Source organism: Thalassophryne amazonica, chromosome 19 (assembly GCF_902500255.1).
Source record: "Thalassophryne amazonica chromosome 19, fThaAma1.1, whole genome shotgun sequence".
Lineage (NCBI taxonomy): Eukaryota > Metazoa > Chordata > Actinopteri > Batrachoidiformes > Batrachoididae > Thalassophryne > Thalassophryne amazonica.
Genome location: NC_047121.1, coordinates 58,962,367 through 59,106,545, shown reverse-complemented (window position 1 = coordinate 59,106,545; position 144,179 = coordinate 58,962,367). Strand labels below are relative to the sequence as shown.

Below are 144,179 nucleotides of genomic sequence, written 5' to 3'. Positions count from 1 at the left end.
AGGACGTGGGAGAGCACGTACTTTGGCGTTCCCCTGCAGAACCTGGTGACTCCAGAACAACCCATCCCGCTCTTCATTGAGAGATGTGTGGACTACATTGAGCAAACAGGTGAATTATCACTCTGCCTTTTCTATTTCTACTTTCTCATGGCTTTCAAATGCAGCTACAGTTACAGCTACTGTGTGGATGTCAGTGTTGTCAGGAAGTGGGAAGAGTTTGAAGGGTGAGCTACATCGAGTCCGGATGACCAGGTCCGTCGGGGCGCTCATAACAGTCACACGTGCGCAGCATCAAGTGTAGGTGTGATGGCAAAGTCCTTGCAGAATTTTTGTAAGAGTGCGACACTGTCAACTCCGACCCACGTCGACAATTTGCAAAAGCGGTGCGCACGCTTGAAGTGGGTTCATCCTAGAAAAAATGCATCGACCAACACAGGATTCATTATAGCGGCTCAAATCTTACCACACCCACCGTACAGGCCGGCTCTCGTGCCCTCAGACTTTTTCCTTTTAGCTAAGCTGAAAGGACACCTGAAGGGACGCCGTTACACTGATGGTGCAGAGGGGTGAGCAGCTGTGTGTCACTGATGGTGGTAGAAGACGTCCAACAGGATGCAGAAACTTGGTGTAAGTTTGTGGAAAGACAAGGTGACTATGTGGAAAAGTAACAAAACTGCCTGATGGAGAACATTCCGAGCTTTGAGCAGATATGCGAGTCATGAGGAGTACCTTGCTTCTTGAAATAACTGCGTAGGAGTCAGAATTTTTCAGCCGGCCCGCCTACTTTACAATTCTCAGAAAGTCCCATTGGTTGAAAGACAACACATGGGTAATGTTGTCCCACCTGTCCTGGATGGGTAACTCCTGAAAATGGGTGTGTTTGTGTTCCAGGTCTGACAACAGAAGGTCTGTACCGGGTCAGTGGGAACAAGACGGACCAGGACAACATTCAGAAACAGTTTGATCAGGGTAAAACACAGAGTTTCACTGTTTGTGTTGTTCTATCTTCCTTTTTTTTTTTTAACTTTCTTTGTCCTTTTCTCCTTCATCTCTCTCTGGCCCCCTCATGTTTCCAACATTCTCCATTTTTCATCAGTTCCCTTAGCTTTTTCTTTAGCTGCCCTTTCTCTCCTCTGTGCATAGTTCTTTCTTTGAGATTATTGTTGAAGTGTTGTTTTTCTACATTTTCTTCCCTTAGCTCCTCCTCAATACTGACTTTTAAAGTTGCACTGAAACTACACTTGGAGCATCTATAGTTTTGATCATTTTCAAATAGTTCCTCAAAATATGGTCTTTTTGATCTTGATTTGAGAGTTTGAAAGCAGGTGGGACATGGACACTAGGGTGCCAAACCCACAATGGATTTTGTAAACCCAGGTTTTATTAACGTTTGTAGAAATCAATGTGAAGAGTACAACAGAATGACAACAAATGGAAAATGGCTGAAATTCCAGCCAAAATGAATAAGATGCAGAAGACACAAACCCGACTACGCCATCGCGCTCAGCACCTTCCCCTAAAGAAAAGTACAGTTGAGCACTACCAGTGATCTCTAGCCCAAAGTACAACTACAATAAAGCCCAACAATCCAAACCAAGTTGGGAAAGGACATCTGGGTAAAAACAGAAGATGGAAAACCCTCACTCTATTTTCCCTTCAGTGGAACTATTAATTAATTTTGTCAAGACAATGGGAATTTTGATCATATTGGCGATGGCATATTACGAATCCCCTATTTAAAGGTTAATAAATTTGTAGTGGTGCCAAAGAAAATTCTTTTTATAACTTATAAAAACCCAAAGGTGGGACACTTTTAAATAATGTTGCTGAATTTGCAGTACCTTATTATTTAGTACCTAACACCTTATTTTCACAGAGATTTCTGCTTCTCACAATCATAGGCAGTATCAGCAGATTCAAAACACACCCGCACAAATACTGTTAACACACACCACAAGCTAAAGTTAGCATCCTGTTACGTGATGGAAGCGTGTTATTTTGGAGGCATGAATGATTAAATCCAACCTGAGTCTGCAGTGGGTAATAAAGAATCATCAGCTATCCCCTCCCAAGAGATTGTGAACACATGAAACCTCTGCAGAGCCTCAGACTGCACTCATCCAGGACACAATTTGTTTGACATGCAGCCCTCTGGGAGGTGCTACACATCACTCAAAACCCAGACTAACAGACTCAGCCTGCAGCCTGCACCATAACATAATTGATATACAAAATTGTGTGCAATGTCTGCAGCACTTTCTTTAGCTGCTATAATTATGTAGGGTATTTATTCTTTTCTTTTTTTAATGGTACAGTGGCGATAAAGCTGTTCTGGTTCTGAATCGCTGCTTCTAGTTCCAGTGACATTTTGTGGACTTTTCTGCAGGCTACCTACACTAAATAACTGCATTTCCCATAATGCATTTGTAGTTCCAGGCGAATCATGATGCAGTTTGTTGGTCATGTGACTGACATACCTGTGATTCCCTGGTTGAATTAATGAGTGAAAGGCTCATTAAAAGTCTGCTAACGAGTCTTTCATTGGATTCAGGTGTGTTGGAGCAGGGAGACAACTAAGAGTGTCAGGAATGTGGCTCTCGAGGACCGAACTTGGCCACCCCTGGCGTACACGGACATTGGCATCATTGAGAATCTGTGCCGCTTTCTTTCTAGATAACTGCATCAACTTCATGGCGATGGATGTGGCGGTTAACGCTGTAGCCGGAGCACTGAAGGCTTTCTTTGCTGACCTGCCTGACCCACTCACCGTACAGCCTGCACCCTGATCTTGTGGAAGCTGCAAGTAAGAACACGCATATTAAAGGAGTGGTGTGTAATTCACATGTGAACAATGCTTTAGAGACTGTAGAGTTTGTTTCCATTAGTCATTTTTATGACCAGATTAAAATTGGGTTGAAGTTTGTATGTCTGAATCAGTTATTAAACGTTTGTGAAGGTGTAAGCAAAGGTCTGAAGGTTCATCTGTCATAGCACCTTGTTGTGCACCAGAGTTATGTGAAAGCTGGAGTGCACACTCCCAGTACCTACATGGAGGCAGGGCTGCCATTACCATAGAGGGCAAAAAGGACACGAAGTATCCAGATGTGCAGTACAGTGTGTGTTGAGTGAATGTGGAGGCCAGAAGAAAACAAAACAACAAAAAATAAAAACCCAAGACAGGCACAGCTGTTTGCCCTCTTTGGTAACGGCACAGCATGCTCCTTGCTGTCACACGGCCAGGCGCGAGTCTGCCCTCTAGCTTTCACAAATGTAACTGTGTTGTGCACAGAATTGCAGAACCAGTGGTGACTAAATTTCTTCTTCTGTTAACAAAACTTCATTTTATTTGAATTTTGTCCTACACTTTATGTCACAGCACCTGAAAATGGTTTTGTTCTGTTGAGTTTAAATGTGACGTGTTTGAAGAACCATCATCAGTAATATAAATACATGCTGTTTTTTGTGTGTGTGTGTGTGTGTGTGTGTATTAGAAATCTTGGACTACATGGAGCGCCTACAGGTCTTAAAGGAAATTGTCAAGAAGTTTCCTCCTGTGAACTATCAGGTCTTCAAATACATCATTACACACTTAAACAGGTAATGCACACAGACTCCACAGCTGTTTTGTGTTGACATGTCAGTATACACGATTCGGTTGCTGCATCATTGTGCAAGTGATATTTGACAAGTTTTAAGTCAGTAATACTGTGTTATGTATTCTATGGCAGTGTTTTTGTGGAACGCTTGCAAACGACCTGGTAGGCAGTGGGTCCGTTTATATAAGTGCATAAGGAGCAATGCACAACTGAGGAGCCGGGAGCAGAAAACCACACTGATGTGAAAAGTTCAGTCTTTATTAATAGCCAGTTGTACTGTAGAATTTAGTACACAGAGTAGCAGCAGTCTGTTCAACAAGGACACAGGTAGAAGGTCGAAACACAACAGGTAGAAGGTTGAAGCACAACAGGACGGCAATCCGCAAAACAATAGTGTCCATGTGGAAAAAACATGAATCATGTTAACCAGATGAAGAGGTAGAGGATCAGAGTGCAGTCATCAAACACACCAGGCAGACAGTCCAATAATTGGCAGGCAAGGCTCAAGGAACACAAGGAGGCAGTGTGAATTGGCAGCAGGAGATCAAACACACAGAAACAACGCAGATATCGAAGCTAGATAATCTGGCACTGAAATGGGGGACTGTGAGCGGCTGTATCCTGCATGACTCAATGAATGAGGAGATGAGCCTGCATGTAAACCAAAAGCCTGTGTGCCTGTGAAAATTAGACAAAAATGAAACGGCAGATTCTGCATCGCTGTCGCTGATAGCCACCTAGGTTTTTGTTAACAAGGTTTTTGTCAAGGATGCCTTGAGAAGCTAGGATGGCACGTTTTCCCCGTGTTAACAGCCCAATCCTCGACGAGGGTCACACCCAGATGCAACCCATGTAGAATTTCACTTTGGTCATTTAACTCAGGTCTAGGGTTATTGATGCTGCCACATAGTCTCTCTTTATGGAGTGGCAGTTTGGGATGTTTAGATGTAGAAATGATGATGAGGTCTCCTTATGTTTCTGTGCCATGTAGTTTTATACTTCAGAATCACCCATTTTGTCATATGGACAACTACTTGTGCTCTACAGTGGTTATTATTCCACACCAAATCGGGCATCACGACCTTAATCACAGTCACCATCATCACACATCATCGCGTGCACCATCATCATGACCTTAATCACAGTCACCATCATCACACACATCATCGCGTGCACCATCATCACGACCTTAATCACAGTCACCATCATCATCACACATCATCACGACCTTAATCACAGTCACCATCATCATCACACATCATCACGACCTTAATCACAGTCACCATCATCATCACACATCATCACGTGCACCATCATCACGACCTTAATCACAGTCACCATCATCACACATCACGTGCACCATCATCACGACCTTAATCACAGTCACCATCATCATCACACACCACGTGCACCATCATCACGACCTTAATCAGTCACCATCATCATCACGACCTTAATCCGTCACCCATCATCATCACACATCACGTGCACCATCATCATCACACATCACGGTGCACCATCATCATCACCACATCATCACGGGCACCATCATCACAACCTTAATCAGTCACCATCATCATCATCATCACGACCTTAATCAGTCACCATTATCATCATCACCGTCACCATAGCCTTCATAATCATCACCATCTTAGTCATCATCACCATCATAACCTTCATCATCACCATAACCATCATCACCATCACCATCATCACAACCTTAGTCATGACTATCACCATAACCTTAAAGTCATCATCATCACATCACCATAACCTTCATAATCAGTGTAGAAGGATCCCAATTCAAACCCCACCCCTGCCACTTTCCTCTATGTAATGTGGAGTTGCGTCAGGAAGAGCATCCAGTGTAAAACTTGTGCCAATTCCACCGCAGATCCACCTCGGATTTGCTGTTGCGACCCCGAGTGCAAAGCAAGGGAGCAGCCGAAGGGACTTACATTTAAATACCTTGGAAAAAAATTCCAAGGTATTTAGGCTTCTATGGCAAAGTCCCTGCCACACCTTGATGAGTTAGCCGGCATATGTTGACAGTATTAAAGATGCTGGCATCCCCCCACCACCACCATCACGACTTTTGGACGCATATATAACGTATTCATAACCAATTGGACGTTATACAGATGTATTCTTAACTTATATATAAATGTTTCAAAGAATTTACACCAATCGACTGCGTATCGTGTCGCTGGTGTCCGCAACATACGCCCAACAATAGTTTCCACTTACACAAAGTGTGCGGCAGCACGTGGCAGTCGCACAACAGCACCTTGAAACTTGCACACAATCTGGCCTGCCACTGAGTAAACATGTCGTAAACTCTGCATGCCAGTGCGCAAAGAAAATTTTGAAATGTTCAAAACGTTCTGGCATGCATTAATTTTGTGAACTAAAGGTCAAAAGGTCACATTCTTTCTACACACCTCTTTCATTGCTTACATTACTCATGACTGACATAGTAGAAAAATGAGTATTGTCCACACTTTCAGAATGTGTTTTTCACTTGATACAGAAGCTTCGGTTCTGGTGGCATCTTTGATTTGAAGACTTCCTAATTTCCAGACAGAAACACTTGCTAACTTTTGCAGTCAGAAGCGGGAACGGCTGGCTCAACTGCCACGACTCACGTAGTGGAGATTAGAAAATCTCCCATTCACTATATCGACCAAGCAGAATACAGCTCTGTCGCGCACGCACACACACACACACACACACACAACCACCGTCGTGACTGTGTTAAATATCATGTTGCAATCCCCTGACTTGGCTTTAAAAGTGTTTAGTTTTTTTTTTTGGTTTTTTTGTATGAACAATTTTCAATTTGTCCAATTACTTACAGGTCCTGACATGTAGATACTCGTAGAACTGACTGCAGATTCTAGAATGGCCAATGTGATCATTTAATTAAACCCCTTGAGTTAAAAGTAGACATACAATCACATCTCATTTGTTTCATTTCAATGTTGTCAGTGGGTGTACAGAGGGAAAATTGTCATTCCTAATCGAAGTACATTTGTTCCGCAATTTGATTGGTTAATTGTGTGAGATTTCCGACCATAAAATATAGCTTGACGGTGGCAAAATAATTAGACTGTTTCGCATTTAATGTAGTACTCCTGCGCCCTGATTGCGTTGTTAGGGCAGATGTCAGATAATGGCGCTGAGAGTGAGAGAAACTGGTGGAGCGACGATGATGCAGAAATGGGTGAATTTAATTTATCATACTAAAGTATTGATGTGGATTCTGATGCAGAATTACTCAATGCAGTTGACAAGGTGGAGGAATCTAGGGATCTGCTCACAGAATTTCCAGTTTGGCATGAAGACGGTGGTTGCTATGGCAAGCTTTGCCGACCAATGTAAATATTGCAATTACTGCTGTGATAACTGATAAATACAATACTAACGGCGACTATTGACGACTTGGGGCCAGGAATCTAGCAGCATTTCCCTAAAACTACAGTCTGCGTACAGTTTTATCGAACTGTATTATTATGCGGGTTTAGATGTAGCCTTCAGTGGTGAAGGGGTCTTTTGCTGAAAACATGGATCCAGGTCGAATTCCTTACAGAAAAATAAACTGTGCAAACGATGGAATTGGGAATAACCCCCTGTTGTGTCTGATGATTTGCCGATGTTGATGCTGGATTTTACGGTCCGCAAATTGAGTTTTACCGGCGGTGTCTTGTTTGTTGTAAGTTGCTTCAAGTGCTGTATGTTTTAAATGTTTCAAGAATGCCTATTCTGCCTTTATCTTTCCCTAACTGTCAATTCTGTGTCTCGCAGGCAACTGATAAAAGCAAATGCAGGCTGTTCTGTCCAGCCTTCTTGATGAGTTTGGATTGAAATGTAAACAGAACTGGACAAGGATTCACCATTAACCAGGGAAAACCACTATGTGTGTGCCTCATCACCAGTGACCAGCAAAACTGGAATGATATCTTGACCTTTTCTTTCTTGGATGTGACCAAGTTGGCAATGAGTGGGGTGATATAATGGCCAGGAACAAAGATGCTCGGCCCCCAACATTTGCCGTTAGTGTGGTTGGCCTCTCAGGAACAGAGAAGGAGAAAGGAAACTGTGGCGTAGGAAAGTCTTGCTTGTGCAACCGGTATGTGCGCCCTGAAGCTGATAGCTACTATCCGGAGCACACCTCAGTGCTCAGCACAATAGACTTTGGAGGCCGCGTGGTTAACAATGACCACTTTCTGTATTGGGGGATGTGTCCCATGGAGGAGATGAGGGCTTGGACTGTAAAATCCAAGTGATTGAACAGACAGAGTTCATTGACGACCAGACCTTTCTTCCACATCGTAGTACTAACTTGCAGCCCTACACAAAGCGAGCGGCAGCGACCAAGATCCAGTCAGCGGAGAAGCTAATGTATATTTGTACAGACCAGCTGGGCTTGGAGCAGGACTTTGACCAGAAACAGATGCCTGATGGGAAGCTAAATATAGATGGTTTGTGCTTTGCATTGATGTCAGCAAGGGTTGTAACAGGAAGTTTGATGACCAAATGAAGTTTGTTAGCAGCCTATACTCCCAGATTGCCAAATCAAAGAAGCCCATTGTTGTTGCTGCCACCAAGTGTGACGAGTGTGTGGACCAACACCTTAGGGACCTGCAGTCCTTTATTACTAGCAAGAAGAATTTGCTGCTCATTGAGACATCGGCACGCTCCAACATCAATGTGGAGTTTGTTTCAATGCCCTAATCCAGCAGCTGGATAAGACCAAAGGGAAGCCAAAAACCGTGCAATACCTTGAAGCCTACAAAATGCAGCAGCAGGTGGTTGTCTCAGTGACTGATAAATTTGAGAAACTGATGATGCAGACAGTGAGAGATTACCATACTACATGGAAAATGGTGATGAATACTTTAAAGGGCCAATCTGACTATGAGATGTTCATCACATTGGAGGGTTCGAAGAAAGCTCGCAACATGTTCAACAAACACACTACACAGTTGAAGCGGGAGCATATTAAACGGAAGAGGGAAGAATATCTAACGGCACTGCCAAAAGCTCTAAACAACCTCCTCAATAGCCTGGAAGAGATCGAGCACATCACTTGGCCTGAGGCACAGAGTTTGATGAAGAACTTACCTGATTTCCAGTACTGGTTTGTGGTTCTGGACAATATACCATGGGATGAGACAGACTACATTGACGCTATTGACCGTAGAATCCCTTTGACCTTCTTGATACAGCAGATGGTGAGAGAATTTACCAGAACCATGTCCAGCACCTGCTGTTAGAGAAAAGGAGAGCTGAGATGAAAGAGAGGTTTAAGAAGACACTGGAAAGGGTTCATTTTATCAGTCCAGGGCAGCCTTGGGAGGAGGTCATGTGCTTTATAATGGAGGATGAGGCTTACAAATACATCACAGAATTGGACAGGAGGGATGTTTACTGTAAACATCAGCAAGAAATTGTTGAAAGGGCGAAAGAAGAATTTCAAGAGATGCTTTTTGAGCATGCTGAGCTCTTCTATGACTTGGATTTAAATGCTACCCCCAGTGGCGACAAGATGAGTGAAATTCACAGCGTGCTGAATGAAGAGCCCAGATACAGAGCACTTCAGAAACTTGCACCAGATCGAGAGTCACTTCTCCTCAAACACATTGGCTTTGTGTACCATCCCACCAAAGAGACTTGCCTGAGTGGGCAGAGCTGTGTGGATCTAAAAGTGGAGCATGTTTTAGCAAACAGGTTGGTACAGCTGGATCATGGACGCTCTAATCTCTATTACAACTATGCCAACCTTGAAAAAATCAACCTTTGCCTCCTGGGAAGGGAGGGTCTTGCACAGGAACTGGCCAATGAAATCCGAGCGCAGTCAACAGATGATGAGTATGCCTTAGATGGTAAAATTTATGAACTAGAGCTTCTTCCTGTGGATGTCAACTCCACGCTGCTCTTCAGCCACACCTGGATCTCATCTTTCAAGCCTCACGGATGCTTCTGTGTGTTCAATTCCATTGAATCCCTTAATTGTATTGGTGATTGTATCAGCCGAATCAGAGCAGAGGTAGCACAAACCAAGAGTGAGAGGTTTGCTCCATCACTGACCTTCATTCTAATCCTGGCCAATCAGAGAGACAGCGTCTGTAAAAATATCCCAATCCTGAAGCATCAAGGCCAACAGCTGGCAAATAAACTCCAGTGCACCTTTGTTGATATTCCCTCAGGGAACTTTCCACGTAAATTCACAGAGTTCCAAATTAAGCAGGGCCTCCGAGCTGTGCTTGAAGGACTCAAGCATAACTATGATGTCTTGACCCCGCTGCCCTTGATCAAAGACATGTCAGAAACTGATCTTAGGATAGTCATGTGCGCCATGTGTTGGGATCCTTTCAGCGTTGACCTCATCCTTTCTCCTTTTCTAGATTCACATTGCTGCAGTGCAGGGCAGCCAGGTCAGAGCAACACCCTGATACTGGACAAAATTATTGGTGACAGCCGGAGGAGGATCCAGGTGACTGTCTTCTCATACCACTCTGCAATTGGCGTCCGCAAGGATGAACTAGTGCATGGCTACATTTTGGTGTACTCTGCCAAGCGCAAGGCTTCTATGGCAACCCTGCGAGCATTCCTAGCTGAGGTCCAGGATGTGATTCCTGTACAAATGGTGGCAATCACAGACAGTCAGGCAGACTTTTTTGAGAATGATGCTATCAAGGAGTTGATGACTGAAGGAGAACACATCGCCACAGAGATTGGTGCCAAGTTTACTGCGCTGTACTCACTGTCACAATATCACCGACAGACGGAGGTATTTACGCCATTCTTCAATGATGTATTGGAGAAGAAGTCAAACATTGAGAGTTCTTTCTGTTTGACACCTCTTCAAGGGAATGTGTGACTGGTGCCAGTGAAGATGTTTTCCCAACCTCACCTCACAGCCATTCCCTTGCCTACAACACTTACTATCCTGACTCAGATGATGATAATGAAGCCCCTCCTCCCTACAGTCCAATAGGTGATGACGTCCAGCTTCTTCCTACACCAAATGAACGCTCCAAGTATCGCATTGATCTAGAGGGCAATGAATACCCAGTCCATAGCACGCCTGTTGGAGAACACGAACGCAACCATAAAGTGCCTCCACCAGTCCGGCCCAAACCAGTGCTGAACAGGCCTGGTGTAAAAAAGCTGGATCCCAACCTGCTCAAAACCATTGAGGCTGGCATGAGAAGCAACCGCAGAATGCTGCGTGGCCCAGTGATGCATAGTGAGGATGTGGAGGCCTCAGACAACTACGCGGACCCTGTGGACACACTTCTAAAGTCCAAGGGCTTTAACAGTGATGATATCTATGCTGTGCCTGATGATGCACATAGCCACCTGGTCAAAATCAGGGACTCCTTTGGGGGGTTGTACACTCATCATGGAGGAGGAGGCAAGGAAGAAAATGGATTTGACCGTAAGTCCCAGGTTGGACGACGGCCATCAAAATATAAACATCGTTCTAAAATCCTTTTTAGTAGGACAAAGGCCTACCAGAGACGCTTCCACTCAGACAGTGATGGGGAGGAATCTGGACCTGCTACACAGAAAAAGAAAAAGGGGAGGGCTCACAGAGGCAGTGAGGAAGATCCATTGTTGTCCCCTGCTGACCCTTGGAAAGGTGGGATAGATAATCCAGCCATCACTTCAGACCCAGAGCAGGATGACAAGAAGATGAAAAGAAAAAGATGCCCAAGATGTCAAAGGAAGTGAAGAAGGTGAGTCTTATCTGTTACAAATCAGTTTAGTTCTGTAGGCTACGTCTACAGCACCACATCAGAAATGGTAGAGGTTGTACTGAAAATGCAAAAAATAAATAAATAAATAAACACCACATCAGACAAGGTAGAGGTTAAACGGAAAATGCAAAAACAAACAAACAAAAAAAAAAAACAAACGAAACCCCACAGGGATTCTTAGATTTAGTTTGATTTCCTTTTCATTGCAGACAGTAACAACTCAAGATATTTTTCAGGCTTTGTGTGGTCACTGTCATTTCATTTGTTAATCTAAATTCCTGCCTTTCAGGCCTGCAGCACATTCCAAAAAATGTTGGGATGCTAAAGTATTTACCACTTCGTAATGTTGACATTCCTTCTCACAACACTTACAAAAACCTCTTGGCGTTGATGATACCAAGCAATGAAGCATTTCAGTTGTTATTTTGTCCAGTTCTTCTTGCAAATATATCTTAAGATGTGCAACAGTACGGTGTCTTCACTGTTGGAGTTTTTATTTCAAAACTTTCCTCCCATTCTTTATTAGGGACAGATCTTGACTGGAGGCAGGCCAGTCAGTACCCACCCCTCTTCTTCTGTAGCTATACCTTTGCAGTGTGTGCAGAATGTGGTTTTGCATTGTCCTGTTGAAAAATGCATGGACGTCCCTGGAAAAGCTGCCTTCTTGAAATCAGCTTATGTTGCTCTAAAATCTCAATGTACTTTTCTGCATTAATGCTGTCATCACAGAAGTGTAAATTACCTTAACCAAGGGCACTGACATGACCCCAGACCATGACAGGCTCTGGCTTTTGGACTTTTGCTGCCTTTAATGATGTTGTTTCAGTGAGTTCATAGAAATCTCACTGTGCAGGACATGATCGTGATTAATAATACGTTTAGCCATCCAAAGGACATGTTTGTCCCAAAGCAATTTCAGATCACTCTGTAATTATGGAGCAGACCTTAACAATATTAATCAGACAGTTTGTCCTTCACAGTCAGACAATTAAACCAGCAAACTAATGAGAATTTAGCAAACGCTACAATGTATGACAGGTGTGCTGTACAAAGATTTGGAGACAGGGAAGGAATTAATTTTCCACAGCAAACAGATTGTCTCTTGGACCCTTTTAACAATTGACCCAGTGTTTATGTCAAATTTAAGCTGTGAGTCAAATATGGTGCTCAAGTACTACTAAGAGTCCACAATTTCAATGTCCTTTCCACAAGTGATACTGGCTGAGGAATTAGTGAGGTCTTCCATGCTTGTCCAACTGGAAGGAGACCCTGGGGAAGACCCAGGACATGCTGGAGGGATTATATTTCCCAGATGGCTTGGGAGCACCTCAAGATCCCCCTGGAAGAGTGAGAGGACTTGGCTGAGGATACGGAAGTATGAATTGCTTGGTTGACTGCCACTGCGACCCGGATAAGTGGATAAGAAAATGAATGAATGAATAAACTTCCTTTAAAAATAAGTAAACATTTTATTCAGTAAGTAAAAATTCACAGCTACAGTCACATAATTCACATATAAGGTGAACAACAGGGGTCCGAAAATAAACCTCTGCAGTACACCACGTTCCTTTTTCTGAAGCCGTGGGAATATTGTTTACTTCTAAAAATTGACTTCTATCAGACAAATAAGATTCAAACCATGAAACACCAGAGGTACTTAAACCAAGTTCTTTGACTTTGGTAGCCAAAATAGCATGATCCATGGTGTTAAATGCATTCTGCTTTCTTGGGAAAACACTAGTGAAAAGACCATTGTTCGTGGTGAATCTTATTGTATCTGTGAGATCAAACAAAGCGGAATTGGTAAGAACCCAGGCCGAAAACCAGATACAGATTTATAAATAATTTAATATGAGATAATCATATAATTCTACAGTGAATCCAGAAAGTATTGACAGCACTTAATGTTTTACACATTTTTTTATGTTACAGCCTTATTCCAAAATGGATGAAATTCTTTTTCTTTTTCTTAGATTTTTGCAGATTTATTAAAAACTAAAGAACTAAGAAATCACATGTTCATAAATATTCACAGCCTTTACCATGAAGTTCAAATTGAGCTCAGGTACATCCTGTTTCCACTGATCATCCTTGAGATGTTTCAACAGCTTAATTGGGCAGCGCAGTCTTGTTTGAGGGTGGGTGCTAAAGGGTTAAAATATGACACAATAATCCTACATCCAGGACAGCCTTCATCTGTCCCCATCAGAAACATGGCACTTTCTCAGACTTTTTGGGCAAATTACATGGCAAACAAAGTGAAAATGCAAAGAAAAAGTGATGATGTGGTGGAAAGCTGACATGTTGTAGTTTGTTTATGACCCGGAGCTCAAACATATCGAGGCGGTTGTGCAGGCGAGAGAACGCAGCTACTCTGTCGAGGTGTGTTGGCTAAAACTTACCGACACAACCTCTCCCATTTGCCTTGTCTTCTCTTCCCCACTGGGAACCGAAAAAACTGCACTAAATATCGGACGGGAAATCAGCCGGTTAGAGTGAGCGTAGCCATATAATAATACAACTTATAACACCATATTACTGTTTCTTTTTCAAATATGTAAACCAGAGGTGGTTTCACTAAGACTACAAGGGAAGCCCAGCTTCCCCTAAAATGTCAAAAAAATTCAATGGTCAAATATGTATAGTTTATCATTTCACTGACTACAAATGCATTGGAACACGTTCATCATGAAGACGAGTTCGTTCAGAATCAGCTGCTTCACAGAAATTGATTTATTTTGTTAACTTCTCATAAATCTTTTTCCTCATTCGGCATGTGGTCAGTGCATTTTCCTCTAGAAGCTGAGCGTCCATTTACTTCAATGTGACTGCCTTGAAAGGTTTTTCTCATTGCCACAAAACGTGAAGATCATTGGATAAAGCCACGATTTTGTCCCACCCCCAGACGCCACCATGCGCTGTGTCTCTGGTGGTGAATGGAGCTGTGGGCAGGCCTGGACAATGGTGTTCTGCACAATGATTGGATGATCAGCCGAAAGGCTGAATCCTGTTTTGATTGACAACTATAGGAATGAGAATTAGTTTACACATTTTTGCGTATTCATGCATTTTTAAATTTATGCCAAAGTGTTTTGCGTGCGCTATAAATCAGTCTGTTTTAAAGGTGCACAGAGAAGCACACTGGATTAGACGACCTTATGTGAGAAGATCTCGGTGAAGTACTCCCTGCTTCGTTCTTCAGTAAGTGTTTAAACGTCGTCGCACGTTAATTAAAGTCTCGCTTCACAACACAGCATCAAAGTATTCATAATTATAACTCCATCCAGACATATGTGGTAATAATTAGCGGTTGCTGGTGCATTTTATTCATGAAAATTAGTGACGGAGAAAATGAAGCGTTTTGAAACACTGAATCAATATGAAGCAATGAGTCAGTGTTTTGAAGCTTTGATATAATTACATATGGCTACATCTGCTGGCCAGTCTTTAAAATAACATTTGCATGGAACAATGTTATCAAACAGTCAGACTCTGTTATGTATGTTTAATAATAAAGGTTGTATGTGCTTCTTGAAATTTGTGATATTTTTGTTTAAAAACAATAATATTCTTGTAACAGTAAGTCCCTTCGGCTGCTCCCTTTTCACTTGTGGTTGCCACAGCGGATACAAGGTGGACCTGCATGTTGATTCTGGCACAACTTTTATGCCGGATGCCATTCCTGACACAACTCCAGATTACATGGAGAAATGTGGCAGGGGTGGGGTCTGAACCGGGAACCTTCGACACTGAAACCAAGCACACTAAGCACTTGGTAATTGTGCCATCATAAAATACTGTATGTAATAGAGATGTAAATTGTGAAATTCTTGTGCAACTTGGGACTGTTATGACCATTTTACATATTTGAATTTACATATAAATAAATTGACAAATTTTATGATGTAAGCCGACAGTGAGCTTCCCATCTTTGACAGACCAGCAGTTGCCACTGATGTAAACACAACAAAATCCAGATATGAAGATTATGCTCATTCACTATTTGGGTTTCTACAGCAGTCACCTCCCTTGTATTTGGGGTACTTGCAGCAACGGATCCCAGTTACCCGAAAATACAGCTGTATTTAAAGTAACACTCCAGACGAAAAAGGGTGTGGTCATTTTTTTAAAAGGGTGGGCTTTACGAGGGTGGCCTCTCTCACATTGACAGTTTGTGCCAATTCAGGACAGAAAACTACATTCTGCAGTGTTTCTGATAAAATACACTCTGTACAGCTTCAGTTATTTTTCATGCTGCTTGATTTAACTGTGTATGCCTGATTAATGCAGGGATGACACTTTTCCTTCTCATCTGTTGTTGGATTTCTATAAAATTTATTCTTCTGAGTTTGGATTGCAGGCAGTAGTGGTAGACGTGTCGTAACTAGGCTTCCTGTGTAGGCCTTTTCCAAAAGTCTACAAGTTCTATCTCTGTTTATATTGCAATATTTCAGTCTAATCATGTTAAATTCACAGCTTGTCCCTGACTTCTGACATCGTTGCACCATCTCAGTGTTCGCGTTATTTCAAGACAAGAACTGAATTCAAGAGAAAATATGGAAATTGGCTGAAGAAAATTTTGATTATTGGAAGTAATTTACATTAAACCAGCATGCTGCCAAACCTAGTATGAATTTTTGACTTGCACTCCAGAAGGACTTTGTAGTTTATAATATGACGAAGAGACACACCACTAATGTGTTCTTTGAGTGAATTCAGCTTTCTCTTCTGTCTGCACTGATCGCCTCTCCCCTGCAGCCACCCTGCGTAATATCAGAATGCCTACGTTCATCGTTATTTGACATGAAGAATGTGTCGATCACATTGTACTACACAGGTACTCAAAATGTACATTTACCCTCTGCTCTGTACAGAAGTATACAACTGCTTCATATCTCCTTTTAAACCATGCCATCAAACACAGAATAGGTTCCCATTCTGCTTCATCAACCCAAATTATAACTTTCTTGGGCAGTTTGGTCAACATTAACTAGTTCAAGACACCCCCCCCCCCCAAAAAAAAAAAAAAACGGCTAACATGAAGTAAGAGTTGTGACTTTGTTGCAAGAAGGCATGTATTACTCCTCTGCAGTAGTCTCACTAAAAATGGGTGGAAATGTGGGTGGATCTAGCCTGAAGATCTTCAAGAACCAGAATTTTTTGTTTAATAGTACTGTCTACCAACACTGAAACAGTTCCCTTTTGGTTTTGCAATAATTTTGAGCTACTCGGAATACTTCCGCCATAAATCAATTTGCCGATTACCCCAAAATTTGGTTCTTGTTGAGAAGTAGAAAATAGTGACAAAAGGGAAAAACTTTAATAAATGAATGGACGGCACAACAAATGGGTCATCCATAGGACACGTGGGGTCAATGACAGGTTTGAGTGAAAGTTGTTGTCCAACTTTACAGGAACCTCCCTCACATTCTTAACCCCACTAACTGTCTCTCTGGTCTCTTCCAAGATTGCGTTCCTCTTCTTTTCTTCTTTATTCTCAATTGTTCTTTAACCCTCTGGAGTCCAAGGGCATTTTCTTGGTCTAACTTTAAGGTACTTCCTTTTAGTATAATGTCCATGTGTTGGATATCACAGTATTCAGGACAATCTGCTGAATGTGAAACAAATATTTGTCTTGAACACTGTGTAAAAGATTTTTTAGCTCTAAAGCTGAAAATATGAAATGTGCTTTTTTGAAAATCTTCCACTCTTTAGTGAATATACATTTTTATTCATGTGTATGAACTGTTTTGGTGCTATAAATGGGTTCACCAAAGTCTTTGGCTCACAAAAGTAGTGTAATACAACCTCTGGCAAAAATTACGGAATCACCGGCCTCGGAGGATGTTCATTCAGTTGTTTAATTTTGTAGAAAAAAAGCAGATCACAGACATGACACAAAACTAAAGTCATTTCAAATGGCAACTTTCTGGCTTTAAGAAACACTATAAGAAATCAGGAAAAATAATTGTGGCAGTCAGTAACGGTTACTTTTTTAGACCAAGCAGAGGGGAAAAAATATGGACTCACTCAATTCTGAGGAATAAATTATGGAATCACCCTGTAAATTTTCATCCCCAAAACTAACACCTGCATCAAATCAGATCTGCTTATTAGTCTGCATCTAAAAAGGAGTGATCACACCTTGGAGAGCTGTTGCACCAAGTGGACTGACATGAATCATGGCTCCAACACGAGAGATGTCAATTGAAACAAAGGAGAGGATTATCAAACTCTTAAAAGAGGGTAAATCATCACGCAGTGTTGCAAAAGATGTTGGTTGTTCACAGTCAGCTGTGTCTAAACTCTGGACCAAATACAAACAACATGGGAAGGTTGTTAAAGGCAAACATACTGGTAGACCAAGGAAGACATCAAAGCGTCAAGACAGAAAACTTAAAGCAATATGTCTCAAAAATCGAAAATGCACAACAAAACAAATGAGGAATGAATGGGAGGAAACTGGAGTCAATGTCTGTGACCGAACTGTAAGAAACTGCCTAAAGGAAATGGGATTTATATACAGAAAAGCTAAATGAAAGCCATCATTAACACCTAAACAGCAAAAACAAGGTTACAATGGGCTAAGGAAAAGCAATCGTGGACTGTGGATGACTGGATGAAAGTCATATTCAGTGATAAATCTCGAATTTGCATTGGGCAAGGTGATGATGCTGGAACTTTTGTTTGGTGCCGTTCCAATGAGATTTATAAAGATGACTGCCTGAAGAGAACATGTAAATTTCCACAGTCATTGATGATATGGGGTTGCATGTCAGGTAAAGGCACTGGGGAGATGGCTGCCATTACATCATCAATAAATGCACAAGTTTACATTGATATTTTGGACACTTTTCTTATCCCATCAATTGAAAGGATGTTTGTGGATGATGAAATCATTTTTTAAGATGATAATGCATCTTGCCATAGAGCAAAAACTGTGAAAACATTCCTTGCAAAAAGACACATAGGGTCAATGTCATGGCCTGCAAATAGTCCGGATCTTAATTCAATTGAAAATCTTTGGAAGTTGAAGAAAATGGTCCATGACAAGGCTCCAACCTGCAAAGCTGATCTGGCAACAGCAATCAGAGAAAGTTGGAGCCAGATTGATGAAGAGTACTGTTTGTCACTCATTTAAGTCCATGCCTCAGAGACTGCAAGCTGTTATAAAAGCCAGAGGTGGTGCAACAAAATACTAGTGATGTGTTGGAGCGTTCTTTTGTTTTTCATGATTCCATAATTTTTTACTCAGAATTGAGTGATTCCATATTTTTTTCCTCTGCTTGGTCTAAAAAAGTAACCGTTACTGACTGCCACAATTTTTTTTTCCTGATTTCTTATAGTGTTTCTTAAAGGCAGAAAGTTGCCATTTGAAATGACTTTAGTTTTGTGTCATGTCTGTGAGCTGCTTTTTTTCTACAAAATTAAACAACTGAATGAGCATCCTCCGAGGCCGGTGATTCCATAATTTTTGCCAGGGGTTGTATATGTGCACTGCAGCAGTGCCACCTGCTGGGAACTACACAACAGAAATGTGGAGCAAAACAAAACTATATATTTTTAAAATATAGTCTCTTACCTGACTGCTGTATGCTTCACTTGTTATGTAATTCCTTTTTGGATGAATGAAATCTGTTATGAAAAGTAATGTCAAGATGTGCCCTTAGCTGTCTTGAGGAAAAAAATAAAAAAAAAAGACTGCACCATTCCTGAAGAAAATAATTTCTCCATGTGTTTTTCACAATGATTTTCTTTGTTTCAAAGACTAAATGTAAAGAAAGTGTTTTCAGGTCAACAGGAGGTTTGTTTTAGAGTTTGTGAGCCTTTACTGGTGTGTTTTAGTGCGGAGTTCCCACTAACAGACGTTGCAGAGTGGAGTTTCTCACAGCAAGTAGATAAGGAGGAGATGGAACTTGTGACCTTCTCTGGTCTCTAGTATTGGCAGTGAGTGAAACGACGTTGAGATGATAAACCATTGTTGCAGATGAGAATTTGTGGTTTCAAGAAATGGTCGAGTGAAGTCTGTGAGGTTCCGTCTCTTTGACGTTCCAGTTCCATCTCTGATCTGTTCATTGAAATGTGATGTAGTGTTAATTTTGTCAGACGAGACAATATATATTGGACTGTTTGTTTTTTCACGATGAAGGTGTGGCAATATCCATTATTGCCACATCAGTAAAACACTGATGATGACGATATAAACATGAATTATTATTGACGAGAAAAGAAAAGATTAAAATGTTTTGCATGAACTAAATACTTAAATAATTTTTCGTCTACAAGCGTTTAATTGCATTCAGTGTTGCCACAGCCATCAAGGAGAACATTCCTGTACTACTGCCGCCTTGTGGCTACAGCACTAAACTACATGGAGCAAATAGATCTTGTGCAAAAATGGCTTGATAATCTGGTCCCATTTTAAATATCATGAGACTGACAAGAAAACCGAATGTCTAATTGTATCTGAGGAGAAGCCTTGCATATTTAAAATATCAGGGAAAAACACAAACCTTCAATCATTCAAGTGTATTTTGTCAGGTAACAACATTGGTTATTTCAGGTGTGTGTGAAACACTGTGTTGACTGAAATGGTAATCAGAAATAATCTAATTGTTTTTTTTATCATCAAAGACTAAAATGTCTTGACTGAAACAAGACTAAAATACATTGAGTTCTCCTTTGACTAAAATTACACTAAAATTAACACTCTTAAACATGACTAAATTAAAATGGTATGTGAATGACTAAATGTGAATAAAACTTTATATGACTGCATTTTTTTTTCCTTCACCTGTTTTGTCACCTGTTTTTAGCTCAGTTGCTTAATGACTAATTCTTTGTGTCACTTAATCTCTTTCTCTTTCATTCCTCATCCATATTTATGTTACCCTTTTATCTCTTCTTATCCCTTCTTTATCGTCTGACTTCCTCTATTGCTGTCTTATTTTCTTGCCTCATCTGCTTTGTCTTCAACCCTGTCATGGTTTTAATTTTCTGTTAATGTTGTCACCCCTCAACAGAAAGCTTCCAAGCCTCCAAAGCCTCTGTACCCCCCCACTCGGAGGACGTGGGAGAGCACGTACTTTGGCGTTCCCCTGCAGAACCTGGTGACTCCAGAACAACCCATCCCGCTCTTCATTGAGAGATGTGTGGACTACATTGAGCAAACAGGTGAATTATCACTCTGCCTCATTTCTTCTATTTCTACTTTCTCATGGCTTTCAAATGCAGCTACAGTTACAGCTACTGTGTGGATGTCAGTGTTGTCAGGAAGTGGGAAGAGTTTGAAGGGTGAGCTACATCGAGTCCGGATGACCAGGTCCGTCGGGGCGCTCAATAACAGTCACACGTGCGCAGCATCAAGTGTAGGTGTGATGGCAAAGTCCTTGCAGAATTTTTGTAAGAGTGCGACACTGTCAACTCCGACCCACGTCGACAATTTGCAAAAGCGGTGCGCACGCTTGAAGTGGGTTCATCCTAGAAAAAATGCATCGACCAACACAGGATTCATTATAGCGGCTCAAATCTTACCACACCCACCGTACAGGCCGGCTCTCGTGCCCTCAGACTTTTTCCTTTTAGCTAAGCTGAAAGGACACCTGAAGGGACGCCGTTACACTGATGGTGCAGAGGGGTGAGCAGCTGTGTGTCACTGATGGTGGTAGAAGACGTCCAACAGGATGCAGAAACTTGGTGTAAGTTTGTGGAAAGACAAGGTGACTATGTGGAAAAGTAACAAAACTGCCTGATGGAGAACATTCCGAGCTTTGAGCAGATATGCGAGTCATGAGGAGTACCTTGCTTCTTGAAATAACTGCGTAGGAGTCAGAATTTTTCAGCCGGCCCGCCTACTTTACAATTCTCAGAAAGTCCCATTGGTTGAAAGACAACACATGGGTAATGTTGTCCCACCTGTCCTGGATGGGTAACTCCTGAAAATGGGTGTGTTTGTGTTCCAGGTCTGACAACAGAAGGTCTGTACCGGGTCAGTGGGAACAAGACGGACCAGGACAACATTCAGAAACAGTTTGATCAGGGTAAAACACAGAGTTTCACTGTTTGTGTTGTTCTATCTTCCTTTTTTTTTTTTAACTTTCTTTGTCCTTTTTCTCCTTCATCTCTCTCTGGCCCCCTCATGTTTCCAACATTCTCCATTTTTCATCAGTTCCCTTAGCTTTTTCTTTAGCTGCCCTTTCTCTCCTCTGTGCATAGTTCTTTCTTTGAGATTATTGTTGAAGTGTTGTTTTTCTACATTTTCTTCCCTTAGCTCCTCCTCAATACTGACTTTTAAAGTTGCACTGAAACTACACTTGGAGCATCTATAGTTTTGATCATTTTCAAATAGTTCCTCAAAATATGGTCTTTTTGATCTTGATTTGAGAGTTTGAAAGCAGGTGGGACATGGACACTAGGGTGCCAAACCCACAATGGATTTTGTAAACCCAGGTTTTATTAACGTTTGTAGAAATCAATGTGAAGAGTACAACAGAATGACAACAAATGGAAAATGGCTGAAATTCCAGCCAAAATGAATAAGATGCAGAAGACACAAACCCGACTACGCCATCGCGCTCAGCACCTTCCCCTAAAGAAAAGTACAGTTGAGCACTACCAGTGATCTCTAGCCCAAAGTACAACTACAATAAAGCCCAACAATCCAAACCAAGTTGGGAAAGGACATCTGGGTAAAAACAGAAGATGGAAAACCCTCACTCTATTTTCCCTTCAGTGGAACTATTAATTAATTTTGTCAAGACAATGGGAATTTTGATCATATTGGCGATGGCATATTACGAATCCCCTATTTAAAGGTTAATAAATTTGTAGTGGTGCCAAAGAAAATTCTTTTTATAACTTATAAAAACCCAAAGGTGGGACACTTTTAAATAATGTTGCTGAATTTGCAGTACCTTATTATTTAGTACCTAACACCTTATTTTCACAGAGATTTCTGCTTCTCACAATCATAGGCAGTATCAGCAGATTCAAAACACACCCGCACAAATACTGTTAACACACACCACAAGCTAAAGTTAGCATCCTGTTACGTGATGGAAGCGTGTTATTTTGGAGGCATGAATGATTAAATCCAACCTGAGTCTGCAGTGGGTAATAAAGAATCATCAGCTATCCCCTCCCAAGAGATTGTGAACACATGAAACCTCTGCAGAGCCTCAGACTGCACTCATCCAGGACACAATTTGTTTGACATGCAGCCCTCTGGGAGGTGCTACACATCACTCAAAACCCAGACTAACAGACTCAGCCTGCAGCCTGCACCATAACATAATTGATATACAAAATTGTGTGCAATGTCTGCAGCACTTTCTTTAGCTGCTATAATTATGTAGGGTATTTATTCTTTTCTTTTTTTTAATGGTACAGTGGCGATAAAGCTGTTCTGGTTCTGAATCGCTGCTTCTAGTTCCAGTGACATTTTGTGGACTTTTCTGCAGGCTACCTACACTAAATAACTGCATTTCCCATAATGCATTTGTAGTTCCAGGCGAATCATGATGCAGTTTGTTGGTCATGTGACTGACATACCTGTGATTCCCTGGTTGAATTAATGAGTGAAAGGCTCATTAAAAGTCTGCTAACGAGTCTTTCATTGGATTCAGGTGTGTTGGAGCAGGGAGACAACTAAGAGTGTCAGGAATGTGGCTCTCGAGGACCGAACTTGGCCACCCCTGGCGTACACGGACATTGGCATCATTGAGAATCTGTGCCGCTTTCTTTCTAGATAACTGCATCAACTTCATGGCGATGGATGTGGCGGTTAACGCTGTAGCCGGAGCACTGAAGGCTTTCTTTGCTGACCTGCCTGACCCACTCATCCCGTACAGCCTGCACCCTGATCTTGTGGAAGCTGCAAGTAAGAACACGCATATTAAAGGAGTGGTGTGTAATTCACATGTGAACAATGCTTTAGAGACTGTAGAGTTTGTTTCCATTAGTCATTTTTATGACCAGATTAAAATTGGGTTGAAGTTTGTATGTCTGAATCAGTTATTAAACGTTTGTGAAGGTGTAAGCAAAGGTCTGAAGGTTCATCTGTCATAGCACCTTGTTGTGCACCAGAGTTATGTGAAAGCTGGAGTGCACACTCCCAGTACCTACATGGAGGCAGGGCTGCCATTACCATAGAGGGCAAAAAGGACACGAAGTATCCAGATGTGCAGTACAGTGTGTGTTGAGTGAATGTGGAGGCCAGAAGAAAACAAAACAACAAAAAATAAAAACCCAAGACAGGCACAGCTGTTTGCCCTCTTTGGTAACGGCACAGCATGCTCCTTGCTGTCACACGGCCAGGCGCGAGTCTGCCCTCTAGCTTTCACAAATGTAACTGTGTTGTGCACAGAATTGCAGAACCAGTGGTGACTAAATTTCTTCTTCTGTTAACAAAACTTCATTTTATTTGAATTTTGTCCTACACTTTATGTCACAGCACCTGAAAATGGTTTTGTTCTGTTGAGTTTAAATGTGACGTGTTTGAAGAACCATCATCAGTAATATAAATACATGCTGTTTTTTGTGTGTGTGTGTGTGTGTGTGTGTGTATTAGAAATCTTGGACTACATGGAGCGCCTACAGGTCTTAAAGGAAATTGTCAAGAAGTTTCCTCCTGTGAACTATCAGGTCTTCAAATACATCATTACACACTTAAACAGGTAATGCACACAGACTCCACAGCTGTTTTGTGTTGACATGTCAGTATACACGATTCGGTTGCTGCATCATTGTGCAAGTGATATTTGACAAGTTTTAAGTCAGTAATACTGTGTTATGTATTCTATGGCAGTGTTTTTGTGGAACGCTTGCAAACGACCTGGTAGGCAGTGGGTCCGTTTATATAAGTGCATAAGGAGCAATGCACAACTGAGGAGCCGGGAGCAGAAAACCACACTGATGTGAAAAGTTCAGTCTTTATTAATAGCCAGTTGTACTGTAGAATTTAGTACACAGAGTAGCAGCAGTCTGTTCAACAAGGACACAGGTAGAAGGTCGAAACACAACAGGTAGAAGGTTGAAGCACAACAGGACGGCAATCCGCAAAACAATAGTGTCCATGTGGAAAAAACATGAATCATGTTAACCAGATGAAGAGGTAGAGGATCAGAGTGCAGTCATCAAACACACCAGGCAGACAGTCCAATAATTGGCAGGCAAGGCTCAAGGAACACAAGGAGGCAGTGTGAATTGGCAGCAGGAGATCAAACACACAGAAACAACGCAGATATCGAAGCTAGATAATCTGGCACTGAAATGGGGGACTGTGAGCGGCTGTATCCTGCATGACTCAATGAATGAGGAGATGAGCCTGCATGTAAACCAAAAGCCTGTGTGCCTGTGAAAATTAGACAAAAATGAAACGGCAGATTCTGCATCGCTGTCGCTGATAGCCACCTAGGTTTTTGTTAACAAGGTTTTTGTCAAGGATGCCTTGAGAAGCTAGGATGGCACGTTTTCCCCGTGTTAACAGCCCAATCCTCGACGAGGGTCACACCCAGATGCAACCCATGTAGAATTTCACTTTGGTCATTTAACTCAGGTCTAGGGTTATTGATGCTGCCACATAGTCTCTCTTTATGGAGTGGCAGTTTGGGATGTTTAGATGTAGAAATGATGATGAGGTCTCCTTATGTTTCTGTGCCATGTAGTTTTATACTTCAGAATCACCCATTTTGTCATATGGACAACTACTTGTGCTCTACAGTGGTTATTATTCCACACCAAATCGGGTCAGGTCACATCTGGGAGCATGCACTGGTACTGTATTCGACACACTATGGAACCACCTTAGGTCCGGGATGGCAGCCACCCAGACAGACAGCCGGTCAACACGCAGCACCAGCGCATGCTCCCAGACTAGGTGGACCTGACAGGTACTGAAACATGGCACCAAATAACCGTTTAAAATATGTACTGTCAAATTTTTTTTTTTTTTTTTTCCCAGGGGTCACATGTTTAATCGGTAAAATAATAATTATCCTAATTGATAAAACTGATAGTGTGTGTGTGCGTGCACGCTGCGGTGGACAGACCTTCACTTGAAGTCTGTCACTGGTGTGGTTTTGTTTTCACCTCTGACCTGCTGCTTCCCATCTCCTGATTTGCAGAGTGAGCCAGCACAGTAAAACCACACTGATGACGGCGGACAACTTGTCCATTTGCTTCTGGCCTACGCTAATGCGTCCTGACTTTGAGAACAAGGACACGCTGTCAACCACCAAACTGAACCAGGCCGTCGTTGAATCCTTTATTATGCAGAGTGACTATTTCTTCCATGATGGGGAAGTGACTGAGAGCCCAAGCAGTGAGGGGACACCGCCACCGCACTGCAATAACATGGTGGAGGCCTTGCTGCCACTGCAGCTGCCACCGCCGCTGCAGCCACAGCAGATCCAGCACACAGTTCAGCCAGATCCACTCTTATAACAACCAGAGGACCACTGTGGTCATCTTTCAATTTTGCTTGATAGCAAGTAGTCCTCAGAGTGCCATTCTTATCTATATATAATGATGGGTGGTGGATTTTTTTTATTTTTTTTTATTCAGCTGCCACGGTTTTGTTATCGAGGTGTAATTGTGTAGGTAAAATCTAGATTATTGCAAACTGACTCAGCACTTGGCTTGGGCCCTCAAATGGCTCAGACTCTTGGGATGACAGGATCTGTGTGAGAGCCAAGACATTTCTGGCCTTTCGCTGTGTAGATGGAAAAACTTTGCGCCAACTTAAGAACTCCACTCTTCTTATTCCCCGCCCATCTGTCAAGGAAAGAAGGGAAGTTGAACACCGAGTCCCCATGACTGCATTTTGTGTCTAAAAGTCCAAACTCTCAGCGTGCCTGGTGGTTTGATTCTGTAACGGTGCTAATAACCAGTTGATAATCTGACAGTGTGACTCATCAGCTCTTCCACCAACCGACACAGGAAGGAACAGCTTCTGTCCTTAAGTCCCCGTTTGTCTTGTAGTTTGCTTTTGGACACCAAAACTTAGTTTGGATAAACTGTAAGTTTAAGAGAAAGATGGTGTTTGAGACAAAACATTTCATGGTTTATCGTTGTAGGAGGTCCTTTGATCTCTTTATTGAACATTGTGACATCACAAGGATTTGACTAGAATAAAAATCAAAATTTGACTAGAATAAAAATCAAAATTCTGTCGGTTAGTGGAGGTGACTGTTGACCTGCTTCCTGTTAGGTATGCACTGGCTTTTGGATGGTTATGTGACAATACTGTATGGAGTCTTCCGCCTCATTTCACAAGGTTTTTTTTTTTTTTTTTTTTTTTTTTTTTGCCCTTTTGACCCCAGTCTTTGAGGAAGTGTTGAATTGCTTGTAAGTTATGGAATACCTGCAGATATGTAAAAGTCTGTGATGAGGGTTCTTAATCAACATGGAATTTGACATGTTCCAGTTACCAGTTTGATGTTTGTTCCTGTAATCATTGGGATGATTTTTGTTTCTATATTTTTGTACCATGTGAGTGAGTGTGAACTGACCTGAGGTCTGTATTTGAAGGCTGGCTGGGAGGTTGCCATTTGGATGTGCGTGACATAAACTGAGGGACAACAGAACTGACTTCACCCCCCATTCAGTGATGGTACATGCGAAGGCACTACTATGTTGCAGTGCATTGTGGGTAGGCGTAAGAAGGTGTCTTCCATGTTTGAAGCTTTGATTTGGAGCACGCCTCCAGTTTTCTGTGCTGGACATAAATCTGCATGTCTCTGTTTCTGCCACTTTGTGAAAAAAAAAAATTAATGAAATGAAACATTTTGAAACTGTAAACTCAGACATTCATGCTTTTGTGTTTTGGTGTAAATGAAAAATGTTAGTTTCTTTTCTGTCATGCAATAACTCTTAATATCATATTTTTTTGTGAACACTTTCCCTAAACAGAAGAATATATATATATATATATATGTAAGAATATAAAAAGTATCTATGAGCATAAAATACTGCGGGGTACTGAACTGATGGTGAATCCAAACCAGGTTTTTTTTTCTGTGTGGGTTAGACTGGTAGGTTTAACTGCCTCTCAAAGAAAAAATAATTCTCATAGCTTTGTGTATCTGATTGTTGAAGACATTTCAGTAAGACTTTTATTTTGGTAAATAAAGGTCTTACCTGTGCAAAGGTGAGAATTGTTTGCAAACAATCACTTAAACTGAACGTTTTTGTTTTACTTTGACTCAGCTGCTGCTTTGGTCATTTTAAACTTTGTGGTGTGTATTTTGAAGAGATCCTAAATCAGAGCACAAGGATGAGGCTGATTACGTGTGGTCTGAGCTTTCAGAGAATGTCAGTGTTCCACACCATTTAAACATCTTAAGGATCGGGATTGTCCAAATTCCACTGAGAACATAGTGCTTCCTGCTAAGAAGTGTTTTTTGGATGAATGTCGAGAAAAAAAGCAAAAGGGAACCCATTGAAGGTCTTCTGGTGTCTACAGTGATGATGACTTTGTGCTGAGGTCGCGGGACTCAGTTTGAACTTTTCATCTTCCACAGCAACTCAAACATAGCTTTGATTTATTGAGAATTTCAGTTTTCTTTTTTACTTTTTTTTTTTAATAAATGTCAAATAACATACTTAAAAGCAGACAAATCTCAGAATGTAGATAGACTGCAGTAATTGTTTATTGAACTTAGACAAATGTTAAATGTCCGTTTTTTTTAAGATGTTATTTTGTTCCATGTGACATAAATCGCAAAGGATCTGGAGCCAGAGGACAGAACCTCATGAATTTTTAATACAAACCTTGTTAATTTACAATAAAATTGCCAAATTTGATCTGTTTGAGTGGGTTTTATGTGAAAGGTAAGGTGAGTTCATATCAACACAATTTGTGTTAAATGTTAAAACCACTTGTTTTTAAGCTGATGATGATGTAGGTAATGAAGCTGAAGTGCAGCGATGTTTAATGGTGAGGAGGAGGAAAACCTGCAGTGACAAGATCGGTCACTGTCGGTGTGTTAGTGATGAGTCACTTCAAGAATCCATCATGGTGCTCACCGCCAGATGATTCAACTAGGAATGGCGATGTTTGTAACTGAAATTACAGCACATAGTCCAGGTTCAGTGAGGTATCACCACAGAGAGGTGGGTCTGTGACCTGAGGGTTCTCTGGACCTTCATCCTGGTGTGGCATCTGTATCAGAAGGAAAATGCTACTGAATTACAGTGCATTTATGTGGTGTTGAGCCATCACCTGGTAATGAAATCAAACTAAACCTTTCCTTAAGGTTAGGACTCAAAGCGGACACAGACATATGGCTGAATAACTCAGGCAAAGGTCAAGAAATGGTAACGTTGCCATGGATGTGTTGACTTACAAAACTGTGTAGAACATGAAATAAACACAATCGGGACAACAAAAAGCAGGATAAATAGCCAATAAATAACCACATTTTATGAAAGTTCATCACAACAAACAACCCACAAAGACGTGAGAAAATTGTCCGACAAGCGAGAAGCCGATTCTAACTTTTGGAATACCAATTTTTAGGCGCACAGTCACCTACCATCGATTATCTGAAGAAAGATGATCTCTGTCGACTTTGTTTCCCGCACCTTGTTTGCTCTGTCATCCTTCCTCATCATTGTCCCTCAGGAACTGAAGCGCCACACTCCGTCAGCCAATCAGAAGCCCAGCCCCGCCTTCACATCGACCAGTTTCCAAGGTAAGCCCCGCCCCCGCCGGTCCTCACGATGAAAGGTGCCGCATCATCCTGCCGCCCCCCTCCCCCTCCCTGTTAGCCTGTTAGCATCTCTGCGTGCAGATGGACGAACGAGCATCAAACATTTTCTCTCTTTATTCGCCAGCATCCGCCACTGACACAAAGAAGCTGTTGGATTAAAAGAAGAATATTGATGTGGTACGTACTGTTGGCCGTGTTTCATGTAAAGAATGCTTTAATAATGATGAGTTGGTGCCTTCAACCTGCTCTGCTGGGAGTCGCCTCTCCATCTTTTGTCATTCTGCTTTCCAGCCGACGTCTCTTTCTCTAGTCTTCATATTGGACCGCTTCTTACGGCTCGTTCTTGTTAGGATTTGGCTGAATTGTAGGTCGGATATTTGACAGATATTCATTCGGCATCTTCTTAACACTTTTGTCCAGTGGTGGTAGTTGGACGACGGTCCCTCGTGCTCATCACTTAGGGACCATCATCACTAAATGACCAATGATCCCCGATGTATAGATTTTTGTCTATTAGTAGAAATTATGATGAAAATATTATAGTTTCTCACTCTTAATATGCATTTAATTTATTTTACATAAGTATTTGAATGAAAAAGCTAATTATTTCAAAGACAACCCCAAAAAGAAGAAGAAGGGGGGCCTACAAAAAACACATCAACCAAGAAACAATCCTCAAAAAGCAGTAGGAAGAAGGTACACTTATAAATTCCTACCCCCTTCCCACTATTCATATATTGAATGACAACTTAATTACATCACCAGGTAAATCCAAAATATTTGCAGTCACCCACCCAGAGCCTAAAAAAATCAGTAAATAAATAATCAAATATTACATCCATAAACCTGGCAGCCGGTCTGCGCTGTGTCAGCCTGATCCTGTCAGATCTCAGAAGCTAAGCAGTGCAGGATATAGTTAGTACTTGGATGGGAGAACTCTTTGGAACACCAGCGGCTGTGTGTGTTTCTCCAGCTGAAACTGGAGTTGCGTCAGGAAGGGCATCTGGCGTAAAAACCAGTGCCAAATACCAATGCGGATCTGGCTGTATTCGCTGTGGTGACCCCAAACAACACAGGAGCAGCCGAATGGACAACAACAACATCCATAAACCTGTCTCATTATAACCCGTGCTTGTTTGCATACATGCGTTTTGTGTTTTTTTAAAAACTGCTCTATATTAGTGCTTCTCTGCAATTGTTCACCCAATATGTTCCACAAATCCAGCCCACAAACTGAAATACACACTCTTCATAGTTGTATAAACAGTGCTTTTTAAATGTTCTTCTTAAATTATAACCCCCTCCCTGTCACAAAACATATTTTGAATATTTCCCAGAAATAAATTATTTTTTGCTATGTACATAATCTGTGCAATGCATGTGACCTCCAAAAACATTGTGTTTGCATGCTCTCTGTACACCACATTGTGCACAATCTTAATTGCCATTTTTTTGTAGCATGTATAATGGTTGTACGTTGCTTTTATAGGTGTTACTCCAGACATCCACACAGTAGTATAGATACAGTAAAATAAGCGAACAGTTAAATCATATACAGTGATTTATAATCCAGTACTTGTCTAGCTTTCCTCAAAACTGCCACACTCCTTGTCATCTTTGTTTGAATAACTGATATGAGATTTCCAGTGGAATCTGTGGTCCAATATCACATACAAAAATTTATTTTAATACTCTTTCAATAACGTTTTCTACTGTGATATGCACCTCTGCCTCTATACTATGAGTTCCAAATGACATTAATTTTGTGTGAATGTGTGAATTCACTGAGAATCCTACAGACCTGGGGGTTCACAGTAAAACTGTGACGTTGGTCGCTGGGCTCATTGACTGCGCTTGATGTAAAGCTGTGATGGCTCATAGCAGACAAATGCAAATAGTGATCATTTATCCAAGTGATTTGCAGAATTTGTTTATTAATTTTTCTCAGTTCAAACAAAGCTTTTATTTTGTGTACACCAAATTGATGACAAACTGACATCAGATGCACTCGCTTCTTGAAGCCAATTAATGACTTTGTTTACATCAACAGCAATAATCTTGACCTTATTCTGAATAAGACCATATTTAGATTGTTAAAAGAAATTTGTAATCATATTATTCTTTACATGTAACTGAGCACAATTTGATTATTGGCTCACAGCCACATTACATTCCATATGTCTTATATGTTGCAAAATGCTGGTTAAACTCCAATAGGAGGTCATATTCTGATAGGTGTTTTTTGTCTCTAAATTAAAATCTATTTTATAATCACCAAATGGCCTCTGTGTGCTTTGATCGTCGAGAAACTGAGGAGAACTGACATTTGCCTTTTGTTATGCTTATGTATTTTGAGTCAAGGATGAATGATGCAAAAATGTAAGGTTGATAGGACAAATATTTTTGGAGAAATTAGTGATTTTTAGCTAACCAGTAAACAATGGATGATGTGCTGCAATGCACCATGGGAGATAGGGGTTTGGGGGGTTTTAATTGTTGTTATTGTGGTTCATGTTAGTTTAACAGTGTTGTTAGTGTTATTGATTTATTGTGTGTTTGTTATTTCAATTGGTTAATCAGTTTAGTTAAGTGTCATGTTGTCGTTACCATGAATGAAAAGTGTATTGTGTTTGATGTCTTCCGCCACCGTCTCTGTTTCTGCATGTCTAGGATGAACGCTGTGAAAACGGAACATTGATAGGACTAATATTTTTGTGGAAATTACAGATATTAGCAAATGTTGCTAATTACATTCTGGGCTAACATGCCATTCTAACAGGGGGGCAGTAAATCATCTTTATATTAAAAGCGTGAGAGTGTGATTTTTATTGAGTATGTTCAGTGTAAGTAATATAGTTGTAAATAAGTTAAAAATACATAGGTGACTCAAGAAAGTAAAGTTATTTCCACGATAGTCCATTTAAAAATCAAATGGCAGAATAGAAGTAGTAATAGTGATAATAATAATGATGATGATGATGATAATAATAATAGTGTGTATATGATAACAAGAACCTAAACAATTTATAAATACATTAAGACAGTAAATTAACATTAAAAAATGATGCAATTAACAGGAAATAAAGGGTCGAGTTCTTCAAAAAACTGTTGAGGTCAAAGGTTCTAAAAACATTCTGGACTCACATGTCATTCCAACTCATTATACAAGCTTTACACAATTTATTAACACCCTTGAAAAAATGTCAGCTACCTACTTTATAAACACTACCCAATCTAGATCCCGTGGATCCCCATGGGCAACACTCTAGTAAGATTGTAATACTCCATGTCTTAATCACATTGTAGCTTTCTCTGATTATGACCTGTATTCGGGTTAAGGTAATCAGAAAATGCTGTTTATATTGTCAGTGTCTTATTCAGATTGTGGCTTTTAATCAAATTAAGATCAGAATATTGTCCATCTAACTGCGGCTAATGTCCTATATGGGAAGACACAGCCTACAGAGTTGATGTCAGGACTTAAGAACATCATGAGAAGTTCTTTATTGTGAAACCAAACTAACCATACCAAACACATCCATTCCACATGTATGAAAATGCTCTGAGAACCTCAGCAACTCACGACTGACCTGGTGACCAGTGACTCTTAATGACTTTCATTACACCACTGTGACATCAGTGACCCCACAGAAAATAAATATTTGAGTCTCTCATGACTGTAACTTAGAACTGAAACATCTTCAGGGAACTAAACAAGTCCAGTTGATCTGACTCAACCTGACCTGATACCATGACCCAGATAACTGAAAATCTCCACAGACAGCTTCCGCTTGATAATGTAGTGTTTGCATTCTAAATAAATAATGTACAGATTCAATTCATTTTTTTGTCCCAATTGAAAAGATAAACCTTCAAAACATGTAAAAATAGGACCTCCCTTGGTTGAAAAAAAGCCAAAGTTCTACTTAAGATTGGAGGTGGAGCACATTTGTGTCAAAGCCTAAGCCAATGAATCTTTTTTTTTTTTTGTCTTCTGCTATTGCCCTCCTCACTCTTAACATAGTCAGTCATGGTATAAGTCATTATGTTTTGGTCATTAATCTACCTTGGCATCTTGGAAGGCCATTAAACGTCACCAGTGCTTCTTGTTCCCACATGTTGATGGCTGCATGTTGGTAATATGTCTTACATCTGTTTCTGTCTGCAGTTTGCTCTGAGACTCATTACACATTTGGACTGCTGGCCCTGACTTCCTCACAATGAGCCTCACAGAGCTTTCGCCCATGGCTGCTACAACACCGTCTCCCATGGTGATCTCTGTTTTGCCTACCTTCGACTCCGACAACTCTGTCACTGATAACCTGGAGTTCCAGTACCAGAATGGTGCTTCATTACCGGGCCCTAAGCCCAGCCAGGAGGGCCTCAACATGAGGTAATGAAACAGATGCAGATTTTTATGTGGTCCTCAGGTTTGGACCTTTATTTTTCATGACATCCTCCATTATGAAATTGTCCTGACCTTCTGATCCCAACTTTTTAGGTTGTTGTTTTTTTTTCTTTCTCTCTCTTAATTTAACCTCATACTTAGTTTTCAACATCCTCATCTTTAACCTCATCTTCAGTTTCTAAAATAATTTTTTTTCTCCTCCATTCACTATCATCTCTGTTTATCAAATAATTTTTTTTACTGTCTTATTTGAACTTGTAATACTATTTTTAGGTTGCTCTTGGGCAGCATGGTAGCCAGGTGATTAGTGCACTTGTATGTAAAGCAGAAGGTTTCTGGTTCAAGACCACCTGTGCCCATTCTTCATTTAATGTGGCGTTCCATCAGGAAGAGCATCCGGCGTAAAACATCCCATCATCAGCTTAACTCAATGATTTGGATCCAGGTCTCATAACCATACAGTAAGACGGGAAGCATGAGGACCCTATAGACTTAGACCTTATATTTTTTGTAATGGCATCTGTGACCTCATGACTCCATAACCTCATCCCAGCTGTCTCTGGATGTCAATGGCATGAATGACACTGTTGAGATCTTGGCCTTGAACCAGTACCTTTGCAAATCCAGGCACAGCCATACCCACTTCATGCCAGTATTGAATATTGTAGGTGTGAGAGCACATTCCAGATGAATGCTAGTATTCACTGAGAAATAAAAATGATCAGAGACCCTGACCCTGCTCTGCTCTCTGTGGCTATGATTTACAGCAACTAATTGAAGAACCAACAGCCAACCTTCCAACATCCAACCTTTTAAATCTCACCAACATTTGGTGGTTCATAGTAGAGTCTCCTGATTGAGAGAGTAACGACATGATGACTCTGGGGGGAAGAAATGATCAAGTGACTCGTGGTGCCATCTTGGGTTCAAAATAGTGTTCGCTGTTAATCTATCTGCATGTAGATCCAGCTATTTTATTTATTTATTCACTGAAAATTCTGGGTTGCTGTGCGTTTGGATGCCCAAATAGACACAGCAAGGACTTCAAGATGTACAGATTCCCTTCAGATCTGAACAGAAGAAAATTTGGGAAAATAAAGTCAGCTGTGTGGGATAGAAGCTGACATCCTCATCAAATCTTTGAGAGGTAAATTTATTGTTCAGTCCCATGTGCAGTAAAACTCACCTAAACAGTCATCGTATAAACCGGATATTAACAGTCACCGGACAAAAAAAAAAGTCCCAAAGTTTTTGTATTGTTTTCTGTGTAATAAACAACGTATATAACGGATTTTCTTTCACGGTGGATAAAATGTCCCGTCTCATTGCAATGTATTTACATTAAAATCCCAGAGCAGTCTGGACGTGCACAGTAACAGAGGTGCAAATTAAAGTTCAGCTCTGACACTTGTTGATTTGAGGAAAGTGGGACCGGAGTCATTTCCGTGATTAAAAGGCCGGCAGTTTATTTTTTTCACACCGTGCTCAGACTCGGACCTATAGCCTGACGTGCAACTGTTAAATCAGACACAAAAGGCTGTGATTTGACACTTTTCTGCTTTCACTCTTCACATTTTAATAGTTTTTGCAGTGCGCACACTGATTACAGATAGATCAGAAAAGTCCGCAACTTTACAACATGGAGTCTTAAAAGATGAAAATGTTCAGCTTACCTTTGAATTGGAGGTGATGATTGTAGAAAGAAAAGCTTGTTGAGAGTCATATTAGTCCATAATAAAGCATAATCCAGCAACGGAGAACTTTAAAGTTGTCAGCCACATTATTGCATGACATGGAGTTACAGAGCTGCAGAAGCATAAATCAAGCTGTAAATTAATTAAATCATCATAAATTGTAAATTCATGTAAATTTCATATCTTAACTATTTTTATATTTATTTTGATAGCACCTGTACCTGGATGTGTTGCTGTATGTGGTTCAATGATTAAAAAAAATGTTGAAAACATAAAAGGTTCATTCAGTAGTTCAGTGCTTAACCAAAATGGCGCCATGTTCTAAGTTGACATTACTCTCCTCAATCAAGGAACTCTAGTTCATAGTTGACTGGATAATCATTCCTAAGAAACCTGTCACTGGAGATGAACCTCCTGGCAGCAGGACCAGGCATCTCTAACTTGTCAAAGTAGCCAGCCCTGTGCGACAATACAGCAGAGGCGTCTGTAAGAATTGAGCTGTCATCTGCTATAACAGCAGTGCGTCAAGATGTATGTTTGAAGAAATGAAGAGCTGTGATTTCTCTGTTAGTAGGCAGAGGGTCAATGGAGGGTCATTGGACCACAGATTGTCACTTGATTAGAGATTCTTCTACTCTGTGGAGTTTCTATCAGTCTGTGCATGCTGTCTTCTCTGGATGATATTCAGAGTGACCTCAGAATTGAAAGGCCTTCTAATGGACATTGGTGACTTGATTAATAACCCTTGTCACGGTCTGGTTACAGATGAATTTCCACATTCCATTTGAATTGGTGGTTGTGTCCATATCTGCAGTCTTCCATCCAGATTGCATGCACATTCCTGAGAAATATTCTGATATTGAAGATTAGCCAGATTTAATCTTGGGCACTGGGCAGATGGTAGTCTGTGAGATTTCAGTAGAATCCTTATGTAAGCCACAATAAGTTTGTGTTCAAAAATCACAATCCGTTGACTCTACACTTCTGCAGAGGTTTTAAGCATTTTCCCATGAGAAACAATGTCAGTCTCCTTGGTAACACAACTGGTATTAGAATACCATGTCCATTGGCATGGCCCTGGACATTAAAACCATAACCAAGCAATTTGTAGCCCCTGATTCCCCCCCACCCCCCACCATCCCCACCGAAAAGACTAGCAAGGAACATTGGGTTATTTGCGCCACAGTTACCACGCAGACTGATGCAGTCCTCATAGCCAGCCATGTCTGTACAATAAATCATACATAACCAGCAGGGTTCTTTTTGAGGTTCAAAAACTGTTAGCCACTGTGGCTCATTGGTGGTAATTTAAGTTAGCCACAAGGGAAGTTAGTCTTTTTTTTTTCTCCACTTTTTTCCTCAAAAGGAAAAAAAAATGCAAATATGCACAAGTACAGATTCATAACAGCATTCAAGACTGCTCATAAACTTTAATATAAACCACTGTTAAGAAAAAAGAAAACTCAGCAGCTCTACAGCTTAATTCAGTTTATTTTATTTATATAGCACCAAATCACAACATCGCTGCCTCAAGGTGCATCACATGAATAAAGTCTAACCTTACCAACCCCCCTGAGCAAGCACACTGGTGACAGTGGTAAGGGAAAAAACTCCCTCTGGTGATAATGAGGAAGAAACCTCAAGCAGACTAGACTCAGAAGGGTGACCCTCTGCTAATGTCATCCTAACAGTTACAAGGTTTTTATAAATTTTACAAGAATTTCTTTACAAACATAAGAAACAGAAACAGGAATCAGAACAGCAACAAAAACAGAGTCCTTAATTGAAATCAAAAAGCAGTACATCTGAGTTCTTTAGATGATTGAATAGGTAGGTCTTGAAAATGTAGCTCTTCCTGGGGTCAGTCTGAAGTCCTGGGGTGCAGGGCCAGCATCTGCTAAAGTTCTCGTCAGTGCCTCAGACAGAGAGAAAAAGAGCAGAATCAGTCGGCCTGAAATAACTGCACCTAAGGCATTAGTTCGTCAGCACTAAATCAACAGAGAAGCAGAGAGATTACAAAGGTGGTTACAGGCAGCTATACTTGTGCTTCCCTAACAGACCCAGAATTTAGATGTAATGAGACTGAGACCTGCTCGCTGCTAGTGATATGAATTAAAATGAGAGGACGCATAATCCCGTACTGCACCGGTATGCTAGTCATATGAAAGGGAGAATAGATGCATCTTTAGTCTGAACTTGTATCTACAGCTTACTCACAGGTGTGATGCAGCTTCACACTCAGTATTTTACAGGGATTGAAATTTCTGTATGGGGCCCCGCCCGGGCCCCAAGTTTGCAATGTCAAACTTTGTGTAATAATTTGTCAAGTTCTGTGTTTCTCTGTTACTGCAATTGAATATTGAAGAATCTTATGTACAATTCTGATACTTTTACTGCTGTGTATATAATAGGCCTACTATTGGGGACAGATGTAAATGATTTATTATTATATATAATTATTTCAAATCATTTACTGGATTGTCACGATGTGTAACTTTATAAATAGTCAGACTCCTGGATTTTAAAAAAATGTCCTCATCTTCTGATGAATGTCTCTGGAATGTCTTCACTTTATTGCTGTAAAATGCAGGAGAATGCATTTCAGAGCATTTCGAACCCTTCAGCTTCACCTGGTCTAAGGATTTGCTTTTCTTCAGATTACATTCTTACTGAATTACATCTCCGAGTTCAAAAAAACTCCATAAGATTTGTGAGGAATTAATTTATTATTTGCACAGTTCCACATGGTGCACAGCAGCTGAAAGTGTCTGCATCCACAGGCCCTCGTGGTCTGTTGTGCATGAACTCACCCACAGAACTGAGCGTCATTGAATTATTCTGCAATATGTAATTGTTCCAACAAATGGTATTTAAGCGAACTGGTAAATAGTTATGCTGCATTCCGTCAGTGGATGCACACAGAGCGTTTTACAAATGGAGAAGGGCTCCCATCAACTGTGATAGGTACACACACCTGTGTGCATGTTTGTGTTGATGTCTGCTTCCTTTTCTGTTTCCTCGCCATATGTGATGTGGTGAGTATCCCGATATCCCAAGGATTGGGGTGACCAGACGAAATGTAGGTGTATCCATCCACTTAGATGTGGTCACTTCCTGGTCTTCACACCTCAGACAGTATAGCCAATCCAGTGTGGAGTTTTCTATTATTCCTTGAGAGCAGTGGAAGATTATCATCATGGGCTAGGTGGCAACGCATGAGCCACCTTAGGTTTGAATCAGTTTGCTGCTGTGCAGCAGATGACGAGTCGCCACCATCCAAATAGAAGACCCTTGGTGCTCTCCTGTGTAATTGAAAGTATTTAAATAGCCGACCATAATCTGATTCCAATTATTATCTTGTACCTGGTATAGTTTTAATTTTTTCTTTTTTTCATTCCTTTTATTATGAGCACTTTTGTGGTTTCTCATTTTGTGATGAAGTGTTGCCGAGCATTTTGGCTGTTTAACCTGTAGTATCGGTATAGATAATAAGTTCTTGAATTAATTTGTTTTCAATTATTGATATTCAGTGATTGATATTCAGTTTTGAATATCAGTCATTTCAAGCAAACTGAAGCACTTTCAGTTGTTTACTGTCATTTCAGGTCAAACAAGCCACCGCCATTGCACACCGGTGCTGACTGGAAGGTCATCCTCCACCTGCCAGAGATTGAGACGTGGCTGAGAGAGACCAGTGAGCGAGTCAGTCAGTTGGCCCACTCGGTGGGAGAAGATGCAGAAAACAGACATGTGGATGTTCATCTGGTTCAACTTAAGGTAAAGGCCTACTCATAGGGTTCATCATGGTTCTTTGTTTGCTTGGCTGAATTGCAGGTGAACGTAGGCCCACATCATTAGGATCCTGGTGCTGCCTGTCTTGCTGTTTGGTTGTGAGACTTGGACTATAACTGATGGTACTAGGTCTCTTTGGAGAATCCTTGGGTACCGCTGGAATAAGTTTGTATCAAGCGAGTGGTTACTAAAAGAGGCAGGACTGTCACCTGCTACATTTTGGCCATGCGGCCCGTCTCTCTGTATGTGATCCACCACGCATGTGCCTGAGTGTTGAGGACCCCAGTATCTGGAGAAGTCCGAGGGGGCGACCATGTTTGACCTGGCTGTGGCAGATACATTAGTATCTGTCTGTGATTGTCTTATTTTACTGTTTTACTTAGCAGGAGTGGTGGCCACATGGTGAGTGGGCTTGGTTTTAGTGCGGATGATTCCCAGTTCAAACCCCACCCCTGCCACATTTTTTCATGTAATGTGGAGTTGCGTCACGAAGGGCATCCGACGTAAAACTTGTGCCAAATCAACATGCAGATCCACCTTGGATCTGCATGGACCACGAGTGAAAACAAGGGAGCAGCCGAAGGGACTTAGTTTTTACAGACAGATACTCATGTGGTCGCTGGCAGCTAGCCCTTTGCTTCACTAACAGACCCATAATTTGATGTGATGAGACAGAGTCCTGCTCCATTGTAAGTAACATCATTAAGATGGAGGGGGGGAAAGGCTTCAGTACAACACTAATATCTTATTCATACAAAAGAGAGGACCGATGGGTTTTTAGTTAGTTTGGATTTCAGTGGCTCCAGAGAATCAGACTGTTTCACCTCAGCAGGCAGATGGTTCAAGGTAAGAAAAAGCTCTGTGATGGGCTGACATGTATTTAACCTTTGGCACACACAGTAATCCTGCATCCTGAGAACGCAAACACAGGTCACTGAGCCACCCACTGGTCCTCGGGTGTTTTTGTGGTAATAAGTTCACTTCCCCAAAATCATCCAGCCATTCAGAGCATAAACCTACTTCTCTAACCATTGGGCCATCACTTTTGAACTGATTCTGATGTCCATAGTGGAGCAGTGGATTTCACAACAGTCTTTATCTACAAAAGTGCACATTTTTTTCGTTTTGTCTACTGCAGGGAGTATTTTATTTCTTTATTTATTTTTTGTGCTAATCTACCAGATCATATTTAGGATGAAATGGATTTCACAAACATTTCTGACCTCAAATATTAGTTTAGATTTTTTTCTCTGGAACGTTTTGAAATTATGTGGCTCCAGTCAAAACATCCTCTGGCTCACGGCTCTATCTAGTGGTCTTTTTGCTATCTAACATCTGATCTGTTTTTCTTCTGTTGAAAATTAGACATAAGTGAAACAAATATTTATAAAATATGGTCACATCAGGATCACAATATTTGCACATTTGTCCGAAAACAAAACCTGCTTCCATATAATTGGGTGAAATAAAACTTAAAATAAGAACTTTCATCAGAACATTTTTTGCCTTAATCATCTAAATATTGGCAATAATACTGATAAATGGGCTGCATTTATATAGCACTTTTCGATCTCAATTAGAAGCTCAAAGTGCTTTATAATGATGCCTCTCATTCGCCCATTCTCTCACACACAGACACACATATACACACACACTGATGTCAGGGTGCTACCATGCAAGGCACTCACTACACACTGGGAGCAACTTGGAGGTGAAGGCCCTTGCCCAAGGGCCCTTACTCTTTTATCACCTGAGGGGGTTTTGAACTGAGGATCCTCTGGTCTCAAACCCACTGCTTAATCACTACACCATCATCCATTGAACAGCTATAACTCAGTGTCCAATGTTTCTCTGATTACATATTTGTTGACATTTTCCTTTTATAATCACTGTTCAATTTAGCACCACTCCTCTATTTTATATATATACTATATATACTCAACAGTTCATGAGCTGAACTGAAAGATCTAAATTTCAATATACACAAACGACCTGTTTCTCTCAGATGTTCACAAATCTGTCTAAATCTGTGTTAGGGACCACTTTTCTTTTGCCAAGCTAATCCATCCCACCTCACAGGTGTGGCATATCAAAATGCTGATTAGACAGCATGATTATTGTACAGGTGTGTCTTAGGCTGGCCACAATAAAAGGCCAATCTGAAATGTGCAGTTTTATCACACAGTACAATGCCACAGATGTCGAAAGTTTTGAGGGCACCTGTAATTGGCAGGCTGACTGAAGGAATGTCCACCAGATTTGTTGCTTATTGATTGGAGGGGAAAACTGGTCCTGAATCTGGAGGTGCGTGTCTTGGCAGACCTCTAACACCTGCTAGAGGGAGACAGATCAGATGTGATGACCGGGGTGAGTGGAGCTTTTGGTTTTTGATGTTAGCAGCTCTGCTGAGGTGCCATGAGGTTACAGTGTCCTCCAGAGAGGCCAGTGGGCAGCCAGTAATGTTCTCTGCTGTCTGGAGAGCTTCCTCGTCTGCACCACAGCAGCCTGCATACCACACCAGCATGAAGTATTTTAGGAGGCTCTCTGTGGTCATCCAGTAAAAGGTCACAGACAGTGCCCTCTCACTGTTGTTTTTCCTGAGCACTATCGGGAAGTGCAGTCTCTGCTGTGCTCTGTTAACTGTTGCAATGACTGCTGACCAGGAGAGGTTCTCTGATATAAAAACCCCCAGGAACTTGAACATCTGCACTTTTTCCACATGTGACCCATTCATACAGAGCGAGCCAGATCTGTCATCTTTCTTCCTGAAGACCGGTATTAATTCCTTGGTCTTTGTGGTGTTCACTGTCTCTGTATTTTGTCCATGCATGCTGAACCATCTCCCCTTGCGATGAGTGCAATGACTGTTGTACTAAGCAAATTTAAGCATGGCGTTGGATGAGTGGACTGTTGTGCAGTCATGAGTGTAAAGGGAGTAGTTGTAATGGACTCGGCACATGGACGTGATATTCCTGTGCTTAATGTGATATGAGTTGGGGAGGTGGGAGTCTGCTTTGAGTCTCTGTCGGTTTGTGAGGAGGTCTTTGATCTATATACAGATTGGGATGGAGAAGCTCAAGTCTTGTAGTTTGGTGATATCTGGGATAATGGTATTGAATGCAGAGATATCTCACATAGCTTTCTATGTAGATGGTTCCAGATGGTTCAGTGCTGTGAGTTGCTATGGTGTTGGCATCTTCAATGTGAGCTCTGTAAGCAAACTGATACGGGTCAAATGTGGGAGGAATGCTAGTTCTAATGTGATGCAGGACTACTTTCTCAAAGTACTTCATAATCACTGCAGTATGATCATTCAAGTCCACAGTGACTGGCTTTTTTTAGGAACAGGGATTATAGTGGCTGACTATAGACAGGATGGTATGGTGGCTAATGAGAGGGAGGTGTTAAAAGTCTTTTGTAAAGACCCCAGCAAGCTGGCTAACACATGCCTGCAGTACTTTGCACTTCATCAGATCTTGCTGTCTTTCTTGGATTTACTCACCTGAGGACATGCCTCACATGTGTTCTTGTAGTGTGAGTTGGTGAATGTTGGAGGCAGGTGGGCACAAAGAAGGCTGTGGGTGTGTTACAGGCCTGTTGGCATCAAATCTAGCAAAGAAGCTCCTCTGCATCTGCATTCTCAGTGTTGTTAGTATATGTACCTGTAGTTGTTTATGGCCTAGTTCAGAAATAATGAAGCCTAACTGCTGATTCGCATTGCTTTTGTCATGAACAAGCCATTATTTTATTTAGCACCATGCAGACTCATCTGTGAGTTGCCTGTAGTCTCTTTGACAGGTACTGAAAATTTCATGGAAAAGTTCCGCACGGTTCCAGAGATATGCACGAAATTTACCCCAAAAATAGCACTTTTTTCATCAATTTTGTGTGACATTAATATTTAGCATTATCATTTAAAGTTGAATGTGGTGGCCAAGTGGTTAATGCGCTTGGTTTCAGTTCAGAAGGCTCCAGGTTCAAATCCCACCCCTGCCACATTTCTCCATGTAATGTGGAGTTGCATCAGGAAGGGCATCCGGCGTAAAACCTGTGCCAATTCAACATGCAGATCCAACTTGGATTTGCTGTGGCGACCCCGAGTGCAAACAAGGGAGCAGCCGAAGGGACTTACTTTTATTTAAAGTTGAATGTTAATGAAATAACCTTGTATTTTGTCAGTTTGTTTGTTTGTGCTTCATACTAACACACAGTAATACATTTTTTAAATGTCATTTCCTAGAAAAAACATGTTTCTAAAGCAAGGTAAAACTGTTGCAAGCATAACGCTGAGAATAAGTCCTTGATTTATTTGTGTCAAAACCTTAGCTATATCTCCTACTCTGCTTCAATAGAATAATTATTTTACGTGTTCAATAATACCAGGAACTAATGGAGAGAATTTCTTTGTTTCAGGTTTCTGCAGACTAAAGAAGATACCTCCAACTGTTGTCACAAGCTTTACGCTCTAGCACATTATAGTATATATGCACTGATAATTTCTAGCAATGACTGAACCGAGACCAATAGAAATATTGAAACTCTGATATAGGAGGTGCCTTCAATGTTTTGATACTTTTTTCGTAGGGACAGTTATAATCATCCCACACTCTTGTAATTTTGATATGTCATTACCATATGTCTAAGGAGATAATCTACCAATTTTTGTTATTCCAGGTTGAAAGCGACGGCTGTATGTGGACGTTAAGCGGACCCTACTAAATGGGAGGACACTTTGGAAGAGCGATACGCTATAAAATTTTGTATTAAGCTCAGAAAGAACACTTATGAACTGCTTCACACTGCTTATGGATTAAATTGCATGGGCAGAGCATCGGTGTTTCGTTGGCACAAAAAGTTTAAGGGTGGCAGAGAGTCTGTGAGAGACGATGAGAGATGTGGGAGGGGGAGGGAAGTCAGAACACCGGAGCTGGTGGGGAAAATTCATACTTTTATGTATGAGGACCGTCGAGTGTCAATAAAGACAATAAGTGTAGAGTTTGAAGTCAGTGTGGGAACTGTGCACACGATTATTCATGATGAACTGAACATGCGGAAGATTTGTGCGAAGTTCAGGACAATACACCAGTCCACAACTCCATCCGTGTTTCCAACTATTTGACTAAGATGGGCATCAAGACAGTTCCTCACCCTCCCCATAGTCCAGACCTTGCTCCCTGTGACTTTTGGTTGTTCCCCAAGCTCAAAGAAAACCTTAGAGGCAGTAGATTTGAAACCATTGAGGAGATGAAAGAGGCTGTGATAAGGGTCGTGGACACGTTCATACCAGAGGACTTCCAGGGGACCTTCCAGAAGTTGTTAGAACGATACAACAAGTGCATTGCATCTGGAGGGGAGTACTTTGAAGGGGACTAGAGTTTCGTGCTTGTCCAAGGAAAAAAGTGTCCCTACGAAAAAAGTCTCAGCACGTATTGAAGGCAACTAGTATGACCATACCTAAAATGATAACATTTCACAAAAAAGACCACTTTTAAATTTTGATGGTTATGTCACACTTTGGCTTCATTATTTTTTAACTAGGCCTTATGTACTATAGCTTGCCAACTGCTAGACACCATGTGGTTGCTATGCAGTATTTTGACAAGTACTTCTTGCATCAAGGTGAGCTCATTCAGTAAGACGAACAGGTTGGATGTTTCATTTCAACTTGTAGCCACCAGGGAAGTGAGGCTCTAAAACAGTGTGTACACAATATCTTGGCAAATGAGAGATTGTGTACAAGCACATTATGTGCACATGCAGACTTAAAGGTTGTAATTTTTCATGGAACCACCCAGTAGGTGCCAGCGTTCAGTAGAGGGCAGCACACCCTGTAATGCCTTGAAACACAAGGCTTTGACAGATTTCAAAAGGTGTCAGAACAGTATTTTGAGTTTGCCATGAATAATTTACAAAAATTTGTCTTCACCCCACTCACACTTTCTTGTCATTGCTTAAATTCGGTTTTACCTTTGCATTCATATTTCTTGGCATAGTGTGCATCGTGTTTCTACCAAACAGTTACTACCTTTTAAGTTGTTACTTCATGTAAAGGTGGGCGTCGCTCCTGCAGATACATGTACATATGGGATATTACACAGGCTACATAAAGTTGCTTTTGTGACTGATTTAGTGCATCAAAGTTCACCAGATTTTAATCAGTTTGTCATTGCTAAAAGCACTTTTAAGTTGTAGATGTCAAGTATAATTACTGATTTTCGGTATGTTATTTACACAAACTGGCTGACGTGTGTAAACCAGACATTTTTAATACATCAGGGAACATCAAGGTGAGACTTGGTGCACAAGGACTAACGCTCTGAACATGTTCCACTTTGGGTGTGTTTCACTTCTCATTTTAACCACCAGTTGGCTAACTCTCTGAAACATAAAGCTTGTTAGATCTCCCCAAATTCTTCATGGATCATCATCAGAATTGCTACTTGCACAAGATTGACATTGGGCTCTGCACTGCAGGTTAGGGCGTGGTTCTTGTTTTTGGTTATTTTTAAAATTCTTCTCTGTGTGTCTGCAGGATAAATAACTTTACGTTTTGACCACTAAAAGACTACAGAGTAAGTCTAACAGACAAATGTCTGTATGGAGAAGGAGCTAAAATTACTCTCCTTGTGGGGGAGGCCTAAAATAACTTTCACAACTGTTGTCACCCCTCCTCCCTGCAGGCAAACGGGTCAGCACACTGAAGAAAAACATGCTAACAGTCACGCTCGAATGTTCTTATGTTTGATTGATAATCTGATCAGCGTTATATTTTGGACAAACAAATTTAATTTAAATTTTGGATTTTAAGTGATCAGATTGAAGGGTGCTTTTCAAACTTTGTTCAAAGGTAAGAAAATGTGCTGTATTTGAACTTTGACTCCTAGGAATTCACTTTTACTGAAATAATAAAAAATTGAAAATTAATTCAGAAATGCCTTGCAAATGTATTCACCCCCCTGGGCTTTTACACATTTTATTTTGTTAATGCCATTTCAAACACAAAGTAATCCAGGCTTCTCTACATTAAAATGTCTACAATTATCCTTCTTAAATTCAAACTGAAAGCAAATTTCTACAACTTCATATAAATTGCATAACAATGTCAAAGCTAAGGTGATGTAGAATACTTTTGCAATGGTTTAAAAAATAAATTTCACTTTTGTTTGTTGGATACAGTATTTTGTGTTTAAATACAACTTCACATAAAATCATCTGAGGGAATGTTTTCACTGCAGCAACTAATACTTAATTACCAGAAATATGGCCTTTTTAAAAATAAGTCACAAGAGGTCAGATATTTTATTCTTTCCATTTGAAGCTGGAGTTGAAGCATTAAGTTTCAAAAGCTTTGCAAAAAAGGTATTTGTCTCCTGAAAGTCACTCTGATATAAAAAAAAATTTCCCCTTTTTACTAAATAGACATTTCTTATAAGGGACGTATGCACAATAAAACTCAGTGATTGTGTCATAATATTAAACTAGATGTTTCTGTGGTAGCTCATAGAACAAATTCACACAACCAAAACAGGTTTCATGTGACACAGAGAATGCATACACACCGTCGGTTAGATATACAACCTTATAACTTATAACCTTACAACCTTAGAACTGTGTCCGCATTTTCAGCATCACATCAGAAATGTTTCCGGTGGGTGTTGGACTTGTCGTCTTGTGATTTTCATGGACAGGATTACAAGGTGCAGTCACAGACTAGGATGTATCCACTTTGGTGACTTCAGAATTACATCTCTGCTTTATGCAGATGATGTGGTTCTGTTAGCTTGATAGGCCTGTGTCTGCTGATGTGCACTGAGCAGGTTTGTGGCAGTGTGTGAAGCAACTGGGATGAGGATCTGAGACCATAGTCCTCTGTGGGAAAAGGGTGGGTTGTCACCTCTGGGTCAGGGGAGAGTTATTGCCCTTAGTTCATGTATCTCAGGGTCTTGTTCATGAGTGTTGGTATAAATGGAGTGTGCGATCGACAGACTGATTGGTGCTGTGGACACTACCAGATAGTCGTGGTGAAGAAACCTGAACCTGAAGGTGAGACTCAGTTTCCCAGTTGATTTATGCTGTTGTCCTCACCTGTGTGACTGACAGAATGAAATTGAAGATACAAGTGGCAGAAATTAGGTTCCTTTGGGTATCTGGGCTTACACTCTGGCACAGGGTGAAAAGCTCGAATGTCTGGGAGGGACTCTGAGTAGAGTCGCTGCTTTTTTGCATTGAAGGAGCCAGCCGAACTAATTCAGGCATCTGGTGAGGATTCACCTTAACAATTATGAAATTCTCTGGGTGGCAGTTCTTGGTAGATGATTAATTTCTCTGTCATTTCTCAAACAAATGCCACATAGCGATAACTCTTTCTTTCTTCTGCTAATCCTGGTTATTGTTACTCTGGTTTCTGGGGACAGAGCATTCAGTATTTTGTTTTTTGCTGTTGTGAAGTTCTTCTGTTTTGTTTTGGTTTGTTTGTTTTTTTTTATTTCACATTTAGGGCTGTCTCTTATTTATCACTCCAATTCTTTCACCTTCATTTTGCACAGTGCTCTTATCCTGGAACATCGAACTCATGTCCTTGCATAGAGAAATAGAGGCGTGGCAGTAAGTCGATTGCAGCCTGCGTGCACGCACCTCTGTTCTATTTCATTCCTCCTGACCGCCAGAGGGCGGTGCTTTAGCACCTGGATAACTACATGTGCGCAGGAGGATGAGGATGAGAGGAGTCTTTCTCCAAGCCATTCATTAGTGGGCTCTCATACCTCCGAGGCAGAGTCCATGTCGCAACCTGGACTATCCTTTGTCAAGCAAGCTGTTCAGTTGGCTTTATCCAGGCTTGGGGTCAACAATCCCCCTGCGGAAACCACCGCTTCAAGTGCCTTTTCCCCCTGCGGAAACCACCGCTTCAAGTGCCTTTTTCAAAGTCACTCAGAAGCCTGAGTTCAACGTTCCAGTTTCACAACCATATATCGAGGAGCTCCACCGATGTTGGGCGGACCCCAAATCATTGACCCATCTATCACAGGACTGCAGAGCCCTTAGCTCTATGTGTGATTCAGCGCAATATGGTCTGAACCGTATGCCCGCCGTTGACAGCATTATTGCGAACCTGGTTGTGGCTCCAGCTGATGCTGCTCGGCCGGATGCCCGCTGCCCACGCACTCAGTGTAGGGTCACTGATGACCTCCTCACCAAAAGCTATGACATAGCTGCTCGCATCGGTCGCCTAGGCAACTCACTATCCCATTTAGCCCTTGCCCTCTCAAAGTCTTTGAGGGAGTCAGAGGTTGATGATGCTACGCAAAGTCTTAGTGATGCCTCACTCCAAACCTTTGCTTATATGTCCAGAGAGCATGGCAGACTGATGTCAACCCTTACCATCACTAGACGTCAGGTGTGGCTTGCGCAGTCCCCCCTTTCCGAATCCTGCAGAGGCACACTCCGTTCGCTGCCGGTTCTTCCAGGCCAAGTATTTGGACCTGCGGCCCAACAAACTTTAGAGTGTGCTGTCGAGGCTAGTAAATCTCGGCAACAGTTTGTTGACCTACACCGGTCTTCCAGACCTCAGCCAGTCAGACGTGCTACAGCTTTTCACTCTACATCCAGGCTTCCGCCGACTCCCAGAGCTGCACGTGCTTTTGCAGTTGAGGGCCAGCTCTCCCAGCAGCCTGCCTTTCGTGAGCCTACGGGCAGACCCCCGAGAACTGAACGGTTTCGCAGAGCTTCCAGTAATCGCACCCAGTGGTCCTCAGGGATGCGAGGCAGAGGTGGTCGGGTCTGACTGCCAATGTTTGGCCCCCAGCCGTTTTTCATGAAATCAACTCAGCCACTGGGAGGCTCAAGTTCAAGACCCATGGGTTATTTCAACCTTGTTCGAAGGTTACAGAATTCAGTTCGGATGTCGTCCTCCAAAGTTCAGTGGGGTGAGGATGACTGTTGTTTCCAACTCGGTGCAGTCTGCTGCCCTACAACGGGAGATTTTGGAACTCCTGGAGAAGGGGGCCATAGAGCCAGTTCACAGATCAGACCAGCTCAGGGGGTTCTATTCAATTTACTTCCTTGTTCCAAAGAAGGATGGCGGCTTTCGTCCTATCCTCGATCTCCGACGTCTGAATCGTTATATCAAAGTGCTGCAGTTTCACGTGCTCCGCACAGTAGACGTCCTTCAAACTATCACACCAGGAGACTGGTTCACAAGTGTCGACTTAAAAGACGCCTATTTCCATGTGCCAGTGGCGCCTCATCACAGGCAGTTTCTCCGCTTTGCTTTCGAAGGTCAGTCAGACCAGTTCAGGGTGCTTCCTTTCGGCCTCTCTCTTGCCCCTCGTACATTTACCAGATGTATGGCTGCAGCACTAGCCCCACTGCAAGCTCTTGGATTAAGAATCCTACCCTTCTTAGACGATTGGCTTGTCTGCGCTCCGACTCAGGAGCAGGCGCACAACGACACAGCTCTTCTACTGAACCATGTCTCTCATTTAGGACTCACAGTGAGCTTTGCAAAGAGTTCTCTTGTTCCCAGTCAACAAACGACCTTCATCGGCATTGCCATCAACTCCCTGACTATGACTGCATTGCCATCCCCGCAGAGAGTGGACGATGTAATTCGTCTCGTCTCACACATTCAACGGGCTGTGACGCTGCCTTTTGGTTTGCTGCTCCGGTTGATGGGCAAATTGACTGCAGTGTCGCTAGTGGTACCTTTGGGACTTCTGTTCTTACGTCCCCTACAGATTTGGATCAACAACCTAGGCCTCAACTCGAAGTTGCATCAGCACAGGCTTGTATGACTCTCCAACCAGTGCCTTCTGCACCTCAAACCCTGGGGGAACATGGACTTCATCTGCAAGGGTGTCCCTCTAGGCTCTGTTCCGTCTCGCCGAGAGGTGGTTGTTACAGATGCATCACTCAAAGGTTGGGGGGCCGTGTGGAATCACAGGATGGTGAGGGGTGTCTGGAGTCCCCAGGAGAGACTCCAACACATAAACGTGCTGGAGCTTCACGCTGTGCGACTGGCTCTCAAGCATTTCCTCCCAGCCCTGAGAGGAAGACATGTTCTTGTCCGGTCGGACAACACGTCAACAATCTATCACATAAACCATCAGGGGGGCACCAGGTCCAATCACTCATTGGCAGGAACTCCCGGCGTTTAGGAAGGTGTACTCACGACAGCCGTCAAAGAATACAAAAAACGGTGAAGCCGTGTCTCGCAGCCTCTGGAGGACGTGTGCAGTGCACGTAGCTCCAACCGAAGGTGGGTTGCGAGGCTACAAGCGAGAGTGGCAATCACAGCTAAATGCATTCTCAACCTCTAAGAATGCGAGAATGTAGAAAAGAAGCGAGTGCTGGGTGCGGCTGGTATATAAAGACAACCAGTGACGTCACCCAGGTCACATCTCTCTGCCAGTGGCATGCTGGCACAATTAAGGCAGGCATCGCCAGTCAGGGCTTCCCTCAGGTGTCCAATCCCAAGACAGGAGGGGCAAAACATATGTCCATCACCTGGGCTCAAGGGAGCCAAACAGGTACTACAGCCATGCAACAAAGGCTCTGTCAACATTGTGGACTGCATGCAGATGGCTAACGCAAGCCCTGATGGTTACAAATGGAAAGACAAAGCGTGAATCACACGCAGTGTAAATAGTAACACGAGGCACGGAGCGTGAAGTACTCACAGCCGTCGACTTGACACGAGGCACGGAGCGTGAAGCACTCACAGCCGCAGACTCGACACGAGGCACCGAGCATGAAGCACTCCAGCCACAGACTTGGCACGAGGCACGGAGCTTGAAACACTCAGTGTAAAAGCTAATACAAGTCCCATGGATCAGGGTTAGGGTTCATAGAAACTGGAGGAAAAGTGAGGGCATGAGGGCTGGCATGTGATGACCATCAACCAGTCAAAGAAACAGCACGGCTGTCAATTCCCTCGTGCAGTAATTCCCAAATTTAAGAAAGTGTACCCGCTTACTCCAGTCAGCGGTCACTGAGGGGCTGGAGCCGATCCCAGCAGACGTGGGGCGGGAGACAGGACCACATATAGACTGACAAACTCATTCACACCCACCTGTGGTCAGTTTAAAGTTCCCAGTTCGCCTAACTTGCATGTCCTTAGAAGTAGGAGGAAAGCAACACACCCGGACGGAACCCACGTGAACACTGGGAGAACATGCAACCAGGCTGGAAGTGATCCCCGGGCTTTCTCGCTGTGAAGCAACATTGCTAACCATTAAGCTACTGTGCCACCCCACCCCAATTAAAAAAATACCACATAACTTAAATTCCACGGAAGCTTTGTTGATTCTCATTACCCTTTGTTAGTGAAGCAGAGGGCCAGCTGCTAGCGACCACATTGCTATCCTGTCATTTATTCTGTTGGTTTGCTGCTGAGAAACTATTTTGTGTGCTGTTAGTTGTGGCTGACTGATTTTGCTCTCTTTCTCTATTTGAGGTGCTGCTGTTGAACTTTTCAGGGTTGGTTGTGGCAGACAAACTCCCAGTTATCAGACCATTGTTTGAAAATGTCTGTCCAAGACCGTAACCTTACAATTTCAATTTTTAAATTCATTTTCATTCATGTTGTTGGGAAGGTGTCGTAACACGGACCCGCAACAGGGGGCGCAAATGAACGGACAATGGATAAGACAAAAAGTAACAATTTAATGTTGTGAAACGCACAACTGGATACAGACAAAGATATAATGCCAATTAAACACAAGGTGACGTGCGGGCAGGCTCGAAGATAGGAGACCTCTGGCGATCGAAGAGCCGGGACCCACACAGCTTCCACCACCAACGGCCTGAAGAACACCGGAGCCGCCAAGTCCTGAGTCCCCAGGTGGTCACCGTCTTCTGTTGCAGACCCTGGTACTGCTGGCAGAAGATGAAAAACAGTTAATGGTGAGTGTGTATCCACGCACCCAGTACTCTTTCACCTACAGATCTTCAAGGAGGGAAAACCTCCACCTCCAGAAACAATTTCACCCATGCAGCTCCTGTTAGTCTCGTCCCTGGATGGAGTGAGAGGCGAAGAGCGTCGCCCTCCCACTATCCGCCAATCCAGCTTCAGACAGAGCCCGCAGGAACACGGCTGCACACAGAACGATGTTAGATACAACAATAATCACAGCAGAGAAGGTTACCTTAGACGGTAGCTGATTTCTCGGCGAGGAGGTGGAGTAATAATCCGGCTTTTGTAGGGACGGTGGTGATTGGTGACAGCTGGTGTAAATGAGTGACAGCTGTCACTCTCTGTTGTCTCGGCGCCCTCTCATGCTTGAAGCCCGCACTCCAAGCAGGGCGCCGACTGGTGGTGGTGGGCCAGCAGTACCTCCTCTTCAGCGGCCCACACAACACATGTAGCGCCAAATCACAACAAGGTTGCCTCAAGGCGCTTCACACAAGTAAGGTCTAACCTTACCAGCCCACAGAGCAACAGTGGTAAGGGAAAAACTCCCTCTGAGGACGAAACCTCAAGCAGAACAAAGTCAAAGGGGTGACCCTCTGCTTGGGCCATGCTACAGACACAAATTACAAAACATTTCACAAAAAGAATATACAGGAAATGTTGCCGGTGCACAGGACGGTTTCTGGAAGAGATACCACACTCATCTTTGGATGGAGCCGCACCTCAGTCAGAGAGAAAAGAAAAAAAGCAGAATCAAGAGGAAGAAGCTTCATGTCATCTTTATTGGACAGTAACAACTAACAAACTATAATCAGACATTTTTCTTCTTGTTTTGCATGTTTGAAAATTCCTTGTTTTTTTTTTGTTTTTTTAATTTGATCTCTGTTATTGTTAGTTTGATCTAAGCAGTGGGTCGCCCCTCTGAGTCTGGTCTGCTTGAGTTTTCTTCCTCAAAAAAGGCCTGAGTGTTATTTGTCGGACACAGGCGGAGAACCGACCAGCGTTTGAAGGACCCAGTATAAAATAAGCAGAGCACAGTACAAAGGGTAACAGAATTTAATAAACATAACAGTGATGTGCAGAATTACAAACAAATAAGTGCGCGGTCTGGCGAGGTGGAAAGATGGTGCGCTCCCAGCAGCACAAACGGTCCGGAGCCAGAACAGTTCGGACCCAAGGACCCCGCCGACACCCCCCAGGTGGCCGCGACCAACCGAGTCTGTGAAAGAAGGAACCATAATGTGAATCCACCACTCCACACACAGAGAGACCACTCAAAGGTGTACATAAACAGCAAACACTTCCTGGCTTAATCACCAATCAGCTTCCCACCCTGCAGGCATGGAGCACCCAGTTCAATTCTCCACTGCAGTGGAAGCTGATTAAACGACTAACAGCTCAATATAATAAGGTGTGAGGGACACCACATTTACTGACTGTACTCATGTTAGTCACAAAACCTAAAGTACCTCAGGAAGTGTGCTGACGAGCGTGAGACCTCACCCCCTCCTCTTTCACAGACCATGGCATCAAACCTGGTACGGTCTCTGCATCCATGATGATGAGATGGCTCTCTAGATGACGATCTCACCCGTCTGGTCACAAGGTCGAGTCTCTGGCAAATACACACTGTGTACTCCAGACTTAAATGCAACCATGCCCCAATCCATAAAGATGCACCACAGCTGTGAGTCCTGACGAGCTGCACATGACAAGCTTCAGGTGATCAGGGTGAGGTCCTGATAACTCAGCCACACAGCCACTCAGTCCTGAACGCATGCCACCTGGAAGGAAAAACAAAAGACAGAGAACCGAAGACAGAAACAAAAGGCAGCCAGGCACCCCAGCCATACAACAGCACCCCACCCTCACGGGAAGCCTCCCGGCGACCACACAAACCTGGCCCAGGAAAAACACCCCCCTCCAGGGACCTTGGCTGGAAACAGTATCTGCATTCATCTTCCAACTGAATCTTCATTTAACAGAACTGTTGACGTCATCTCCTCTGACTGCATCTTTGCCTTTGTTTCTGACATTCAATTTGCACAGGTGTGGCCAGGAGTTCTTGAACCTGTGCGGTCAGCCTTTGTCCAACCTTGTTTAAAGTCTGATTAGTCATAAAACAAAAAAGACAAACACAAACAACCAAACCACCCCCCCCTCCCCAGAGGACCGTCCCATCAAACCCCGGGAAGAGGAGAAAAGAAAAACACAACCCAAACTTAAGTTTGCAAACAAAAAACACTAACACCCCCCCCCCCCTCCCCCCAATGACATGTAGGGACCAACACCCCCCAGAGGACATCCCGCCAGCTCCAGGAGTAATAACCACAGCCGAGGTCCCTCTGGGATCCAAAGTCACCCACGGGGACTCCCAGCGCCTCCCAGAGGACCGTTCCATCAAACCCCAGGAGACGCCCACCCTCATTACTAACAGACCCAGCCCCGGCCGTCTATGGCTAGATGGACCCACAGCCCTTTCCCCCCCAGAGGACACCACAGTCACACCCTGAGGGCGGAATCTGGGGGGAAAAACAAAAGAAAAAAAAACATAAAAACAAAACAACCCCACCCCCTCGGCGCAGTGGAAACTGGAAGTACGTCCAGTGTCACCAACCACGACTATACCCCAGAAGTCAACCGGGAGGAGTGGAACAGCGGTAATGGCAGACGGCACAAAACGGCGCCACCCCTCCGACTTCCAAACCAGCCACCAGCTGCGGGTATATTCCACTGCCCCAAACCTCAGCTATGCCGATGGCAGACGGCTCAAAGGCGCGCTGAAGCCGGAGGTGGAACAGGGAATCAACAAAAAAAAACAACACCCCGAACCCCCCCCCCCCCCCCACCCTCCCAGGTGCAGAGGTTATCCGGGAAACGCCCAGCATAACCGAACTGCACCACTCCAGCAACGCCAACAACCTACGGCTCACACGGCTGGAGCCAGAGGAGAGGAGAGGGCACAACAAAAAAAAAAGAAAAAACAACCCAATTACCCCCCCATCACCCCCCAGAGGACCGTCCCATCAAACCCTGGGAGGTGAAACCAAAAGAAATAAAAAGAAAGACTAACAGACCAACACAAGGTCACCTGAGTCCTGTCCATACTCCAGACAGCCTGCAAGGTCACGACCCCAGAACACTAATAATGTAGAAAATCCCACACAAAAACCAACTCAAAAAAACACCCACCAAAAATGAACCAACACAAAACTAATAAGTGACTTATACCATCAAGCTCAAACAAATGGAACACACCTGTTCCACCTTAAGAGCTATGATGGCAGTGTGACTCAGTCACCAACAGGGGGAGCCAAAGTGCTAAAAATAAAAAAAACCCTTTGGTAACCGAGAAAACAACTCACGCTGCTTTCCCAGTGCGCAGCTACGTGTAACACACAACCAAAATGTGCTTCAACTAAATTACGCCGGAGCTGACACAACAGACGCAGTAGCTATCTTCACCCGGGGAAACGGGGCTACAACTGTAACACAGGAAGCACAGCGACCCGTGCCACAGAACTCCGCCGTGCGCGTTCACCCATTAAAGACACACTCATGCAGCTCCCGTTTTACCTCTTATCCGGTTGAAGTGTGACGCGAAGCCGTCGCTATTCACACTCCACAACAACCCACGGATAAGGCAACAACACAGGAACACGGCTGCAAGAGAGCTCAAATCACTATTCAATAATGGGTTCTCCGACACGCACCATCCGGGCGGAGAGCACCCGCAACTGGTCCGGATAACTTCTGACGTCTGCTGCCGCCTTCCCGGCACAGTACCGCCTCTGCTACCGCTGGGTCCATGATGTGTGGCCAGAGACTGCTGTTATGTGTCGGACGCAGGCGGAGAACCGACCAGCGTTTGAAGGACCCAGTATAAAATAAGCAGAGCACGGTACAAAGGATAACAGAATTTAATAAACATAACAGTGATGTGCAGAATTACAAACAAATAAGTGCGCGGTCTGGCGAGGTGGAAAGACGGTGCACTCCCAGCAGCACAAACGGTCCGGAGCCAGAACAGTTCGGACCCAAGGACCCCGCCGACACCCCCCAGGTGGCCGCGACCAACCGAGTCTGTGAAAGAAGGAACCATAATGTGAGTCCACCACTCCACACACAGAGAGACCACTCAAAGGTGTACATAAACAGCAAACACTTCCTGGCTTAATCACCAATCAGCTTCCCACCCTGCAGGCATGGAACACCCAGTTCAATTCTCCACTGCAGTGGAAGCTGATTAAACGACTAACATAACAGCTCAATATAATAAGGTGTGAGGGACACCACATTTACTGACTGTACTCATGTTAGTCACAAAACCTAAAGTACCTCAGGAAGTGTGCTGACGAGCGTGAGACCTCACCCCCTCCTCTTTCACAGACCATGGCATCAAACCTGGTACGGTCTCTGCATCCATGATGATGAGATGGCTCTCTAGACGACGATCTCACCCGTCTGGTCACAAGGTCGAGTCTCTGGCAAATACACACTGTGTACTCCAGACTTAAATGCAACCATGCCCCAATCCATAAAGATGCACCACAGCTGTGAGTCCTGACGAGCTGCACGTGACAAGCTTCAGGTGATCAGGGTGAGGTCCTGATAACTCAGCCACACAGCCACTCAGTCCTGAACGCATGCCACCTGGAAGGAAAAACAAACGACAGAGAACAGAAGACAGAAACAAAAGGCAGCCAGGCACCCCAGCCATACAACACTGAGGGAGTTTTTCTTGACCACTGTTGGCTACATTCTTGCTCAGGGGGTTGGTGAAGTTAGACCTTACCCTTTAAATTGACTCAAAGTGTAATTAGAACTAATGGAGCCATGGGATTTAAATGGACTTACGGTATTTTAATATTTTATGTTAATATTAATGTATTACAAGATATTTATTTATTTTTTATGACCTCCTGTGGTCTACATGTAATACCTTCTAAGCCCACTAATGGGGGCTGTGGCACGCACTTTGTGAATAACTGCCCTCATGTAAATAAAGGTTAAAAATAATGACCTGGGTAAACTAGTCCACCCCAAAACCAATCCCAAATCAGACTGTGTCATCTCACAGCTATTGTTAATTTTTGTCTTGTTTTGTTTTTATAATAATAATAATCTCACTGGCTTGTCTCTTGTGAACGTTAGCACAGACATAAACTAAACATTTGGTCCATTGTCTCACACACAAAAAAAATGTTTGTTACATTTGTAATGGCAGCTGTTCCTGTCTCACACTTACAGTACTGATGGCTTATTTTGGACCAGCGGAGCAGTGGGTCACAATGTCACCAGAGCTGGACTGAACCCGGCTGACTGACCTACTTTCTGACATGCCAGCTGCTTTAATCCTGCAGGAATGTCAGTGCAGCCACTCTTCCACTGCTGGTTGCATGTTATTTTTAAAGTCTTGATCTGTATTAGGGTGATTCTTAGACTACGGGCACTTATTATGTCCTTTGATCATATTGTATGAAAAACAGAAAAAAGGGGAAATTTCACACTTTTATAGTTACCGTATTTTCCGGACTATAAGTCGCACCGGAGTATAAGTCGCACCAGCCACTTTATCCATTATAAAGAAAAATAAACCATAAATAAGTCGCACCGGAGTATAAGTCGCACCAGCCACTTTATCATTATAAAGAAAAATAAACCATAAATAAGTTGCACTGGACTATAAGTCCCATGGACATACAGGTATGTTAACTTAACATGAAAAGTTCAGATGATAATATTGTGACGGCTACCGTTTTCAGATGCATATTTCACCAGTCGTAACTTACAATCTGCAGAGTATGATTTTCTTTTTGGTGGCATTTTTTCGGGCCTTGTCCGTTGTGTTATCAGTAACGTTGAAATTTTTATGTTTCTATGGTAGTCAGAAGTCGCAGGAACAGTCACACAAGCCTTGAGTGCCCTCTCGTGAGCTGCATTTTACCTACAGATATGTTTGTATTTTGCGGACCACATTGCGAGCTGAACCATGCAGCACCTACCTGCGCAGCTCATGACCACCCAGCGGTGTCGATCCAGCTCCTTCCAAGTGCAGACGCTAATCCTCCGCCGTCGCTCAGTGCTCCCATGCAGCTCTCAGCGTCAACTCTGCTCACACTGATATCCAAGGGTTGAAGCTGTTTTGTTAGCCGTCCCGGAATAAACACCATGTTCGTCTGCTTCAAACGCTATTCACAATCTTCGACGCCAGCTCCTTCCAAGTGCACACACTAATCCTCTGCCGTCGCTCACCCAGTGCTCCCACGCACCTCTCAGCGTCAACTTAAACACTCTGCTCACACTGATATCCAAGGGTTGAAGCTGTTTTGTTCGCCATGCCGGAATAACAGCAAGCACCGTATTCGTCAGCTTCACACGCTGTGGGTGAGGTGAGGAATACGCGTCCAACGTTCTGTTCTCTGATTGGTTATCGCGACCAGCGTGACTTATAGGACGGCCGCCATATTACAGTGTCCATGATGCATTGCATTTCCTTTTCTGGTGGCCATTTTAAAACATAGATCGACTCTGTCACGTAAAATTGTTTTGTTACAGTAAATTAATTGAGATCCTACCGGTATATTTTTCATTTATAAGTCGCACCGGAGTATAGGTCGCACCCCCGGCCAAAACATGTAAAAAAGTGCGACTTATAGTCCGGAAAATACGGTATCTTTACAATGAAAGTGTGTTAAGAAATTTGTTCTAGTAGTCTATGATGACTTTTTCACCTTTTTTCAGCATCATTATATGCAAATATTGCCATCTTATGCTTGTCCCATACCCAGACTTTTGATCTTCAATGATAAAAATGAATGGTAAAGAAACGTTTTTTCTAATGTTTTAAAATATCTCTGAATAAAATATCAGTAAAATAATCAAAACATAATTGGGGTATTCAATGTCATACAACTGTTGTGATTTTTTTAAACAAAATGTAGTTGTCCCACACTATTGCCGTAATTTCCACTACAACACATAATGTCCCTTTAAACAGTTTGTATGAAAGATTGTTTGGGTAGTTTCTATGGAGATAAACAGTGACATCAGAGCACATGTATATAGTGCCAAATCACAAGAAACAGTTGCCCCAAGGTGTTTTATATTGTAAGGCAATGGTGTGGTGGAAATTACATTTACAAGGCCAATAGTGCCCGTAGTTAAAGAATCACCCATTAATTCACATCACAGGAGTGATTTAAAACTGGCAAAACTGTGTGTGTTGTGAGATTTTATGCGGCTCTCTGGCGAGTAAAGGTGGATAGAAAGATCATTCCACAATCAATAACTTCAAGAACTTATCCTGGTGTCACAGTCTCAGCGCTCCAGGCTGAGCACAGCCGTGCAGCAGCACTCCAGGTGCAAGTAGTGTAGGGGAGACCGGGGCCAAAGTAACATTTTACATTTATATTCCTCTGACACACTGTTTCCTGCATTTGAGGGCCAAATTTTGTTAAGTAAAGCCATTTTTAAAATCTTTTTTACAGCCTTACTTTAAAGCCATAAGAAATGAGGCATCAGACCAAAACACGGAAGCGTGTAGAAATGTGTGTCACCACACAGGAGCTAATTTATACACAGCGGTTTACTATAGAAAGTCTTTACAATTTTTTTTTAACTTCAAGATTAATTTCTGATTACATTTTGAAGTTAAAAAAAACACCAAAAAAAAGGCCCTTTATAAGTCCATAAATCAGGGTTGGCCATGTTCGGTCCATTTTTCCCTCAAAATTCTACTCACAACACCCTACAACATGGGAAAAAAGCATTTTTGTTGAAATTTTTGCAAATTTGTTCAAAAATAAACTGAGAAATCACGTGTACATAAGTATTCACACCCTTTGTTCAATACTTTGTTGATGCACCTTTGACAGCAGTTACAGCCTCAAGTCTTGAATATGATTCCACAAGCTTGGTGCACCTATCTTTGACCACTTTTGCCCATTTCTCTTTGTAGCACCTCTCAGGTTGGATGGGGAGAAACCGGCTCCTGGTGTTCCCAAGTAGTCTCTCAGCCAAATACTGTTCAGAACAAGCTGCACATCACTTCAGAGAGATCTGTCAGAATCTGCTGGGCTCTGAGCAGCACAGCTATGGCATGGACATGAAACGAAGACACAAATGACAAGAGAACTCTGTATGATCAAGAAATAAAATGTTTCTTGATCTTTGTGTTTTCTGTTATCCCGTTGGATTTCTTCGTGTGCCACTCTCCTTTGCTTGACTGGAAATTGGATTTTCCACAGGACCTTAGCTTCGGTAGTCTCTCCATGTCTTCTGGGAATTGTTTCAAAGCTTACCCTTTGGTCTTGACCTGAATTTTAGAGAATAATCCATAAGACATGATGATGGTCTTAAAGACAAGAAAACATGCATAGCGAAATCTTGGTTGGCCATTTATTTGAGCTGAAATAACATGATGAGTCTCAGCTTTATTAAAAGTGTTTGTGTTTGATTTTTGTAGTTTAAGAGAGAAGTCTGATTTGTTTTGATGTGATGAATGTGATTCGGATGTTTATGGTGTGGTGGGGGCTCTGGGTGGTATGGGTCATCTTCTGGGTGGCTGGGGCTTGTGCATCCTTGGCACAGGCAGTTGAGGCTTCATGTGGCTGTGGTCCAGGGACCATGACCTTTAACCAGATGTTGCTGGCTCTTGCTCTGGTGGACAGTCCCAGGCAGGGCATTGGGCCCACTCTGCTTGGTTTTTGATTCTGTCTGACTTTGGGACTGAGGGTCCATGTCCTGTACCTCATGATCACAGGTCTGGTCTGCAATCCCTGTGGTGTCTTCTCTCCTCCTGGTGATGTGGGCTACTGTGTCTATCCCTGTGTGTCTCCTAATGGTGGTGGAAGTGTTCTATGGGGTGTGTGTGTGTGTGTGTGTGTGTGTGTGTGTGTGTGTGTGTGTGTGTGTGTGTGTGTGTGTGTGTGTGTGTGTGTGTGTGTGTGTGTGTGTGTGTGTGTGTGTGTGTGTGTGTGTGTGTTATTTATCTCTGTTATTGCTGCTGTTTTGTTTAATTAATGAAAAACTCAAACCTGCTAGAACAATAGAAATGGTAAATATTCTTAACCAGCTGTGACTCATCCCGGAGTGATGTACAGACAAGGGGAGAAGATGAATCACAGGTTCAAAGTGGAAACATCAGTTATTCAGTTCTGCTTTTTGTGTCCCCAGAAGAATCATGTTCTGGTTTACACGTCTGCGTGGTACGTTGACCTGTGATTTTTCTCTTTTGCTGTTTGTCTGTGTTTGTCGGTGGGACATTAGGACATCTTTGAGGACATCTCTGACCATGTGGAACAGATTCATGCCTTGCTGGAAACAGAGTTCTCTCTGAAACTGCTGTCCTACTCCGTCAGCGTTATCGTTGATATCAGGTGGGTTGATGCGGACTGCAACAGCTGATACTTATTGATGTGCGTGCACCTGTTTGATAAATGCAGGCTTTCTTTGTACATCCACACATACTGAATTTTTTTCATATGACACCATTTAGAATAATGTCTGCACACAGTTTTATAAATGAGGGCCCTGGAGATAACTAATGCATCAGACTTCTGATGTCAATGACAGAAGTGCTGCTGTCGCCTGGAGGCCTTGTTTCATGTTTCTTATGTGTATTATTCTTTTAGTTGCACAGAGGAAATGTAATTGTGTGTGCTAACTTGGTCTTTTGGTCTGTTGTAATGTCCTCTGTAGGACAGTGCAGCTGCTGTGGCACCAGCTGAGAGTGTCAGTTCTGGTTCTGAAAGAGCGTCTGCTACAGACTCTTCAGGACTCAAACGGAAACTACACGAAACAGACTGACATCCTGCAGGCCTTCAGACATGAACAACAACAGGTACACAAAGAAACACAAAAGACTTTTCTCTCTCTGCATGTTTGCCCTTTCTTTGTAGTGCTTTTGGTTTTTTGTTTTTCACTGTTAGTATGACCAGAGCAGATGGCCACCCCACTGAGTCTTGTCTGCTTGAGGTTTCTCCCTATAATTAAAAAAAAAAAAAGAAAAAAGAACACACACCTGGGGGAGGTTTTCTTACCGCATTTTCCAACATGTTTACTTATGGACTGGGTCAGGATTAAACCTTACTTGTGTGTAGCAACTTCGGGTGATTAAAATAAAAAACTGAATTTCAGTGGCAAAGAGCTATACCACAATCTAGAGACCTTCATATACACACAGCAGGTAGACAAAGACCTACCCAAAGTAACACATCCACTTTCTGTTATTTTAAACACAACATGCGCCCTCCAGAAGACAAACAGTGAGACAGACGGATATAACATGAGCACTCCAGAAGAGAAACGACAAGACAGACGGATATAACGTGAGCACTCCAGAAGACAAACGACAAGACAGGCGGATATAACGTGAGCACTCCAGAAGACAGACGTCAAGACAGACGGATATAACGTGAGCACTCCAGAAGATAAACGACAAGACAGGCGGATATAACGTGAGCACTCCAGAAGACAAACGACAAGACAGGCGGATATAACGTGAGCACTCCAGAAGACAAACGACAAGACAGGCGGATATAACGTGAGCGCTCCTGAAGACAAACGACAAGACAGGCGGATATAACGTGAGCGCTCCTGAAGACAAACGACAAGACAGGCGGATATAATGTGAGTGCTCCAGAAGACAAACGACAAGACAGACGGATATAACGTGAGCACTCCAGAAGTCGAGCAACGAGATGGACAGATGTCCTGGAGGCCAACCTCTGACATTTCTTGGTGCAGCTAAATTGGACTTGAGGATGTCCTGCATTTCTGTCAGCAAGCTCAAACAATGCAAAAGCCTCGACTGTTCACACTTATTGTTTCTGTGTTTATCTGCAGTCTTTTTGGTGCACAATGAGCTCTTTTGTTGAAATAATTCTCCACTTAGTGACTTAGTTAATTATCAGTGGGTGGAGTCAAGGAGATTTGGAAAAGATGCAGGAAAGGTGATCTCCAGGAGGAGGGTTGGTGACCTCTGCTGTATGGTCTGAACATGCTAGTGCCTGGGACAGTTTGTCTCGATGGCTGGCCGCTGCTTCTGAAGAACGCCACTGTGTAAATAAAGAGAAACTGTATGGAACATGGAAGCAGGGGTGGCATACATGTGAAATTAAGGCTGCTCTGGAGGTAAAGGATGAGCCACCAACATCTGTGTGTCAATCGTACCAGAATGGATATTTCATGTGGTCCAGATTTTTGGAAACTGTGTTCTTTTTGCCAGCATCAGCACAGAGTGCCCAAAAGAAACCCACACACAAGGTGGGACACAATCCCAGGACCTTCTTGCTATGAGGAAATACTGATAACCACTAAGCCGCCGTGTGGAACTGAGGGAGGTGTCAGTCTTTCAGCAATAGAAAACCTGTTGTTTCAGAACATTGCTGACAAGATACCTTGGGGGACATTTGTAACAATGGAAAACATATCTCAGTGTGAATTGACATCATTATTCAACTCAAGAAAATGTTCTTTCTCAAAATATAAGAATTCCCTCCAGATGCCAAGGCTTTAGGGACACCGCTATTTTTCATTGAACTTTCATTTTAATTCACAGCCAGAGGTTGCAGCAGGTAGATGGTTACATTAAAGAGCCGGGGACGGACCAGTTGTCTGCCTGAATGGTTGCCATCCAGGACCCAAGGTGGTTCTGTGGTGTCGTGGATGCAGTGAAGGGCAGCACCAGTTCGCGCTGCCGATCTTGACTTGAATGTCATGAGAGGCTTCAATGGCATCAGCTGCGCTCTGTGACAGCTGACATTTGACACCGAGCCTCGTGGACGACTCGCCTCAAAGTCACACAGGGACAAATAGTTTGTGCTCTTCGGGAGGAGCACATGTATACAGCTGTGCTGGATTTCTCACATGGCAGAAGGAGAGCATTTGTTGAAATGGAATGTGAAACTACAAAATAAAGGTTGGAGCACAATAAAACAACAGACGTTTTGCTATCATCATAACACACAGCTCGACCTCAAGTTAAAAACAGTAAAATATTGTACTTTCTGGACTATGTCACAGTTTTGTGGGGGTTTTTTTTAAAAGTTTTTGTTTATGTTTTGTTTTTAGTTTGTTGTTTTTTACTAACTTGTACACTGAAAAATCCTACTTTCGTTATTATTAATATGTATTTGTCACAGACATAAATGAGCGAAGCTCTACAGCAGTGATTCTCAACCGGGGTGCCGTGATCAATTGTCAGGGGTGCCGTGGGCAATTATCAAATATCACCATTATCGGGTGTATGTGCTGTAATAGTGTGGCAGATGGTGTAATGCTCTTTTATTCCAGTAGATGGCAGCAAGGCGCGCAGTAGCGCTGAGCCGTGTGCCGACAAGGAGGTGTGATTGCCATTTTAATTCCGGGCAAGTTAGTGATTTGTGTGCGTAGAAGTTCACTTAGTCTCGTCAAGAAACAGGTGGAATTTGCTGAAAAGCTGTGCATGTTGGCAGTCACAAACGGAAGAACAAGAGAGACAATATTTCCTTCCATAAGTAAGTGGTTTTGGTTATTGTTGTCACTTTGTCCGTGATATTTGGATGATAAACAGCTGTATGTTTCCTGCCGTACCTGTGTCACCCGATGACACGGATCATTAATTTCACTTATGTCTAGTTGATATTTTCCACTGCTAGACCAATGTCCAGTTAAAATTCTTGTCGTTAGTGACTAAAAATTGTTCGACAAGACTGGGGAGTTTTTTTTTTGCACCTTAAAATAATGAGATTAATGACCCGCGCTGTGCTGCCACACACACAGAAATGTGCACACATACCGCTGACTTCATGAATGAAACTCGGTCAATAAAGGATAATTGTGTAAAAATATAATATATATAAATGTATTGTGATGGTTTTAGGAGCCGCGCTGCTGGGCTGAGCTGCTGCTGTTCAACGCAGCGCGGCTCCTAAAACCATCACAATACATTTATATATATTATATTTTTACACAATTATCCTTTATTAACAGCGCAGATCCGTGTAACTTTCAACACTAATATTTGTGAATGTGTGGGTGTCAGAGTAAGTTTAATACTTTCCTGACATAATTTAATGTAATTTAATTTTACTGGCTCGATATCCAGGACAAAATGGCATTTTAACACGTATTTTGCGAGCATTTTTGAGTGTGTTCAGTCGCGAATCTCCATTGAAAATGCATTAACATCCGGGTACTTCGTCAATATTTTGCCCGGTTAGGAGACGTCATGTCACTGTCCATGAAGGGACGTTTTCGTTTAATGTGCAGCATTGGGACTGCGCTCTCTAGTTCTTATATACAGCTCCATGACTATAGTATACTATGTTACGTCATATCTGTACCGCACGTGTTGCTAATGTGCTATCGCACCGTGTAGAGACAGTCGAGTTAGTGGTGCGTGACACATGACAGTGGTGTGCCGCAGGATTTTGTAAATATAAAAAGGGTGCCGCGGCTCAAAAAAGGTTGAAAATCACTGCTCTACAGCATCTCACCATTTTTTTTTTTTGAGCTAATCCTTCAGTGGAGCATTAGCATGGCTAAAAACTTTCAGCTTTTTAAGCATTTTTCTTTTTTTGCCTTTCAACTTCTGGGGGAGCTCCGAATGTACATAAGTATTCACACCCTTTGCTCAATACTTTATTGATGTACCTTTGTCAGCAATTACAGCCTCAAGTCTTCTTGAATATGATACTACAAGCTTGGTGCATCTATCTTTGGGCAGTTTTGCCCATTCCTCTTTGCAGAGTTGTCCTGAAGCCTCTCCTTGGCTGTGCACTTAGGGTCATTGTTCTGCTGGAGGTCAAGAGCGCTCTGGAGCAGGTTTTCATCCAGGATGTCTCTGTACATTGCTGTATTCATCTTTCCCTAAATCCTGACTAGTCTCCCAGTTCCTGCTGCTGAAGAACATCCCCACAGCATGATGCTGCCACCACCATGCTTCACTGTAGGGATGGTGCCTGGTTTCCTTCAAATATGATGCCTGGCATTCACACCAAAGAGTTCAGTCTTTGTCTTATCCTTCAGGTCCTTCAGGTGCCATTTGGCAAACTCCAGGCAGGCTGCTACGAGCCCATTCCTAAGGAGTTTTCAAGACCCAGAAACTTCTGCAGAACTTACAAATCGTGGCTCTTCTTCATTGCCAAATTCCCAAGAGGAGCTTGCCAGCATATGTCTGGTTAGCCCTTTCCCTCTTTGGTAATATTTGTTTAATTGGCTCTGGGATTATTAGTTTTTTTTTTTTAGTTCTGGTTTTAGTTTAGAGGCAGAGGATGCAGCTGGTTGATAAGTAACTAACTTTTCAGCTGCCACAGTGCTGAATCTTTGAGCACTACTTTGCACAAAATATTTTTTTTCTCTTTTTTTCCTTCATTAGGTGCAGATTCAGTTGTAGTTTTGGTTCCAGTTTTTTGTTTTTTTTTTGTGATCCCTGTTCATCATGTCAAATTTCCCGGATAGAGCCGGGACTTGGAGCTACGACTGTTACTCTCTCGTATTGACTAGTCATACATGTTTGCGTCACCAGTACTCTTTTCTCTCTAAATTGGATTTGAGCACAAATCCAAACTGGAATGAGCTCTTTTGCCTGTTCTTGTCTCTTTCCATATGATTTGGTTCAAGTGTAACTGAAAAGAGTTAGGTTTGGTTTACGACTTCCATGATTTGGGCTCAGATGAGCACAGTGGCACATGGTGTGTTGTGACATGGTTAATGTTAACAAGCTAAAAATAAATTTGTTTCAGACTGGTCTGGATGATCTGACGGAGGTGGATGACTGTGGTCAGCTGACCATCCGCTGCAGCCAGGACTACTTGTCTCTGGATTGCGGGATCACTGCCTTTGAACTGAGTGACTACAGTCCCAGTGAGGAAACTGAGGCTCAAGTAGTTGACTCAGTGGGTGAGAACTCTTCCCAGCAGCAGGTACCTCTACAACCTGGAGACCTAATCCTGGAGGTGACACAAACTGAGAGCGAAGTATCAAACCAGGACAGTTTACCTCAACTCATCAGCAATGTGGACATCCAGAGGACCGCCCACAGAGTCTCGCTTAACCATGTCCACTCTCCATCAGTAATATTCACAATGCAAAATGACATGTCCAATCACAGTGAAAGTGTGAAACGCCCCCTACAGGGCAAAAGCTATAGCAGCGATGTCCCACTGTCACAGCCATCGCTGCCGAAGAGAGCTGCTCTGTTCTCAGATTGTGGAACCAGAGTGAAGGATTCAGATTGGCGATTGGGAAAGGTCAACCCACACTGCATCCTCCAAGTCAACCCTGAGCTGAGCCATAGTTCTCCCTCTGTGATGGAACAAGAAGACTGTTCCAGGTTTTGGTTGGACCTCGACTCAGTTTATCCAGAAAATGTGTCTCACTCCTGTGACAGCCTCCAGGTTTGTTCTTCTTTTTAATTTCTGCTGTTGTTTGTTGTGACTTGGATTGGCAGAGCTCTAATGGTGTCCAAATATTCTTGTTACTCTACAGTTGTAATCAGATGTTTGCATACGCTCATCATGGGCATGAATGTCATGGTAATTTTGAGCTTTTCATGATGTCTTTGAACTGTTGTTTTGCCAGGGTGGGATGATTGTACAACAGATATCATCAGTGACTTTAAAAAACAAGAATCGTGTGCACAAGTTTGACTTTACTTTGGATGTTCTCTAATCTGTTTGTTTTTTATCTTTAAAAATACCTTTTTATGACAGTATAATACAAGGTTGATTAAAACGTTATAATTTACTGGTCATTTAACCAAAGGATTAATCAGCTAATTAGAAAATAATTATTAGATTAATTGAATAAATGATTGTGATTAATAAAATTGATGAATATAAAACACAGATTAGAGTAAATAATGGTGAGTAGCGGAGCTACTTACGAATATGTTATGATACGGTTCTGTGTAAATGAAATTGAATTAGTTTACTCTCAGGTGGTGTTACCTCCACTTTTGGCAAACTTCTCAGACTGAGCGAAATCATCACTCGTGACACTGAGTCGTGACACTGGATTAATACAGTTCCATACAGTTACTGCTGCTTCACAAAGATACGTCTAGTGAGCATCAGCCATGGCTGATCAATAAAAAAATTTGCCTTTAGTTGGCACATTTAATCAACTGAATGATTAACTGGTCGAACGGTAGTTGACTAGACAAATAATACATTGAGCATTCGTTACAATTTTGGACAATGAGCCATGGGACATTTGGGTTGTCCTCACGTACTCATCCACACAGTGAGCAATCCAGAGATTATACTCAGATTCGTGGTTTGATATCTGGTCTGTAGGAACGCTCATCATTCCACCAAAATTTTAGCACAGATCTGGATCAAGGGATGAATACCATCTTTGATCCTGTTTGCTTTGTACCTGTAATTGTTATTAAAGGTGAATGCTTATGATGAGGATCAAAGTGGAGGCTCAAAATTCAGGAATATGATCAAAGATCGGGGATTACAGCAAAATTCCACAATTGGGACAGAAGTATAGCAGCTATGATCAAATATCAGTGATCAATGGAGATCAAAGGTTGAGGTCAAAGACAAGAAATAAGGATCAAAAATTGGTAACACAATCAAAGATCTGTGGTTGGAAAGTAGGGTTCAGCTAGTTTCACATCATATTATACATGACTTTAAATGACGTGAACTCCAGGACCCTCAGTTATCAAACTGTACATAGAAAAGGTTCTAAATCTGTTGTGTTTTTGGTGGGGTTGGTGGATACAAATATCTGTCATGCCTTTTTTCACACACACACACACAAAAAAAGCTGACTGAAAAGTCTTGCCTCCCATGTGAATTCTCTGACATCACAGGTCATGAACTGGCGAAACCTTCAGACAAGCTGTGAGAATTCCAGGCAAGGAGGAGGTCCAGAGGGGAGCACCCAGATATCAGTAAACGATCAGAAGTTCCTGTCTGGGGCCTCAGTGACAGCAGACGACCCCAAACATCACCAGGAATCCTGTCAGGACAAAACGTCAATTTGCGTAAGAGGACAAACAAACAGCAGGAAGGACATTGACTTCTCGTGCTCTTCTTCGTTGAGCGTGCAGCACCTCTCCTTGGACATGGACCCGTCTGCAGAGGAGTCTGATCCTCGACCTCCCCATCGCAAGACAGAGATTCTTATCTGCCAGGAGCAAAATGCAGAGGTGTATTTACTTTATGGAGATGAAAAAGATGTGGATGAAGAAATTAGATGTCAGGTTTTATGTACAGGGTGACTATTAAAAAAAAACCCAGAACCCATAAAATTTGTAATAAATTGCACAAAGGTCCAGGCAATTTCTTGAAATTTGTTGGACTTAAACTTCAGACTGTGTACAGTCATTCCCCAAAGTTTCAGTTATCTTGGTCGCTTTGCATAAAAGTTATGTTCTTTCAAAATTATTCTCCAAATGGTATGATTTGTTGGTGAAACAGGCCTCCAGGCAAAATGTCTTTTTCTTGGTTGACCAAGACCTAAAATTTGCTGCCCCTCTGCAGGATTTATTCCAAGTTTTCTGGGTTCTGTGTTTTGTTTTGTTTGTTTTTTTTTGAGTCAGCCTGTATTAGAACTCCTTTTCACATTAGTTCTTCACCTCCTTTCTTGTCTGCTTTTCTCCTTCTCGAACCTCCTTTTCTGCTACAGCAACAGGCCCACATTTCCAGCCCGCTCAGGGAACACTGGTATGGCTCAGAGGAATTCCTTGCTCTTCCTGCTCAGCTTTGTCAGATGGAGATTTTGGATCTGAACCTGGAATCTCAGACTCTTTCTCTGGTGTGTGGAAAGTTTTAATTTCTTAAGATGCCATTGTTGAGATTGTACTTCTGTCTATTTTCAACATCTCTCAAACTGTCTTAATTGTTTTTCAGAAAAACATTCAATGAATGTTTTTCAAATTTGGTGTAGATGATCTTTGGGGGGCTGTCTGCTCATTGTAAATTGGATTTCATGATTGAATCCCTGTGGGCCCCAATTTTTCACACTTCAATTTATTGAAGAAAAGCTGTTCATTGACTTTTTCCTCTACGTTTGCATAAAGATTCTGTGAAGGCTGCTTAAATAGACAAAAAAAAAATGCTATTTTGTGCACGTCTCAGTTTATAGTTGGAAAAAAGTTTTGTTTTGTTTTTTTTCTTGATTTTTTTTTTTCTCTCTCTCCATACAGATTTGTAGAATAATGTTTACCTGCACAAAGAGTTCCATTTACTTTGAATAATGAACTGAATTGAATTAATGCAACTTCCCCCATATTGGTTCAAACTTAAAGGATGTCAGGGTCTCTCCAACTTTCTTTTTTATTTTTATTTTTTGTGGGGGGGTGGGAGGAGGGGGTAGTATAAAGTTTTATATCACACGTAAACAGAGCTTTGTCAGTTGATTTGATTTTATGGCACGTGGCATTTAGTGTTTGCCTCATTGTATGAGTGATGTCCTGTACCATGCATGAGGTGTGTTTCCACTCAGCAACGCTAAGCTTAGGGTGCTATCTCACTGGGCTATAGATGTTGAAGAGTCAATTCAATTTCAATTTATTTTCCTTTATATAGCGCCAAATCACAACGGCGTTGCCTCAAGGTGCTTCACACAGGTAAGGTCTAACCTTACCAACCCCCAGAGCAACAGTGGTAAGGAAAAACTCCCTCTGAGGAAGAAACCTCAAGCAGACCAAACTCAAAGGGGTGACCCTCTGCTTGGGCCATGCTACAAACATAAATTACAGAAATAATTCACAGAACAATTCACAGACGAATATACAAGAATTGCTGTTGTTGCACAGGACAGGAGGGTCGCCAACACATACAACTCCCATCTCTGGATGGAGCTGCACCTTAAACAGAGAAAAAACAGAATCAGGCATCAGAAAGACAAAAATACTGTATAATTTGCCAGCATTAATCAACAAGAAAAACAGAAGAAATACTAAGGTGATCGCTGGCCGCTAGTCCTAAGCTTCACTAAAAGACCCAGAATTTAGGTGAAGTTGAGGCCACGGCCCGCTCCAATTACTAATAAATGAATTAAGAGTAAAAAGCGTAAAACAAATCTGTACCAGTATGCTAGCCATATGAAAGGGAAAATAAGTGCTTCTTAAGTCTGGACTTGAAAGTCTCCACAGAATCTGATTGTTTTATTGATGCAGGGAGATCATTCCACAGAACAGCGGCACGATAAGAGAAAGCTCTGTGACCCGCAGACTTCTTATTCACCCTAGGGACACAAAGTAGTCCTGCACCCCGAGAACATAAAGCCCGGGCCAGTACATAAGGTTTAATTAGGACAGCTAAGTAGGGAGGTGCCAGTCCATGAATAATTTTATAGGTTAGTAGCAGAACCTTAAAATCTGATCTCACTGGGACAGGAAGCCAGTGAAGAGACGCCAAAATGGGTGTAATGTGGTCGAACTTTCTGCTTCGTGTCAAAAGTCTGGCTGCAGCATTTTGAACCAACTGGAGAGCCCTAATGCTAGACTGCGGTAAACCAGAAAATAGAACATTGCAATAGTCCAATCTAGAAGAGATGAACGCATGGATCAGGGTCTCAGCATCAGCCATAGACAGGATGGGACGAATCTTTGCTATATTTCGCAGGTCCTAGTAATATTTCTAATATGGAAGCTAAAGGACAACAAAGGATCAAAAATTGCCCCAAGGTTCCTCACTTTGTCAGTGTGATGTATGACACACGACCCTAGGCTGAGTGTTAACTGGTCAAATTGATGCCGATGTCTCACTGAACCAAGAACCATCATTTCAGTCTTTTCAGAGTTTAAAAGTAGGAAGTTTCTAGACATCCAACGTCTCACTGCTGCAAGGCAATCTTCTAAGGATTTTATGTGAACGAGATTACCAGCAGTTATCGGCATATATAACTGAGTATCATCTGCATAGCAGTGAAAGGTAATCCCAAAACGCCGCAATATGTGCCCAAAGGGTGCTATATAAAGGGAGTAAAGCAGGGGGCCTAAGACAGACCCTTGAGGAACCCCAAATTCCATGTCACTAAGGTTAGAGGTAGTGTTACTGTTCAAAAAACAGTGAGAACGACTGCTCAAGTATGACGTCAGCCATGCAAGGGCACTCCCAGTAATCCCAAAATGATTTTCCAGCCTATCAAGTAGAATATGATGATCCACTGTATCAAATGCAAGACTGAAATCTAACAGCAGCAGAACCGTAGTGGTGTCCGAGTCCATTGTAAGCAGAAGATCATTTACCACTTTAGTGAGAGCTGTCTCTGTGGAATGATATTTTTTAAAAGCAGACTGAGATTATTCTCAGTAAGATAGTCTACGAGCTAACGTGACACCACTTTTTCCAGAATATTAGAGCAAAATGATAGATTTGATATCAGCCAATAGTTTTTCAATACACTAGGGTCAAGATTAGGTTTCTTAAGTAATGGTTTAATCACTGCAGATTTAAACGTTTAGGAACAGATCCAGAAGTTAAAGAAAGATTAATAATTTCCAGCACGATCGGCCCAAGAGTGGGCCACAGGTCCTTAAACAGTTTTGTAGGTATAGGATCAAATAAACAGGTTGTGCTTTTTGTTGACGTTACGAGTTTCGTCAGCATGTCTAGAGAGATTCTATCAAATTCTGTAAATCTAGGTAATACCTCAGTAGTGGCGCCAACCCCAATAGCAGGGTGTAGTGACTGGGTTAAGGCATGCTGGGATATGTTCAACCTAATGTCATCTATTTTCTTCTCAAAGTAATCTAGGAAATCTTGTGCTGTAAAAGGAGAGCGAGCTACAGGTGGTTGTCCATGAATAAGTGTTGCCACCGTGTCGAACAAGAAATTTGAGTTATGCTTGTTTTTGTTGATCATATCAAAGTAATAGGTCTGCTTTGTAGCCAGTAATGCATACTTATAGTCTAAGATAGCATCACGCCATGCAAGGTGGAATACTTGTAATTTTGAACGACGCCATTTCCATTCTAAACCTCTTGCTTTATGCTTGAGGTCACGCAGGTAATCATTGAACCGAGGTGACTGCGATTTGGGGAGCGCAGTTTCAGCACAGGTGGTGCAATCATGTCGAGTGTCGTTTTGAGCACTGAGTTTAAACTATCCACAAGTTTGTCTACTGACTGGGTATTTGTCAAAAGTGAGGCTAAGACATCAGGCAGTCTAGCTTCAAGTTCAGTCTTAGTTGAGGAGTTGATGCATCGCTGCAGTGATAAATAAGGTTGTTGTTCCACTAAATACAGCAGCGAAACTGTAAACTTAATAAGTGAGTGATCAGAGACCACTGATGTAAGAGGCATGTTGTCAATATTCGTGACAGCAGTACCACATGCGAGAACCAGATCCAGGGTATTTCCACTAATGTGCGTCGAATCCCGAATGCATTGCCGAAATCCTAATGCATCCACAATTTCCATAAATGATTTGCAGAGGGGATCAGAAGGCTTATTTACATGAATGTTAAAGTCACCAATGATCAGAATGTTATCTGCACTAGTTGACAAGTTAGAGATGAATGCACCAAATTCATCTAAGAATTCAGAATATGGGCCATGAGGCCTATATACAGTGACAAAGTAATACGGCTGATTTTTATTCTTCTGACCTTGGCAATGCATAATATCCTGAGCAGAGCGGAGAATCAGATGCTCAAACAAGTTATATTTGTGACCCCCAGCAGTTAATAAGCTAAACCTAGATTTATAAATAAGAGCAACACCCCCGCCTTGCTTCGCATCGCGAGGGACGTGACTAAATGTATATGCTGGTGGGCAGGCTTCATTTAAGGGGAGGACAGCTGTAGGTTTAAGCCAGGTGTCACATAACCCAATCATATCTAAGTGATGATCAATAATTAATTCATTAATCAACAATGATTTTGAGGACAGTGATCTTATGTTAATGAGACCCAGTCTAAGGACCTCAGTGGGGTTGACAGTTGAACTGTTTGGGTTTAGGGGTGGTTCCAGAGTAGCATATATAAGGTTCCTAGAAGTAGGTTTAGGTTTGAGACATTCCACGCGCGTTGTAGGTAGCAGACACAAAATCTTTGCTATTACTGGAGCAACCACTGGGCCATCCTCAATTTCAACATGATCCAGTATAGTAATGGGTATTAAGTTTGCAAAGCATATCCCTCTAGGATTTTTATGGACACGTCTACGAGAGCAGGCCACAGTCTCAACTTGTTGAATTTCCCTCCCTGGCAGATAAACTGCACTATCACCATAGTGGATTTTCTGCACTAATTTCCCCGCTAAGCTAATGGATTCCACACCCACATTTGTCATAAGCCTTGCAGGGTCTCTAATCACCTGCTCCGTGGCCTGCTGTAGATTCCTAATGTTACCCTCCCTGTAGAGCTCTATCTGTGTTCGCAGACAAGATGGCGGCGCCTTCCCCAGTAGGGTGGAGGCCGTCCTGCATCAGCAGGCCACGGCAGCCCCAGAACGAAGGCCAGTTATCAATAAAGCTAAAGCCTTGCTGTTGACAAAACTGCGCCAGCCACCTATTTAATGATGTCAGCCTGCTAAACGCTTCATCAGTACCCCGGGAGGGGAGGGGACCAGAGACTATTAATCGATGCCGACACATCTTTCTGGCAAGGTCATAAGTCCTCTCTATGTCCATTTTTGTGACCTCTGAGTGCTTCATCCTGATATCATTGGTGCCGACGTGAATAACTATGTGACTATATCTCGTCATGTTCCTTTGTCTGTCTTCCCTTCTGCAGCGTCAGCACCCTGAGATGGGATGCAATGTTGGCAGCTCTGGCCCCAGGAATACATTTAACGTCAGCCGGCGTCTGTAACCTGACTTTGCGGGTGATAGAATCCCCTATCACTAAAGTCCGGTGTTTCGGCCTGGAGATAGGAGTGGAAGTCACTTGTGGGCTCGGAGACTTCACATCAGGTAAATCCAAGGGGGAGAACCGATTCACAGTTCGCAGTGGCGAGTGTGATCGGGGTGCCACAACCGGGCACCAAGCCCTGTGGGGCTTCCTCCGCCTCGCCACAGTCCGAAAACCGTCCTCCACAGCCGGCGTTTTAAGGCTGATGCTAATGGGCTTGCTAGCTGGCCCAGCACTAACCTCATCTGGAGTGCCCGTAACATCTTACTCCACTGCGATAAGAAGCTGCCCTAACTTACAGATACGGCTCTCTAAGAGAGCCACCCTATCTTCCAACATCACGTAGGATTTATGGAGGGTGTAAAGTAGGTAAAGTAGTGTACTTTATGCACTAGGAAATTCAAGAGTATTGCCAAGCAGGCACAAGCTAACCAATAATGGATAGACTAACCACTCCTAAAGCTCACACATACGCAAATAAATGAATTAAAGTTCACAGCAGTTACACTGAAAGAGTAGCAGAAGTATTAGAAATGTAGGAACAGCAAATATATATACCACTCCTAAGATTAACACAAGAGTAAAGTACTAAGCTAAAGTTCACAACAGTTACACTAACAGTTAACAGAAGTATATAGAAAAAAATGAAATGAAAAAATAAAAACGAGGGTCCGAAGTCGCTAATGCAAGCTAACCGCTAGCGAAAATGCTAGCCGCTCCTAAGATTTACACAGGAGTAAAATAATTACTTAAAATTCACAGCAGTTCGACTGAAAAACTAACAGAAGTATTAACCAGGTAAAAAGAACCAGCTATAAAAATAACAACGGGTGGGAAGGGAGGATACGACCTAACTAGCGAAAGCTAAACGCTAGCGAATGCTAACTGCTAGCAAATGCTAACTGCTAGCGAATTACAACAGGACTATAGTTAAGTAACGTTCAGAGTAGATACAATTAATAACCAGAAGAGTGCTAAACAGAAATAAAAGAAACGTATACAACCGTGTGAAGTTCAGAATAGCGTCACAACAACAAACAATCCGTCGGAAACAAGTTGCCAGATCTGTGAGCCAGCGTAGTTGGAGATGTGAAATTGTGACAAAATACGCGAATAAGCAACAAATTTTCATTTGGTATCTCACAGAAATGACATGTTGCGAACAAAGAGCTCAGGATGACTGTGTGCTGCTAATATGCTGTTATGTCAATAGAGGCATTGGAAATACCACAGACTGTAGCCACGGAAAAAGCACTGTAAGTAATAATGAAATGAAATTAAATAATAAATCAGTAATTATTAATAATAAATGGTTTCTATGGTGGCAATGCACTCACCGATGGCAGATACATGTCCCCCACCCTACTCCTCTGCTCCATATCGTCTGTACATCCATTCTCCTCTGGTGTTGAAGGAGTAGATACAGATGTCCTCCTCACTGCTATGAGTTAACCAGCATGTTCTCCTCTCTGCACATGGGTTGCGGTGCTTCTCTGTATGCCTAACTCTCCATGTACTGGCTGGAACAGCCACCTCTCTGTCCACGAACTGCCGAGGATAAAACAAAGTATTGAACTTACTCCCATCATGCTCCTCAGTACAAATAAATTGAAAGCATAAAGCCTCGGTCCCACTGAATAATGAAGGCTAAAGAAGGAGCCACCATAGGTGTGGGGTGATTATTTGAAGAATGACCCATGTTTTCATCTATCACGTATCCACCATGAAGGTGCCACTGTGTGCCTCTTTGTACCCTGCATGTGCCGAGTAGCAGCCTCTAGTGAGCCACGACCGACCTGTCATTACAGCCTCGAATGGCTCGCATCAGCCACACTAAGCCACGTAGTGCCATGATAGCGCCATGTTGGCGCACGTTTAGGCATGAGTTTGGTCCAAACCTCCAGCCCTCCCACACCTGGTCCCTTTAAAGTGTGGGTTTTCAATTCACAGATTCACAGCAGCATTTAAAGACGTCCCTTCTTTTTTTTTTTTAAATGCAGTCCAAAAATAGACACTCCATCACAGTTCCGCAGTTGTGCGCTGTGCGCCAGGCTGCTGTCTACCTGTAATGCACCAGACTAGCTAGACCCGAACCACGGGTTCCTGGAGTGCCGCCTCTGTGCTCCCCGCTGGCTCCGCGGCTCTCTGGCTTTTTTTTTTTTTTTTTTTTTTTTTTCGGCTTTAAACACACAAAACTTTATGTTTGTCTGTTTATTTCTGCAAAAGCGCTCTTTTGCGCACGCGCTGCTGTTGTCCTTTCATGGACAGCCTCCTCTCTGCTCTTTCTAGTGGCTTCCTTTCCATCCGTGGCTTGCTGGCTTTATTTTTTTCCCTGGCTTTAAACACAATCATTTTTACAATGTGAATCCACTTTTGACATTGTGTTTGTCCGTTTATTTCTGCAAAAGCACTCTTTTGCGCGTGGTGCTGTTCTGCATACAGAATGAGGTGGCCGTTTTATTATATACACCTGTGGATCATTTTATTTATATATATATATATATATATATATATATATATATATATATTTCTTTATTTCTTCCGCAGCTTACAAGTCACCATGATACAACTTTTAACTTTGTGTCATGTCTTCAAAATCGGTCTTTTGCGCGCTCTCCACCTGTGTTGCCGCACAGCTCCTGCTCTTAGCTGCTCCACTGGAGTTATTATCTTCCATGTGTTTGTGTTTGTCCAATATTGACTGAAATATCACTCTTTTGTGAGCTGGCGTTCTGCCTAAATGCTCGTTTGAAGCGTGATGAGTCACTGCCTCAGTGCGCACACACAGCGGAGCTCATGTGATCCATTAATTCCAGAAGTGATTAGACGTATTTTCGGCATCCAAGGTTTGACAGAAAATGATTAATCCACTACAAAAAAATTATTTTATATGGAGTCCAGCGCACAGAGCAGGTGGATTTGTGTGCGCAAGAGAGCCGCTCCAAAAATAGCCTCTCAGGTCCTGCCTCAGTGCGCACACACAGCGGAGCTCATGTGATCCATTAACAACATATTAAATCAACATACTTTTACATACAACAGACATCAACATACAGACATACTTTTACAGCTAGGAACTGTTTTATCAAGCTATAAAAAAAACATTAAAAATAATTACCTTAAGCTGTTCAAAATACATCCCACATGGAGCAGAAAAGAGAGTGGGAAAAAAAAGCGTCTAAATGAAACAGTCCTCTGTGATGCCAGAAGTGATTAGAAGTGTTTTCAACATCCAAGTTTGGCAGAAAATGATTAATCCACTACAAAATATAGTCCAGCGCACAGAGCAGGTGCAGTTGTGTGCGCAAGAGGAGGAGCCGCTCCAAAAATAGCCTCTCAGGTCCTGCAAAGGTGCCAGGTGCACAGATAATGGACTTTTTGCAGACTCGTAAGCACCACGCAAATGCCTCTAAGCCATCGCAGTAACTCGAACACAAACTGCGCCACGCTGTTGTTGCTAAATTTTGAACATCTTGAAATTAGCACCACGCTCAGAGAGGAGTCTCGTTAACTGAAGATAATGCCTCTAAGAGCCACTCTGAGCCACTATAATGCCACGATAGCTCACGAAACAAAAAAAACAGGGTGCGTGGCTCCTTCTTCACTCCTTCTTCACTCGGTGGGACCGAGGCTTAAGTCCAGATCACACAGCAGAGGGGCTGCCAGACTCACTCGGCTACTTCCAGAAGCGCTGTTCCTCTCCGATCATCTCCACTATTTTGGTGTGCTCACAGGGCAGCTTGTGCATTTCCTGCGAGGAATGTCCGATTCCCATTTTTATCTCCAATCCCTCACAAAGTAGTTTCATCCGTTATCAACCGCTCACAAAGTTCTCACAATTCTATGAGTTGTGAAGACTATATTCAGAGGGCTTTGCAACACCCCTGACTGCTCTGTAAGTATGTGGTGAGGACGTTTGTCGCCTCGCCAACTTTGAACTGTTTAAAATTCAAACGCGACACATGCGACTTGTGAGGGGATAGTGACACCTAGCGAACATCACACGAAATCTGACAAATTCCCTTGCAAATGCCATTCATAAGCGTTGCACCCCTTCTGCTCCAAGAAGAAACATATGTCTAAATTTAAGTAAAATATCAAATGGCACAGATCCATTTAGGTGTCATATAAAATAAATATTTTCCATTCATGCAGTGGAAAGAATAATTTCACGAGTGAAAGGTTGGAGTGTACCATTTAACTCTGCACATAGAACTGTTTCTGTTTTTAGCTAAGAATAATTAAAATGACTTGAAGAAAATCATGGGTTTTTAAAATGTCTGATTAGAAATCTAAGTTATTGTGACATTGGTGTACCATGGTCAGTCCTAATCTCATTTTTCCTTTGTGATGTGTTTTTGTTGAATTCTGGACAGTGTCACCACAAGGCTTTACAGGATGTGGATGACTGGGATTTGAATGAAATCAGTCCTGAGTGGGACTTAAGAGATGGTGCAGGAAGTGGGAAGGTTGTTAGGAAGGAAGCAGAAGAGCTCTCACCAGAATTACTGCAGGTAATTGTCATGTTTTTGTCTCAGATATGGTCTTTGCTTATTTTAAGTAACTCTTAGGACATTTCTTCAGCCTCCACAGGGACAAGACCTTTTCCATCTGGGCCCTGATTGTTGGAGTGACATAGAGACCGGTCATTTAAGTGACGTGCTCTCTGAGGAAGAGCAAGACCGCATATCTGCAGACTGCTGCCTGCAGCTGCAGCCAGGTGTTGTAACTGTGGTCCAACAGCTGCTGGAGGACATTCAGAGTCAGGACAAAGACCCAGATGTCTGGAAGAAGATTGAGGTAAGTCATCAAATTGCTAGACATATGCATTTTTAATTGTCTGTTTAAGAACTTTAATTTGAGCAGTGCAATTAATTGTATCACAGTCATTATCAGGATGTTGATCTATGCAGTTATATGGCTGCATCTCAGAAAATATGAATATTGTGAAATATATTTTTTGTCAATTATTTCAGAAAGTGAAATTTTTATTACATGTATACTAAACTGTTCCAAGCATGTTATTTTAATTTTGATCATTACAGCATACATCTTTTAAAAAAATTGTGTATCTCAAAATATTACAATATTTCATAATACAGAAATGTCAGACTTCTGATATTTTCTTTTATGCCCTCAATACTTGGTTGTGGCTTCTTCTGAATGAATTAATGCATTCATTTGGCACAGCATAGAAGCAGTCGGCGTGATGGAAGCCCAAGTTGCTTTGATTGTTGGGTTTAGTGTCTCATCTTCATTTTGACAATACCCCATTGAGAGTCTGTGGGTTATTGTCTGTGGGGCCATCCATAATCCTCCTCCTGCCTGGTGGCTTCATCCTCAGAATCCTTCTCCCTATATACCCTGGGTCCTTCCTCTGCACATGTCCAAACCATCTCAGTCTCACCTCACTGACTTCGTCTCCAAACTGTCCGACTTGTCTTTTTGTTAAGCTAGTTTCTCACTGGGCTGCGAAAACAGGAGAGTAGTTGGAGATACAAATTTGCAACAAAACAGGTGATTTGGCAACAATTTTTCAGTTGGAATTTCATTGAATTACGTGACTTGCATATGACTGAATGTCGGCCGAATATTGCACGGACTGGTGGCAAAAATAGGGCCAATAATCATGTATAGTCCACATACGTAGCGCATGGGGGCCATTTGAATGATGACGTATTTGCACACACAGTGCTCAGGATGGCTGTGGGCTGCTATTATGTGAAAAGAGGCTGTGGAAATCCCCCCAATTGTAGGCATGTAAGAAAAAGCACTATAAATAATAATGCTAATAAATGGTTTACATAGTGGCAACATACTCAGTGGTGGCAGAAACGTCCAGCAGAGTATACCCCCCCCCCCCGCACCGACTTTTCAATGCTGTCCCAGTAGTGCCACTCTCCTCTCCTCTGGCATTGAAGCTGGAGTAGATACAGGTGTCCTTTTCACTTCTCAGGTACGACGAGTATACGGTTTTTTGCTGGATGGGCTCGAAGCGCTCCTCGTTGTGTTGGAACGGCCACGTGTCCGTGACATGACGGGCTGCAATTTCCAGCAGAGCTTCGGAAGCATGCGTTTTTTAATCTCATTTAATTTATTTACCAATAATATACATGTACATTAAATAAACAATACAGTATATAAAATGGCTGAGGATAACACAATAAAATATCAAATTTATTTGCATTGTGGTCCTCAGGCACAGGACAAAAGTCTTGTCCGCCGGACAGGACTCGTCCAGCCCGCTGATGTGTGTGCACAGCAGGTTGGAGCCAGCCCGGCTACAGAGCCACATGGCTGAGACTGCTGGACTCACTTGTCCGCTTCCAGAAGCGCTGTTCCTCTCCCATCATATCGTCATCTTCCTAAAATAATGGCCCAAGTCATGTTTTGAAAAAATATGACTTAGGCCATTATTTTAGGGAGGTGACGATATAAAAGGAAAAATGTGTCGTCAACCCCTCACAAGTTGTCTCACATGTTGTGCACTTTCTGACCAAATCGAGAAGGGTTTGAGATGGCTGTAAGTGCTGTTAAGTATTTGGTGAGGACATTTGTTGCTTTTCCATTTTGTTTTAACTGTTCAATATTCAACCGACATGAGAGTGACACCTTGCAACTCACACGATGGCATAGCAAACCTCGCCAAATGTCGCAAAATTCCCCGCAAATGTCATTTGCAAGATGTCCAGTGAGATAGTTCCCTTATCGCCACCGTCTCTAAGCTGTCCAACATAGAATCAGAATCACCTTTATTGTCATTGCACAGTAAACCAGCACAACCAAATTTGCTTGTGCATCCTCAAAATGTCTCTACTGTCTTGTAGACTTTCCCCTTTGCTCTTGCAGATGTTCTTCTGTCATAAATCACTCTTGCCACCTTTCTCCACCCTGCCTGCACTCTCTTCTTCACCTCTCTGCCAAACTCTCATTACTTTGGCTCCAAATATCAGATATTTAAAATATGAAACCTTTTTTTGTAATATAAACTTCTTTTCTCATTGTACACAAAATGCAACACTCAATACCAAATTATAAAATAAATAACTGCAGGAACAGGCAGACATAGTGTCAAAATACTGTTAGGTCCATAAGTATTTGGATAGTGATGTGTTTTTTGTCTCCAAAGTGGTGTTGAAGTGAAACAATCTGGATGTTTTGTCAACTTTCAGCTTTACTCCAAAGGGTTTAACAAAAATGTCACATTCCTGCTTTGGAACAAGCATTCAGAGAATTTATTGTCTCGTTTCTCACCTCCTTCCAACACATCTTTGTGAAAGTTGTAAATTTAACAACAATAATGGAAAATTTGATTTGATCACAAAAAAATCAGTCAAAATAAATGCATCATTGTTTGGGTTCAGAGGTCAGTGATCAGGTCAAAGATCATTGGCTAAATCAAGCATCAGCATCAGGATTTTTAAGTCACATGACATTATTGTTTCTGTAGGAAAAAATCCTGAATGTAATTTTCAAAACATCTCATTGACTGTTAGTTAAAAAACTCAGAACACTGCAGCTTTCTGCTGCTGCTGCAGATCATCCTGTGGATTCATCGCCTGACTTCTGAAGGCCACTTTACAACTCTGAAGGACTGAAGTGGGTTTAATGGGACCAGCAGATTCTGGATTTCATTTCCAAGTTAAATGTTTCACTTTCAGACTTGATTTCTTCACTCGACCACAAGGGGGCAGTATGTTTCTACTGAGCAGACCTCAGTTTTTCCGTCTCAATTCTCTTCCTATATTTTTTCTTCTTTTATCCTCCTTCATTTTCCTCTGTTTTCATCATTACTTTGTCTCTCCACCTGCTTTACATATTTTTACATTTATTTTATTTATTTTTTTACATGAACTATTTTTCCTAATTTTTTCTGTTTGTCTTTTTCTTGTTTTTCCCTCTTTCAGATTTCTTCATTCTTCATCACTTTGACTTTCTTCTGATTTCATCCTTTCTTTCGCTCTCTCTTTTGCCCTCAGTCTTTTGTGCGGCAGTTGGACAGCTTCATCTCTTGGCTCCAAGTGGCATTGGACAGTACGGAGAACTGGACGCCGCCGAGACAGGATGTGGACAGTCTGAAGGCTTACCTGGACACACACCTGGTTAGACACACATACACAGATTATGACTTTAAAAAAAAAACCTCCCACAGATACAGGATGTCATAGGTCATGTGATCTGTCTGAGTGTGCAGTCAGATTTGTTTATTTATGTTTTTTTCCCAGTGAGATAATGAAGAAAGGGAAGAGCTGATTACTTTTTCTCTTCTTCTTTATTCTCACCTTATGACACTATAGAGCCAAAACATGTGAGGCCACAGTGGTTCATTGTTATTTCTCTGAGTACCTGACCTTTCTGTGACCTTACCCAGCCCATGAGCAAGCACAAAGACCAGTCTCAGTGAAGTGGGCTAAAAAGACACAAAACAAGACTGACATGGATAAAAGTCAGTAGATGCTTATTTATCTGATGTTTCACAGGCAGTCACGGGGCCCTATCTTTCACCCACAACAAAGCAGCATGATGTTGTTCCTACCTTTCCACCTGACACCATTGTAGTTTTAACATCTGATGTCCACTTTCCTTAAATACCATAAGTACATGCATAAGTGAGTTTGTCACAAAAATGAGGTGTGGTCAAAGTTCATATCATCTGGCACCAAAACCCATCAAAAACTGGTTTGATTTTCTGTACAGCATATTTAAAGTGTGCAATAGTCCTATAGCATCACATGGTGCAGACACTCTGCACACAGGAATTCACAGTGACACATTATGGGACCATGAAACTGAACTGGGAACAAACATTAACGACAATAATAATACTGATTTCCGTTATTTTTCATTGTAATTACATACAGTGAAATTTGTCCTCTGCATGTAACCATCCACTATAGTTAGACACAATCCAACCACTGGGGCAGTGGGCAGCCACAGTTTAAAGACAGTGCCTTGGTCAGAAGCAGAGAAAGGAGCAGACCCGAAATAAGCATGTTTTTGATAGTGGGAGGAAACCCACACAGACACGGGGAGAACATGCAAACTCCACGTGGAAAGGGCAAGAAGCGATCTCACAGTCCGCTTCAGTGCTAACTGCTAATCCACCGTGATGCCAACATTGAAATCAAACACAGTGTTATGGACAAATCAACAGCAAGGATGACAGACAAAATTCTTACATTTCTAAACTGAATCTGGAATTTGAAATTTAATAAAACCACAATTTTACAAAAACAAACAAGTAGCAAAAACATTCAACTGAGCTACTTTAAAGTTTAAGAACACCTAAACCAAACCCTGACCAAGATATTGGAGAGTAGAAGTCATATTTACTCAGACTCTAAAGTCCACCAAGTCCAATGCCAATTTCAACGCAATTCCCCTGATCTGGATGTTCCAACCCTGAAACTTGACAATTTGATCATCATTATTTGTCTTTGATTCTAATATTCTTTTGACAAGCAACGGCTGTAAAATACAGAGAACATTTGTCTAAGTAAATATGGACCTACATGTAAGAGTGGAGACCATTCACAGGTGAAAGAGCTCTTTGAACAGAAGACCAAAGAAGTGTTTGTGTTTCAGAGCTTCAAGATGAATGTGGACATTCACAGCGCTCTGAAGGAAGCCATAATGGAAGAAGGACGAGTGCTGCTCAGCATCATCACCTCCAGCCAGTCAGGTGAGTTCTCTTTGTCACCTTCAGTCAATAATTAATAGTTTCAGCTCGCTGAAATGAGACCTGTGATGATCTCATGAGCAGTGTTGCCGCAGTTACTTTGAAAAAGTAATCCAAGTACTGATTACTCCTTGAAAAAGTAACTTAGTTACTGTACTGATTACTCAGTTGTAAAAGTAACTAAATTAGATTACTAGTTACTTTTTTAGTTACTTTCCCCAGCTGCCGACAACAACCCTCTGCCACCTCAACATGACAGTGATACCTGTTTTGCCAAAACTCACTTTATAGTCACCCTTTCTTGACTTCAATGAAAATAAATACTTGTTTTATAAAAGTAAAATAAAGACCTTTTTCTTGACCTCATATTTAACTGTTGACAGCACTGTAACAGTAAAACTTGCATTTTCTAACCTACATTGTTTATAAATGTAACTATTAAATTTATAAATGTAACTATTAAATTCTCTCTAACATTTTTCTAACATTTAAATTCTATCTAAACATTTTACTTGTCAAAATTATTATTTTAAGTAGTATTAGTAGTTGTAGTAAAAAAGGCTTCAAATCTGGACCTTTAATCTAGGGGTGTTGTGGGGGGGCACATCCCTGCCCCAGGCCCCATTTCATCTAGAATCACCCCTGCTTTGGCGTTTGAGCACAAAGAATGGATAACATTTATTTATGCAGAAAACATGACCAGATTTACAGGTAAGAAAGTTTTATTGCGTTTTCACATCATGTGGTCCTCAGAAAGAGAGTTTAGATGCATTTGAGTGGAAAATAGTGTTAGTTGTTGATGCGCCGCGGAGGATCAGCTGTTTTTAGCAGCAGATACGGAGCAGCTCAGCTCAGAATTCTAAATAAAGGAGAAAAAAAGCATAAAAATGTCTTTGTAAAGCTCAGTGCAGGTGTGCTGTTGTCACCGTGCTTTAAGAGGTGAGGACGAGTTGTAGCTGCTACAAAAAACCGTGGATGAAAAGCTCACAGCTCACTTAAAGTGGGCAGTTCAGTCGAACACTGACCCCCTGCCCACAGACCCAGTTTAATGCTGCTATCGACCCACAATGCAAAAAATAATAGTAGCGCACAGTGACTTAGAGAAGTAACTTTAATCTGATTACTGATTTGGAAAGATTAACCCATTACATTACTCGTTACTAAAAAAAAGTGGTTAGATTAGAGTAATGCGTTACCGGCATCACTAGTCATGAGTGGGTGTGTCATTTATTCTGATCTGTGTTTAGTCCAGTCCACACTTTGAGATCTATGGTCTGGATCAGGATACCTTCCCTTTGAACAATTTAAACACAGGAGAGTTGCTAACTCGCAACAGACTATTGAGCCAAATGCAGCCGATAATCAACAGACACGCTTAGAACAGAGGGACATTATGTCGTAACCCTGTTATCCAGAGTATAAGACACACCTTTTTTTCCGTATTATCAGCTCTTTAATTTGGGGTTTTTCTGCGTTGTTGTGGTGTACTTTTTATTACTGGCACTTATTCTTTTATTATTGGAGTTTATTTCGTTTAGTACTTTGATTCCTGGGAAAGTGTGATATAAATAGTTGTTATTATTATTGTCATTCATAATGAAAATGTGTTGGGGTTTTTTTAGTATATAAGTATTAAAAACATAACTTCTCTGGAAAATATTTCATTTGGTGATATCTCATTCTAGAACATTAATTGTAAGGTTAGCATCAGGGTATAGTTAGGGTTAGCATTAGCATTTAGGGTAAGGTTCAGGTTAACGTTAGCATTGGGGTTAGAAGCTGATCTCAGTCACACTTAATCAGTTTGACTGACCGTGCTGGTTTCTTTCAAAGCCTTTGATTCATTTGAACGGGTATTAAATCTCTGGGACACCCTGAGTATTTGCCACATCACACTGAGATTGCTGTGCAGATTGGGGGTGGAGTCTCTGACTGGTGTTCCTCAGGAATGTGTCCTGGGTCCTTTCAAGTTGTTGTCTGTTTGAATATCAGTTACATACAAGGTCTGTTAGAAAAGTATTTTTTTTATTTTTTGCAAAAACCTAATGGATTTGAATCACGTGTGCTTGCACCTGGCTGTCGCCCAGTTTCTGGCAAAATTTGATGCAGTCGCGCTGCTCCAGTCGTTCCGCCATTTTCCTTGCAAAGAAAATCCGACGAGAGACGACACCCATCCTCACGCAAAAGCTGCTTACCAGCAAATGACGCAATCGACAGGCGTGAAAAATTCACGCATGCGCATGAAGGTTCAAGGTTGGCTCATGCAAGCACACGTGATTCAAATCCATCAGGTTTTTGCAAAAAATAAAAAGGTCGGATACTTTTCTAACAGACCTCATATATTATTTGCTTGCAAGTACATTTCAAAACTGTTTGCTCAAACCTCTTTGGTTACTGAGATAATGAAGTTCAGCTTGATGTCTATCCTCAACATGACGTCTACTTCCGGTATAGACAGGCTCTGTGAAAACGAAGCGCACGTGGTGTGTGTTTACAAGTCGAATAGTGCCAGACTTTGGGGACAAGCAGAGTTTTGAAAGCTGTATTAACTGCAAATATGCCTAAATCTTGTGTTGCTTTTGGTTGCAGTTAAGATTAAAAAAAGGAATTTTTCAAGTCTGACCCATTTGTCATCTATTTATTTTGCAAAATGCATACAGAGAGGAACCAAATAAATCTAAATATAGAAATGTGTGTATTTCCTTATTTCCAAACAAATACCCCTGACATTAAAGTCAAAACGTACTCATGCGTATACCACAACATAACAATTCTCACACATTTATGAAATGATGCTTTATTAACTCATGTTTTTACAGAACTCTTCTTGTCATTTCTTGTACATCCATTTATAAATTTAAGCTGTAAAGTATGTGAATCTCAGAAACACACATGACTGAGGTCATAACTGGTAATTTCAGGAGCCAATAAACTGCTCAATTTTTAACTTGATGTTTAAAAAACCAACAACATCAACAAAAAACATTGTAAAAAAATTAATCCCCACCATGATGTATCTTTTTACATTAATTTAAATCATGGACCACCTTAACTCACAAAGTCTTTACTTGAATACAAATCACTTTTCCAGACAGTTTTCTCCAGACAAATCTGTCTCTGTCTGTGTCTGTCTCGCCATACTGGCAGCGCAGGGACATGGTTCCTGTCCTTGCTTCCATAACAAACGGTCTCTGGTTTTTAAATGTCTGGAGTTGCGTTCTTCAGGAATATTTGTTCTGAATCGATGTGCAGCTTCATGTTTGTGCTGCTCCGGAGACTTTGGGCAAAAATGGGTGAAGCCAAAATAAATGACTCGATGTATATGAAGGCTGCCTGAAACTTTTCGACACTGTGTTTTCGTGTACATGCAGAAATGTTTGTTTTTGTGTCTTCCTGCATCAGGTCTGAAAGAGATCCTCTTGATGGTTTCCAGCCAATGGGAGCAGCTGCAGCGGCAGATTCGCCGCCAACATGGCTGGATGCTCCACACCCTTCACTGCATCCAGGCCCGCCTCCTTCACAGTGACCAATCACAGCAGCCCATTACACTTCCTGGAGAGCTGTCATCCAATCAGCAAGCTCCATGTCCACTGGGTGGGCTTAAGGTTAGTTTTGTTTTCTTTATCACAGACTGAAGCTGCTGATTGATCTCTCCTGGTTTTAAGTGGGCTTCCTATGAGTCGTCCTGTGTGTCCATCCGTCTTGCTCTTCATTATCTTCTCGTATAGGTCTCCTCCCCACAAACCATCATGAGTTCAAGCCACAGGTTTGCATGAACAGCCTCAAAAACCTGAAAACATTACACCAGTTGGAACATTTATATTATTACCCCATAAAATTGTATTAAAGTAACACTTTGGACATTGATTTGATTCAGTTCTAGTCACTTTTCAGGAAGTAGTTAACAGCCTTTAAAAACAGCATGTTAGATGGTCCTGGGTGGACTGGAGGCGGTCCTCCAGCCGGCAAATAAGCCACCAGAAAAAGTCTTGCAACATTAGAGGAGGTCATTTGTTTCTGCACTTAGTGTAACTCTGCTGCAGCGGTCCATCTGAGGACAACGGGGAAAAGCCATTTGTACGCTCAACCCCGAAAAACAGGAAGCAGACAAATATCGCCAAGAGTCCCGTCTGTAGACCCTTGGTGATGTTTGATATTTATGGACGTCCACTGCACAGTGGAGTCCAGGTCCAAAGCTGATGTGGCTCATGTTGGTGATGGATGATTATGTTCCTTTGGCAGTGCTCTCTGAGGTCCTGGAAGCAGCCAGGTCTTGTGGATTTGGCCCCATCACTTATGCCCCAGTCACACAAGAGGAAAAGTAGGTCGCCAGCCTGTTGTGATGAGGAGAAAATGGTGGATGCCTGGTGACTGCAGTCATTCATGTTGCTGCCGGTGTTCTGTTGAGATGAGATGCGTCGTCGAGATGAAGTTCCTCGCGTAACTGCACGTGTGCACTGAAAAAATTACTTGACGAAGTTCGCTTATTTTGATGGGCAAGTAAATGTATAAATTGTTCATCCGAACGTAGTAATGTATAAAATCTACTCACTATAAAACGATAAGTATTTTTAACCTGGAGTTAGCTTATTTCGACAGGCAAAATATACATATACATACATTTATGCTCCTAATTTAAAATACAGAAAATGTTTTACTTACTAGGCTATAAATACACTGAATACAATTAATAAAAAAAAACTGACGGAAAAAAAACAAAAAAGAAAATGCGCATGCGCAGTTGCACGTCGAGTGAGTTACATCATCTCCACATGTGCAGTTGCGCGAGGCACCTCATCTCGACGGGTGACGTCTTCAAGTCCAGGGTAGAGCGATGTGTGCATGTGCACGCATGCGCAGTACCACGACGCACCTCATCTCGATGTTCACCTCATCTCGACGGGACACCGGCAAGCACTTGGCAGGAGTTGTGGAGGCTGAGGGCAGTGCAGCCTACACTTGACCACATTCGATCACAACGCAGTTGCGTGGGTTGCCCTGAGGGATCCGCCCCCAAATGACTGCAGTCAAACTCGTCAGACAGATTGGAGGAGGCTGCCAATAATCGCTGTTTCATTTAATAAACACAGAGTCTGTACGCACACTATGGAATCAATTGGAGTCGTCCTGTTCGTCGTCTTAAACCAAACACTTATGAGTGATACGCGGGTCAGCCCTGACATCATCTGAACCCACTACACATTTATATAAATTAGTGTAAAATTTTACAGATGAGATGGGTGCCAAATAACGACACTGCGTATAATGATTTCAGATCTGTACACAGTGAGGTTTTATGAGATGCCGTCATTTGCACAGAAATAAAACAAACTTAAATTGACAAAATTTTGACAGCAGGTTATGCGACATAAAAACAACAAAAACAAAAGACTTAATGCGGTGTACAGTACAATAAATTCATCCCAACATGAATGAGAAGAAATGCAATCTAATTCGAAAACATTTAATGAAAAAAGAAAGTGTACATTTACACTTGCTAAATTGTCTGACAACAGATCTCTGAACCATGACATCTAAACACAAATATGAACTGACCCGTGACTTCTGTGTACTGTGACACACCATATATATATATATATATATATATATATATATATATATATATGTATATATACAACCCTGGCAAAAATTATGGAATCACCAGCCTCAGAGGATATTCATTCAGTTGTTTAATTTTGTAGAAAAAAAGCAGATCACAGACATGACACAAAACTAAAGTCATTTCAAATGACAACTTTCTGGCTTTAAGAAACACTATAAGAAATCAAGAAAAAAAGATTGTGGCAGTCAGTAACGGTTACTTTTTTAGACCAAGCAGAGGAAAAAAAATATGGAATCACTCAATTCTGAGGAAAAAATTATGGAATCACCCTGTAAATTTTCATCCCCAAAACTAACACCTGCATCATATCAGATCTGCTCGTTAGTCTGCATCTAAAAAGGAGTGAACACACCTTGGAGAGCTGTTGCACCAAGTGGACTGACATGAATCATGGCTCCAACACGAGAGATGTCAATTGAAACAAAGGAGAGGATTATCAAACTCTTAAGAGAGTAAATCATCATGCAATGTTGCAAAAGATGTTGGTTATTCACAGTCAGCTGTGTCTAAACTCTGGACCAAATACAAACAACATGGGAAGGTTGTTAAAGGCAAACATACTGGTAGACCAAGGAAGACATCAAAGTGTCAAGACAGAAAACTTAAAACAATATGTCTCAAAAATCGAATAATGCACAACAAAACAAATGAGGAACGGATAGGAGGAAACTGGAGTCAACGTCTGTGACCGAACTGTAAGAAACCGCCTAAAGGAAATGGGATTTACATACAGAAAAGCTAAACGAAAGCCATCATTAACACCTAAACAGAAAAAAAACAAGGTTACAATGGGCTAAGGAAAAGCATTCTTGGACTGTGGATGACTGGATGAAAGTCGTATTCAGTGATGAATCTCAAATCTGCATTGGGCAAGGTGATGATGCTGGAACTTTTGTTTGGTGCCGTTCCAATGAGATTTATAATGATGACTGCCTGAAGAGAACATGTAAATTTCCACAGTCATTGATGATATGGGGCTGCATGTAAGGTAAAGGCACTGGGGAGATGGCTCTCATTACATCATCAATAAATGCACAAGTTTACGTTGATATTTTGGACAAATGAAAGGATGTTTGGGGATGTTTCAAGATGATAATGCATCTTGCCATAGAGCAAAAACTGCGAAAACATTCCTTGTAAAAAGACACATAGGGTCAGTGTCATGGCATAGGGTCAGTGTCAACGAGTAGATCTGATTTGATGCAGGTGTTAGTTTGGGGGATGAAAATTTACAGGGTGATTCCATAATTTTTTCCTCAGAATTGAGTGATTCCATATTTTTTTCCTCTGGTCTAAAAAAGTAACCGTTACTGACTGCCACAATCTTTTTTCTTGTTTTCTTATAGTGTTTCTTAAAGCCAGAAAGTTGTCATTTGAAATGACTTTAGTTTTGTGTCATGTCTGTGATTCCATAATTTTTGCCAGGGGTTGTATATATATATATATATATTTTTTTTTTTAAAAAAATTTAAACCTTGGGCCAAATTTCAATCTGCCAGAATAAGCACCCTCGAGCTGATGGTTGCATGTACACGGCAAAACATTTAGAGATTTGCTGTTTGTCAGTGTCAGAGTCATTCTCTGTATTATTTCATACAGAAGAAGATAAAAGACAGCGATTCACTTGCTGAATTCCAGGTTTCTTTGTATTTTTAAATGTCTACTATTTGTTTGTTTTATGTTGGTATTTGTAAGAAGCTGAGGCAACCACTGGGGATCATGGCAAGTTTTGAATTTAATTTTCGTTAGCAAATTGAAATCAGTGAAACTGGATTAGAAGCGTCTCAGTCCGTCTGATTCATGAAGCTGCACAGAAACTCGTGACTTCTTTGGACTGATTTAAATTCTGGCCCGGGGTTATTCCAGCTGTTTAAATCATATTACCGATGGTTAGACCGGTGCCTGGTACCTGATCAGACCAATCAGATGGCTCATGTCCTCCTGCGGCTTTGCCACAGCTCTTTGCATAAATTCAGATTAAGGTTTGAAGGTGATGGAGCTGCAGCTGCATCAAGTGTGAGTGTTGGTGTTTAATCCCTGTTTGCGATCACGTCGGAAGCTGCAGGCTTTTTCTGTTCGTCACAGCGGCTTCCGTTTTAAAATTCATCCAGGGAGGAAAGTTACTTTTTAACTTATTTCTGCATCAAGTGGCAAATCGTTTAACATGTCCACGAACGTTTTTTTGATAAATGAACTTTAAATGTGGAGCTCTTAAGAACAGTTTTGACCTTTTTTGCATCAGGCGACGTGTGACTCTGAAAGCTGATGTTGTTAATTATCACCAGTAGCGACTAAATGAGTGCTGGTCTTCTCGCACGGTCACTGATTCTCTCTTTGATTCCAGCAGTTGTTGAGTCGTGGCTCTCGTCCCTCCTACCAGCCAAATGAAATATGCAAATAACAGCAATAAGAAATAATTAACGCAGTGTGCTCGGGTGGCAGCAGGTATTAGCATGCTGCAGCACTCCAAAATGTAATTTATAAAGTGAGTTTAAAAAAAAACACCGGCTCTTTCTGTGCCTTTGCCACCGGCACTTTGAGGTCTGTAATGCAGGGAGCGAGTCAGCTGATAGGGTTTTAATTTTAATTTCCTGATATTTGTCAAATATTTAATTACGTGGATGGTAAAAGTGAATATGCAAAGTGTTTTTTGAAGCCACAGTTGGTTGGTGTTATATTATTACCTTGTTCGATGGTGATTATTACCCAAGTATTTCACTTTGATGAAAGTTGTTGGAGAAGTGGAGAAGCAGTCGGTTAACAAGGAGGACAAACCGCCGCCTGGAGAGAAGTGAAATGAGTTTGTCTCGCTCAGCTCAAAACTTTGTAAAACTGATGTAGAAAAGTTTTTTTTTCCTCGTTTGCACTGCCTCAGTCAGTACAAAGTGTCTAAAGAAAGTCACTGTGGGGCGTCAAAAAATATGAACCAAATTCATGTTGTCATTGATTCTGTCAAGTTATTTAAATTTTCCTCATATATTCAAAGATAATTTCTGAAGTGAGACCTGAACTTTTGTTTGTCTAATACCAACCAATCAGCATTTCTCTCTCATGTCTCATTCTTTCTCCTTCAGAAGGCACATATCATGATGAACAGATGGTGGAGAAATGGTGGAATGATGACAGTTTGAAAGAGAACGAGTGCAGAGGAAAGTGATGAAATGAGGATTGAGATATAAAAACCAGCCAAAGACTGGAACAGAGTGAAGCAAAGAGAGAGATAGAGAGAGATGAACAGTGTAGAAGGAGAGAAACAAAAAAGGAAAATAAGTTGGAAGAGAAAGTGAACAGATGGACTCACTGAGAAAAGAGATAAAACAAGACATGAGACAGGCAAGCAGAGTGATGAAAGGGTGAAGTGTGGAATAAAGCAGTGAAGGATAGATGGGAGGTGTGGAGCCTGTTTTGGTGATTCAACCTGTGAGAGGCGGTAAATCAGATTCCTCAATCATCAGAACAACAGTTTTACAGGTGGCAGATTGTGGGGTGGAGAAGCCTGGTGGAGCTCCATGGAACTGATACCTGGCGATAACGATGCTCTGTTCACTGACAAACGCTGAGCTGGTAACTGACATCTGAACGTAACGCTGGTCTGATAACTGACAAACACTGAGCTGGTAACTGACATTTAAAGGTAACGCTGCTCTGTTAACTGACAAACGCTGAACTGGTAACTGACATTTAAAGGTAACGCTGCTCTGTTCACTAACAAACGCTGAGCTGGTAACTGACATTTAAAGGTAACGCTGCTCTTTTCACTAACAAACGCTGAGCTGGTAACTGACATCTGAACGTAACGCTGCTCTGATAACTGACAAACGCTGAGCTGGTAACTGACATTTAAAGGTAACGCTGCTCTGTTAACTGACAAACGCTGAGCTAGTTACTGACATTTAAAGGTAACGCTGCTCTGTTCACTGACAAACGCTGAGCTGGTAACTGACATTTTTTAAGGTAACGCTGCTCTGTTCACTGACAAACGCTGAGCTGGTAACTGACATTTTTTAAGGTAACGCTGCTCTGTTCACTGACAAACGCTGAGCTGGTAACTGACATTTAAAGGTAACGCTGCTCTGTTCACTGACAAACGTTGAGCTGGTAACTGACATTATTTAAGGTAACGCTGCTCTGTTCACTGACAAATGCTGAGCTGGTAACTGACATTTAAATGTAACGCTGCTCTGTTAACTGACAAACGCTGAGCTGGTAACTGACATTTAAAGGTAACGCTGCTCTGTTAACTGACGAACGCTGAGCTGGTAACTGACATTTAAACGTAATGCTGGTCTGATAACTGACAAACGCTGAGCTGGTAACTGACATTTAAAGGTAACGCTGCTCTGTTAACTGACAAACGCTGAGCTGGTAACTGACATTTAAAGGTAACGCTGCTCTGTTCACTGACAAACGCTGAGCTGGTAACTGACATTTAAAGGTAACGCTGCTCTGTTCACTGACAAACGTTGAGCTGGTAACTGACTTTATTTAAGGTAACGCTGCTCTGTTCACTGACAAATGCTGAGCTGGTAACTGACATTTAAATGTAACGCTGCTCTGTTAACTGACAAACGCTGAGCTGGTAACTGACATTTAAAGGTAACGCTGCTCTGTTAACTGACGAACGCTGAGCTGGTAACTGACATTTAAACGTAATGCTGGTCTGATAACTGACAAACGCTGAGCTGGTAACTGACATTTAAAGGTAACGCTGCTCTGTTAACTGACAAACGCTGAGCTGGTAACTGACATTTAAACGTAACGCTGTTCTGTTAACTGATGAACGCTGAGCTAGTAACTGACATTTAAAGGTAACGCTGCTCTGTTAACTGACAAACGCTGAGCTGGTAACTGACATTTAAACGTAATGCTGGTCTGATAAAGATGAGAGTGATTTGATAACTGATGTTTAAAGATAGCAGTGACTGACATTTGAAGATGATGCTGATCTGAAAAGTGACACTGATCTGATAACTGACATTTGAAGATGATGCTGATCTGAAAAGTGACACCGATTTGATAACTGACATTTGAAGACTATGCCGATCTGAAAACTGACACTGATCTGATAACTGACATTTGAAGATGATGCTGATCTGAAAACTGACACTGATCTGATAACTGACATTTGAGGAAGATGATGCGTCTTGTCTTTGGGTGTGGGAGCAGCAACAGTCCTGACTATTCTATGGAGTTTCCTGAATATTGGGCCCTGCTGTTGCCTTCTAACTGCTTCATTGAAGTGTCTGATGTGCTGCAACCTTCTGCCCATCAGACATCTAGGCTTCACCACTACCGACAGGTTTGCACTCCATTGGTATCACTTTTCTTTCTCTCTGTCTGATCTTGTTCCCCTTCTCTTGTGTTCTCTCCTGATTTTCGCTTCCCTCCGCTGCCGTTTGTCATTGTTCTTCTTGTGTGTCCTCTGTTTGAGTCTGGTCCGCCTTCTGACCCCTTTCAGTCTGATGACACTGACCTGATAACATGTCACAATGTTATGACTGGAGTTTTTAAATTTACTTAACAAAAGAAAAACTATTAATCTTTCATTTGAAGATTCAAACATGAAAATCAGATTATATTCATGAGTTCATTATGTGCCACTCTCTGGATGTCTCTGGTGTTGCCTTTGTGTGCACGCCAACATCAGGGAGGGAGAATACGCACAGTTTCACTGTGACTGACTGTTCCAGAGGTACTCATCTGATCTTGGTTAATTTCATCGTATTAACTTCCTTTGAAGAAGACAAGTTCAGTCCCCACTGATCTGGAAACTGTGATAAAAGTGACTCTGTGTTCCTTTGTTTTGCAAGAAATCAGTGACAAGGAGTTTCTGGATCTTGGTTTGAGCATCCATAGCTGGATCATGGGAAAAGGTACTCTGTCGACTCCCAAGGTTCGCCTCAAGTTTGCAGACAACACAACAGTCATTGGCCTCATCCTTGACATGAAGAGTCTGCATACAGATTGGAGATTGAACAGCTGGTCCTCTGGGATGGTCATAACAACCTGTTTCTGGGGTCCACCACGTCGCATGACTTCAAGTAAACTACCAACATCACCCCGGTCACTAGGAAGGCCCAGCAGAGGATGTACTTCCTGTGTCAACTCAGGAAGTTCAACCTACCACACCTTAAGCACAAATATTACAGAGCAGCTGACCCAGAGGTGGGTCGAAGTCACTGTCAAGTCACTCTCAAGTCATGAATCAGCAAGTCTCAAGTCAGCTTGCAAACAATTGGTGGTCATTATGACTTGAGACTTGTGATTTGACGATTCATGACTTGAGAGTGACTTGCTGGTGATTTTGTCCCACCTTTGAGCTGACCTACACACAGACTATACAAATACCTCACACACATTATTGTGTATATACTATGCATTGCCTTTTACACATTGTCCTACTTAATGTTTACCACATAAAGACTACTAGACCTACTGCAGCCAGATGTTCTGTCAGTGTGGATTCATCACACGTCTGTTCATCAGACTGACATCTGTTTGGTGGCCCAGTTTTAATTAGGCTACATTTTAAGAGGAGACTGATTTGAATGAAGGCTTTTACATGTAGTCTGGGTGAAGGTCTTGGAACATGGACACAACAACAGTGCTAATGGCATCTACAAGTTCTCCAACAGGACCCTGAAGATGGCCATGGGTTACATTGTAGCTGCTTATGTTCACAGAAGGTGTCTAATCTGTGAACATCATCCACAGCAGTGTCCGTGTGGAGCTTTAGTGACAGTTCTGGACTGTAGTGAGTGTGACACCTCATGTTGGAAAAGAACGGCTTCCAGAAATCTGAGCATGCACAGACTCGTAGGATACAGCCCAATTTCTGCATGATCATGCCTTAACGTGTGTTCTTGTTGGATTATAGTGTTGTGTGCCCTCTGATGAAGGTTGGCAGCACCACAACAGCCCCTTGTCCAGGTGTACAAACGTTTTGGGATCACTGTTTTCAACAACCTTGGATCTCCATAAGCTTTTTCCAAACATCTCTTAGTCCTCTTTGGCAAAACTCCTAGAGACACAAATGTCATTGCAGACATCAGTCAGTCTCTAGTTCGACTCTGTCATCACACAGAAACACTTCTGATGAATGAGTCAAAGACCTCTTTAAAATTCTGGATCTTCCTCTTGATCCAGGATTCTTGGAAATCATGTGCAGAGTCAAGATCTGTGAACTTTTCCCCCAATGACAAATACACTCAAGTGCATGCAGGCCGTCAACAGACCAGGGACCAGAAACTATCCCTGACAAGCCCCAGAGGTCACTGTGGAGAAGCCCGGGGCATTTTGTCCACTCCTCAGGGAGGTCACAGTTCTACTTTAGAGGCTGAAGATAAAATCCAGCAACTTAACTGTAATTCTCAGGATGTCCAGCAGAGCAGCCTGATCAACTGCGTCCAAACCAAAATAAAATATGAAGAAGCCCCGTTAGAAATCATGCTTGCATCCAGTGAGTCCCCTGTTCAGGATCAGGTGGGACCAAGGTGCTGTCAGTGGTCAGTTTCAATTTCATAATCTCTGAGTCCAGTCAAAGGAAAACTGACATGAAACGGCGGCTGAGAACTCCAGAGAAGTGTCCACCAGCATTTCTGTGAGGGTGCGCAGCGTTTTTATTTACAATTTATTCTGCACTTCATCTTCTCCTTCTGCTAATCCGCTGACTGCTGAACGCATTACTAACCATGGCGTATCGCTAACCTCAATAACTGAGGGGAGGGGCCACCCTTCCATCTGAAACCTTGTTAAATATTCATTGACAATTATTCTGCTTTGAGCGAGATGTTGCTGCTGCAGAAAGAGAAACGCTGAGCATCTGCAGCTTCTTTAATCATCACAGTCACACAATCTTCATCTCTCCAAATATCATTAAAATCAGACGGCTCTCTCATCCATCAAAGCCCCACCGACCTTTGACCTATTCGGACCACTTTTGATTTTATTTTGACTCTGCTGTTTGTGTGTGTGCGTGTGTGTGTGTGAACATAAATAAACAGTTGCATCAACAAAGTCGTATAGAAAACTAAACACACCCATATTTGGTGTTTCATCCTGCTCGGTGACAGTTTTGTTGTTGTTAAGATCAACGGGTTTTAGGGTGTTATCTCACTGGGCTGCAACTTTCTGAGAGAAATGGACTGCATTTATATAGCGCTTTTCCATCTGCATCAGACGCTCAAAGCGCTTTACACATCAGTGCCTCACATTCACCCCGACGTCAGACTGCTGCCATACAAGGCGCCCACTACACACCGGGAGCAACTAGGGGATTAAGGACCTTGCCCAAGGGCCCTTAGTGATTTTCCAGTCAGGCTGGGATTTGAACCGAGGATCTTCTGGCGTCAAGCCCAACACTTTAACCACTGGATCCGCACCTTCCCTAGAGCAATTGGAGATGGGAATTAGCAACCGAGCACGCAAATGAGCGACAAATTCGTATGTGGTATCTCACTGAAGTGGTACAAACTACACATCAATGCATGCCGTCCGAGTGTCAGCTGTATTTCACGTGGACTGTTTACATATTGCGTGATTGCCGCTCGAATGCAGTGTGGCACTCTCACAGATGTTGAACGCCACTTGTGGCTGAAACGATGACACGTTTGCTCACAAAGTGTTCAGCTGATATTACCTGTTATTATGTGAAAAGACATTGCCAGGAAGGCACAGCCCTGTGAATAATAATTTTTTTGAAATTTGAACAGTAAAAGCACAAGGCCCTGTCCTACATTGTGATGTCATCAACATACCATCTGTAGATGTGACTGGGAAACGGGTTGCGTTACTGTGACAACTGGAAATTATTTTGAATGGGAAAGTTTTGTTCTGAAAAATTTTAGTGTCTGACTTGAAGTTGAGGTTTTCCGATTTGGCTGTTCTTTATTAACACTGAAAATATTGGGGGGAAAAAAGGATGTTTTAAGTCTACACTGTCTTAGTTTGCCCCCGGAGGACAATTCACATTGGATCTCCAGGACGCTGTCATGTCACAGCGGTCTTCACGGTGATGAACGCCCTCGCGGGTGTCGTTTTAGCAGCTGTTATCTCCAACACAACATTCTGATTGGTCAAGCCAGTTTGTGTCCCACTGCAGAAGACCAGAGTCAGGATCATGTGCACGTCTCCGAGGTTCATTCAGGCACTTGTTTTTATATATAGTTCGAATTCCCTCAGGAGCTGTGTGGAGCACGTTGTCATGGAAACAGTCATAATCCACAGAAGAAAACCCTCGGGGACAACGGCAGCAGATGGCGGCTGTCGTAAAACACTTTTTTTTTTTTTTTTTTTTTGGTGGAGGAAGGAGACAGAGAGAATTTTTTTTTTTTTTTTAAGTGTTGTCTGTTTTTCTGTCTGATATCTAAGAATTTCACAGAATAGATGTTTCGTCATTCATCAGTAATTTATTCTAAAATCTTGATTGTCCTCCAGCTCTCACTGCCGCCTTGTTTTGTGTCCTTGCAGCAATCATGATAAATGCGAATTGTCTGGAGCTAATTTGCTTGCGTTGGAGTGCACAGTATTTTTAATCATTTGAAGGTCAAACTTTTGTTTTCAGCTCTGGAGCTGCTGCAGCAGTTTATATTCTGTCATGCAAACAGTGTACATCTACTTAATATATCATGAGGGAACATCAGCTGCACATTTTGTCTGTGTGGTGTGTCTCACTGGACATGATCCAGCACACAGGTGCCTCAGAGTTAATCCTAGCAGACGGAGAAGGTCAAGGATACACCCACAATGGACTCGTTATCTGCCTGGGTGGTTCGCTTGCTGGACCCAGAGTGATTCTGTGGTGTGATGGATGTGGTGCCAGTGTGTGCATTCAGATCTGACTCGTACGGTATGAGTCTGGTCTGCTTCAGATTTCTTCCTGTGAGGAAGGTTTTGTTTTTTCTTCCTGTGAGGAAGGTTTTGTTTTGTTTTTTAAACCGCTGTCACATATTTGCTTGCTCATCAACTCGGTCAGGTTTCAACCCGACTTGTGTGTGCCGCCTTGGAGTTACTTATGATTTGTCGCTCTATAAATGAATTGATAATGTTAAAATAATTAAATCACGTTTTTTTATTATCAATAAAAAAAAACTCAGCTTACTTTGCCACTATAAATAAAGTCAAAGTGTTTAAACCTGACCCAGCCCATGAGCAAGCACTTTGGTGAAAAACAAAACAAAACAAAAAAACTCCCTCACAGGAAGAAACCTGAAGCAGACTAGACTCAGTGAGGTGACTGCCTGCTGAAATTATGTCCAGGAATAAACTTAAAATCCACATTCGAAGTTCCTTCATCTTGCTTTGGACTTTAATATGAACATTTTTCATTTGTGTGTCATTTTTTTTTTTTACTTTACATCTTCCTTTTTTCACGCACTGTAAACTCTCCAGTCTTAGAATTTGTGCTTGTAGTCTAATCACCTGATCATCGACCATAACTTGGATAAAGTCTGCTTAATAAAACTTTGACAGATTTATCTGAAGCAGTGTTTGCAGACGCGTGTCCAAAAAACCCCGTTACATCCACAAATCAGCTTCAGATTTTCCTAAAATCACTTCCAACAACAAACTGTGTCCTTGGCTTTGACATTGTGTATTTGCTCTGTGTGGTCCAGGTGCAGCTGATTTTGGATCAGAACCATGTCCACAGAGACACCATTGAGCAAATGGTCAACACACTGAGCAGTGTGCAATACCCATCATCTACCAGCAGGAGGTGGTGCAGTCAGCTGACCAGAAACAACAGGTAAACTCAGAAGAATAGGGTCAGTTAAAAATCAGGCGATTAATTGATTTAGTTTGTCATGATATAAACAGCACAATTTGTTTTTTTATCTCCTTGAGAAATATGTATCACTCTGACTCATAACATTAAGAATACACACAACCAAAAATCAGCAAAAAAAAACAAAAAAAAAACCTCTGCAGTGATTGTTTCCCCAAAACACAAAATACAACTTGACATCAGTTTTTGAACTATTTGTCTCAGTGTGCAGGAGGTCCAGGCAGAGTACCAGGAGCTCTGGGATTGGCTGATGGACATGGATGCCATGGTAGCAGACAGCCACCAATTGATGATGTCAGAGGAACAAAAACAGCTCCTCTACAAGGTAAAAACTGTCGCACTCATGAAAGAATGGGGTACACAGCCCTGAAGACTCAGAGGACCCATTGCAGACCAGACAGACGAGCAGGGCCCTAAGCTTTGTCACAAATTTTGATCAGGTTTTCAAACAAATGGCATGAATTGAAATTAGTTTTCCTTTATGTAAGCATGTCCTTGACCTTCTCCAGCTGCTGGGGTCCTTAACACTGAGGTACCTGCATGCTGGATCATGTCCAGAGAAACACATGAACAAAATCTGGTAGCTAGTAGTATTTTATGCATCTTCTATAATAGTTAACATCATATCGAGTGAGATTGTTTTCAAATAGCTAGATGTGTTTTTTGTTTCAGTTAACAACTACTTTCATGATGCTATAAATGTTTGCAAATGAATGAAGCAGTCATCAGCTACTCTGTGTAAAAATGTAATGTCTTATTTGCAGAGAATGAAACAATGCTCCCTCTGTGCTCAGAGCTTTTCTCTCCCCTGTCTGCATTTCTGTGTGTGCACATTTAGTGAATCCTACTCTGAGAAAGTGTTGTCCCTCTGCACATTTATCCAATGACAGCAGTAGCCACTGCTCCTGACACAGCTGTTGAATCTTCTGCCAGAACACTCGTAGCACGGGCCGAGGCGGAGGATTAGCAGCAATCTTCCACTCCAGCTTATTAATTAATCAAAAACCCAGACAGAACTTTAATTCATTTCAAAACTTGACTCTTAGTCTTGTCCATCCAAATTGGAAGTCCCAAAAACCAGTTTTATTTGTTGTTATCTATTGTCCACCTGGTCGTTACTGTGAGTTTCTCTGTGAATTTTCGGACCTTTTGTCTGACTTAGTGCTTAGCTCAGATAAGATAATTATAGTGGGCGATTTTAACATCCACACAGATGCTGAGAATGACAGTCTCAACACTGCATTTAATCTATTGTTAGACTCGATTGGCTTTGCTCAAAATGTAAATGAGTCCAGCCACCACTTTAATCATACCTTAGATCTTGTTCTGACTTATGGTATGGAAATTGAAGACTTAACAGTATTCCCTGAAAACCCCCTTCTGTCTGATCATTTCTTAATAACATTTACATTTACTCTGATGGACTACCCAGCAGTGGGGAATAAGTTTCATTACAGTAGAAGTCTTTCAGAAAGCACTGTAACTAGGTTTAAGGATATGATTCCTTCTTTGTGTTCTCCAATGCCATACACCAACACAGTGCAGACTAGCTACCTAAACTCTGTGAGTGAGATAGATTATCTTGTCAATAGTTGTACATCCTCATTGAGGACAACTTTGGATGCTGTAGCTCCTCTGAAAAAGAGAGCCTTAAATCAGAAGTGCCTGACTCCGTGGTATAACTCACAAACTCGCAGCTTAAAGCAGATAACCCGTAAGTTGGAGAGGAAATGGCGTCTCACTAATTTAGAAGATCTTCACTTAGCCTGGAAAAAGAGTCTGTTGCTCTATAAAAAAGCCCTCCATAAAGCTAGGACATCTTACTATTCATCACTAATTGAAGAAAATAAGAACAACCCCAGGTTTCTTTTCAGCACTGTAGCCAGGCTGACAGAGTCAGAGCTCTATTGAGCCGAGTATTCCTTTAACTAGTAATGACTTCATGACTTTCTTTGCTAATAAAATTTTAACTATTAGAGAAAAAATTACTCATAACCATCCCAAAGACCTATCGTTATCTTTGGCTGCTTTCATTGATGCCAGTATTTGGTTAGACTCTTTCTCTCCGATTGTTCTGTCTGAGTTATTTTCATTAGTTACTTCCTCCAAACCATCAACATGTCTATTAGACCCCATTCCTACTAGGCTGCTCAAGGAAGCCCTACCATTAATTAATGCTTCGATCTTAAATATGATCAATCTATCTTTATTAGTTGGCTATGTACCACAGGCTTTTAAGGTGGCAGTAATTAAACCATTACTTAAAAAGCCATCACTTGACCCAGCTATCTTAGCTAATTATAGGCCAATCTCCAACCTTCCTTTCCTCTCAAAAATTCTTGAAAGGGTAGTTGTAAAACAGCTAACTGATCATCTGCAGAGGAGTGGTCTATTTGTAGAGTTTCAGTCAGGTTTTAGAATTCATCATAGTACAGAAACAGCATTAGTGAAGGTTACAAATGATCTTCTTATTGCCTCAGACAGTGGACTCATCTCTGTGCTTGTTCTGTTAGACCTCAGTGCTGCTTTTGATACTGTTGACCATAAAATTTTATTACAGAGATTAGAGCATGCCATAGGTATTAAATGCACTGTGCTGCGGTGGTTTGAATCATATTTATGTAATAGATTACAATTTGTTCATGTAAATGGGGACTCTTCTTCACAGACTAAGGTTAATTATGGAGTTCCACAAGGTTCTGTGCTAGGACCAATTTTATTCACTTTATACATGCTTCCCTTAGGCAGTATTATTAGACAGCATTGCTTAAATTTTCATTGTTACGCAGATGATACCCATGAAGCCAGAGACAACACACCAATTAGCTAGACTGCAGGATTGTCTTACAGACATAAAGACATGGATGACCTCTAATTTCCTGCTTTTAAACTCAGATAAAACTGAAGTTATTGTACTTGGCCCCACAAATCTTAGAAACATGGTGTCTAACCAGATCCTTACTCTGGATGGCATTACCCTGACCTCTAGTAATACTGTGAGAAATCTTGGAGTCATTTTTGATCAGGATATGTCATTCAATGCGCATATTAAACAAATTTGTGGGACTGCGTTTTTGCATTTGTGCAATATCTCTGAGGTTGGAAAGGTCTTGTCTCAGAGTGATGTTGAAAGACTAATTCATGCATTTATTTCCTCTAGGCTGGACTATTATAATTCATTATTATCAGGTTGTCCTAAACGTTCCCTGAAAAGCTTTCAGTTAATTCAAAATGCTGCAGCTAGAGTACTGACAGGGACTAGAAGGAGAGAGCATATCTCACCCATATTGGCCTCTCTTCACTGGCTTCCTGTTAATTCTAGAATAGAATTTAAAATTCTTCTTCTTACTTATAAGGTTTTGAATAATCAGGTCCCATCTTATCTAAGGGACCTCATAGTACCATATCACCCCAATAGAGCGCTTCGCTCTCAGACTGCAGGCTTGCTTGTAGTTCCTAGGGTTTGTAAGAGTAGAATGGGAGGCAGAGCCTTCACCTTTCAGGCTCCTCTCCTCTGGAACCAGCTCCCAATTCAGATCAGGGAGACAGACACCCTCTCTACTTTTAAGATTAGGCTTAAAACTTTCCTTTTTGCTAAAGCTTATAATTAGGGCTGGATCAGGTGACCCTGAACCATCCCTTAGTTATGCTGCTATAGACTTAGACTGCTGGGGGGTTCCCATGATGCACTGAGTGTTTCTTTCTCTTTTTGCTCTGTATGCACCACTCTGCATTTAATCATTAGTGATTGATCTCTGCTCCCCTCCACAGCATGTCTTTTTCCTGGTTCTCTCCCTCAGCCCCAACCAGTCCCAGCAGAAGACTGCCCCTCCCTGAGCCTGGTTCTGCTGGAGGTTTCTTCCTGTTAAAAGGGAGTTTTTCCTTCCCACTGTCGCCAAGTGCTTGCTCACAGGGGGTCGTTTTGACCGTTGGGGTTTTTCCGTAATTATTGTATGGCTTTGCCTTACAATATAAAGCGCCTTGGGGCAACTGTTTGTTGTGATTTGGCGTTATATAAATAAAATTGATTTGATTTGATTTGATTTCTCAGAATGGAAAACAGCAGCATCTTGACAGAAATTCATCCAAAACTCACATTTAGGCTCCTGTTGTCACGCCCAATGCAAAATGGGGTTGCAAGGAGAGCACTCAGCCACTGGGACATGTCCCAGTAAACTTTAATAGTTGAGCAGTAGAAAATAGTGCAAAACCGCTGCTGTGCGTTGAGTGATTTGGTTTACTGAGTTCATTAGAGTTGGATGTATTGTTGTCTGAATATCATGTCAATCCATCGGAGTGACACCTGTCCTTTAAATTGAAGTGCAGCAGGTGCACAGAGCTGTGATGTTGACATGAAAGGATTAATGGCTTGTTAAAGGATTAATTAGCTACAACTTGGACAAGGTCACGTGAATCATGAAGACATGAAAGTGAATAATCTTATGTGAGGTGCAAAGAAACAAGCTGTACATCTTTGCACACAGTAGCTGTAAATTCATTATATATAAATCTCCCAACATGTGGTCGTGATCATTCATGATCTAATGTTAATTAACACTCTGTGTTCTACTTCACATCATGTCCAGGTAAGTCATTCAGTCCACCAAATCAGTCCATCACAGCTAAAAATTAATTATACTGTATTCCAGAAGCTAAAATGTTCATTTGGTCTTTCCTGTCTAGTTTATAACTACAGGTTTTAGTTTTCTGCTTGAATAGTAGTGATTTTTGTAGCAGTGTGTATGCTGATGGGCATCACTTTAAAATCTCCATATCAGATTCTCGATTCCTCAAAATAAATTGTTAAAGCAAACACTCAGATATCAAGAAATAATAGATCATATCTGTCCTGGTAGCAGAGAAAATAATTTGTTCAGGCGGAGGGGGATGATTCAAGTGTGTGGAGCCCTCATTAAGATGGACCACAAACATTCTTCATTTATTAGAGAAATGTTCTTTTTCATGATCTGTTATTTCTGTCATCAACATTTATTATAGATACTGTTAGTCAGAGTAAAAGTCTGTCATTCACTCTGCATAATTTATCACTATTTCCTTCAGTTACACACAATGAGTTAATGATTTTAGTTCTTCCTAAAATATTTAGCCTGATAAATTATTTCCATTGTTCAGAATACACAATTATCACAGAATGTGGTTAGAGAGAGTCCGGCTCTTTTTTTCCACTCCCCTTTTCCCACATTTAAGATGGAACAGTCTGACATTCCAGAACTTCCTCCCCCAGAAAACCGCATTCTGTCTGGTTTGGTCTGATTTGTCCCAACTAAAGAGGCTTTGGACCTGTTAACAGGCTCCAACTGACCTTACTTCTGCTCGAGTGAAAGATGGCGGGGTTGGCCAAAGGGATGCTGGTGCTTTGGTCTCAGATGTTGGAGCTTGTGCAACATCTACTGCAGCTAAATCATTTATAGTGCCATTAAATGATGACCACTAGGTTTTGTGTTCAGTCTCAGCCCATTTGGTGACGACGTTCAAATCCTGGTGTAACGTATCAGTGTCAGTCCGGCCAGTGCTGGACCAACTTTCACACCCATGTCCTACAAGTCCTGGTCAGGCGTTCGTGGATTTTTTGAACTGATCTGGATTCAGTTCAATTCTGCTGGGTGTTGTTATGAATCACTCCAGTCTCATCCCGTCCTTACCCACAATGCACTGCTGAGAAGCAACACTGCGTAACTTCCAAACTTTTGTCTTTTTGTGCAAACATAATTTATTTGCGATCCACTGAGACTCACCTGGCCTGCGAATTATTGATAAGTGCAAAGATGAAGCTAATTTCTCTATAGGAGTTACGCTCAAATATTCATCTCTGTATGAATATTCATGGCAGTGATGGTACGTGCATGAATTTTAGATGACTTTGGAATCACAGGGCATACTTCTTTCTTTCTTTTTTTGTGTCAACTGTGCTGTTAAAATATTGATGTGGACCTCGGTCCAAGGTCGCTCTGTGATACAGTTTGTGTCCTTCGGCGGCGGCTGAACGTTGGCTGCTTCACTTTGCTTCTGCTGCACGTCGCTGAGTAGCAGGTTATTTTATTCCGTTAATTTCACTCTGCTGTCAATGAAATATGAGCTGATGTGTCTAAAGTGATGTCATATTTCTACCTTCAGTCACATCTGCCTTTGGCTGTGTGTTTTAGGTTTCACAGCCTGAAGTTGCTGCGCGAACACGGACCAAATCGTTTATTTACAAGCTTCAATTTTATGACATCAGTTACCCCCCCCCCCCCCCCAACCACCCCTCTCCCCGTCCCAACCCAAAATACACTTTGATCCAAGTAAATTTTAAAACTCTCATTATAATAAAACGGCTCCACGCTTCAGTGTCCTTCATGTCTTTGGTCAAATTTCTTGTCAGGATTTTTTGCAACTCCTCTCTTTCAGTGTGTTGCTTCTCCACGAGAAGAAGCAACAGACAAATTCTTTCAGATAGATCTTTGGAAACACACACATACACACACAGAGTTTAATTAGAGACAGTTGAGCGTGCCACCTCACAGGACTGAAATTACACTGCAGGCTGCAAGGCGGAGCTAATTTCACATGTAATTGTTGCTGCAATTCTCAGTGCTGCTAACGTACTAACCTCACCCCCTCCTCCAACAATCCCTCCATCCAGAGAGAAAACAAATGGGAGTGAATGAGTGAGGAAACATTCATGCAGTCATGGGACTTTTCTCTGAAACATTTGAGGGACACAGATTGGAGCAAATTTCTTCAGTGCCAAAAAAAAAATCTAACCTAAAACACGCACACATTCTTCTTTGAGTGTAAACTTGGATAGCCAATGGAGGAACCTTGTTTTCATACCTTGTGTCTGCGACCTTGTTCTTTTGGTGATTACCCAAATTTCATGACCATAGGGGTTGTCAGTCAAGACGTGTAGCAATTCCATGAGATAATCCGTGACACCAGCCAAAGCATAGGCTCAGCCTGCTTGACCTGACCTGACCTGTTCAAGTTTGATTTGTTGTTCAATATCTTGCTCAATGACATCTCAACACTCAACAGCAGAGAAGAATCAAAGCCTGACCCTTTGCTTTCTGGACAGTTGGTTTAGCAGTTGAGCTAAGTGCTCCTCTTTAGTTTGATTCTTCCCAAAAGGAATCATGAAGTTGAATGTTGTCATCACCAAGAACTCAAGTCTTATCAGCAGCACTTTATCACTTGCAGCAAAGACTGAAAATAATCATTGAATATTGAAATTGTGGCTGTGTCCTTTTACTCAGACTCATTCATTTTTGCCTCTCCACCACTGACACCCCCCCCAATAACAGCTCTTAATTAGAAAAAGTGGGTTTGGAAAATGGATGGATGATTCATTGTTAGTCCAGACACCGACATAACGTTCCCATTGTGTCTTGAAAGAGTAGGCACGCTGACTCCCTCTGGTGTTTTCTGAGGAAGAAATCTCAAGCAGACCAGACTCAGAGGGGCGACCCACTGCTTAGATCAAACTAATGATAACAAAGATCAAATAAAGTACAACAAAGAAAACTCTAAAAGTCCTTCAGCAGTTGTCATCCAAAATCTTTTTCAGACAGGAACCTTGAAAAAGGCCCTCAGTTCCTCGTGATGATCCACAGAAGAATCAGTTACCATACCTCAGAGGAAGAAAGGGAGGGAGAGCAGAACCGATCAGCCAGAACTAACAACTCACCGAACACTATTTCGCAACACTAAAATAAACAGAATCACAAACAGAATGCTAACATCGTCCCTGGCGAGCCCTTTGCTTCACTAACAGACCCAGAGTTTAGATATGATGAGACTGAGATATGCTCCAATGTTGTTAACAAAATGAATTGTGGGGGGGGGTGTCAATGCAACACTAACTTGTTATTCACATGAAAGGGAAAACAGACAAGCCTTTAATCTGGATTTGAGAGAGTCCGGAGAATCGGTCTGTTTTATCTCAGCAGGTGGATTGTTCCACAGAACAGGTGCACGATAAGAGAACGCTCTGTGGCCTGCTGACTGTCAGGAGTTGAGTTTTTGGTTATCTGTTTTATTTTGTTTTGTTATTTTGTGTATTTTGTTGGGCCTGGTTTGTTTATTCTCTTGCTGGGTTTTTCTGCTTGGGGTTGACTGTCTCTGTTACTCTTGTCTCTGTCTCTCTCTCTGGCCACGCCCTGGTTCTGGTGCTTTCCTTGCACACCTGTTTCTGATTTGCTGATTGCCACCTGGGGTGGTATAAGCTCACTGAGGTTGTTTGTCTCTTGCCAGTTTGTTGTGCCCTGTGCCTTCATTCCAGCTCTATATCTGTGTTCCATAGCCCTGCCTGCCTCCTTGTGTGTACCTGACCTCCTGCCTGTTGCTTTGACCACGCCTGTTTGCCTGATGATTTTTGTACTGTTGTTTTGTCTGGACTGCTTACTCGTGTGCTGACCTCCGCTAACCACAATCATAAAGTCTTCTGAAAACTAGAGCTGTCTGCTTGAGCCGTGCATTTGTGTCCTGCCATTCTTGACCATCCAGCCTGACACTGACTTCTTTTTGACCTTTTGAATGTAGCCAGACGGGTGAGCATAAAGATCCATTTTTGAAGTGTTTTTGCACATACCACTACAAATACTACTACTGTTAACAGCATCAGTAACAATAATGATTATGGTAAATATATTTTGAACAACTAAAACATTCAGTCAATATTAATCTGAGTGTCACTAGGTGGAATTAAGGAGCCATATAAACAAAAAACAAGCGTTTTTACTTACCTTTAAAAAAAAAAAAAAAAGAATAAACCATAACGGAACTGCTTGAATTGAAGGTTTTTTAATGCACTGCAAAGCTGTTAAATTATCAAGTGTGCACATTGGATTGACTTTAATGTGCTCTGTGCAAGCACAAAGTATTTGATCAGGACTCTGTATCAGCAGATACTCCATATAAAATATTTATACTCCATATATACTTGGATTATTTGGTTAAATTAGTTTACATTTGGCCCCCAACTTTGCCAGCGTGTTCCTCTCCGGGGCTAAGTGTAGAGCCCAGGTCTTGTGAAATATTATGTTTTTGGACCTCGTTACAGGTTGAGTGTCCTTGTTGATGTTTGAATTAATTTTTTATATTAGCAGTGATTTTTTTTTTTTTTTTTTTCGGGTTAAGCTTTCATTGGCTGATTCATTCATTCTCAGGGGTTTCATTGTCTCACACTCTTGCTGAGGCTGAATGCGGAGTCGGATTTTATGGTTACTTAACCTCCGCTTTCATATCGTTTCCGTGGTGACAATAAAATATGTTGCCAGTTATCTTGTTTAGAGAGATTTTTTTTTACCCTCTTTAAAGAGAAACTTCCAGAAAGCCTCAGCAGCACAGAAAACAACGTGTGGTTCCATCAGGTTTAAAGATGGACTAGAACAATGCTACAGATTCATTCATTCAAGGATGAGGATCTGGTCATTCAAAGTTTAGTTGCTGTGACAACAGATGTGTTTCTTTGGAAGCTTCCAATTCGGGCAATCAGATGAATGTGAAGACTGTTCAGAAGGCAATAAATGTTTTTCATGTCTGAGTGCATTTCTGCTGACATTTCAGCTTCCCTCTCATTAATATGGAGACCAAATTAAACACCTCCTCCTCCCGCTGGCTTCTTCTTTCTTCAGCTTTTTTCTCTCTTCTTAGTATCCCGATATGCTAACGCAATTACGCTTGGAATTAATTTAACTGAAACGTATTTCAGTTTGTAAATATGTACACAGTTCAGCACATGTACTTTATATTGAACAGAAAAAACCTTCTGAGATACTTTTTCAAGAGGTTTCTGGAACACAGAAGATGACAACAAAAACATGTTTAAAGGTGAACATGAAGACTGTCAAACACAAAAATTAAATGGAACACACAAACACGCACAGAGCATCTTTGGGATAAAGGACATTGGTCAAGGGCATGTAAGTGTTTTTCCTGTCTGACGGTGAATCGACCTAATAATCCTTTGCTCACATGCTGACAGAATATTAAACAGATCATGTCCAATCCCTCTATATCTAGACTGTTTGGCCAGTTCCCACTTTCCACAGTTGTTGAGCGGGTCAACACTCGTGAACCTTTGGAGAACTTACGCCATCCCATTCATTTGTGACAATTTGTTGAGACTTCTGGACTCTTGGTTACACATGTGACTACAGATAAGAGTTGTGTGGATGTCCACAGCAGTTTGGCTCCATTCCTGCACACTCATTGCAGTCTCGTGGCAAGCTCATAAAATCGTCTTCCCTATTTGTAGCAACGTCTGGAAGTACCCATTTCAGCAAGACTCATCAAGAAATTGCCAGGACTTTTGGCTTTTAACAACGCAGCCCCCATTACCAAAGGGTTGTAGAAATGCCTTTTACCTTCCCTTACTGCACAGAGTGGGAAAGAAGTGGTACAGTGTGGCTTCAAGACAGGATTAAAAAAATTAGACATTATCTGGACAGGTCAAGGAGTATTTAGACAGCAGCAAAATTTTAGCTTGGTGGCAGTTATCAGATGAAACTCTGGACTTGGGACTTGTAGAGAAAGAGTAATGAACGTTAAAGATCACAGTTGAACCAGTGCTCCTTCATGCCATTTGACATTCTGACCAGACTTAATTCTAGATCTATTTATTTTGAATGTTTATCCCCTGTTGGCTGTGTGATGTTGTGGTGATGTATGTACGTACGTAGAGACTGACAAATTGAAAAGGGTATACGCATTCTGAAATCAACTCCTCTCACATTTTGTCAAACTTGGTACAAGTAAATAATAAATGGACTGCATTTATATAGTGCTTTTCCATCTGCATCAGACGCTCAAAGCGCTTTACAATAATGCCTCACATTCACCCGATGTGAGGGTGCTGCCATACAAGGCGCTCACTACACACCGGGAGCAATAGGGGATTAAAGACCTTGCCCAAGGGCCCCAACACAACCTATATATAACAAGTCCTTGTTATAGGTTGGTAATGCACATGTTTTTATATAGTTCCAGTTGGGCTCATTTTACCAGAGTTATGGCCTTTGCTTTACAAATCTCGACTCCATCAGTTTCATGTTTGGGTGCCTGCATTCTGAAATCAACTCCTGTCACATTTTCAGGATTAATTTTGTGAAACATGGTACAAATCCTTATTATAGGCTGATAATATGAATATTGTAATATTGTACAAGATTGATACATTTTGGCAGAGTTATAGCCCTTGATTAACAAACCTAGACACTGCCAGTTTCATGAGTTGGTGCCTTCATTCTGAAATCAACTTCTGTCACATTTTTAGGAGAAATTTCAGGAAACTTGGTCCAGTTCTTTGAAATGTTATCCAAAAAGCTTATTGACTCTTTTAACTTTGTGCAGTGTGTTTCTGGACCTACACAAGTACACGGACATACACTGGACCTTGTTTTAACTTATGGTATTTCCGTGTGTAATTTAGAAGTCTGTGGTGCTGTGTTTTCTGATCATGCGCCAATTCTTTTTAACAGGCCTTATTTATGCAACACTGTCAAACCGTGCGCTCCTGCGCGCCGCTGTCGTGTAATCAATTCAACCACTGCTGCCCAGTTCTCTGTGGCTTTTAACAATTCCCCGTTGGTTAGGAACCATTCTTATTTTGATTGTGATGTTGAACAGTTTTTCATACGCTTTGACTCTACCTGTGAGTCTATTCTTGATCGTGTTTCTCCATTTAAAATGAGACGCCCCAGACCCAGATCTGAGCCTTGGCTAAATGAATCTACTCGTGCTGCAAGACGTGAGTGCAGGAGAGCTGAGCGAAAATGGAAAAGGATAAGCTGTAAAGTTCCTTTCAAATGTTAAAGGACTGTTGGTCCAGCTATCAAAAATCTGCTAAGGCTCTGTATTTTGCTGATATAGTTACAGCTAATAGACACAACCCTCATGTTCTTTTTAACATGGTGAATACGGCTCTTAATGTTCCCCAGCCCGAGAGCATTGAAGCCTCACCTGTGGCGTGTGAAAACTTCTTAAATTTTTTTCATCAACAAGGTTGTGTCAACTAGGGCCCTTATTAGCCTTCCATCTGTAGATGTGTGTTCATTCTGTCACTTGTAAAGCCATGTTGTATCAGTTTAAGCCTGTGACACTCTCCTGTTTAGAAAAAGTGATGTGTCAGATGAAGCCTGCTGGCTCACCCAATGATCCTATTCCTTTGCGTCTGTTCAAAGAAGTGTTTCCCACAACGGCTTCCTCTGTCCTACACTGTGTTAATGGAAGGTTGATAAATGGGGTAGTGCCTGCTAGCCTGAAGCATGCGGTTGTTCAACCGTTAATAAAGAAGGCTGGTCTTGATCCTAGTGATCTATAAAACTTTCGCCCTATTTCTAAATTACCATTTTTGTCAAAAGTGTTGGAGAAAATTGTTTTTAATCAGTTGAAAGCTTTTTTAGATGAGCATGAGATCCCTGAGGTCTTTCAATCAGGTTTTAAGAATTTTCATAGTACTGAGTCAGCTTTGATGAGGGTTTTTAATGACATGTTGGTGTCCACTGATTCTGGTCACACTGTTGTTTTGGTGTTGTTGGATCTGACCACTGTGTTCGACACAGTGGATCATGAGATCCTCCTGGATCGCCTTAAGAATGTGGTTGGCATTCAGGGCTATGCTCTAGAATGGTTCAGATCCTACTTAACGGATAGGAGTTTTTGTGTAAGACTTGGAGATTTTGTTTCCTCCTCAGCTCCTCTGTCATGTGGTGTCCCACAAGGGTCCATTCTTGGGCCACTTCTTTTTTCATTGTATTTGCTTCCGCTGGGATCAGTTTTTCATAGATTTGGGGTGTCATTTCATCTTTATGCTGATGACAGTCAAATCTATGTGCCCCTAAAGCGCGAGAATGCTTTTGGTGCCAATCAACTTCTAGAGTGCATCGAGAACATTAAAGACTGGATGTCTGCAAACTTCCTACTCTTTAATGAAAAGAAAACTGAAGTTCTTCTGGTTGGGCCAAGTAAAGCAGGTAGTTGTTGTTCAATAAACCTTGGACCATTGGCACAATGTATTAAATCTACTGTTTGCAACCTTGGTGTGAGAATGGATGAAGATTTTAGGCTTGATAAACAAATCAGTGCTGTTGTGAAGGCATGTTTCTTTCATCTGAGGCAGCTAGCTAAGATTAAGCCCTCACTTTCAAGGCATCACTTGGAGATTTTAATTCATGCTTTTGTTATGACGCTACTGGATTATTGTAATGCACTGTACACTGGTATTAGCCAGGCCTCACTTGCACAGCTGCAGCTGGTCCAGAATGCTGCAGCCCGTCTTTTGACTGGATCCCGGAGGTGTGACCATGTTTCGCCTGTTCTTTTTTCCCTTCACTGGCTGCCTGTTCGCTATCGTATTGATTTTAAAATTTTATTGTTTGTTTTTAAATGTCTTAATGATCTTGCTCCACGGTATCTGTCTGACCTGCTCGTGTCTTATTCCCCATCACGTTCTCTTAGGTCACGAGATCAAGCTCGGTTTGTAGTTCCTCAGACCAAGCTCAAACGTAGAGGTGATAGAGCTTTCTCTGCTGTTCGTCCCAGATTGCGGAATGACCTGCCTCTCTGTATCAGGCAGGCGGAGTCACCTGTAGTTTTTAAATCTCGTCTTAAAACATACTTGTTTTCTTTGGCTTTTGACTAGAGGGTTGATGATTTTACTGTTTTAAAAAACTTTTATTGTTGCCACTGTTATTTATCGTGTGATTATTTATTTATTGATTGATTGGTTTATTTTATGTCTTTGTACAGTGCTTTGGTCAACTTTGTTGGTTTTAAATGTGCTCTATAAATAAACTGGATTGGATTGGATAAATGTAGCAAGCACTTGTACCAAAGCAGCATTTTCCAGCGGGGGGATATTGTGCTCTTACAGCGCTCGTGTTTGCCGTTGCTGTTTAGGATTTTTTTTTGGTTGGGGGGGGGTTCAAACCCAAAGTTTGGAAAATTTTCTTCAACTTGCGTTTCTCTTTAGTTTGATATCTCTCTTCCTTTCTGTCCTTCATCCTCTCTCTCGCTCTCTCTCCAGCCATTGTTGCATGCAGATTGTCTTGAGGCGTGAATACATCACATCCACTCATCCATGCATCTCTTTTTCTCTCCCCTCTCAACACTTATCTCAAAGTTTGGATCACATGAATTTTAATAGGTGTCTCTGTTCTTTGACTTTGGATCAGCGGCATCCTTCATACAAACAACCCCCCACCCCAGAATCAATATTTGCCATCAGTGAATAAATCCAATAATTTCCTGACTGTTAGATGACACATTTGCCTTTTCCTCGGCTGTCGATTCCTCGTTCTTGTGGCGTGGCTATTAGCTAAGTGAAGAGGATGGATGGCTGCGACGCACTGAGCGATAGCATCTCTATCAGAATCAGCGACATTGAAAAATGGCTGCCGCCTCTGTGATGACAGCACAGCAAAAACAGACGCACACATTTAGAGAGACATTTAAATATTCAAATGAGCTGCATGGTAATGATAAATGACAAGGAAAATGGAATCAAGTTGCTATTGATGCAGAAAATGAAAAGAAGACAAAGAAAAGAAAGGGGGAGGAGGAAAATTAAGAAAAATATTGAGGCCTCAGAGCTACAGTTACATGTGAATGAAGAAAAGCTGAGAAGATAAAACGTGAAGGGAAGGAGTGATACAAATCACAAACCGAAGTGTTGAGATGAGGTGTTTGTTGTTTAAGAAGAAAAAGAAAGGAGGAATAGAAGAAAATCGAGAAGAGGGAGAAAATGATGAGGAAGAGTAGTTTAAAGATGACAGGAGGGGATTGGATACAAAAAAAATTAATCAAAGGTGTGAAATTAAGGCTGACAAGATCACAACATCCCTTACAAATTCAGTGCTACATACAGTTCACTCTGTCACGCATCGGGCTCATGTTAAAGAGGAACTAGCTTAAAAAAAATTCTTGTTTTATCTGATAAAACATACTAAAACATGAATTTCCCATCCTTCTTATGAGTTTTTTTTTGTTTGTTTTTTATCATTAATAAATCAATAAAAAAAACAAGCTCCTGCCTTAATGTATCCCTATTGAATTCTATATGCAATAAAGGGAGAATGTCGATAAGATGGACTGACAAAAATTTAACCAAATTCAGGTGCGATCAGCACGACTGTCACAAACGGCATGAAAACGTATCCACATAACGGGTCCTGATTGTGGATAACGACGTCTGAAAATTGTTCCTTGTCGTGACTGCAGAAACGTAGCGGTTTATGATTATCCTGTTTGACATGTTATCTACAGTTGTGAGTCATCCAAAAAAAACAACTTCTCTCTTTGATCTGCTGGCAACTAATTTTTTTAAGATTTTATTGCTGTCATTAAGACCCACAACGCTGAAAGTTATTAGCCTGTCTTCTTAAAAAAAAATACTGTCTTGATTCTAATTTTTTTTGGTAATTGTGGATATTTCTCACATTTGCTGTTCTCGGGTAGGGGTGGTGGCCAAGTGGTTAGTGCTCTAAGTGCATTTCAATGCGGAAGGTTCCCGGTTTAAACCCTGCCATGTTTATTTCAGGTGTGCAGCTGTGAACACAAGGAGAAACTTTTAGATCCAGACCTGCTTTTTCATACCAAAGCACTGAAACTTAAAAAAAAGGTAATGGTCTAGTGGTTAAAGTGTTGGGTTTGAGACCAGAGTATCCTCGGTTCAAATCCCAGCCTTACTGGAAAATCACTAAGGACCTTTGGGCAAGGTCCTTAATCCCCTAGTTGCTCCTGGTGTGTAGTGAGCGCTTTGTACAGCAGCACCCTCACATCGGGGTGAATGTGAGGCATTATTGTAAAGCACTTTGAGCATCTGATGCAGATGGAAAAGCGCTCCATAAATGCCGTCCATTTACCATTTAAAATGTTTCTCGTGAGTCTGAAGCAGCTTGGCCTGACGGATCCAGACTGTTTGGTGTGGACTCATTTTTGCTGAATCACGGTGTGGTTAGTGATTCTTTTTGTCTCGCTGTCCTGTTTCCAGAGCAGTCTGTCTGAGATGATGATGATGGACAGCAAGAGGTCTGGTCTGATGGATCAGGTCGAATCCCTGAAGAGGGTTGGTGCCGAACTGCCGAGCAACTTCCAGCACAAACTCCACAACCTGACACACAAATGGGCACAGCTGAAGGTAACTCTCTGTCCTGAAAGTGATAAAAAGACATTTGAGCTCTTACATACGTTGGACAGTCTTCAGGTAACTGACAGCTTCTGGGTTCTGACAAAAGGCCACCTTCAGCCACATTGAAGTAATTATGGAGAATATGAAAAGAGACCAAAAACACAACCCTGGACCCCATTCTGTGCATGGAGGTGAGCCCAACTATTTCAAGTTGGTATCGCGAAACCTCCTGCACAAGCTCAGATTCCTTCCCCACCAGAGAGGTGATGTTCCACGTTACAAGAGCCAAGTACCATAACAGAGTGTCAGTCCAAATAGCATTTCCCCCGTCCACTGCCCGAAAAACAGCTAATCCTAACCTCCGTTGTGGGTGGTAAGCCCACACAGAGGTGGCACCATGTTGTTTCTTTGGACTGAGTACAACTGAGTCCTGTGGTTGTTGTCCTGACCACAAGGTGCTCACTTGCAAGCTCCCATGCCTGTGTTTGTCCATTCATGCCCGGTTTTTTTGGATCACCTTTTGTCTGTCTGCTCACCTGGGACCAATTTGCCAAGGTTGGCCCTACCAGAAGCTAAAGCTCCAGACAATACAGCTCCCACCATCACTGTGGCGATCCAGGGACGGGTGTGTCTTAGTTTCGGTTCTGTGTAATTGTTGCTTTCTTTGTTCAGCATTTTATGTTTGTCCATCGTGGGCATGATATTATTTTGCATGGCTGGCTTCAAAATAGAGTCTGGTATTGCTGCATCCACAGTTTTCCTGCGGGTTTGGCAGATGTGTTTTGAAAGCAAATTATGGTGCATCCACCGGCTGACTGTATATGGCAGATGTTAAACCAGACCTTAAACTGTTTTCAAAGACAGTATGATGCAAAAATGCTCCACCTCAGCCTGATGGTGCTTTTTCCCCCACATCTGGCAACACCAAACCATTTTTTTTTATATCAGGTAAACATAAATGATTTATTAGTGATATTAGCAGAGTGCATCACAAAAAGATTTTTAAGCAACCATCACAACCAGAGCTTATTCTTTTTTAAAACGTTAAAATTATGCAAAAATACTAAAACCACCAAATGAGTGTATTTCGTGTCTGCCCACAGTTAAACAGAAACTAGTGGAAAGGAATTAACTGAACTGCAAGACTTACTGCAGCGCACAGAGGTGAGCTGAAATGTTTGAATAAAGTAATTTATTCATGTAAGTTGAAATAAATCAGCCAAAGTGCCAACTGTGAATATGTAGCCCATTTCTGTCTTTATTTACTGAAAGTACCTGTTTCAAATATACTCAACCAACATGATAATATGGTCTCTGAGTTGAAAGGTTTTTCAATTAACTACATTAAATTAATTTAAAGCAAAAACGGTTTGTTCCTGTTGGGGAAGCGTCAGCATTTTCCCAATTTTTTTGAAATACCAATGGAGAGTATTTCAATTGGCATCAGCCTTATCACTCATGTAAAATGAGAAACTAAGGAGACAGGGGAATATTTTTAAATATATTGGGGAGGGGGGTCTGGATGTGGGAAGCTGTGACATTTTGCTAATGTACATTGCGCTCTGAAGTGAGCTCCCATGCAGAATAACTGCCATAAGTCGGTCTAACAATATAGCTTCCCTCCCTGGATAGCTTCCCCCCGGTGGGGTGGGGGGGGGGGAGATACCGGTTTGGCAAAATATTGGGGTGGGGGGTAAGATATCCAGGGGGGAAGATAAACTGTTACACCGGTGTCACCCCCCCTAAAAATCAGTCCGCCCTGCCTTCACTGCGCATGCGTCATTAGCCGCGGTTAACGGATTATCACCTCGTTTCTGCTTCAAACTGCCCTCCAGTCATCTGTCTCAGCAACAGATATCTGAAGCTTTTGGGCAACAATCATTTTCACATTATTTCATCATAAAAGACGGAGGAAGCAATCAGGGTGCCGCAGGTACACGAGCTGCTAGCTGATGCGATCACTGCGTGTCAGTCATTTCAAAGCATCACCTATTATTGCCTTGTTCCTGCTTAAAACTGACTTTAGAATGATTTAAGAGGTTTTACTTTGTCATCTGATGGTTAATAATCACATTATTCCCTTTGATCACTTTGGGTGACGAGAGTCCATCTCACAGGAGCTGCCGTGGTCTCAAATGACACATGTGCAGTGGAGGCAGGGTGGACCAGTTTTTAGGAGTGGACTTTTTCGGTCTGCGACACCGGGTGTATTGAGGTCTGTGAGTAGCATGAGGTCTGCACGCACTTTGGGTACAAACTACATTGAAACTGTACAACCAAACTTACAAGTGATAGATTAACTTTGTGGGGAGAGGTCCGGCAAGTCCCAGCTCTGTAAGGGGAAAGCCGTGGCATTTAGTTAATTTTTAAAAAGAAGATAAACTGTTAATATGGACACTTCAACTTAATTCCAGCACCAAAGCTTCAGTTGCCTTTTCATATCAAGACTCATTCTCCTGACGACAGTCATCTTCAGTGTTTGGGTTCTGGTGGCTGATCCTTCGAGCCAAGTCTGGCAGCATGTGCTCATGTAATGCCTCACTGCAATTCACCACACTACTCCACTACTCCACTATTAATGTCCATGCAGGTATTGATGGATGTGCTCCTCTGCATGGAACATCCTCTCACTGCCCTACCTTTTTTTTCTTTTTTTACTGTGCAGAAAATCCTCTCAGTTGATTCTGGAGTGGGTCCTTTCCAGTGGAGGCCACCTTCATCAGCCATTACAAGCTGCCCTTTGGTTGGTGGGCCAAATGTTACCACAAGCAGCACTCAGTCTGCCGCATCGCTGCAGATGAGCTCTCTGCTGGAGCAGCTGGAGGCTCGTATCAAAGAGCTGAAGGTTTGGCTACGAGACACTGAGCTCCTGATCTTCAACTCGTGCCTCAGCCAGGAAAAAGACAGTGCCGAGCAACTACTGTGCTTCAAGGTAAGACAGGTTTCGGCTTCACCTTGGTGGCTACGTTTGTGGCCACAAGTTTGAATACTTCATATAAACGCAGTGAGATGTGATGTCGGCTTCAGAAGCCAATGTTTTATTTTAAATGCATCCGTTTATTGTATTTAAGCTGCGTGCTGATTTCCCTGTTGGTGATCAGGAGACAGATGGACTGAGGTACTCTGCAGATGTTTTAGGTACACAGTATATGTAAAACTAAAACACACATAAGTGTTTCTAAATATTTAATTATTAAAATATATGTAAACTAGCTGGTTACCCGTCCCAGGGCGGGTGGGTTTGATTCAGACTGAAATGAAAACTACTTCATCAACAAAGCTATCACATCCCACCTACCCCGGATTCCAGAGAACTGTTAACCTGGGCTTACACTGTGCGAGTTTTGGCCCTTTTTCAGCCGATTTTTCACTCGTGCGAGAAATTTTTTGGATCGCGCCAAGTTTCAGCTTAATCATGCGTCCTGCATTGTGTGGTGTACATGGAGTAACGAGCTGCGTCTAACCTCTCACAACCACCTCCCGATCAGCAGTTGTATGGTCAGATGAAAATCAAACCTGTTTGATATTCTGGTCGGTCGTCGTGAGGGTATCCCGCTGCTGAAGCAGCGCTACAAGCGTCCAACCTCTCGCACTGTGCATGTGCAAACACCGACGTGGAATTGGAGAGAGCATAAACAGTGATTATGTCTTTGGGAGAGCAGCTTCTGTTTCTTTTTTTTTTCCCCTTTATTCAACTCATGTAGTCTTGTATTGTTTTTTGTTTGTTTGTTTTTGTTAAAACTTTGAAAAATAAGAAATGTAAATAAAGTTTGAAAAAAAAAAAAGCTTCTGTTTACGTTTTGCTCCTGGAAACACGAGTCCGACGTGTGGTTTTTGAACGTACAATGTGAGTAGTCGGATCGCATCAGAGCATCAGGCCATATAGTGTGGTTTTTGTTGTCCAGTTTGAGCTGGAGTCGAGTACGAGCTTTAGGGCGTGGCTAAAGCTGCCTCAAGAAGCGACAGTTCATTTACAGCACCTCATGGTCCACCACGTTTCTTGTCTGTCCCTTTGGTGCGAAGAGGAAGATGTTCTCAGGGGTTCCAGTTTATGAGGCTGTCTCTGAGGGTTGTTGATGGTAATTGAATGATTGAATGCATTTATATAGCATGTTTCTATTTAAATCAGACGCTCAATGTGCCTTACATGGTTGCCTCTCATTCACCCATTCACACGCACCCACTCACACACCGATGTCAGGGTGCGGCCATGCAAGGCGCTCATGACATGGCAAAGCACGGCTTGACAGGAAGCTTGACATTACTGTTACTTCCAAAAATGAATAGGTAAAACGTTCAAAGGAAAAAGAACAAGAGAATAGAAAAGTATGACACCAACCTTTTAGCATACTTTCTGATGCTGATGCAGCACAAAAGTCTCTCCCCTTATGCCAATATGTTTCTGCTCCCCACCCCCATGCTAATATTCACAAAAATGTTCAGTACCCTTTGTCACTCCAAGTATGTCAAAGTATATGTGTACCAAGTTTGATTCCATTTCAAAGTTTCAAAGTGTTGTTTGGACAGGAGAGGGACACACTCACACACACAGTTGTCTCATAGTATATCGATAAAGTGTTTGAGTATTTCTCAGCTTTAAGCATATATAATTTCTTTTGGAAGATCTTTTACAGGTTGGAATTCTGCTGCTGCCTTCCTTTGGATGATGGGACATAGTATGAAGGAAATGGGGGGTGGGGGGGTAATTTGGATTGTCATCACTGAAAAAGAATCTGCTGGATAGCACAAAGAGTCTTATATAGTATGAAGGAAATGGGGGGTCACTAGTGCATAGTAACTAGTGTGGTGTTGGTGGGATTTCCACTGTAAGGTGGCAAACCTCAAGCGGATGGTGCAGGTGGAACATTGTTCCTCTTATCAAGGATGGCCGTCTTCCATTCCTGTCAACGGAGCTTAGAAAGCTCCACATTGTAGTGACGACACTCTCTGAGGTCTGTATACCTGGAAGAGGCCAGATTTCATTATTGTGCAGATACATCTACTGTTGGTGGGGTACTGTAGCACCAGTGGTTGGGTACTGAATCCTTCAGTACCCCATGACAGATGTTCAGCATTATATCTGTCAGTAAGTGTATTGTGTTGCTTAGACGTTGTTATTCTGTAGGTGTCTTGTCTTCGTCCTCGTCTACACTCTGATTGTGATGAGCTTTTTCTCTGCAAGGCCGATTTTATTTATTTATTTTTTTTAGTCCTGGCTTCAATCACTGATTGATGACCGTTTCAGCAGTGACATTCGACTGGACATGATGGGTGATTTCATTGTGAATAATGAAGGGTTCAGAAGAAATGCCCCAGTAGGGGTGGTGGCCAAGTGGTTAGTCTGCTTGGTTTCAGTGCGGAAGGTTCTCGGTTCAAACCTCACTCCTGCTTCATTTCTCCATATAATGTGGAATTGTGTCAGGAAGGGCATCCGACATAAAACTTGTGACAATTCAACATGCAGTGAAAACAAGGGAGCAGCTGAAGGGACTTACTTTTTTCAGAAGAAGTGCCATTGAACTAGACAGTTCCCTTCATATTGGCATGGAAAGATTCCAGCAAAAGACTATCTCTGCTGATGAGGTAATAAGCTTTGGTGAGGTCATTGAAGGCAATGTATAAAAGCCTTTTCCTGTTTTCTACATGTCTCTTGAAGTTGACAAGGTGAAAAGATCATGTCTGTTGTGGAGCTCTTTGCACGGAAACTACACTGAGATTCTGAATAGACACGTTCAGTTATAGTAACTTCTGCAGATAGACTAGGATGACCCATGCAAAAATTGTGCCAACAATACTGAGTAGCGAAAGACATCTGTAGTTGTTAGTCACTTCTCTCACATTTGTTCTTCTAGAATCTAGAGGGTAATATCTTGGAATCCCTCAAGTCCTGTAGTGCACATCCTTCCTACCAGCACTGGCAGAGGACTTTGTGAAGAGGCTGAAAGAGGGTAGACTTGCCATATTTGACGAGGTCTGGTGGAATCCCATCACAACCTGGGGTCTTGCCTGGGGCTATGTTGTTGGTAGCCTTGCTCAGCTCCTCATTGGTGGGATCCATATCGGGCACATTCATGGTTGGTCGGCACTCGATACAATCTAGGGCTGCTGGTGCTGCAGTATTCTAACTAGAGTAGAAGTCAGATAAAGGTCCAACCCATCTCTCCATCTGTTTCCTTTTGTTGATGATTACTTTCCATGAGGATGACTTAAGGGGGCTGTCTTGGACTGTGTTGGGCCAAAGGCCTTTTTAATGCCATCACACATTCCTCTGATGTTTTCCGTGTCTTCAGCTGTCTGAATGCTCTCTCTGAGCTCTATTCAGTACTTATTTGTGCAGCGACAAGAAGACATGGGAAGTAGGATTTTGTTTTCTTCTGACATAGCAATTAAAAATATTAAAATAAATGGACATACCTTATATATAAAATTCAGTGAAAGTCTGTCCTATTGCTATCCAAAGCAGGATAGTAGAATCAAGAACTGAGTTTGTTTGTTTTGTTTGTTGCCAGAACGCTCAGAGCGGAGGTGCTTTCAGCTAGCTCAATCTAACTTTGTGATGAATGTGGAAATGTACGTAAATTTTATGAAAATTGGATGTTCAGTGATGATTTTTGCAGTGTGGCTTCAACCAGTCACCATGTTTTATGTTGCAATAAATATTTGGCCACTTTTGTCCCTAACCCTCAACCATTTATATTGTTCCCCCCACACCACCCCCTGCTTTCTGGAGTGCTCTCTGGGAGCCCCTGAGTATTTGAGGGATCCCCAAGAAGTTACTGGACGTCATAGGTAGCCTGTACACAGATACTGCATGTGCTGTACAGAGTGGAGGCAGAGGCTCTTGAGTTTTTCACAGTGAAAATTGGTGTTCCTCAGTGATGTGTTCTGGCTCTTACACTTTTCAATGCTTGCATTGACTGGATGTTGGGTCCGGTTGTGCTTTTGCTAGTGAGGAAAAGCACCTTGACTTTGTGGATGATGCTGTGATCTTTGTGGAATCAGTGGATACTGTAGATGCAGCAAAGCTCCGCATCAGTGCCCTTTAAATCCTTTATATTAATGGGGTGGTCTCCAGTATTTTTCTTGTTTCATGTCTTCTCTTTTATCTTATCTGTTACAAGTTTAATGAATGTATGAAGATGAATCTGTTTTTCAAAGAGTGGCATGACTCCACTCTTTTGGATTGTCTTTTGGTATCCAAAGGACTAAATGAAGCCATCTTACTGAAATAAGGTCATTCAGATATCTCTCCTTCAATCCATTCTCTAGAAACCTCATTTGGTATCCAGAGATCCCAGGCCGGATGGAATTTGTAATCCTTCCCATGTGCTTTGGTTCAAGCCTGGGTTTCCTTCCAGCTGCATTTGCTTAGAAAACCTCCAAAGGATCCTTTTAACATGAAGCAGTTCTGCTCTGAACTCTTGATGTCAGACCTTCTTAGCTTGTCTCAAAGGGTACAGACGTGGAAGGAGGAGACATCCATGATGCCTTGGGCTGAAACGCGAGGCAGTTGGTGTAGTTTCCCAGTGATCTGTGTGAGCGTGGAGCCAGTCAGCCAGGTCGTAAGATCGAGTCCCTTCTCTAAGTGTAAAAGCAGAGCGTCTCATCCTCTCTGTAAGAGTGAAACCAGCCTGTAGTTCCTCACCCTGTTTCCAAAGGAGAGTCTTCAGAGTGAGTTCAGAGGTCCTTGCCTCATGTTTCAGGGTCAATCCAAGGTTCCTCACTCTTACTCATCACAGTCATAAAAATAAGCCACAGAATGCTTAATGATGATCCTTGTGATGAAAATGTACCAGAGCTGATGGTTCAGGATGAATTGACTTGTGTGGTGAAGCTGAGTTTTTTTTTTTTTATCACTGCAGTGTTTTATTGTTTGAACCTACAGCAGGTGACTTTACATCTGTTTTTCAGTCTCTGTGCGCAGATATACGATCCAGGCGCCGAGGAGTTTCTTCAGTTTTGAAGCTCTGTCAGAAGCTGCTGCAGCAAAGTCTGGTGGGTAACAGAATCCAAACCAGAATCATCCAGTCGCTCTGTTGAATCCATAAAAATCTGTAGCATGAAATTAAGCTGTATTCGCCACACACTGTGATGTGCTCTATCCCAATCTTCTAACCAATTACTTCTCTGCTTTTATAAAAAGAAACACTGACATCAAGCATTTTGTATATTAACTATTTCTGACATATTATTTCTGAAAACTTTCACCACGTTTAATGTAATAATTATTAAAAAAAATAAAAGTGGCCTTTGTGTTCTCCGGTACAGTCTGGCTCTGTGGCGAAGGTGGACCCAGATGTGGAGCAGCACCAGGAGGCTCTCCAGCTGCTGTCTATCAACCTGGAGAGGAGGTGGGAAGCGATTGTGATGCAGGCGCTGCAATGGCAGAACAGACTGAAGCGAGAGCTGCAGGTCAGAGCACTGATGGTCATCAGAGATGGTTTTTACATAAATGATTGAAGAACAGTGCCATTTGGTTCCAGATTCATCTTTTGCACCAAACTCCATTTTTTTTCAGCTATCCAAGCATTCATCAGTAAAATTGAGTCTAAACAGCCAAGTCTGTGTTTTTATCGCTGTGAAGAGCGTGGACGCCTATGAGACTCAAGATGGACTATATTTTCAATTAAGGGTTCTGTTTTTGTTGCTCTTCTGTTTCTTCTGATTGTAAAGAAACGCTTGTACAATATGTAAAAACCTTGTAACTGTTGGAATGGCCGAAGCACTGGGTCACCCCCCTGGATCTGGTCTGCTTGAGGTTTCGTCCTCATTATCACTAGAGGGAGTTTTTCTTACCGCTGTTGCCTGTGTGTTTGCTCTGCGGGGTTGGTAAACTTAGACCTCACTCATGTGAAGTGTCTTCAGGCAGCTTTGTTGTGATTTGGCGCGTTACAAATAAAATTAATTGAATTGAATTAAAACGTCAGTCCTGATCCACTTCATGATGGCTCATGGAAGATGGAAATGACAATATAGACTGACCTCAAACATACGGACTCGTTAATGATGCAAACGAACATATTTGAAAGTGTAATGTTATCAAACAGTAGCCAAAAAACTTTCACAAAGTGAAATAAAACACACAGATAAAACTGTGGTTCTTGGCACACTGACAAGTTTCTGCAAGTTTTGTTTAAGACAAGTCAAGTACATTTCCATCAATCGTTGAGAAATGGAAACAGTGTAGTACTGTACCTCCCGTACAGTACTACACTGTTTCCATTTCTCAAAAACTGAGTGACTGTGCAAGAAAGAGACTAGTGAGGGAAGCCACCAAGACACCCAGACAGCTCTGAAGGAGTTATAAGCATCTGTGGCTGTGACTGGAGAAACTCTGCATAGTGCAATTTTGGTTGTTTGCATCACCAGTTATATAGCTTCATGGTGGAACACAGAAGGGTTTTCTTAAAACAAGATGGTGTTTGAAAACCACTGATACCATGTTGTTCAAACAGACTACATATTGCTATCACACATTTAGGACTATGTGATACTCTTCCACTGGAAGCCACTCCATGGACACAGAAGGCCTGGCAGAATAACGTTAAGCTGTTTGGACATCTTGACGAAAGGCACAGAACTGGAGGCAGCAAAGCTATGAACAACAATGCAAGACAGAACCCTTTAGAGAGCCATTACAGTTCAAGGACGATACCTGAAATGCAAAAGCTCCAGCAGGATGATGGACCGTACCCATCGTATTTCATTATGAACAAAACAGACATTTGACTTTCTCTTTCCTGATTTTCCTGTTTCTGGTTGATAACTTTCCATCTTACCTGCACTTTTGATGATGTGGTCCTTGAAGGTTTGGTAACCGTGCCACTCTGAGCACACCTGATCCTTTCAGATCTCAGAAGTTAAGCAGAGTCAGTCTTGCTTATTACTTGGCTGGGAGACCGCCTGGGAAGACCAGGGGCTGTGCATGTTTCTTCATGTATACAGTAACTGGAGTTGTGTTAGGAACAGCATCTGGCATAAAACTTGTGTGAAATCCCAAAGTGGGTCTGTACTGGACCTGATATGACAACACCAGGCAACTGGGGAAACAGATTTTATCAGGAGCCATTAAAAATTCAAACGGCACAGCCTAAAGTTTTTTTGTTTGTTTGTTTTGTTTTGTTCTTTACATAGCAGCATCAAACATTATTCTTTCATTCTCCAAAAATAACCAAAAGACAGCAGATGTCAAAAACAGTTGTGGATTATGTCATGATAAAATGTCTATTTGTCCCCTTGTGCTCTTCTCCCCACTATCTGTAGGTTCCTGGGAGCTTTTTAGGACAAGGTCTAGACCTGGTCCAGAGCAACCAGGTATCAGTGACCCCAGGAACCTTGGCATTAGATGAGACCTGGGAATGGGATGAGATGGATATAACATCAAAAGCAGAACCAGACCTGATGCAGGACCTCCCCACAAAACCCAAGCTGTCTTCAGATGGCATTCTCTCAAATGGCAATCATTGCACTGGAACAACAGTATCCACTCATCGATGTCCTGAGACCATTTCCCATACGAGCGGAGAGCCTTCAACTGAGAGTCAACACTGTGCGGCCTCACGACGTGATTCCCGTGACAACAATACCACCTACCAGGTTTACAGCCTTCATGATGTCAAGTTATACAGACGACCTCAATTTCCGTACGTGCCGTCTTCATCACACAAAACAAAAGTCAGTAAACAGCAACTCCTGGAAAAGAGTCTCAGTAAGGACTCCTCCTTTTCCTCCATTGAATCCATCCCAGACCTCCTGGGTGGTTTGGTGTCACATGGACATAGAGGTGAGAGTACTGTGGGATACCGATACATGGAGACCGAGCGGGATGGCGGTCGAGGAAGTGGCCAGTCAATCAGTAGTCAACAGTCAGAGAGTGAGAGTGGGATTGTCAGCGATACGGGAGACACAGAGACAAACTCTGAAATCCAGGGACAGGATGAGGAACAAGAAAATGGAAGTGATAAAACTGAAAGTTTGAGGAAAGGTGATTTAATGTCTGATGAAAAAAGTGAGATAGGGAATGAGAGGAAAGAGGAAAGTGGAGCCAATAGGAGAGCAAATGGAGACAAAAAGTCAGAGAATAAGCAAAGTAGCTACAGTAGAGAAGAATCTGAGGCAGGTGAGATGCTCATAAATGGTCGTGGCTTCTCAAATCACTACGGGTCACAGAGTTCCAGCATGAAGTTCAAAGTTGATACTCCATCTAATGTCAGCCGCTGCCCATCAACACCATTGTTATCTCAGAGCTCCTCTCTGGAATCTCTGTTGGCTCTCGGTGTAGAGTTATTTCCATCCATGAAAGATTCTCCTCACTGCAGCCCATCTCTGGACAGCATCCTGCTTCCATGTAGTAGCACTAATCAGGACGACACTGGCTGCCTCTCCAGCCTTGGGGAGTTAGATCTGCAGCAGCGCACAGAGATCAAGACTGTTGAGGATGTGCAAGTAGAACGGTCTTCTGGAGAGCTAAGTAGGAGAACCCTAGACCTCCTGAAATGCTTGGAGAACATCCAGAGACCTGTGGCAGGGCACATGACCCGTAGTGTTTCTGATATGACACTTTGCAGAAACTCACCACGGTGGTGCAGACTCCCCGTGTCACCCAACTTTGACAGACGCCGCTGCCTGCTCTCTGGAGCTTTGGGTTCCTCCTGTAAAGGGTCACCATCATTGAGCAACAGCTCAGCCACAGCATCGCTGACAGAACTGGACAACAATGAAGACTCCACTCCAGGGACTGAAGATTTTGTCGTGCTGAAAAACCAGCAGCAATGCTTGCTGGACCCAGCCATGGCAACCAATGCTAACTCAGTGTATTACAGGAAACGCTGCCATGGAAACGGTCAAGGAGGACATGGATTTGATGACTTGGATGTAGCGAGTTTAAGCATGGTGGTGAATGTGTCCTGTACCTCAGCGTGCACGGATGAGGATGACAGTGACCTCTTATCTTCATCCACACTGACACTTACAGAGGAGGAACTTGGTGTGCGAGACGGTGAGGACGAGGACGAACTCAGTGGTTTCTCCTCTGGTAATGAAGATAATGATGAAGTGATGATGGAGCGTTCTTACGTGTTGCAGAACTGGATGAGACCTCCTCTCCGCAGCACCTCCTCTAAAGCAGAGATGGGACTTCGGAATGAGTTGCAGTGTGGGACCAAGTTGTCCGTCTCCTCCTCCTCCGTGTCCTTTTCTCAGAGCATGCTGCGTGGCGGTTTTCTGTCCCACGCAGCTAGACAGTCAACAGAAACCAAAAAGACTAAGGAGAACAATGAGGAGACAACAAGGAGCTATGTCAGCCTCTTATCAGATGACCTGGAGAACGGGAACATCGATCAGAGCTGTGCAAGTGCGAAAGACGAGGGCGATGATCTTCTACAAGACGAATCAAGTGTGTTCGTAAAGAAAGGAGAATCGCTCAGGGAGGGGAACACGCTCCCCCAAACAGATGAGTCAGTTTATGACATGAAGATAACACCAGTTCCACAGTCTCTGTCACGTGACCTTCTGTCCTTTACATGTAGTCGGGCTTCCTCATTGGCTGATCAGCTCAGCGAGGAGTTACCATGCCACCGCTCCTCCATCCCCTCCCCTCCTTCCCTCTCATCATTTGAGGAGGGCAGATCCCATGATGCCTTGCTCCACGAAAGAGTGGCAGGTGGAGGGCGGAAGGCTATCACCATTCAGGAAAACTTCAAGTTCTCCGCGGTTGTGAAAGAGGAAAGCCGGCAAGAAGTACGAGATAATAAATTGCCACTGCCTCCCAAAAAACGACACATTCCTCATTGCTGCAGCCATCTTTCCTCCACCACCACCACCTCCTCTTCATCCCACCATCCACACCCCACAGAGGAGAAGGAGCATAACATAGTCATGGAAACCACTGGTGAGAACGGAGCTGAAGCTTTAAACCAGCCCAAAACCAGCATACTTCTAGGATCCACTTCACTGGCTCAGATCAAGCACAAGGTACCTTAAGACTCTTCACATTCCAACAGTCATTGGTTTTAAAAACCAAGTCCTTGCTGAAGGTTCTCTGTTATTAAAGTCGGAGATATCGAGAGTTTTACTCTGCAGCAAATGGACATCTTGTTCAAGGGATGAGCGATGAAACATTTTGAAAGCCATCAAGATGTCGACCTGCTGCAGAGAAAATGTGCAGATATCGAGGTTTAATCAAATGTAGATTCTTAAAAATTTGGTTTGAATAAATTTTGCATTGCATTCTAGGACTTTTTCCTGAAAACAGCTGGCTTTTAACACTGCAATTCTCTAAGACTTTTTTTTTCTAAAAACTACTAATTCATGACTTTTGACAGAGCATTCTAGAAATATTTTTTTTTTTCTTCCTAAAAATAATTTATTAATAACTTTACCACTGATTTCTTTCTAATTTCTTGCTTGTTGAGTTTTCTGTCTTTTCAACAGCAAAATGTATAAACAGAGTTAACACAACAACACTTATGTGGAACAAGGACATGTGGATAAAGTAACGCTGACGTCTGGTCACAGGTTCTAAACGTGCTTGAGGACAATGGTCTCAGACTGTGGACACTAGTCTTTCTTTACTATATATATATATATATATATATATATATATATATAGATATAGATAGATAGATAGATGAATGAAAGGTTTTTATGTAGTTCCCAATTTTGCCTTCAGATCACAGTTTCTGCTCAACACATTTGTTCAAATTGATTCAGCTTTGACTTTTCCAAATGTTGGTTATTTCTCCAACACTGATGCAGAACCTGAGATTATCTCTGATTTTCAAAGTCTAAAAGTCCGTTATTTATTCACCCTTCAATGAAGACTTGGCATGTCCCGATGGTGAAATAGAAATGTAACATTGAAAATATTGTGACACAACTGCTGTTATGTTCACGAAGGGTGGATATACGAAAGATGACAAAGTCAGCAACACGTTAAATAGCCTGATTAGATGCAGCCATGCATAACCATTTGGCGCATTTGAACATGAAACTCATCATGTATGTGTCATCACGACTTCAGACTGTTATAAGTAGGGGCACTGTAGCCCAAATCTTAGGAGTGCGAGTCGCAAATTTTAATTTATTCATGCTTGTTCTTCAGACAAGTTTGAGATGGTTTGGACATGTGCAGAGGAGGGATCCAGGGTATATAGGAAGAACGATGCTGAGGACTCACCACCAGGAAGGAGGAGAAGAGGGAGGTCAAAGAGGAGGTTTATGGATGTGGTGAGGGAGGACATGCAGGTGGTTGATGTGACAGAGGAAGATACAGAGGACAGGGTTAGATTGAAATCAGGGCCCAGGACCATAAAAACTTGGACTTTTGTTCTTCTGCAAAGACATCAGCGTCACCAAACACCTCTGACCTTTGATGTCTGGACTCAGTAAGATTTTCTCAGGCGTCTCTGGATGTTAAAGGGTGAGGACCCATTCTCTTCTCTATCTCACCCCTCTTCTTCCTCCTCTTTCCCTTTCTTTCTCCTTTTCATCTTTCTCTCTTTCATTTTGTCCTCTTTCCCCTCACGATGTGATAGCCTAAAGGTTAGAGTTCGTGACCTTGCCCTCAGAAGGTCGGTAGATCTGACTGTGCCTTATCCACCACTGAGTGCCACTGAGCAAGGTGCTTTAGGCCCAGATTGCCCCCATTGTGCAGCTGATAATGAGTCGTAAAGCACTTTATTTTCTCCTCCTCCTCATTCACCTCCTTTCTGCTCTCCTTCCTTGCAGGTGCTGGAACGCTCCCGTCGGCCTCTGCAGCTCAGAGAAGGAGATTTCTACTCCTACCTGTCTCTGTCCTCACATGACAGTGACTGTGGGGAGGTCACTCAGTTCTCCGTGGACAAGACGTCCACCCCAGAAGTATCCAGCGTCACCCCGCCACCCGGCCCCAGGAGCCCCAAACCCGAGCTGACCCCTGAAGCTGAGTCCAGGAACAGCCTGAGTGATGTAACACCAGTGGACGTCCAGAGTGTGGCCCCGCCCCTCAGCCCGGATATCAGGGACGAGGAGACGCTGTTTGCAGCCTGTACAGAGGAGGTCTACCTCGGACCGCCACTTTGCTACAGCATGGTGCTGACCGCAAAGCCCCGCAGGTCTCCTCCCAGCCTGGTCTTTCTGTCCAGTTCAGACCTGAACCACAGTTAGTTCTAACCCTCGTGTTTAAAATTCTGACCAGCGGCTTCAAGAAGGCGTCATAAAGACATGATGTCAGAGTGAATGAGTGAACATGGATCACTTCCTCTCAGGCTGCCTGTTTAAGTCCAAAAACCAATAACATGGTGTCAACACACCGTCCTACGTGTTTATTTCATGTGAACAAAAGTGAAAGTCACAATTTGAGCAAACAGCCACAAAACCCATGAGCAAGGCAGGATTCATACGTCCTCCTGTTTTCTTGCTTGCTTGTTTGGTTTGTTTTTGTTTAGATCAGAATAACTTTTTTTGTGCTTCATGTTTGGCCTCTGCTCCCTTACATGTACCAGCCCCCCAGTTTGGGAACCACTGTCCTTAATTTGAGCCAACGGGAACTAGCACAATGCTGCCAGCGTCAAACACAGACTCTCCACAGAGCAACAAGTGTCCAGTGTAGTATTTAGTGCCCCCCTGTGGTGGTTGGATGGAAATGAAAATGAGCGACTGTGGAGCTCAGACTCGCCTCTGAATTTGCGACCCGTTTCTTCCTGGAATCGGATTGTGTCAGATCATTCGTTTAAGTGGAAACACAAACTTTCTGAGCAGCTGGTCCCATCGAGCGGCGTGTCCTCCTGCAGCATCCTCACAGGAAGTGTGGCCTCGCTGCAGGAGGAGAGGCCTCGTAATGAGGGGCCTCCTTATCTTAATCCCCGGGTGCTTGTCTCCCTGATGGACTCCTCCACTGCCGCCGCCAAATGTTTGGCAGATACTAAAACGCTAGAATCCAATATGGACCCCATAATGACCAAGATAAGCGTCTGCAGCGCTGCTACAAATCCCTCAAAGAGCCCGCCACCACCACCACAAGTACTAATCCCAAAATTAACTGCTCCCTGATGAGAGACGCCGATAGGTGGAGGAGGAGGAGGAGGAGGAGCAGCGGCGGCGGCAAGCGGAGCAGCTGTAAAGCAGGTTAGTGTTACAGGTATTAGTCTGATCCGCTGCCACAGGATATCATACCTTAAGAGAGCGCTTTAGTCTTTGCTGCAGGAATTAGTCTGCACCACTATCACAGAACATTGTTTTCATTTATTAAAGTCGCCGATCTTCACAAAATGAATCCGGTCACGTCATCGACCGGCCTGCTGGAGTCAGCGTCCTCTCTGTAGCGCAGCGTTATTTCACTTTTACCAAAGAAAACAAATCTTGACTCAATTATAATTAACATGAAAACATAAAAACAATGAAGCTGGTTTTTCTTGATTTTTTTGTGTGTGTGTGTTTGTGTTTGTGTGCGTGCGTCTGTGTTTTGTCGTGATGGTCCAGCAGGTGTCACTGTTGGTCATATTGTGGTTTGCAGAGACAAACTGCTTTGTTGTTGTTGTTTTCGTCTTGTTTGTTTGTCTAATCATCTCTGATCCTGTTCATCAGCTTGATTTATTTTCTTCCATCACACTGTTGTGACATTTATTAGCAGCTTTCTTTGATTCATCAGATAATGTTTGTGAGTTTGAGTTCCAGGAAATGATGTCGTTTTGTAGTTGTTGTGCTTTGATTTGGTTGATTCTGATTGGTTGTTTGTCCAGAGGTGGGGTGGGGTCTCTCTCAGTTTTGTGTGTGTGTGTGTGTGTGTGTGTGTGTGTGTGTGTGTGTGTGTGTGTGTGTGTGTGTGTGTGTGTGTGTGTGTGTGTGTGTGTGTTGGGGGGGTGTACAAGGTTACTTTATTTAAATTGATTCTTTTGATCATTTTTGGATTGTGTTAAGGTTTGTGTGTGCTATTCTTTTCATTTTTTCATTTTTTTCTGTTTGTCGGCTTTTAAAACTTTTTTTTTTTATTGTATAAAAGTCATTTCCTGTTGCCTCTTTGATGTTACTGACTGCAGAAGATTTTATATTATTATATGATTATTATTTATTTTATTATTTCTACATTTTTCTTGTATTATTTATGTCATTATTCCTATTTTCCGTGTTGTGTTTTTAATCTTGAAGTGGAATTTTTTTTCTTCCAGTTAAACCGAACTTTCCTTTTAGTGGATGTTTTGATTTGTTTTATATTTTCTGCCAGTCAGATAACTTTTAGCTTTAACAGGACGAAACTGTAAATTGTCTTTTCTCTCCCACACAGACGACCAAATCCAGATTCAGCGATCTGCTTACTGAGTGCTGAAAATTGATCCCACAACAAACCTCAGCGAAACGCACGGGAGTCAAAAGCGTCCTGCATCATTCTTCTTCAATTCTTGGAAGTGGGGTTTGATTCTGTGACAAAAGAACAAACGACTCTCAAATTGCTGCTAGCTCCGCCCACCTGATGTTCCAAAGTCTGTAAATGAAACATAAAACGGGATCTGCTGCATCCTCTTTGTCCTAAACCTTCCAAAGTTTCACATCAGGACAGCAGACAAATATACCAGAGGACAAATTGCCATCTTTGACACATTTGGGGATGATTCAAGGCTGCCCTCTAGTGGATACGATGTGAATTCTGTTGCTACGTGAGAATTTCAAATCATATGATCGGTTAGCTGACAGTGATAACGTTCTTACCACAACCAATTTCAAATTTTGAAAACACTGAATGTAAAGACGTTAGTGAACAGCTGTGAATGTTTTAGCAGTGATTAATATGAGCCGATGCCAACTAACATCCAGGCTATCGCAGATACGATACTTCTTATCAGTTTTGTTTCTATTTTAATTTGACAGCTTCCACAGTCAAGCGGAAGAAAGACGAGGCGCACCTTTTTTCCACGTTTCCCACGTGTTTTTCTGCTCATGTACACCTTTTTGTTTGTTGAAATCCATCAGATTTTTGTTTTCTTGTGGGAATTCCTTCAGAATCTGCATTCCGCGGAAACAAACTGAAGGTGAAATGGGTGTAACGGTCTGAGATAAATGTGGCTATCGACAGCGAAGCGCTCTGCCGCTGACACACGACTCTGATTGATGTCTGTCATTTCTCACTGTTTAATTCTCGTGACTGAGTTTGAAAAGTTTAGCGAGGTTTGTGGTGTTGCCACAGTGCGTCACTCTCTTCCTGCGCACGTCACACGTAGCATCGTTGCTGTTTTCAGAACTAAGACACAGACAGACACAGATCTGATTATGCTCAGCCATCATCGAAGTTCTTCTGCTGTTTTTTCATTTTCAGGCAGTGTCATGGCTGTGGTGCGTTCAGGGCAGAAATTGTTTCGGAACGTTAGCGAACAACCTGAGAGCGTTATTGAATGTTTGCTGACGGGGGCTAATGATGCTGTTGAGTCTGTAAAGCTTTTGCTGCATTGAACGCAAGGGACGTCACAGAGCCACAGTGCGTATATGGCTGACAGGCGGAAGAACAAGTAGTTCCTATCAATCTGGTGTACTTGGACCAGATTGTTACTTATGATAAAATACACATTCACCCAAATTACTGAGTTCAGATATCAATCTTTTTATCGACATCGGAAGTATTGATATTTTGTGATCAATCCGCACGTCACCACTGACCACAGTCTGAACACAAGGCCAAGAAATAAGTCTTTCTTATACAAATCCAATCAAATCAATTTTATTTATATAGTGCCAAATCACAACAAACAGTTGCCCCAAGGCGCTTTATATTGTAAGGCTAAGTCCCACTGATGTAGAGTATAAACCTGCTTTGATCTTGTGGATGTTTGAGGTACTGCAGTCAACAGCTACCATTGCAGCTAGCGCAGCCACATGTATTACTCAGCTAGTTAGCTTGTTACTGTATTCTGTTAATGTGTGTTGATCAGCTAGCACTTAGCTGCTAAAAGTTTAAGGTGGAATCCAAGAAAATCATTAAAAATTATGACCTGCTTATTTCCTCAATAATCATGGATTAACTCTACCGAACATCCTCAAGCTGCCAATAATGACGGTTCGGTGTTCTTTAAATTATATTCGGGGGGTTGAGCGGTTGTTCTAATAACGGTTTGGTTTTGGTGTGGGCATCAAAAATGATGGCCCGCTTATTTCCTCAGTTGAAATGGCTTAATGACCCAATGTCCTCAAGTTACAGATAGCTGCTAAAAATGTTAATACTGTTAGCAACCAAAATGACATTGCACGATAATTTCACTTGATGCAAATACAAACGCGTACACACACACATAACCACACAACAAGCCATATTATTACAGATAATTGTAATAAAATGCTAAAAAAAAAAAAGTGGGCGTTCAGAGCAGCCTTTGACCAACCCCAGTGACAGCACACGAGCTGTCACTCAAAGCGGCCACGCCCCGAATGTTAGGATAACTGGGTTTACGTTCAAGGATAATAATAAGAACTTTTGTTTTTCCACCAAAAATGACAGTGGCCAGTATTTAGTGTTTTTTGAATAGTTCATTATCTGCCTTATATGATCACTGCATTTATTTTATTATTATTATTTTTTATCTTTTGCATGTTGCATTCTCACAACAGTTATTTCTACTAGCTGGGACTAATGCATTTAATTTGTGGGACACTTTTCAGTGCATCACCTTTCATGTTTTTTTTTTGTTTGTTTCTTCCATGAAGAATTTGATTTTGCTGCAGTGGCGCCCTCTACAGTGTGTACAGATCAGTGGCTCCTCCCCTTTGCAAGTCATCCGGTCATACAAACTGATCACAGGTGGATATTATTGAATTGGATAATTGACTCCAGCTTTTCTATTCAAATTCTCACTTGATTTTGAAGAACTGAATTAACTGGATTATTGGAAACGGGCACTTGATCACACTTTACCCACAACGCACCTGATTTCTTCAAGTCTGTACTTTAGTCTGTCCTGTGGCTTTTTCAGTTTATTGTTGTAATCCATCAATAAATTAACACATCTATTTTTTTTTTTAAGTCACTCTTATGAAGGTCTGGGAGCACACGCTGGTGCCACCACATCCACCAGACTGTGGAACCAGCCTGGATTCCTGGGTAGAAACCACCCAGCTAGAAAACCAGTTCATTCCCACCTCTCCAAAATAACCATCTAGTCGCTGCAGCCAGGTGGAATGTGGGCGTGGCCTTTGTCCTTTCCAGTCGCTGGGGTCCTCAGCACCAAAAGGTACCTGTGTGCTGGGTCACGTTTGGGATTATCTGTCGCGTGGACGTCGTGTCATATTTGACATTACCTCACAATGCAAATATTCCGACTCACTGACATTTGACACAAAGTCCTTCCACCTGAGAGACCTGCTACCAGTCATCCAGTCATCGGCTTTGGTCTCTGCTTAGTATTCAAGTCTCTGTTATGCAGGATGACTACAATCTACTGCTCCCGCCTGCAGGCAACACCATTCCATCGCAGGTTGTTTCCAGCTAAGACTGGTGTCGCTGACCAAAAGGTCCCCTAAAAATCAGTCCCCCCGATGACGTGGTTCATGGATTGTCCCCTCGTTTCTGTTTCAAACTGCCTCCAGTCATCATCTGTCTCAGCGACAGATATCTGAACCTTTTGTACAACAATCATTTCCACGTAAGTTTAGCATTATTTCATCATAAAAGGCAGTGGAAGAGATCACAGCGCCGCAGCTAAACGAGCTGCTAGCTGATGCGTTCACTGCGTGTTGGACATTTCAAAACGTCATGGAATTTCACCTCTTTTCTGCTTAAAATTGCCTTGTTTCTGCTTAAAATTGACTTTAGAATGATTTAAAAGGTTTTACCTTCATCATCTGATGGTTAATGATTCCATTAATCCATTTGATTGCTTTGGGGGATGAGACTCTGTTTCAGACGTGCTGCTGTGGTCCCAAATGACACATGCGCAGATGCAAAAGGAGCGATTTTTATGGGGGGACCGTTCGGTCTGTGACACCGGTACCGTTTTACGACTAGGTGGACTGAGACGATACACAGACAGGTAGCCAGAAGCACAGACCTGGAATCAGACTCCAGTCTGTAGGTTGGTAGTTCAACTCCAACACCGCAGCAGTAGCAACAAAATTTTTTTAATGTCTGCAACTATTAAATGATTAATTATAGCTTCACTCATCAAGTCAATCTTCAGAATAAACATCCCCAAAAGCAAATCCACTTTTCTTTTTAATCTATGCAACACAACCAAAGCAGCATCATGTTTGAAACACTGTTTGAATCGTCTTATGCTTTACTGAAACAGTGTTCAGGACAAAATATGATTTGAAATATTTAAATTTCTTTTTTATTTTCATGCCGTGCCTTGATCTACGGTTATTTCTACTTTTTCTCTTTTGCAAATGAAAAATGTGATGTGATGGAAAAGCACCGCTTGAGTTGGTGTAAATAGGAATGCTTGTTGTTCAGTAAAGTGTCGTGACTGCATGATTCCTGCAGCGTGCAAATAAAACTCACTTCCTGCAAAGTTGGCGTTTGTCTTCCATTACACAGGAAGTGATGTCACAGTCACTGTTGTTGCATTTGGAGCAGTGACGTCACAGCAGCTTATTTCTCATTAATTCACAATTACTCACTGCAATACTCAAAATCTGCTTAAAATTTGTTCATTTTCCCCCATAAAATTAATACATTTTTTTCAAAGGCCTAATCGCAACCTTTTGATCTTGCATCTAATGTGAAGCTAGCGATCACATTACCAAACTTTGAGTCAGACCAAACATGCTAACTAGCTAGCATGCACAGCCTGCTAACTGTAACAGCATGCTAACTGCTAACACAGCCTGCCAGCTATTGATGATATACAATAGCTAGCTAGTGCAGTCAATACAGTTAGCATGCTGTATTACAGTTAGCAGGCTGTGCATGCTAGCCTGCTAAATGATTTTCCTGACAGGGAATCAAACAAAGTTCCTCTTGTCACGACCCCAGCTGTCTAACTGCCGGGCCGCCACCTGATGGTAGCTAGCTAGCATGCCCAGCCTGCTAACTGTAAAACCATGCTAAGTGCTAACACAGCCTGCCAGTTATTGGTTATATACGATAGCTAGCTAGTGCAGTCAATACAGTTAGCAGGCTGTATTTTTCCAATGGATGCAGACGCTCAAAGCGCTGTACGGTGCCTCATACATGCGTCAGTGTGCTGTGCCTTAGTCAACAGCACCTTAATGATTTTCCTGCCAGGGAATCAAACCAACGTTACTCTGGTCACGACCCCAGCTGTCTAACTGCCGGGCCGCCACCTGAAGGTAAGCATTGGCATTAGCTGTCTTGGCTAGTTAGCATGTAGCTAGTGTGGAGTTATGGTATTGTGCTAATATTTGCTCAGCAGATAACGACCGTTTGGGGGGGAATTGAACCTTGGTTTGTGTGACGTCCACATCGGAGTTGGATTCACAGCTTTATGACCACTGCTGTCGGCCATGTTAGATCACCCGTGGAGGCTGCACTGCTTATTGCAGAAAACAAACCAATATTTGTCTTCTGTTTGTCAATAGCATCGTAAAAAAAAAAGAATTTTATGAACAGATTTCTTAATAATTCTGTTTTCTCAATGATCTGATGTTTTGTGGGTTCATACTGAAGTATTTTCTTTAAGTATTGATGTGGTTTTATTCATGTGAGGATTTGGTTCTTTATAAGATATTCATGTATTCATATTTAACATATTCACTTGATTGGTCACTGTGACATTCACAGCATTTACCTTCATCGTCTGTCTATCTGATGTTTAATTGTATTGTCGCTTTGCGGTCGCAGCAGAATAATTGCAGAGCCGCCACGCTTCAGTTCGCTCGACCTTTATGACCTTAACAATCATTTTCATTTTTTCAACCAGGAAAAAGAAAAACCCAGCGTATCTTGTTAATAGCAAAACGGCAAATATTGTCACTGTGTGGCTCTGTTTGATTGGCTAAGAAACATTTTCATTATTATTCATCGCGTCTGGTCAGTCACCATCAGCATCACAGGAAGTCTGACAGCAGGCTGCAGGGGGCGGAGCCAACACACGGCACTGGCAGACCGGTTCCAAGAGTTCACCCGCCCTTTCTAGATCCAGACTCGGACCTACAGGATGCTCTGAGGGTGAGGATGAAGCTAAAGGTCAGAGGTCATCTGAAAACTGAGGTTTGCTCAGTGTGACTGTTGAGCCAGGCATTAAAGAGTCAAACATGCATGTGCGGTGATGCCCTTAATGTCACTGACCTTAAATAACTTCCTGGCAGCAAGTTCCAGATCCAAACGGGATTTGTTCAAAGTGTACGGTGGTACATACGGTTGGATACTTTGGGGGAGCAAGGCATGATGGGATGTACAGCAGCCGTAATGTTTTAATAAAGTGTTCGTCTGGCGTCAACACAGTCACGATTAAAAACATGACGGAGAATGACACTGGTGGGTAAAAGCCAGATTTTAAATGGTCTCCTGAGCAGCACAGAGTCCGTCTTAAGATCCTGTCCAGGTGACATAAGTGGTCAACGACTTGTTAACACACACAAAAAAAACCTGGCCCTCCAGCAAAAGTGTCTGAGAGATGAGCTGCAAATAACCGATGCAAAGAAGGTGCCAAGACCATATCCCATCAAAACGGCACACTAAACTCCAGGAACACGTAGCGGCAGAGTGGGTCGGGAAAACGATGCGAGAGAGCAGGTGTAGTAGCACGAACAATCTGGCACTGGAGTGATTCTCCAGGAAATAAAGCCACTGAAAATACACAGAAATCAACTGTCAAAAGCATGGAGAAATGCAGGAGAATGAGAACGACAGGGACACGCTACTTCTCGCGGATCCTAAGTCCAATGTCCAACAAGCGTGGGACACATGGAGGTGGGTTCCAGAATTGCCCAACAGTCAAATTTGGCAAAGGCCAGTTATTGGGGTCAAGGTTAGGTCTTCCTGTCTGATTGTTGGCGACTTCTGGCAACTCGGTTTGTCAGTGATAAGCTGTGAAATTCATTAATTTTCAGTCGCTTATCCAGGTCGCAGTGGCAGCAGAGTAAGTGGCCCCACCCACACTTCCCTATTCTCGGACAAGTCCTGTCACTTCCCGGGGGATCCGAAGGTGTTCTCAAGCCAGCTGGGAAATGTAATTTCCAGCGTGACCTGGGTCTTCCCCGGGGCCTCCTCCTGGTTGGACGTGCCTGGAAGACCTCCTTAGGTAGACGACAAGGGAGCATCCTCATCAGATGCCCGAACTGGCTGCTTTTGATCTCTAAGAAGTAGCGGCTCTACTCAGTGTCCCTCCTGGATAATCGAGCTTCTCACTCAAGTCCACTAGTCCAGATACCCCACAGAAGAATCTGATTTCTGATGCTTGTGTCTTGTTCTTTCAGTCATTACCCAAAGCCCATGAACATAGGTGAGGACAAGAGCATAAATTTACAGGCAAGTACAATGTCTGTAAAATTTCAGATGCCGCTCCAATTTACCCCCACTTGTGGATTTTATGCACTGGCTGCCGAAAGGCTTTTTTTTCCAATATCTCAGCTTATAAATAACCTAGAAATTAGATTTTGACAGCTAAACCACCATTTTCAGGGCCAAGGAACCCAGTGGTATCAAAATAAATAAGCTAAGTCAAACACAAAGCTATGTGACTGAAACTTTATGTTTTACTGTTGGTTTACAAGTGATCGGACATGAACATTCCTCTAAGTTGGTGTCCATTAAAGGCAGGTAATCTCTTTTGCACCTCTCCAACACCACAACAAAACATTACTCATGGCCTTAGGCTGTTTATGAAGGATGTGTCTGAAATCTGGTGATCAGTAATTACCTAGAATTTGAAAAATGCACCAAATTACTGAACTGAGTCTATTCAGTAGCATTATTTCAGTATTCATGTATTGGTCTATGAATAATAATCTGCATGAGACGTGCACAAAATTTGTCATGTTCTTGAATGCCTGTGGTGCACATTTGTAAATTGTAAATAAATTTCATATATACATGATGAACACCCATGCACTGTAAGGGTCTGAAAGTAGACTAGGAATATCAAAATCTAACGGTCACTATAATTCCAACCAAACTGAGTTTCTAGCTCCGACACTTTGCTAAATTTTCTTAAATGGTGTTTTCTTCTATACACCAGTGTATTTACACAGTGTTAATCTTAAGGCATGCAAAAGAGATGCCCAGCCTTAAAGAACCAACATGCTCATCATGACAGGAATGGGTTAAATCTTTTAAGCAACCAAGGAGTCTTTAGTATCATCATCAGTTTCATACTTGTTCTGTGTTTCATCGCCATTCTGACACTCACTTCTGCACTGGCAAAGATCAGTGCAGGAGAAGTTCTTTGTTCTGCAAGAATATCTGGCAGACGAACTGTCTATGATCTCAATATGGCATTTGGAGCTGGAAGAACATCTGTCATGGTTGGATTCAGCTGGCCATTGGACTCCCTTGTGGTAGCCGTTCTGCATGGGATCCAACTGAGGATCGTGCAGTGCAGTGCTAGCCAGACCCCACACTCTGGCTTGGATATGGACTCTCAGGACATGTTGAGAGGCCAGTATCTGGCCCAGTTCAGGGCCAGTTGTTGGGCTATAGTAAACTGTTCAACATACATGAACTATAGGCTTACTACAACAATCAGACCACTATATAAACATCCCTTTGTGGTTGGTGCTTAGTGTGGCCTAATGAGCAATTTGTCATGAAATTAGTACGTATTTGCAAGAACTGCTATAACAAATGTCTCAACACATTGTGAGTTTCCTCCCACATGGTAATTTAACTGTCAAAATAAAAGCTCTAGGTTATTTAGAAGTTGCTTTTGTTATTGTAAAATCTAAGGTGGCGGTCATATAGGACTTGGGGCAAATTGAAACATTGTTTTTCTGATTGCTTATACTATAAGGTATCCAAAAATGTATAGTTTTTATACTCTCCACAGAAATCCAATGAAAGATAAAATCCAAACATAGTGAACCTGACTATATCTAGGTTGCAGCAGTAGCAGAATAAACAGCTTATTCTATACTGCTTTAGTCAGTTTAGATAAGTGTTATGTTGCTGTTACCATGGGTGAATTAAGTGTTATGTTTTACCATGAGTGAGATGTGTAGTGTTTTTAATGTCTCCCATCACCATCTGTCAAACTAAAAGCACCTGCATACATCAAAATGCAGAAAACACAAACGGTGGTACGTGCATGGAATTTTAATCACACACAATGGGGAGAGCTGATATTTAGGTCGAGGATGAACGACGCGAAAACCAAACGTTGATAGGACTAACATTTTTAGAGAAGCTACATATATTGGCTAACAACACTAAACAATGGACACTGATATTTACATTCTGGACTTGCATGCCAATCTAGCAGGGGGCAGTAAATCATCTATGTATTAAAAGCATGAGTGCATGATTTTATTTGGTAAATTTAATGTAAGTTCATAATAGTAAAGAAATACATGAAAGACACAAGAAAGTGAAAACACTTTTTTTCCGTTGTGGTCCATTTAAAAATCAAAGGACAAAATTGAAGTAAAATTTAATACCAATAATGATGATAATAGAGTGTATATTATAACAAGAACCTAAACAATTTATAAATACATTAAGACAGTAAATTAACATTAAAAAAAATGTAATTAACAGGAATTAAAAGGGTTGAGTTCTTCTAAAAACTGTTGAGGTCTAATAGTTACATTACTAATTACTAATAGGTCTCTTAGTTACATTACAGCACCATAAAATCATTCTGGAATCGCACACCATTCTGAGTCATTATAGAAACTTTGCACAATTTATTACCACCCTTGAAAAATGTCATCTGCCTATTTTATGAACACGACCCAATGTAGAGTCCGTGGATCCCCACGGGCAAGGTGCTCGTTCTTCTTATTTTATTTTATTTCTTAAACCTTTAATTCAACTGTTTTTTTTTTGTTTTGTTTTTTTTAATCCCATTAACCATTTTGGAATTAGACTTTACTTCACACAGCCCCTTGGTTTTCAGAGGCCATAAGTAATTGGACAAGCAGAATAAAAGGATTATTGTTGATACAAATCATCACTTTTTCCAGCCAGTTTTCTTTAGACCAGTCAGAGAATGAACACATGAATCATTCAGAAATACAAACAGTAAATATGTCTGTAGGAAGAACTTCTCAAATTCTGAGTGACAAGTGCAAGATGGAGACTAGTGAGGGAAGCCATCAAAACAATCAGACAACTGTGAAGGAGTTGCCGGCTTCTGTGGCTGTGATTTGACAGACAATGAATCAAGACCAATCACAGCTTCAAATGCTAATTACGGCTTTGAACGTCAATCG

The 144,179-nt window shown here is 42.1% G+C and overlaps 3 protein-coding genes and 1 long non-coding RNA gene across 4 annotated transcripts in view; 3 read left to right on the top strand and 1 right to left on the bottom strand.

Moving 5' to 3' along the window:
- Positions 1-3,777, top strand: part of LOC117532159 (rho GTPase-activating protein 5-like) — a 37,881-nt gene extending 34,104 nt beyond the window's left edge. Inside the window, 5 exon segments of the mRNA XM_034195453.1 lie at positions 1-109; positions 892-969; positions 2,674-2,764; positions 2,766-2,803; positions 3,492-3,777. The exon segment at positions 1-109 is cut by the window's left edge and continues 42 nt beyond it. Of these exon segments, the coding sequence (XP_034051344.1) occupies positions 1-109; positions 892-969; positions 2,674-2,764; positions 2,766-2,803; positions 3,492-3,601 (426 nt within the window). The 3' untranslated portion in view covers positions 3,602-3,777.
- The window catches only part of LOC117532161, an 18,555-nt gene extending 2,431 nt beyond the window's left edge, over positions 1-16,124 (bottom strand). The window contains exons 1-2 of the long non-coding RNA XR_004566798.1: positions 15,588-16,124; positions 13,583-13,585 (exon numbers count right to left, since the gene is read on the bottom strand). This is a non-coding gene — a long non-coding RNA (uncharacterized LOC117532161). The remainder of the gene's footprint in view (positions 1-13,582; positions 13,586-15,587) is intronic.
- Positions 7,376-11,340, top strand: LOC117532160 (rho GTPase-activating protein 5-like). The gene is given in 6 exon segments (XM_034195454.1): positions 7,376-7,829; positions 7,832-8,074; positions 8,077-8,310; positions 8,313-8,798; positions 8,801-10,449; positions 10,452-11,340. Coding segments are annotated over 6 exon segments (3,717 nt in total). The 5' UTR covers positions 7,376-7,609; the 3' UTR covers positions 11,337-11,340.
- A 13,080-nt stretch (positions 16,125-29,204) lies between the features above and the next one.
- akap6 (A kinase (PRKA) anchor protein 6) lies at positions 29,205-133,141 on the top strand. Its single transcript, XM_034195123.1, is given in 25 exon segments — positions 29,205-29,252; positions 33,252-33,466; positions 38,781-38,952; positions 61,145-61,254; positions 61,577-61,718; positions 66,604-67,257; positions 68,688-69,026; positions 69,506-69,634; positions 78,415-78,478; positions 79,007-79,194; positions 79,265-79,480; positions 82,660-82,782; positions 84,266-84,362; positions 87,762-87,964; positions 100,596-100,726; positions 100,970-101,090; positions 116,754-116,900; positions 119,557-119,823; positions 124,803-124,886; positions 125,160-125,318; positions 127,155-129,851; positions 131,619-132,030; positions 132,317-132,366; positions 132,423-132,861; positions 132,864-133,141. Coding segments are annotated over 24 exon segments (7,254 nt in total). The 5' UTR covers positions 29,205-29,252; positions 33,252-33,293; the 3' UTR covers positions 133,001-133,141.
- The last annotated feature ends 11,038 nt before the right edge of the window (positions 133,142-144,179 follow it).